This window comes from Pongo pygmaeus, chromosome 23 (genome assembly GCF_028885625.2).
Source record: "Pongo pygmaeus isolate AG05252 chromosome 23, NHGRI_mPonPyg2-v2.0_pri, whole genome shotgun sequence".
In the NCBI taxonomy this organism is placed as follows: Eukaryota; Metazoa; Chordata; class Mammalia; order Primates; family Hominidae; genus Pongo; species Pongo pygmaeus.
Window position 1 is genome coordinate 17,668,083 of NC_085931.1, and position 144,179 is coordinate 17,812,261.

The following is a 144,179-nucleotide window of genomic DNA, read 5'->3' on the forward strand; positions in this document are numbered from 1 at the left end:
GCATTTCTCTGATGGCCAGGGATGGTGAGCATTTTTTCATGTGTTTTTTGGCTGCATAAAAGTCTTCTTTTGATAAGTGTCTGTTCATGTCCTTCGCCCACTTTTTGATGGGGTTGTTTGTTTTTTTCTTGTAAATTTGTTGGAGTTCATTGTAGATTCTGGATATTCGCCCTTTGTCAGATGAGTAGGTTGTGAAAATTTTCTCTCATTTTGTAGGTTGCTTGTTCACTCTCATGGTAGTTTCTTTTGCTGTGCAGAAGCTCTTGAGTATAACTGGATCCCATTTGTCAATTTTGGCTTTTATTGCCATTGCTTTTGGTGTTTTAGACATGAATTCCTTGCCCATGCCTATGTCCTGAATGGTAATGCCTAGGTTTTCTTCTAGGGTGTTTATGGTTTTAGGTCTAACATTTAAGTCTTTAATCCACCTTGAATTGACTTTTGTATAAGGTGTAAAGAAGGGATCCAGTTTCAGCTTTCTACATATGGCTGGCCAGTTTTCCCAGCACCATTTATTAAATAGGGAATCCTTTCCCCATTGGTTGTTTTTCTCAGGTTTTTCAAAGATCAGATAGTTGTAGATATGTGGCATTATTTCTGATGGCTCTGTTCTGTTCCGTTGATCTATATCTCTGTTTTGGTACCAGTACCATGCTGTTTTGGTTACTGTAGCCTTGTAGTATAGTTTGAAGTCAGATAGTGTGATGCTTCCAGCTTTGTTCTTTTGGCTTAGGATTGACTTGGTGATGCGGGCTCTTTTTTGATTCCATATGAACTTTAAAGTAGTTTTTTTCCAATTCTGCAAAGAAAGTCATTGGTAGCTTGAAGGTGATGGCATTGAAACTGTAAATTACCTTGGGAATGATGGCCATTTTCATGATATTGAGTCTTCCTACCCATGAGCATGGAATGTTTTTCCATTTCTTTGTATCCTCTTATATTTCCTTGAGCAGTGGTTTGTAGTTCTCCTTGAAGAGGTCCTTCACATCCCTTGTAAGTTGGATTCCTAGGTATTTTATTCTCTTTGAAACATTTGTGAATGGGAGTTCACTCATGATTTGGCTCTCTGTTTGTCTGTTATTGATGTATAAGAATGCTTGTGATTTTTGTACATTGATTTTGTATCCTGAGACTTTGCTGAAGTTGCTTATCAGCTTAAGGAGACTTTAGGCTGAGACAACGGGGTTTTCTAGATATACAATCATGTCGTCTGCAAACAGGGACAATTTGACTTCCTCTTTTCCTAATTGAATACAATTGATTTCATTCCCCTTCCTAATTGCCCTGGCCACAACTTCCAACCCTATGTTGAATAGAAGTGGTGAGAGAGGGCATCCCTGTCTTGTGCCAGTTTTCAAAGGGAATGCTTCCACTTTTTGCCCATTCAGTATGATATTGGCTGTGGGTTTTTCATAGATAGCTCTTATTATTTTGAGATACTTTCCATCAATACCTAATTTATTGAGAGTTTGTAGCATGAAGAGATGTTGAATTTTGTCAAAGGCCTTTTCTGCATCTATTGAGACAATCATGTGGTTTTTGTCTTTGGTTCTGTTTATATGCTGGATTACATTTATTGATTTGCGTATATTGAACCATCCTTGCATCCCAGGGATGAAGCCCACTTGATCATGGTGGATAAGCTTTTTGATGTGCTGCTGGATTCTGTTTGCCAGTATTTTATTGAGGATTTTTGCATCAATGTTCATCAAGGATATTGGTCTAAAATTCTCTTTTTTTGTTGTGTCTGTGCCAGGCTTTGGTGTCAGGATGATGCTGGCCTCGTAAAATGAGTTAGGGAGGATTCCCTCTTTTTCTATTGATTGGAATAGTTTCAGAAGGAATGGTACCAGTTCCTCCTTGTACCTCTGGTAGAATTCGGCTGTGAACCCATCTGTTTCTGGACTTTTTTTGGTTGGTAAGCTATTGATTATTGCCACAATTTCAGTTCCTGTTATTGGTCTATTCAGAGATTCAACCTCTTCCTGGTTTAGTCTTGGGAGGGTGTATGTTTTGAGGAATTTATCCATTTCTTCTAGATTTTCTAGTTTATTTGTGTAGAGGTGTTTGCAGTATTCTCTGATGGTAGTTTGTATTTCTGTGGGATTGGTGGTGATATCCCCTTTATCATTTTTTATTGCATCTATTTGATTCTTCTCTCTTTTTTTCTTTATTAATCTTGCTAGTGGTCTATCAGTTTTGTTGATCCTTTCAAAAAACCAGCTCCTGGATTCATTAATTTTTTGAAGAGTTTTTTGTGTCTCCATTTCCTTCAGTTCTGCTCTGATTTTAGTTATTTCTTGCCTTTTGCTAGCTTTTGAATGTGTTTGCTCTTGCTTTTCTAGTTCTTTTAATTGTGATGTTAGGGTGTCAATTTTGGATCTTTTCTGCTTTCTCTTGTGGGCATTTAGTGCTATAAATTTCCCTCTACACACTGCTTTGAATGCATCCCAGAGATTCTGGTATGTTTTGTCTTGGTTTTCGTTGGTTTCAAATAACATCTTTATTTCTGCCTTCATTTCGTTATGTACCCAGTAGTCATTCAGGAGCAGGTTGTTCAGTTTCCATGTAGTTGAGCGGTTTTGAATGAGATTCTTAATCCTGAGTTCTAGCTTGATTGCACTGTGATCTGAGTGATAGTTGGTTATCATTTCTATTCTTTTACATTTATTGAGGAGAGCTTTACTTCCAAGTATGTGGTCAATTTTGTAATAGGTGTGGTGTGGTGCTGAAAAAAATGTATATTCTGTTGATTTGGGGTGGAGAGTTCTGTAGATGTCTATTAGGTCCAGTTGGTGCAGAGCTGAGTTCAATTCCTGGGTATCCTTGTTGACTTTCTGTCTCATTGATCTGTCTAATGTTGACAGTGGGGTGTTAAAGTCTCCCATTATTAATGTGTGGGAGTCTAAGTCTCTTTGTAGGTCACTCAGGACTTGCTTTATGAATCTGGGTGCTCCTGTTTTGGATGCATATATATTTAGGATAGTTAGCTCTTCTTGTTGAATTAATCCCTTTACCATTATGTAATGGCCTTCTTTGTCTCTTTTGATCTTTGTTGGTTTAAAGTCTGTTTTATCAGAGACTAGGATTGCAACCCCTGTCTTTTTTGTTTTCCATTTTCTTGGTAGATCTTCCTCCATCCTTTTATTTTGAGCCTATATGTGTCTCTGCACGTGAGATGGGTTTCCTGAATACTGCATATTGATGGGTCTTGAGTCTTTATCCAGTTTTCCAGTCTGTGTCTTTTAATTTTAGCGTTTAGTCCATTTACATTTAAAGTTAATATTGTTATGTGTGAATTTGATCCTGTGATTATGATGTTAGCTGGTTATTTTGCTCGTTACTTGATGCAGTGTCTTCCTAGTCTCGATGGTCTTTACATTTTGGCATGATTTTGCAGTGGCTGGTACCGGTTGTGCCTTTCCATGTTTAGCGCTTCCGTCAGGAGCTCTTTTATGGCAGGCCTGGTGGTGTCATAATCTCTCAGCATTTGCTTGTCTGTAAAGTATTTTATTTCTCCTTCACTTATGAAGCTTAGTTTGGCTGGATATGAAATTCTGGGTTGAAAATTCTTTTCTTTAAGAATGTTGAATATTGGCCCCCACTCTCTTCTGGCTTGTAGGGTTTCTGCCGAGAAATCCGCTGTTAGTCTGATGGGCTTCCCTTTGATGGTAACCCGACCTTTCTTTCTGGCTGCCCTTAACATTTTTTCCTTCATTTCAACTTTGGTGAATCTGACAATTATGTGTCTTGGAGTTGCTCTTCTTGAGGAATATCTTTGTGGCCTTCTCTGTATTTCCTGAATCTGAATGTTGGCCTGCCTCGCTAGATTGGGGAAGTTCTCCTGGATAATATCCTGCAGAGTGTTTTCCAACTTGGTTCCATTCTCCCCGTCACTTTCAGGTACACCAATCAGACGTAGATTTGGTCTTTTCACATAGTCCCACATTTCTTGGAGGCTTTGCTCGTTTCTTTTTATTCTTTTTTCTCTAAACTTCCCTTCTCACTTCATTTCATTCATTTCATCTTCCAGGGCTGATACCCTTTCTTCCATTTGATCACATCGGCTCCTGAGGCTTCTGTATTCTTCACGTAGTTCTCGAGCCTTGGTTTTCAGCTCCATCAGCTCCTTTAAGCACTTCTCTGTATTGGTTATTCTAGTTATACATTCTTCTAAGTTTTTTTCAAAGTTTTCATCTTCTTTGCCTTTGTTTTGAATATCCTCCCGTAGCTCGGAATAATTTGATCGTCTGAAGCCTTCTTCTCTCAACTCGTCAAAGTCATTCTCCGTCCAGCTTTGTTCCATTGCTGGTGAGGAACTGCGTTCCTTTGGAGGAGGAGAGGTACTCTGCTTTTTAGAGTTTCCAGTTTTTCTGCTCTGTTTTTTCCCCATCTTTGTGGTTTTATCCACTTTCGGTCTTTGATGATGGTGATGTACCGATGGGTTTTTGGTGTGGATGTCCTTTCTATTAGTTTTCCTTCTAACAGACAGGACCCTCAGCTGCAGGTCTGTTAGATTACCTGGCCAGCCGTGTGAGGTGTCAGTCTGCCCCTGCTGGGTGGTGCCTCCCAGTTAGGCTGCTCGGGGTTCAGGGGTCAGGGACCCACTTGAGGAGGTAGTCTGCCCATTCTCAGATCTCCAGCTGCATGCTGGGAGAACCACTGCTCTCCTCAAAGCTGTCAGACAGGGACATTTAAGTCTGCAGAGGTTACTGCTGTCTTTTTTTTGTCTATGCCCTGCCCCCAGAGGTGGAGCCTACAGAGGCAGGCAGGCCTCCGTGAGCTGTGGTGGGCTCCACCCAGTTCAAGTTTCCCAGCTGCTTTGTTTACATAAGTGAACCTGGGCAATGGCGGGCAACCCTCCCCCAGCCTCGCTGCCGACTTGCTGTTTGATCTTAGACTGTGTGCTAGCAATCAGCGAGACTCCGTGGGTGTAGGACCCTATGAGCCAGGTGCAGGCTGTAATCTCCTGGGGCACCGTTTCCTAATCCTGTCGGAAAAGCACAGTATTTGGGTGGGAGTGGCCCTATTTTCCAGGTACCGTCTGTCACCCCTGGAAAGGGAATTCCCTGACCCCTTGCGCTTCCCGAGTGAGGCAATGCCTCGCCCCTGCTTCGGCTGACCCACGGTGCACTCACCCACTGACCTGCGCCCACTGTCTGGCACTCCCTAGTGAGATGAACACGGTACCTCAGATGGAAATGCAGAAATCACCTGTCTTCTGCGTTGCTCACGCTGGGAGCTGTAGACCGGAGCTGTTCCTATTCGGCCATCTTGGCTCCTCCTCCACTCTACTCCTTTCATCTCCACTCCATTCCACTCCACTCTATTCCGTTACATTCCACTACTCTCCTCTCTATTTCACTCCATTCAACTCCACTCCACTCCATTTCATGCCTTTGCATTCCATTCCACTTCATTCCAGTGAATTTCACTCCACTCGTATCCATTCCATTCAACTCCAATCTACTCCTCTCCACTCCACTCCATTTCATTACACTCCATTCCATTCCTCTCCATTCCACTATACTCCACTCCACTCAACTCCACTCCATTCCACTCCATTCCATTCCTCTCCATTCCACTCCACTCCACTCCATTCCACTCTTTTCCATTTCATTCCATTCCATTTCATTTCACTACGATCCCCTCCACTACACTCCACCGCATTCCATTGCTCTCCACTGCACTCCACTCGATTCGAATCCACTGCATTCCAACCCACTCCATTCCAATCCTGTCCATTCCACTCCCCTCCACTACATTCCACTCCACTCCACTGCATTCCATTCCACTACACTCCATTCCATTTCATCCCATTCCTTTCCATTCCTTTCCACTCCATTCCATTCCCTTCCATTCCACTCCATTCCATTTCATTCCCTTCTATTCCATTGCATTCCACTATACTCCATTCCACTGCTCACCATTTCACTCCACTCCATTCCATTTCATTCCATTACACTTCATTCCACTCCTATCCACTCCATTCCACTCCACTCCACTCCATTCCATTCCATTCCATTCCACTCCACTTTTTCCCACTCCTTTCCACTCCACTTCACTCCACTCCATTCCACTCCACTTCATACCAGTACATTCCATTCCATTCCTCTCCATTACCTTCCGTTCCTCTTCGTTGCCTTCCATTCCACTCCACTCCACTCCATTACACTCCACTCCAATTCACTACATTCCATTCCATTCCACTCCATTCCACTCCGTTCCATTCCATTCCACTCCATTCCACTCCATTCCACTACACTCCATTTCATTCCATTCCATTTCATTCCACTTCACTCCACTGCACTCCACTACACTCCACCACATTCCATTGCTCTTCACTGCACTCCACTCCACTCCATTCCACTCCACTGCATTCCTACCCACTCCATTCCATTCCAGTCCACTGCACTCCTTTCCAATCCACTGCACTCTCTTCCACTCCACTTACTCCAATCCATTTGATTTCATTCCATTCCATTGCATTCCTTTCCATTGCATTCCGTTCCATTCCACTCCATTCCATTCCATTCCAGTCCAATCCATTCCATTTCATTCCACTATATACCATTCAAGTACTCTCCATTCCTCTCCACTCCATTCCATTTCTTTACACTCCATTCCTTTCCACTCCTCTCCATTCCACTCCCCTCCTCCCCATTCCATTCCATTCTACTCCACTTCTTTCCACTCCATTCCACGCCACTCTACTATATTCCACTCAACTCCTTTCCACAACATTCCCTTCGATTCCACTCCGTTCCATTCCATTCCACTGCATTCAATTTCATACCACTCTGTTCCATTCCATTGCACTCCATTCCAGTACATTCCACTCCACTCCATTCTATTCCATTCCATTCCATCAAATTCCATTCCACTACATTCCACTCCATTCTTCTGTACTCCACTCCATTCTACTCCATTCCACTCCATTTCACTCCATTCCATTCCACTCCATTCCACTCCATCCTACTCGATTAAGCTCCACATCACTCGACTCCATTCAATTCCACTCCATTCCACTCTACTCCATTCCATTTCACTCTGCTCCAATCCACTCCACTCCGCTCCGTTTCATTCCACTCCATTCCATTCCTCTCCATTCCACCCCACTACACTTAGTTTCACTCCAATCCATTCCATTCCATTCAATTTCATTCCAGTCTACTTCACTCCACTGAACTCCACTCCATTCCATTCCAACCCAATCTACTCCACTCCATGACATTACTTTCTATTTCATTATTCTCCACTCCACTCGACTCCACTCCACCACATTCCATTGCTCTCCACTGCACTCCATGGCACTACATTGCACTCCACTGCATTCCAACCCACTCCATTCCAATCCATTCCATTCTACTCCACTCCACTCCACTCCATTCCTCTCTACTCCACACCCTTCCTCTCCACTCCACACCCTTCCTCTCCACTCCATTCCATTCCATTCCATTCCATTCCAGTCCATTTTATTCCATTCCATTCTACTCCATTCCATTCCATTCCCCTCCTCTCTGTTCCACTCCACTCAATTCCATTTCTTTCCATTACACTACATTCCACTCCACTCCACTCCATTCCACTCGATTCCTTTCCATTCCACTCCACTTCACTTTATTCCACTCCATTCCTTTCCATTCCATTCCACTCCACTTCACTTTTTTCCACTCCACTCCATTCCACTCCACTCCATTACATTCCATTCCATTCCATACTGTTCCATTCCATTCCACTCAGTTCAATTCGATTCCAATCCATGCCACTCCATTCCACTCCATTCTTTTTCATTCCATTCCATTTAATTCGACTCCACTCTACTCCACTACACCACGTTCCATTGCTCTCCACTGCACTCCATTCCACTCCATTCCACTCCACTGCTTTCCAACCTACTCCATTCCATTCCATTCCATTCCAATCCACTCCACTCCTTTCAAATCCACTCCACTCCATTACACTCCACTCCACTCCATTCCATTTCATCCCATTCCATTCCACTCCATTCCACTCCATTCCATTCCATTTCATTCCATTTCACTACATTCCACTCTACTCCATACCATTTCACTCCACTCCAGTCCACTCCACACCGCTCCATTTCATTCCTCTCCATTCCATTCCTCTCCATTCCCCCCAACTACACTCCATTTTTCTCTAATCCATTCCATTCCATTAAATTTCTTTCCAGTCTATTTCACTCCACTCAACTCCACTCCATTCCATTCCCACCCACTCTACTCCACTCCATTTCACTCCACTCCGTTCCATTGCATTTCATGTCAATACACTCCACTCCACTCCACCACATTCCATGGCTCTCCACTGCACTCCACTGCACTACATTGCCCTATAATCCATTCCAATCCACTCCATTCCATTCCATTCCATTCCACTCCACTCCACTCCATTCCACTCCACTCCACTCCCTTCCTCTCCACTCCCCTCCACTGCATTCCATTTTGTTTCATTCCATTCCATTCCACTCCATTCCTTTCCATTCCACTGTACTCCATTCCACTCCTCTTCATTACACTCCATTGCATTCCATTTCATTCCATTACTCTCCATGCCAATCCACTCCACTACATTGCGCTCCATGCCACTTCATTCCATTCCATTCAATTCCACTCCATTCCACTTCTTTCCACTCCCTTCCACTCCACTCCACTCCATTCCAATCCATTCCACTCCACTCCACTACATTCCATTCCATTCCACTCCGTTCCATTCCATTCCACTCCGTTCCACTCCATTCCAATCCATGCCATTCCATTCCACTCCGCTCCATTTCATTTCATTCCGTTTCTTTCCACTCCACTCCTCTCCACTAAACTCCACCACATTCCATTGCTCTCTCCTGCACTCCATTCCACTCCATTCCATTCTACTGCATTCCAACCAACTACATTCCATTCCACTTCACTCCACTCCATTCAAATCCAATCCACTCCATTCCACTCCACTCCTCTCCATTCCGTTTCATTCCATTCCATTCCATTCCATTCCACTGCATTCCATTGCATTCCATTACACTTCATTCCATTGCATTCCACTATACTCCATTCCACTCCTCTCCATTCCTCTCCACTCCATTCCATTTCATTGCATTTCACTCCATTCCATTCCACTCCTTTCCACTCCATTCCACTTCACTCCACTCCATTCCATTCCATCCTATGCCACTACTGTCCACTTTTTTCCACTCCATTCCACTGCACTCCACTACATTCCACTCCACTTCACACCACTACATTCCATACCATTCCATTCCATTCCATTTATCTCCATTCCTTTCCATTCCAATCCATTCCATTCCATTCCACTCGACTCCATTCCATTCCATTCCACTCCACTCCATTCCATTCCATCAAATTCCATTCCACTACATTCCAGTCCATTCCACTGCATTCCATTCCACTACATTCCTCTCTATTCCCTTCCATTCCTCTCCACTCCATTCCATTCCACTCCGTTCCATTTAATTCCAATCATTTGCTACATTACACTCCACTACATACCACTCCACTCCTTTCCATTCCATTCCACTCCATTCCACTCCATTACACTCTACTCCATTCGCCAACACTCCATTCCACTCCATTTCATTACATTCCACTCCTTCACAAACCACTGCACTCCATTCAACTCCACTCCACTAGATTTCATGCCATTCCGTTCCTTTCCACTCCATTGCATTCCTTTCCACTCCATTCCAGTGCATTCCACTCCACTCGACTCCATTCCATTTCATTCAATTCCTCTGTACTCCACTCTACTCCACTCAGATCCATTTCATTCCACTCCATTCTTTTCCTCTCCATTCCATTCCAATCCACTCCGATCCACTGCACTCCACTCTATTCCATTCAATTTCATTTCATTCCATTCCACTCTACTCCTTTCATATCCAATGCATTCCAATCCACTCCATTCCACTCCATTCCACTCCTTTCCACTGCACTCCACACTATTCAACTCCACTCCACTCCATTTCATGCCATTCCATTCCATTCCACTTCATTCCAGTGCATTCCACTCCACTCCACAACATTCAATTCGATTCCATTCCAATCCACTCCAATCCACTGCACTCCACTCCAATTCATTCCACTCCATTCCATTCCTCTCCTTTCCACTCCACTCCACTCATATCCACTCCACTCCATTTCATTCCATTCCATTTCATTCCACTCCACTCCACTACCCCTACACTCCACCACATTCCATTGCTCTCCACTGCACTCCATTCAACTCATTCCACTCCACTGCAATCCAACCCACTCCGTACCATTCCATTCCATTCCACTCCACTCCATTCCATTTCACTCCACTCCACTGCATTCTACTCCACTCCATTGCATTCCGTTTCACTCCACTCAATTCCATTTCATTCCACTCAATTCCATTCCATTCCACTCTACTCCATTCCATTTCATTCCATTCCACTCCATTCCACTCCATTCCACTGTACTCCATTCCACTCCTCTGAATTCCACTCCACTCCATTCAATTTCATTCCATTACACTCCATTCCACTCCACTACACTCCATTCCACTCTAATCCACTCCATTCCTTTCCATTCCATTCCACTCCACTCCTCTTCTTTCCACTCCATTCCACTCCACTGTCCTCCATTTTACTGCACTCAACTCCACTGCATTCCTTTCCATTCCACTCCATTCCATTCCACTCCATTCCAGTCCTTTCCACTCCACTCCATTCTATTCCATTACATCAAATTCCATTCCACTACATTCCAGTCCATTCTACTCCATTCTTCTGTACTCCACTCCATTCTTCTGTACTCCTCTCAATTCTACTCAATTCCACTCCATTTCACTCCATTCTGTTCCCCTCCATTCCTCTCCATTCCATTCCATTCAGCTAGAGAACACTCCACTCCATTACATACCACTCTATTCCACTCTACTGCATTCCATTCCACTTCAATCCAGTCCACTCCACTTCACTCCATTTCATTCGACTTCATTACATTCTTCTCCATTTCACCCAAATGCACTCCATTTCACTCCTCTCCATTCCATTCCATTCCATTTCATTACAGTCTACTCCACTCCACTCAACTCCCTCTGTTTCATTCCAACGCATTCCACTCTTCTCCATTCCACTCCAATCCATTCCATTACATTCCATTTCATTCCACTCCACTCCCCGGCACTCCACTCCCTCACATTCCATTGCTGTCCACTGCACTGCACTGGACTCAGTTACACTCCACTGCATTCCAACACAATCCATTCCATTCCTTCCATTCCACTTCACTCCACTCCATTCCACTCCACTCCTCTCCATTCCACTCCACTCCACTCTATTCCATTTCATTTCATTCCATTCCATTTCACTGCATACCATGCCATTCCAGTATACTGCATTCCACTCCTCTCCATTCCAATCCTCTCCATTCCATTTCACTCCATTTCACTCCATTCCACTCCACTCCACTCCATTCCATTCCACTCCAGTTCATTCCATTCCACTCCTTTCCACTCTACTCGGCTGCTTTCCACTCAATTCCACTCCACTCCACTCCATCCCTCTCCACTCCATTCCATTCCATTCCATTCCATTCCATTCCATTCCATTCCATTCCATTCCATTGTATGACACTCCATTCCATTCCATTCCACTCCATTCTATTCCATTCCACTCCACTCCATTCCATTCCATTCCATTCTGTTAAATTCCATTCCACTACAATCCAGTCCATTCCACTCCATTCTACTGTACTCCAATGCATTCTTCTACATTCCACTCCATTCCACTCCATTCCGTTCCACTCCATTCCACGTCATTCCATTCCATTCCACTCCATTCCATTCCATTCCATTAAACTCCACAACACTCTACTCCTTTCCATTCCACTCGATTCCACTCCACTCCATTCCATTCCACTCTACTCCAGTCCAATCCACTCCACTCCAGTTCACTCCACTCCATTCTATTCCTCTCCATTCGAACCCTATGCACTCCATTTCACTCCACTCCATTCCATTCCATTCCATTTGATTCCAGTCTACTCCACTTCACTAAACTCCACTACATTCCATTCCAACCCACTCCACTCCACTCCATTCCACTCCACTACATTCCACTCCGCTCCATTCCAATCCATTAAATTCCATTCCACTGCATTCCATTCCATTCCACTCTACACCACTCGTCACCCCTTCATTCCACTCTACTCCATTCCATTACATTCCAATCATTTATACTGCATTCCCCTCCATTCAACTCTACTCCCCTTGATTTCATGCCATTCCATTCCATTCCACTCCATTCCATTCTATTACACTCAATTCCACTGCATTCCACTCCACTCCACTACTTTCCATTCCATTATATTCCACTGCATTCCACTCCAATCCACTCAGCTCCACTTTATTCCACTTCAATCCATTCCTCTCCATTCCACTCCACTCCACTCATTTCAGCTCCAGTCCATTCTATTCCATTCAATTTCATTCCATTCCACTCCACTCCACTCCACTCCACCACATTCCATTGCTCTCCACTACAATCTAATCCACCGCATTCCACTCCACTGCATTACAACCCACTTCATTCCATTCCATTCCAATACACTCCACTCCACTCCAATCCATTCCACTCCACTCCAGTCCATTCCAATCCACTCCTCCGCATTCAATTTCATTCCATTCCATTCCATTGCAATCCATTCCATTCCGTTCAATTCTACTCCATTCCACTCCTCTCCATTCCACTCCATTCCATTCCGTTTCATTCCATTCAACTCCATTCCACGCTACTCAATTCCATTCCACTCCACTCCAGTCCACTCAATTCTAGTCCAATCCATTCCACTCCATTCCCTTCATTTCCATTCCACCCCACTACACTCCTCTTCATTCCACTCCATTCCATTCCTCTCCTTTCCACTCCACTCCACTGCATTCCACTCCACTCCATTCCATTTCATTTCACTCCACTCAAATCCACTACACTCGACCACAATCCATTGCTCTCCACTGCACTCCACTCCACTCCATTCCACTCCACTCTACTCCGTTCCACTCCACTCTACTCCATTCCATTCCACTCCATTCCATTTCATTCCATACCATTTCATTCCACTCCATTCCTCTACATTCCATTCCATTCCATTCCATTCCATTCCACTCTATTCCATTCCATTCCACTCTATTCCATTCCACTCCTCTCCTTTCCACACCACGGCATTACATTTCATTCCATTACACTACGTTCCACTCCACTCCTCTCGATTCCACTCCTCTCCACTCCATTCCATTCCATTCCATTCCATTCCATTCCACTCAACTCCACTCTATTCCACTCTATTCCAGTACACTGCTTTCCATTTGACCCCATTGCATTCCTTTGCAATGCACTCCACTCCACTCCATTCAATTTGAATCTATTCCAATCCACTCTATTCCATTCCACTCCACTTCACTACATTCCACTCCTTTCCACACCACTCCAGTCCACTCTCTTCCACTCCAATCCATTCCTCTCCATTCAACTCCACTCCACTCCACTCCACTCGATTCCATTCCATTCCATTGCATTCCATTCCATTCCATTCTATTGCATTCCATTAAATCCCATTCCATTCTATTCCATTCCACTCCTTTCCACTCCACTCTACTGCACTCCACTCCACTCCAGTTAATTCCACTCCACTTCACTCCTTTCCATTCGATCCCATTCCTTTATATTCCACTCCATTCTAGTCCATTCCACTCTATTCCACTCCACTCCACTCCATTCCACTGCATTCCCCTCGATTCGACTCCATTCAACTAAACGTCATTAAATTCCTTTCCACTGTACTCCATTACACTCCACTCCATTCCACTCCTCTCCATTCCATTTTATTCCATTCAACTCCATTGCATTCCTTTCCACTCTACTCCATTCCACTCAACTCCACTCCGCTCCATTCCATTCATCTCTCCTCCACTCCGCTGCAATCCATTCCACTGCATTCCTCTTCACTCCACTCCATTCCACTCCACTTCACTGCATTCCATTACATTCCATTACATTCCACTCCATTCCATTCCGTTCCACTATACACCATTCCACTCCAATACATTCGCTTCCATTCCATTCAAATCCATTTGACTCCACTCCACTCCACTCTACTCCACTGCACTCCATTCTATTCCATTCCACTCCACTCCATTCCATTACACGCCACTCCATTCCAGTCCACTCCAGTTCACTCCACTTCACTCCATTCCACTCCCCTCCGTTCCACTCCACTCAACTCCATTCCATTCCATTCCATTCTACTCCTCTCCACTCGATTCCAATCCATTCCAATCCATTCTACTCCACTCCACTACATTCCTTTCCAATCCATTCCACTCCAATCCTGTCCACTCCTCTCTATTCCACTCCACTCCACTCCATTCCTTACCATTACATTCCAATCCAATCCATACCATTCCGTTCCACTCTAATCCATTCCATTCCACGTCATTCCAGTTCATTCCACTTACTTCACTTCATTCCATTCCTTTCCATTCCATTCTGTTACAATCCATTGCACTCCATTCCACTCCATTCCGCTCCACTCAACTCCATTCCTTGCCACTCCACTCCTTTCCATTCCACTCTACTCCACTCTATTCCACCCTATTCCTACATTTCTTTCCACCGTGCCATTGCATTGCATTCCATCGCATTCCATTCCATACCATTTCACTCCACTCCACTGCACTCTACTCCATTCCATTCCACTCCATCCAATTCCATTCGACTCCATTCCAAACCACTCCACTGCCCTCCACTCCACTCCATTTCATTCCGTTTCACTCCATTGCTTTCCACTCTTTTCCTTCGACAGTATATCACTGTGTCACACAGGCTGGTGTGCAGTGGCAGAATCTCAACTCACACTACATGTCACATTCCATTGCATTGCATTCAATTCCTTTGCATTATATTGTATTCCACTGCACTCTCTTTCACTCCACTCCACTCCACTACATTCCATTACATCCCATTCCATTCCTCTCCATTCCTCTCCAATCCACTTCACTCCAACCAACTCCAATCCACTCCAATCCAATCCATTCCATTACATTCCACTGCATTCCATTCCATTCCTTTCTTTCGAGAATTTCTTAGTCTGTCAACCAGCCTGAAGAGTAGTGGGACAATCTCAGCCTCCATTACAATACATTCCATCCCACTCCACTGCACTCCACTCCCCTTCATTCCACTCCACCCCTCTCCCATCCATTCCAGTACGAACGACTCCTTTCCACTCCATTCCATTCCACTCCTTTCCACTCCACCCAATTCCATTCCATTCCACTCCACTCCACTTACCCCACTCCATTCCATTCCATTTCATTCCACTCCACTACACTCTACTCTATTCCATTCCACTCCATTCCACTCCATTCCTCTTAACTCCACTAAATTACACTCCACTCCACTCAATTCCATTGCATTCCATTACATTACTTTACATTCCCCACGATTCAATTCCATTCCACTCCATTGTAGTCCATTCCACTCCATTCCACTCTACTCCACTCCACTCCATTCCATTCCACTCCACTCCTTTCCATTCCACGCCATTCCACCCCACCCAATTCCATTCCACTCCACACTTTTCTATTCCATTCCACTCCATTCCATTCCATTCCACTCCACTCCACTCCATTCCACTCCACTCCTCTCCACTTCATTCCATTCCATTCCTTTCCACTCCACACCATTCCATTCCACTGCAGTTCTCTCTACTCCATTCCATTCCAATATATACCACTCCACTCCATTCCATTCCACTCCACTTCACTCCACTCCACTCCATTTCATTCCACTCCATTCCATTTATATCCGTTCAACACCATTCCACTCCATTCCATTCCATTCCACTATGATCCATTGCATTCCACTCCATTCCAGTTCATTCCATCCAGTCCAATGCATTCCATTCCATTCCATTCCATTCCATTCCATTCCATTACATTACATTACATTTCATTCCATTCCATTCCATTTCTTTCCACTCCATTACAGTCCGTTCCACTCCATTTCACTCCATTCTACTCCATTCCACTCTAATCCCCTCCATTCCACTCCATTCCATTCCACTACATAATATTCCATTCCACTCCATTTCATTCCACTCCATTCCATTCCATTCCCCTCCAATCCATTCCATTCCACTCCATTCCTCTCCACTCCACTACGTTACACTCCACTCCACTCCCCTCCAATCCATTCCATGCCAATCCCTTCCTTTCAACTCCAATCCATTCCATTCCACACCACTACATTCCACAACACTCCACTCCACTCCATTCCATTCTATTCCACTCCTTTCAATTCCATTCCTTTCTTTCCACAGGACCTCACTATGGATCAAAAGGTGTAGTGCAGTGGCATAATCTCAGCTCACTTTTCTTTTCACCATCCCATTGCATTCCACTCCATTCCATTCCATTAAATACTATTTCACTCCACTCTTCTGCACTCCAGTCCATTCCTTTCCACTCCATCCCTTTCCTTTCCACTCCATTCCAAACCACTCTACTGAACTCCACTCGACTCCATTCCATTCCATTCCATTCTATTCCATTCCATTTCACTCCGTTGCATTCCATTCCTTTCCTTCGACAAGGTATCACTGTGTAACCCAGGCTGGAGTGTAATGGCACAATGTCAGCTCACATTACATGTCACTTTCCATTGCATTGAATTCTATTCAATTCCATTCCTTTGCATTCCATTCCAATGCATTCCATTTTATTAAATTCCATTCATTTCCAATCCACTCTTTTCCACTCCAATCCACTCCACTCCATTCCATTATATCCGATTCCATTCCACTCCATTCCACTCCTTTCCTCTGCACTGCACTCCACTCTATTCCACTCCATCCCATTCCATTCTGCTCCATTCCACTACACTAAACTCCACCCCACTTCCCTCCACTTCATTCTGTTCCATTAAATCCCATTCCATTCCTCTCCATACCACTCCTCTCCACTTCACTCCACTGCACTGTAGTCCACTCCAATCTATTCCATTCTGTTACATTGCATTACAATCCTTTCTTTCTAGAGTATCTCACTCTGTCACTCAACCTGGAATTCAGAGGCACAATCTTAACTTGAACTACATTCCATTCCATCCCACTGCACTCCAATCCACTCCACTCCATTCCATTCCTTTCCATTCCACTTCACTCCACTCTACTCCATTCCATTCCTTTCCATTCCACTTCACTCCACTCCACTCCATTCCATTCCTTTCCATTCCACTTCACTCCACTCCATTCCATTCCTCCAGACTGCACTACATTCCAATCCATTCCATTCCATTACAATCCATTCCATTACATTCCTGTCCATTTCTTTCCATTCCACTCCACTCCACTCCTTTCCATTCCACTTCATTCCAATCCATTCCACTCCAGTCCACTCCAATCCTCTCCACTCCACATGACTCTATTCCATTCCATTCCAGTACACTCCATTCCACTCCACTCCATTCAATTCCATTCCATTCCACTCCTTTCCTTGCCACTCCATTCTACTCCATTCCACTACATTTCAGTCCACTCCATATAACTCCACTCCATTCCAAAATATTCCACTCCACTCCATTCCACTACATTCCATTCCATTCCACTCCACTCCATTCCAATCAACCCCACCGCATTCCATTCCATTCCATTCCATTCCACTCCATTCCTCTCCACCCCACTCCATTCCACTCCACTCCACTCCATTCCATTCCCTTCCACTCCACTCCAATCCACTCCATTCCACTACACTATACTGCATTCCATTACAATTCATTCCATTAAACTCAATTCCATTTCACTCCAGTCATTTCCAGTCCACTCCACTAAATTCCACTCCACTCTACTGCATTCCATTCCATTCCATTCCATTCCATTAAACTCCCTTCCATTCCACTCCACTCCATTCCAGTCCACTCCACTGCATTCCACTCCACTCCAATCAACTTCATTCCATACCATTCCATTCCATTCTACTCCATTCCATTCCACTCCTTTCCTTTCCTTTCCATTCCAGACCACTAATTTCCAATCCACTCCACTCCATTCCACTCCACTCCATTCCACTCCATTCCATTGCACTCCATTCCACTCCACTCCATTCCATTCTATTCGACTCCACTCCACTCCATTCCATGCCACTCCATTCCACTCCACTGCACTCCCTTCCAATGAGTTCTTTTCCATTCCATTCCACTCCTTTCCTTGCCACTCCCTTCCACTCCATTCCACTCCATTTCAGTCCACTCCATTCAACACCACTCCATTCCATTCTATTCCACTCTACTTCATTCCACTACATTCCATTCCATTCCACTCCACCCCATTCTATTCCAATCCACTGCATTCCATTCCACCCCATTGCATTCCACTCCATTACTCTCCACTCCACTCCATTCCATTACACTCCACTCCATTCCATTCCATTTCATTCCATTCTACTGAACTCCTTTCCACTCCAATCTACTGCATTGCACTAGATTCCATTCCATTAATCTCCATTCCATTTCACTCCAGTCCTGTCCAGTCCACTCCACAAAATTCCACTCCACTGTACTGCATTCCATTCCATTCCATTCCATTAAACTCCATTCCACTCCACTCCACTCCGTTCCAGTCCACTTCACAACATTCCACTCCATTCCCCTCCATTCCACCCCTTTTTATTCCACTCCATTCCACTGCACTCCATTCCATTCCATTACACTACATTCCACTCCACCCCATTCCATTCCACTCCATTCCACTCTACTCCATTTCATTCCACTGCACTACACTCCACTCCCCTCCACTCCATTCCATTTCACTCTCTTCCATTCTTCTCTGTTCTCTCCACTCCACTCCTTTCCTCTCTCCTCCATTCCATTCCATTCAGTTCCATTCCATTCCTTTCCATTCCATTCCATTCCACTCTACTCCATTGCACTCCACTCGATACCACTCCACTCCCTTTCACTCCACTCCTTTCCTTTCCACTCCATTCAATTACATTCCACTCCTTTCCACTCCTCTCCACTTGATTCCATTCCATTTCATTCCATTCCATTCCATTCTCTTCCAATCCACTTCATTCCATTCCATTCCATTCCATTGAACTCCGGTCCATTCCATTTCATTCCATTCCATTCCATTCCATTCCATTCCCTTCCCTTCCAATCCACTCCATTCCATTCCATTCCATTAATTTTCATTCCATTCCATTCCATTCAATTGAACTCCATTCCATTCCATACCATTCCATTCTACTCTACTCCATTCCAGTCCATTGCATTTCACTCCATTCCATTCCTCTCCATTCCACTCCACTCCAATCCATTCAACTGCACTCCATCCATTCCACTCCATTCCCCTCCATTCCACTCCATTCTGTTCCACTCCATTCCACTCCATTCCATTCCATTGAATTGTGTCCATACCACTCCACTCCATTCCATTTCAGTAAATTCTACCCTACTCCATTCCATTTCACTCCACTCCAGTCCACTCCACTCTATTCCATTACATTACACTCCATTCCATTACATTACACTCCATTCCATTCTTCTACATTCCACTTCACGCTACTGCATTCCACTCCTCTCCACTCCATACCACTGCACTCCACTCCCTTCCATTTCATTCCATTCCATTCCCTTCCATTCCACTCCTTTCCATTCCACTCAACTCTACTCTGTTCCACTCCTCTCCATTAGAATCCACTCCATTGTTTTCATTCCATTCAACTCCATTCCACTCCATTCAACTCCATTCCACTCCATTTCACTTCATTAAATTCCACCCACTCCATTTCACTCCACTCCATTCCACTCCACTCCACTCCCCTCAACTCCATTCCATTGCACTTCACTCCATTCCATTCCACTCAACTCCATTCCATCCCACTCCATTTCACTGCACTCCACTCCACTTCACTCCATTCCACTACATTCCTTTCCAATCCAATTGACTCATCTCCATTCCATTCCACTCCAGTCCATTCTATTCAACTCAACTCCATTTTATTGCATTGCACTCCACTCCACACCATTCCAATCCATTCCATTGCACTCCAATGCTATCCAATACATTCCATTCCTTTCCACTCCACTCTGTTACTTTACACTCTACACCATTCCATGCCATTCCATTGCACTTCACTCCATTCCACTCCACTCCATTCTACTCCACTCCATTCTACTCCTGTCCATGCTTTAAAAATCCATTCCATGACACACCACTAAATTCCATTCCACTCCACTCCATTTCATTACACTTCACTTCAATCCACTTTACTACAATCTCTTCCACTCCACTCCATTCCATTCTACTCCATTCCATTCCACTCCAATCCACTCCATTCCAATCCATTCCATGACACTCCAATAAATTAACTCCACTCCTCTCCACTCCATTTCACTCCAATTCCCTCCAATCCACTCCACTCGACTACATTCCATTCCACTCCATTCCATTCCACTCCACTCCAATTCATTCTGTTCCCTTCCACTCCATTCCATTCCATTCCACTAAATTCCATTCAACTCCACTCCATTCCAGTGCATTCGACCCCATTCCACTCCCCTCCAGTCTGCTCCATTCGACTCCATTCCATTACACTCCTTTCCACTCGTCTCCATTCATTCCTTTCCTTTCCACTGCACTCCGTTCCACTCCACTCCATTCCATTCCACTCTACTCCAATCCATTCCACTCCATTGCACTGCGCTGCACTCCACTCCATTCCATTCCACTCCTTTCAATTCAACTCCATTCTATCCTACTCCAGTCCGTTCTACTCCACCCCATTCCATTCCATTCCATTCAGTTCCATTCCATTCCAGTCCAGTACACTCCACTCCATTCCATTCCATTGCACTCCACTCCATTCCACTCCATTCTACTCCACTCCATTCCATTGCATTCCATTCCACTCCACACCATTCTACTCCACTTCATTCCACTACATTCTACTCCACTACACTCCATTCCATCTCGTTAGATTCCATTATTCTCCATTCCTTTCCACTCCACTACACTCCCCTCCACTCCACTCCCTTCCAAGCCATTGCATTCCACTCAACTCCATTCCATTCCATTCCACTGAATTCCATTCCATTCCAATCCACTACTCTCCACTCCACTCTATTCCACTAAATTCCACTCCATTACATTACAATCCACTCCATTTCATTCCATACCACTGCATTCCACTCCTTTTCACTCCACTCCACTCCATTCCTTTCCATTCCACTCCAGTCCTTTCCACTCCAATATACTCCATTCTACTCCAAACCTCTCCATTCCGTGCCATACCATTCCATTCCATTCCACTACATTCCATTCCATTCCATTCCACTCCATTCCATTCCATTCTACTCCATTCCATTCCACTCCATTCCAGTCTATTCCACTCCATTCCCCTGTTCTCTACGCCATTCCACTCCATTCCCCTTCATTCCACTCCATTCCGTTCCACTCCATTTCACTCCATTCCATTCCATGTCATTACACAGCAAACCACTCGACTCCATTGCATTCCACTCCATTACACTCTTCTCCATTTCATGCCTCTCCACTCCACTCCACTCCATTCCACTCCTCTCTATTCCACTCGTCTGCACTGCATTCCACTCCACTCCACTCCTTTCCATTCCGTCTCACACTAATCAAATCCCCTCCCCTCCACTCCACTCCACTCCATTTCATTCAACCCCCTCCACTGCACTCCATTCCACTCCACCACATTCCACTCCATTCCATTCCATTCCCTTCCACTGCACACCACTGCATTCCAGTCCATTCCACTCCATTCCATTCCACTCCACTCCACTCCATTCCATTCCATTTCTCTCCACTCAACTCCTCTCCATTCCATTCGATTCCATTCCACTCTACTCCATTCCACTCCACTCCACTCGAAGCCACTCCACACGACTCCTTTCTATTCCACTCCACTCGACTCCACTCCACACCACTCCTTTCCATTCCACTCTATTCCATTCCTCTCTTTTCCCTTCCACTCCATTCCACTCCCCTTCATTCCATTTCATTCCACTCCACACCACTCCAATCCACTCCATTCCATTTATCTTCTTTCAAACCCACTGTACTCCGTTTCACTCCTCTCCACTCCATTCCATTCCATTTCATTACAGTCTATGCCATTCCACTCAACTCCACTCCATTCCATTCCAACCCATTCCACTCTACTCCATTCCACTCGAATCCATTCTATTACATTCCATTTCATTCCACTCTACTCCGCTGCACTGCACTGCATCACATTCCATTGCTCTCCACTGCACTGAACTGGACTCCATTGTAAACCACTGCATTTCAACCCACTCCATTCCATCCATTCCTTCCCACTTCACTGCACTCCATTCCACTCCACACCTCTTCATTCCACTCCACTCCGCTCTATTCCATTTTATTTCATTCCATTCCATTCCACTCCATACCATGCCATTACAGTATACTCCATTCCGCTCCTCTCCATTCCAATCCCCTCCATTCCATTTAACTCCTTTACACTCCATTCCACTCCACTCCACTCCATTACATTCCACTCCACTCCATTCCATTCCACTCCACTCCATTCCATTCCATTCCTTTCCACTCCACTCCACTGTTTTCCAATCCATTCCACTCCACTCCACTCCATTCCACTGCACTCCAATCCACTACTTTCCATTCCATTCCATTCCATTCTATACCACTCCATACCATTCCATTCCACTTCACCCCATTCCATTCCATTCCATTAAATTCCATTCCACTACATTCCAGTCCATTCCACTCCATTCTACTGTACTCCAACCCACTCTACTCCATTCCACTCCATTTCACTCCATTCCGTTCCACTCCATTCCACTCCATTCCATTCCATTTCATTCCATTAAACCCTGCAACACTCTACTCCTTTCTATTCTACTTGTTTCCACTCTCCTTCATTTCATTCCACTCGATTCCACTCTACTTCATTCCATTCCACTCCACTCCAGTCCACTCCACTCCACTCCAGTTCATTCCACTCCATTCTATTCCTCTCCATTCCACTCCATTTCACTCCACTCCATTCCATTCCATTCCATTTCATTCCAGTCTACTCCAATCCACTCAACTCCACCTCGTTTCATTCCAACCCACTACACCCCACTCCATTCCACTCCAGTACGTTCCACTCCACTCCATTCCATTCCATTATATTCCTTTCCACTCCATTCCATTCCATTCCATTCTACTCTATTTGTCACCACTCCATTCCACTCCACTCCATTCCATTACATTCCAGTCCTTTCCAATCCATTCCACTCCATTCAACTCCACCACACTTGATTTCATTCCATTCCATTCCCTTCCACTCCATTGCATTCTATTCCACTCAATTCCACTGCATTCCACTCCACTACACTATATTCCTTTCCATTATAGTCCACTGCACTTCCCTCCACTCCACTCAACTCCATTTTATTCCACTTCATTCCATTCCTCTCCATTCCACTCCACTCCACTCCTTTTCACTCCACTCCATTCTTTTCCATTAAATTTCATTCCATTCCACTGCACTCCGCTCCACTCCACCATATTCGATTGCTCTCCACTGAAATCCAATCCACTCCATTACACTCCACTGCATTCCAACCCACTTCATTCCATTCCATTCCATTCCAATCCACTCCACTCCACTCCAATCCATTCCACTCCTCTCCAATCCATTCCAATCTACTCCTACCCATTCAATTTCATTCCATTCCATTCAATTGCACTCCATTCTATTCCATTCCATTCTATTCCATTCCACTCCATTACATTCCATTTCATTACAATCAATTCCATTCCACTCTACACCATTCCATTCCAATCCACTGCAGTCCACTCAACTCCACTCCCATCCATTCCACTCCATTCCCATCATTTCCATTCCACCCCACTATACTCTGTTTCACTCCAATCCATTGCATTCCATTCCATTTCATTCCAGTCTATTGCACTCTACTCCAAACCACTCCACTCCATTCCATTCCACCCTACTCCACTCCAATCTATTCCACTCCACTACATTCCACTCCACTCCATTCAATTCCATTCCATTCCATTCCATTCTATTCCTTTCATCTCCACTCCATTCCACTCCATTCCATTCCATTCCACACTATTCCTTTCATCTCCATTCCATTCCACTCCACTCCATTCCATTCCATTCCATTCCATTCTATTCCTTTCATCTCCACTCCATTCCACTCCATTCCATTCCATTCCACACTATTCCTTTCATCTCCACTCCATTCCACTCCATTCCATGCCATTACATTCCACTCCTCTCCATTCCACTCCACTACATTCCACTCCACTCCATTCCATTCCTTTCCATTCCATTCCACTCTATTCCTTTCATCTCCACTCCATTCCACTCCATTCCATTCCATTCCACACTATTCCTTTCATCTCCACTCCATTCCACTCCATTCTATGCCATTACATTCCACTCCTCTCCATTCCATTACTCTACATTCAACTCCACTCCACTCCGTTCCAGTGCATTCCACTCCACTCCACTCCATTCCATTTCATTCTATTCTACTCCACTCCACTCGACTCCATTCCCGTCCATTTCATTCCACTTCATTCCATTCCTCTCCATTCCACTCCACTCCACTCCCTTCCACTCCATTCCTTTCCATTTCATTTCACTCCTCTCAAATCCACTGCACTCCACCACAATCCATTGCTCTCCACTGCACTCCACTCCACTCCATTCCACTCCACTCCACTCTATTCCACTCCACTCCATTCCATTCCATTTCATTTCATTCCATTCCTTTCCACTCCTTTGCTTTCCATTCCATTCCATTCCATTCCACTCTATTCCATTCCATTCCACTATACTCCATTCCACTCCTCTCCATTTCACTCCGTGACATTCCATTTCATTCCATTACACGACATTTCACTCTACTCCACTAGATTCCATTCCACTCCACTTCATTCCATTCCACACCACTGCACTCCATTCTATTCCACTCCACTCGACTCCATGCCACTCCACTCCACTATATTTCACTCTATTCCAGTACACTGCTTTCCATTTCACACCATTGCATTCCATTGCACTGCACTCCACTTCACTCCATTCCATTCGAATACATTCCTTTCCACTCTATTCCATTCCACTCCACTTCACTCCATTCCCCTCCATTCCACACCACTCCAGTCCACTCCCTTCCACTCCAATCCATTCCTCTCCATCCAACTCCACTCCACTCCATTTGATTCCATTCCATTCCATTCCATATTTTTCCACTCCACTCTATTCCACTCCACTCCACTCCATTCCTTGCAATTCCATTCCATTCCACTCTGTTCCATTCCATTCCACTCCATTTAATTCAATTCCACTCAATTCCAGTTCATTGCACTCCACTTCACTCCATTCCATTCTATCCCATTCCTTTCCATTCCCCTCGATTCTAGTCCATTCTACTCTATTCCTCTCCACTCCACTCCATTCCACTGCATTACCCTCCATTCCACTCCATTCAAGTGAACTCCATTAAATTCCATTCCACTGTAAGCCATTCCACTCCACTCCATTCCACTCCTCTCCTTTCCATCCTATTCCCTTCATCTCCATTGCATTCCTTTCCACTCTACTCTATTCCACTCAACTCCACTCTGCTCCATTCCATTCATCTCTCCTCCACTCCGCTGCAATCCATTACACTTCATTCCTCTCCACTCCAATCCATTCCACTCCACTTCACTCCATTCCATTACATTCCATTACATTCCACTCCATTCCATTCCGTTCCACTATACACCATTCCACTCCACTCCACTCAATTCCACTCTATTCCAGTCCACTCCATTACGCTACACACCATTTCATTCCATCCCACTGCACTCCACTCCTCTCCATTCCATTCCAATCTATTCCACTCCACTCCATTCCATTCGACTCCACATCACTCCACTCCACTCCGTTCCATTCCACTCAACTCCATTCCATACCATTCCATTCTTCTCCTCTCCACTCAATTCCAATCCCTTCCAATCCATTCTACTCCACTCCACTACATTCCATTCCAATCCATTCCACTCCAATCCAGTCCACTCCTCTCTGTTCCACTCCACTCCACTCCATTTCTTGCCATTACATTCCAGTCCACTGCATTGAATTCCATTTCACTCTATTCCATTGCATTCCACGTCATTCCACTCCACTTCACTCCATTCCATTCCTTTCCACTCCGTTCTATTCCACACAATTCCGCTCCATTCCACTCCATTCCACACCATTCCACTCCACCCCTCTCCATTCCATGCCACTCCACTCCACTCCATTCCACTCCACTCTACTCTATTCCACTCTATTCCAGTCCACTGCATTCCACTCCACACCATTGTATTCCATTGCACTGCACTCCACTCCACTCCACTCCATTCCGTTCGAATCCACTCCAATCCACTCTATTCAATTCCACTCCCCTTCACTCCATTCCACTCCATTCCACACCTCTCCAATCCACTCCCTTCCACTCCTTTCCATTCCTCTACATTCCACTCCACTCTGCTCCCTTCCATTCTATTCCATTCTATTGCATTCCATTCCACTCCTTCTCCTCCACTCTATTAAACTCCATCCCACTCCATTCCTTGCAATTCCGTTTCACTCCATTCCATTTCTTTCCACTCCACACCACTAATTTCTATTCAACTCCACTCCACTCCATTCCACTGCACTCCACTCCAATCCACTCCAATCCACTCCACTCCATTCCACTCCTTTCCACTCCATTCTACTCCACTCCAGTCTAATCCACTCCACTCCTCTCCATTCCGTTGCAGTCCACTGCACGCAATTCCACTGCTATCCCCTGCACGCAATTACACTGCACTCTACTCCTTTTCATTAATTTAGATTTCATTATAATCCATTCCATTCCACTCCACTCCGTTCCAGTCCACTCCACTCGTTTCCATTCCGTTTGATTACATTCCACTCCACTCCATTCCATTCCACTCCTCTCCACGCCATTCCACTCCACTCCATTTCAAGCCATTATATTCCACTCCACTCCATTCAATTCCACTCCACTGCATTCCATTCAATAACATTCCATCAACTCCTCTCCACTCAACTCCACTCAATTCCACTCCATTCCATTCCAATACATTCCACTGCAATCCATTACATTCCACTCAATTCCACTCCATTCCATTCCAATACATTCCACTGCAATCCATTCCATTCCACTCAACTCCACTCCACTCCGTTTCATTCCACTCTACTCCATTCCAATCTATTCCACTCAATTCCACTCCAATCCATTCCTCTACATTCCACTCCATTGCACTCCACTCCATTCCATTCCACTCCACTCCTCTCCACTCCATCCCTTTCCTTTCCATTCCATTCCGTTCCACTCCTTTCCACTTCAGTCCACTCCATTCCACTCCAGTACACTCCGTTCCATGCCATTCATTTCCATTCCATTCCACTACATTCCATTCCATTCCACTCCGTTCCAGTCCATTCCAATCCAATCCATTCCATTCTATTCCATCCCATTAAATTCCATTTCATTACATTCCAGTCCCTTTCACTTCATTCCACTGTACTCCACTCCATTCTACTCCATTCCACTCCATTTCATTATATTCCGTTCCATTACATTCCACTCCGTTAAATTCCATTCCATTTCGCTCCACAACAATCCACTCCATTCCATTCCACTCCATTCCACCCTACTCCATTCCATTCCACTCCACTCCAGTTGACTCCACTAGACAAATTCCGTTCTACTCCATTCCTTTACTATGCATTCTACCCCACTACACTCCGTTTGGCTCCAATCCATTCCATTCCTTTCCATTTCATTCCAGTCTACTCCAATCCACTCCACCACATTCCATTCTACCGTACTCCACTAAACTCCATTCCACTCCACTACATTCCACACCTCTCCATTCCATTCCATTCCATTCCATTAGACTCCATTCCTTTTCATTCCAATCTACACCATTCCATGCCATTCCATTCCGCTCTACTCCATTCCACTCCACTCCAATCCAATACACTCCATTCTATTCCAATCCATTCCATGTCACTCCATTAAATTTCCCTCCACTCCACTCCACTCGATATAATTGCACTTCACTCCCATCCACTCCACTCCAATCCATTGCACTCTACTCCATTCCATTCCCCTCCACTACATTCCATTCCATTCCACTCAATTCCATGCCATTCCATTCCACTACATTCCATTCCATTCCATTCCACTCCATTCCATTCTATTCCACTCCATTTAGCTCCACTCAGCTCCATTCCACTCCACAACACTCCATTCCATTCCACTCCATTCCACTCCAATCCATTCCTCTCCATTCCACTCCATTACACTGCACTTCACTCCAGTCCACTCCATTCCATTCCATTCTTCTCCTTTCCACTGCAATCCACTCCATTCCGCTCCACTCCGTTCCATGTCATTCCATTCTATTCCATTCCACTCCATTGCATTCCATGCCACTTCAATCCAGTCCATTCCACTCCACTCTATACCATTCCATTCCATTCCATTAAATTCAATTCCAGCACATTCCAGACCCTTCCACTGCATTCCACTGTACTCCAAGCCATTCTATTCCATTCCACTCCATTTCACTCTATTCCGTTCCACTACATTCCATGCCATTCCATTCCATTCCATTATGCTTCCCAACACTCCACTCCATTCCATTCAACTCCATTCCTCTCTACTCCATTCCATTCCATACTATTCCATTCCAATACAATCCACTCCACTCCACTCCATTCCACTCCAGTCCACTCCTCTCCTTTCCACTAAATTCCACTCCACTCCATTCCACTCCATTTCGCTCAACTCCATTCCATTACAATCCACTCACCTAATTCCAATCCACTCCACTCCATTCCATTTCATTCCATTCCATTCCATTCCATTCCATTCCATTATTCTCCATTCCATTCCCTTCAAATCCCTTCCAGTCCACTACACTCCATTCCAATCCTCTCCTCTCCATACAGCTCCACTCCACTCCATTCCAATTCAATCCACTCCATTCCACTGCACTCCAATCCATTCCACTACATTCCGCTCCATTCCACTCAATTCCATTCTTCTACATTCCAGTCCATTCCATGCCATTGCATTACACTCCACACCATTCCACTCCATTCTATACCACTCCATTATACTCTACTCCATTCCATTCTACTCCACTGCAATCCACTCCACTCCACTCCATTTCCATTCCTCTCCATTCCACTCCATTCTACTCCATTCCACTTATCTCCACTCCATACAACTCCATTCCACTCCATTCCATTTCGATGCATTCCATTAGATTCCACTCCATTCCATTCGATTCCACTCTACCCCATTCCACTCCTGTCCATTAGACTCCAGTCCTTTGCATTTCATTCCATTCAACTCCATTCTACTCCACTCCATTCCGTTCCACTCCACTCCACTCCATTCCATTCCATTGCACTACCTCCATATCATTTCACTCCACTCCAATGCACTCCTCTTCTCTCCATTCCATTGCATTTCATTCCTTTCCGTTCCATTATATTCCACTCCATTCCAGTCCACTCCATTCCATTCCACCCCACTTCATTCCACTCCACTCCTCTCAACTCCATTCCATTCCACTCCACTTCATTCCATTCCACTCTACTGCACTCCATTCCATTCCATTCCATTCCATTCCACTGCACTTCACTATACTCCACTCAATTCCACTCCATTCCATTCCACTCCATTCCTCTCCACTACATTCCATTTCAATCTACTCCACTGCATTCCTTTCCACTCTACGTGATTCCATGCCATTCCAATCCCCTCCACTCTTTCTACTCCACTCTATTCCCCTCTTCTTCATTCTATTCCAATCCATTCCATGACATTCCACTAAAGTCCATTCTACTCCACTCCATTTCATCCACTTCACTTCAATCCACTCCACTCCACTCCACTCCACTCCACTCCATTACACTTCATTCCATTCCATTACACTGCATTCCATTCGACTCCAATCCACTCCATTAGAATCCATTCCATTCTATTCCACTACACTCCACTCAATTCCATTCCACTCCATTCCAGTCCACTCCATTCCGTTGCATTCTACACCACTCCACTCAACTCAATTCTATTCCATTCCGCTTCAATGCATTCCACTCCATTCTACTCCACTCCCTCCATTGTACTCCAGTCCATTCCTTTCCATTCTGTTCACTTCCATTCCATTCCAGTCCACTCCACTCCACTCCATTCCACTGCACTCCACTCCTCTCCACTCCACGCCATTCCACTCCTCTTCATTCCATTACATTCCATTCCACTCCAATGCATTCCACTCCATTCTGCTCCACTCCTGTCCATTGTATTCCACTCCATTCCTTTCCATTCTGTTCACTTCCGTTCCATTCCAGTCCACTCCACTCCACTCCATTCCACTGCACTCCACTCCTCTCCACTCCACACCATTCCACTCCTCTTCATTCCATTTCAATCCATTCCACTCCACTCCACTCCATTGCACTACACCCCACTCCATCCTACTCCAGTCTACTCCATTCCATTCCAGTCAGCTACGCTACATTCCACTGCTCTCCACTCCACTCCACTCCACTCCACTCCATTCCATGCCATTGAAATCCACTCCACTCCATTCCATTCCATTCTCCTGCATACCATTCCATTCCATTCCACTTCGGTCCACTACACTCAGCTACACTCCACTCCATTCCACTCCATTCCACTCCATTCCATTCGACTCCACTCCACTCAACTCCACTCAATTCTAGTTCATGCAATTCCATTCCATTCCACTCCACGCCTTTCTATTCCATTTTAATCTACTCCTTTCCACTCCAATCCACTCCAATACACTCCATTCCATGCCATTACATTCCATTCTAATTCATCCCATTCCATTCCACTCAATTCCACTCCATTCCGTTTCACTCCATTCCACTAAATTCCAATCCATTCCATTGCACTCCACACCACTCCACTGCAATCCATTCCTCTCCATTCGCCTCTACTCCATTCCATTCCACTCCACTCCATTTCATTCCACTCCATTTCACTCCACTCCATTCCACTCCATTCCACTGCATTCCAGTATACTCAACTCCACTGAACTCCATTCCTCTCTATTTCACTGCACTCCAATACACTCCATTCCATTCTACTCCACTTCATTCCATTCCACTCCACTTCATTCCATTCCACTCTACTCCATTCCAGTCCATTGCGTTCCATTCCACTCTACTCCATTCCACTCCATTCCAGTCGTTTCCATTCCACTCCATTCCAGCCGTTTCCATTCCACTCCATTCCATTCGATTCCATTCCATTCCATTCCATTCCACTCCATTCCATTCCACTCCATTCCATTCCACTCCACTCCACTCGATTCCACTCCATTACACTCCATTCCACTCCATTCCATTCCACTCCATTCCACTCCTCTGCGTTCCATTCCATTACACTACATTCCACTCCACCCTATTGCATTCTACTACATTCAATTCTACTCGATGACATTCCACTGCACTCCACTCCACTCCAAACCACTACATTCCAATTCACTCCATTAAATTCCTCTCCATTAAAACGCACTCCTCTCCATTCCACTCCACTCCATTCCATTCCATTCCATTCCATTCCTTTCCATTCCATTCCATTCCATTCCATTCCATTCCATTCCCCTCCACTCCATTCTCTTCCATTCCACTCCAGTCCTTTCCACTCCATTCGTCTCCATTCAACTCAATTCCATTCCATTCCATTCCACTCCACTCCATTCCATTCCACTCCACTCCACTCCACCAGTAAATTCCATTCCGTTCCATTGCGTACCACTCAATTCGACTCCACTTTGCTCAATTCTACTCCACTCCATTCCATTCCATTCCTCTTCACTCCACTGAACTCCATTCCATCATATTCCATTCCACTCCCCTCCATTCCATTACACTCCTTTCTTGTCCATTCCATTCCAGTCCATTCCATTCTATTCCACTCCACATCATTCCATGCCACTCCACTCCACTGCACTCCATTCCAATGCACTCGACCTCAATTCACTCCACTCCACTCCACTCCATTCCATTCCACTCTACTCCATTTCATTCCAATACATTCCTCTCCACTCCATTCCACTCCATTCAACTACATTCCTGTCTAATCGACTCCACTCAACTCCATTCCTTTCTATTTCACTGCCCTCCACTACACTCCATTCCATTCCACCCTACTCCATTCCATTCCACTCCACTCCATTCCATTTCACTCCACTCCATTAGATTCCATTCCACTCCATTCCTCTCAATTCCGCTCCATTCCACTCCATTCAACTCCACTACACTCTACTCCATTCCATTCCATTCCATTCCACTCCTTTCCACTCCAATCAACCCAATTCCACCACACTCCACTCTATTCCATTCCGTTCCACACCAATCCACCCCATTCCAGTCCATTCCAGAACATTCCACTCCACTACACTCCATTCCATTGCATTCCATTACATTACATTCCACTCAATTCCAGTACATTCCACTCTGTTCCACTGCACTCCAATTCTTTCCACTCGATTCCCCTTCATTCCACTCCATGCCATTCCACTGCGTTCCATTCCACTCCATTCCATTGCATAACACTCCACACCACTCCACACCATTCCATTCCGTTCCGTTCCACTCTAGCACATTCCACTCCACTCCCCTACTGTCCACTCCACTCCACTCCATACCATTCCACTCCATTCCATTCCACTCCATTACAATCCACTCCAGTCCATTCCACTCCACTCCATTCCATTCCATTCCATTCCACTCTATTCCATTTCATTCCATTCCACTCCATTCCACTCCACTCCATTCCACTCCAATCACCTCCACTCCACTCCACTCCATTCCACCCCAATCACCTCGATTCCATTCCACTCCACTGCATTCCATTCCACTCTACTCCATTTCATTCCACTCCACTCCACACCACTCCATTCCATTCCACCCGTATCACTTCCACTCCATTCCACTCCACTGTATTCCACTCCAATCCATTCCATTGCATTACTTTCAACTCCACTCCACTCCATTCCACTCTTCCCCACTTCATTCTATTCCATTACATTCTACTCCATTCCATACCATTTCTCTCAACTCCATTCCAATCCACTCCCTTCCACTCCACTCCTTTCCATTCCATGCCATTCCATTCCATTCCATTCCACTCCTTTCCAATCCCCTCTAGTCCATTCCATGACCTTACATTCCATTCCACTCCATTCCATTCCATTCCACCGCATTCCACTAGAATCCACTTCATTCCAGTGCATTCCATTCCACTCCATTCCCTTCCGTTGCATTCCATTCCAATCCATTCCTGTCCATTCCATTCCACTCCATTCAATTCCTCTCCACTACATTCCCCTCCATTCCACTCAATTTCATTCCACTCCATTCCACTCCACTCCAATCCATTGCGTTACACTACATTCCACTCCATCCCATTTCATTCCACTCCATTCCATTTCATTCCACTCCATTCCACTCCATTCCACTCTACTTCATTTCATTCCACTGCACTACACTCCACTACCCTCCACCCCATTCCATTTCAGTCTATTCCATTCCTCTTCATTCTCCCCACTCCACTCCTTTCCACTCCCCTCCATTCCATTGCATTCCATTCAATTCCATTCAATTCCATTCCATTGCATTCCATTCCATTCCACTCTATTCCATTCCACTCCACTCCATTCCACTCCACTCCCTTTCACTCCACTCCTTTCCATTCCACTCCATTCCATTATATTCCACTCCTTTCCACTCCACTACACTCCAATCCACTCCATTCCATTCCCTTCCACTGCATTCCAATCCACTCTATTCCATTCCATTCCATTCCATTCCACTCAACTCTATTCCATTCCATTTCATTTCACTGCACTCCACTCCACTTCACTCCATTCCACTACATTCCATTCCAATCCAATTGACTCACCTCCATTCCATTCCACTCCACTCCATTCCATTCAACTCAACTCCTTTTTATTGCACTGCACTCCACTCCACACCATTCCAATCCATTCCAGTCGACTCCAATCCTATCCAATACATTCCATTCCATTCCACTTCATTCCATTACTTTACCCTCTACACCATTCCATGTCATTCCATTGCACTGCACTGCATTCCACTCCAGTCCATGCCACTCCTGTCCATTCTATACCAATGCATTCCATAAAAAGCCACTAAATTCCACTCCATTCCACTCCATTTCATTACACTTCACTTCAATCCACTTTACTCCAAACTCTTCCACTCCACTCCATTCCATTCTACTCCTTTCCATTCGACTCCAATCCACTCCATTCCAGTCCATTCCACTGCATTCCACTCCACTCAACTCAATTCCATTCCACTCCATTCCATTCCACTCCATTCCATTCCTTTCTACTCCGCTCCACTCCACTCCACTCCATGCCATTCCTTTCCACTCCATTCTAACCCACTCCATTCCTTTCCTTTCAATTCAATTCCACTGAATTCCAATCCACTCCACTCCACTCCACTCCATTCCACTGCACTCCACAAAATCCACTCCACAGCATTCCACTCCACGCCATTCCTTTCCAATCCATTGAATTTCATTCCATTCTATTCCACTACAATGAATTCCATTGCATTCCAGTCCACTCCATTCTACTCCACTCCACTCCAATGTATTGCAGTCAACTATGCTCCATTCCATTGCACTCCACTCCACTCCACTCCAATCCATGCCATTGCATTTCACTCCACTCCGTTCCATTCCATTGTACTGCATACCATTCCATTCCAATCCACACCACTCCACTCCACTCCACTCCACTCCACTTAATTACACTCCATTCCTTTCCACTCCACTCCATTCTATTCCATTCCACACCATTCCAATCCATTCCACTCCATTGCACTCCATTCCACTGCACTCTACTCAATTCCAGTCCATTTCACTCCATTCCATTCCACTCCACTCCATCCCATGTAATTTCATTCCATTTCTTTCCATTCCATTCCACTCATTTCCTACCCAGTCTAATCTATTCCATTCCAATCCACTCCATTCCATGCCATTCCATTCCATTTTACTCCATTCCATTCCATTCAACTGCCTTCCATTCCATTCCATTCCATTCCACGCCACTCTACTCCACTGCACTACACTACACTCAATTCCACTCCATTCCATTACGTTCCATTCCACTGTGCTCCATTCCTTTCCTTTCCACTCTGTTCTGCTCCATTCCACTCCATTCCACGCCACCCCAATCCACTCAATTCCAGTCTATTGCATTCCATTCCATTCCACTCCACTCAATTCCATTCCATTCCATTACATTTCACTCCACTCCATTCCAATCCAATTGACTCCACTTCAACCCCTTCAACTCCATTCCATTCCTCTCCACTCCATTCCATTCCAATCAACTCCATTCCATTCCATTCCACAGCACTCCACTCCACTCCATTCCAGTCCACTCATTTCCACTCCCCTTCATTCTATTCCAATCCATTCCATGACACTCCACTAAACTAAACTCCACTCCACTCCACTCCATTTCACTCCAATTCCCTCCAACCCAATCCACTCTGCTACATTCCACTCCACTACATTCCATTCCACTCCATTCCATTCCACTCCTCCCCTCTTCATTCTATTCCCTTCCACTCCATTCCACTAAATTCTATTCCATTCCACTGCATTCCAGTCCTTTCCACTCCGTTCCACTCCCCTCCAGTCCACTCCATTCCACTCCATTCCATTCCACTGCATTCCTTTCCACTCCATTCCATTCCATTCCATCAAACTGCACTCCGCTCCACTCCACTCCATTCCATTCCACTCTACTCCAATCCTTTCCACTCCATGGCACTGCATTGCACGCCACTCCATTCCATTCTCCTCCTTTGCATTCCACTCCATTCTATCCCACTCCAGTCCATTCTAATCCTGTCCATTCCATTCCATTCCATTCCCTTCCATTCCACTCCATTCCATTCCATTCCATTTCAGTTCAGTCCACTCGACTCCTCTCCATTCTATTTCACTCCACTCAACACCACTCCACTTCATTCCATTCCTATCCACACCATTCCACTCCACTTCATTCCACTCCATTCTACTCCTCTACACTCCATTCCATCTCATTACATTCCATTGTTGTCCATTCCATTCAACTCCACTACACCCCCCTTCCACTCCACTCCCTTCCAAGTCATTGCATTCCACTCAACTCCATTCCATTCCATTCCACTGAATTCCATTCCATTCCAATCCACTCCTCTCCACTCGACTCTATTCCACTCAATTCCACTCCATTACATTCCACCCACTCCATTTCATTCCATATCACTGCATTCCACTCCTTTCAACTCCACTCCACTCAATTATGTTCCATTCCATTCCAATCCTTTCCACTCCAATAAACTCCATTCTACTCTAAACCTCTCCGTTCTGTGCCATTCCATTCCATTCCACCTCATTCCATTCCATTCCACTCCATTCCATTCCACTCCATTCCATTCCATTCAATTCCACTCCATTCCAGTCTATTCCACTCCATTCCACTGTACTCTACTCCATTCCATTCCATTCCGTTACACTGCACACCGCTCCACTCCACTCCATTTCAGTCCATTCCATTCCATTCAATTACACTGCACACCTCTCCACTCCATTCCATTACTCTCCATTCCACTCTTCTCCATTTCATACCTCTCCACTCTACTCCACTCCATTCCATTCAATTCCACTCCATTCCATTCCTCTCTATTCTACTCCACTCCACTGCATTCCACTCCACTCCATTCCATTCCTTTTCAAACTAATCAACTACCCTCCACTCCACTCCACTCCACTCCATTTCAATCCTCCCCTTCCACTGCACTCCATTCCACTACACCACATTCCACTCCATTCCATTCTATTTCATTCCATTCCACTCCACACCACTCCATTCCTGTCCATTCCACTCCATTCCATTCCACTCCACTCCACTCCATTCCGTTCTATTTCTCTAAACTCAAATCCTCTCCATTCCATTCCAATCCATTCCACTCTACTCCATTCCATTCCAGTCCACTCGACTCCAATCCACACCACTCCATTCCATTCCACTCTATTCCATTCCTCTCCTTTCCACTTCACTCCATTCCACTCCAATTCATTCCATTTCATTCCATTCCACTCCACTCCACTCCTCTCCAATCCAATCCATTCCAATCCATTCGACTCTACTCCATTCCTCTCCACTCCATTCCAGTCCATTCAATTCAATTCCATTCCTTTCAACTGCATTCCACTCCACTCCACTCCATTAAATTCCACTCCACTCCATTCCATTCCATAGCATTCCACTCCACTCCATTCCACTCCATTCCACTACACTCCACTCCATTAAAAAACATTCCATTCCATTATGCTGATTTTTCTTCCATTCCACTAAATTCCATTACAGTACATTCCATTCCTCTCTACTACACTCCATCCATTCTACACTACTCCATTTCATTCCACTCCACTCCTTTCCACTCCATTGCATCCCAGTGCTCTTCACTCTTCTCCACTCCACTTCACACCGTTCCACTCCGTTCTGTTGCACTCCATTCAACTGCACTCCATTCCATTCCATTCCAATACACTCCATTCCACTCCATTCCATTGCACTCCATTCCAGTCCACTCCATTCCATTCCACACCATGCCTTTCCATTCCATTCCACTCCATTCCAATCTATTCTACTCAACTCCACTATATTCCTTTCCACTCCACTCCACTTTATCCCACTCATCTGCACTCGACTCCACTGCAATCCACTACATTCCATTCCACTCTACTCCATTCCATTCCATTCCAATCCATTCCACTCCATTCCAATCCATTATACTATACTCCATTCCATTCCGTTTCATTCCACTCCATTCCACTTCACTCCACTCCACTCTATTACACTCCATTCCAGTCCATTCCAGTCCATTGCAATAAATCCCACTCAAATTCCTTCTAATCTATTGCAATCCACTCCTTTTCATTCTAATCCATTCCAATCCATTCCATTCCATTCCACTCCACTCCACTCCACTCCGCTCCATTTAATACCACTTCATTCCATTCCACTCCATTCCACTCCATTAAACTCCATTCCAGTACACTCCATTTCATTCCATTCCCCTCCACTCTTCTCCATTTCACTTCACTCCATTCCACTCCTCTCCATTCCATTCAAATCTTTTCCACTGCACTCCACTCCATTCCATTCCATTCCATTCCACTCCATTCCATTCCACTCCCTTCCACTCCATTCCGCTCCATTACATTACATTAAAATACACTCAATTCCGTTACACTCCACTCCACTCCATTTCAATAAACTCCACTCTTCTACACTACACTCTATTCCATTCCACTCCACTCCATTCCATTCGACTCCTCTCCTTTCCACTCCATTCCATGCCACTGCACTCCACTTCACTACACTCCACAGCATTACACTCCATTCCATTCTACTCCATTCCACTCCACTCCATTCCATACCATTCCACTCCACGTCACTCCAGTCCATTCCATTGCATTCCATTCCAATACACTCCATTGCATTCCACTCCAATTCTTTCCATTCCATTCCATTCTTTTCCATTCCATTCCATTCCATTCTTTTCCATTCCATTCCACTCCATTCCATTCCATCCCACTCCACTCCACTCCACTCCATTCCACTCCACTCCAATACATTCCACTCCCCTCCAATCCACTCCATTTCACTCCATTCCATTCCACTCCTTTCCATTTATCTCCATCCCACTCCTTTACATTCCATTCCAATTCAATCCATTCCACGACACTTCACCCCATTCCAATTCAGTCCATTCCACTGCACTCTACTGCATTCCATTCCAGTCCATTTCACTTCACTCCATTCCCTTCCACTACACTCCACACCACTCCAGTCCATTCGATTTCATTCCACTCAATTACATTCCACTCCATTCAACTCCACTAAACTCCATTCCACTCCACTCCATTCCATTCCGTTCCACTCCACTTCCCTCCACTCCATTCCGTTCCTTGCCATTCCACTCCACTCTTCTCCACGGCAGTCCACTCCATTCCATTCCTCTCCATTAAATTCCTCCAGATTCCACTCCACTGCACTCCATTCCATTCCACTGCATTCCGTGCCATTGAACTCTACTGAATTCCAATCCACTCCATTACACTATACTCCATTCCATTCCATTCCATTCAATTCTATTCCACGCAATTCCACTCCACTCCACTCCACTCCGTTTCTTTCCATTCCATTTCACTCTACTCCATTCCACTTCACTCCACTCCATAAAATTCCACTCCACTCTATTCCACTCCTCTCCAATCTATTCAATTCCACTCCATTCCACTCCTTTCTTTCAACTCGACTACATTAAATACCAGTCCAACTGACTGCACTGCGCTCCACTCCATTCCACTCCATTCCATTGCACTACTACCCACTACTCTCCATTCCATTTGATTCGACTCCACTCCACTCCATTCCAGTCCACTAAACTCAATTCCTTTCCATTACACTCCAGTTGACTCCATTCCACTCCATCCTATTCCATTCCATTCCATTTCATTCCATTTCACTCTACTGCACTGCATTTCATTACTTTTAACTCGCCTGCACTCCAGTCCACTCCATCCCACTCCACTCCGTTCCACTTCGTTCCATTAATTTCCATTCCACTTTCCATTCCATTCCACATTCCATTCCAATCAATTCCAATCAATCAATTCCACATTTCATTCCACATTCCATTCCACATTCCATTCCATATTCTATTCCATTCCATTCCACATTCCATTCCACAATCCATTCCATTCCATTCCATTCCATTCCAATCCACATTGCATTACACATTTCATTCCATTCCATTCCACATTCCATTCCACTTTCCTTTCCATTCTATTCCATTAAATTCTACATTCCATTCCACATTCCATTCGACATTCCATTCCACATTCCATTCCACATTCCATACGTTTCAATTCCATTAAATTCCACATTCCACTTCATTGATTTCCATTCCACATTCCATTCCACGTTCCATTACACTCCATTCACAATTCCATTCCATTCCACTTCACATTCCATTCCATTCCACTGCATCCCATTCCACATTCCATTCCGTTCCATTTCACATTCCATTCCATTCCATTCCACATTCCATTCCACATTCCATTCCATTCCACATTCCATTCCACATTCCATTCCATTTCTTTTCACATACCATTCAATTCCATTCCACATTGCATTCCACATTACATTACATTCCATTCCACATTCCATTCCATTCCATTCCACATTTCATTCCATTCCTTTCCACATTAAATTCCATTCCACATTACATTCCACATTCCATTCCATTCCATTGCACATTCCATTCCACTCCAATGCATTCCAAATTGCATTCCAATCCATTCCAAATTCCATTCCATTCCATTGCACTCGAAATTCCATTCCATTCCACTCCACCTTCCTTTCGATTCCATTCCACATTCTATTCCACTTTCCATTCCACATTCCATTCCATTCCACATTCCATTTCATTCCATTCCACATTCCATTCCATTCCATTCGGCATTCCATTACATTTCATTCCACATTCCATTCCATTCCATTCCATTCCATTTCAAATTCCATTCCATTCCATTTCACATTCCATTCCATTCCACATTCCATTCCATTCCATTCCATATTTCATTCCACTCCACATTTCTTTACACTCCATTCTACTCCATTCCACATTCCATTCCACTTTCAATTCCATTCAATTCCATGTTGCAGTATATTTCATTCCAATCCATTCCACATACCATTCAACATTCCATTCAATTCCATTCCACATTCCATTCCATTCCATTCCACATTAAATTCCATTCCATTCCACATTCCTTTCCATTCCATTCCATATTCCATTCCATTCCATTCCACATTAAATTCCATTCCATTCCACATTCCATTGCATTCCTTTCCACATTCCCTTCCATTCCATTCCATATTCCCTTCTATTCCCTTCCATTCCACATTGCCTTCCATTCCATTCCATATTCCATTCCATTCCACATTCCATTCCAGTTTCCATAGCATTCCATTCCACGTTCCGTTGCAATCCATTGAACTTTCAATTCCACGTTCCGTTCCACATTCCATTCCATTCCACATTCCATTCTATTCCATTCCACATTGCATTCCATTCCATTCAACATTCCACTCCATTCCATTCCATTCCACATTCCATTCCATTCCATTGCACATTCCATTCCATTCCACTGCATTCCAAATTGCATTCCATTCCATTCCAAATTCCATTCTTTCCATTGCCCTCGAAATTCCTTTCCATTCTACTCCACCTTCCTTTCGATTCCATTCCACATTCTATTCCACTTTCCATTCAACATTCCATTGCATTCCATTACACATTCCATTCCATTACATTCCACATTCCATTTCATTCCATTCCACATTCCATTCCATTCCATTCGGCATTCCATTCAATTTCATTCCACATTCCATTCCATTCCATTCCATTCCATTTCAAATTCCATTCCATTCCATTCATTTCCACATTCCATTCCATTCCACATTCCATTCCACTCCATTCCATTCCACATTCCATTCCATTCCACATTCCATTCCATTCCACTCCATATTTCATTCCACTCCACATTTCATTACACTCCATTCTACTCCATTCCACATTCCATTCCACTTTCCATTCCATTCAATTCCACATTCCATTCCATTCAATTACATATTGCAGTCAATTTCGTTTCAATGCATTCCACATACCATTCCACATTCCATTCAATTCCATTCCACATTCCATTCCATTCCATTCCACATTAAATTCCATTCCATTCCACATTCCATTCCATTCTTTTCCACATTCCATTCCATTCCATATTCCCTTCTATTCCGTTCCATTCCACATTGCCTTCCACTCCATTCCATATTCCATTCCATTCCACATTCCATTCCATTCCATGCCACTTTCCATTGCATTCAATTCCACGTTCCATTGCAATCCATTCAACGTTCCATTCCAAGTTCTGTTCCAGATTCCATTCCATTCCACTTTCCATTCCATTCTATTCCATTCCACATTCCATTCCATTCCATTGCACGTTCCATTCCATTCCACTGCATTCCAAATTGCATTCCATTCCATTCCAAATTCCATTCCTTTCCATTGCACTCGAAATTCCATTCCATTCTACTCCACTTTCCTTTCGATTCCATTCCACATTCTATTCCACTTTCCATTCAACATTCCTTTGCATTCCATTACACATTCCATTCCATTACATTCCACATTCCATTCCATTCCATTCGGCATTCCATTCAATTTCATTCCACGTTCCATTCCACTCCATTCCATTCCATTTCTAATTCCATTCCATTCCATTCATTTCCACGTTCCAATCCATTCCACATTCCATTCTATTACATTGCACATTCCATTCTATTCAATTCCACATTGCATTCCATTGCATTCCACATTCCATTCCTCATTCCATTCCATTCCAAATAACTTTCCATTCCGCATTCCATTTCATTCCATTCCACATTCCATTCTACATTCTATTCCATTAAACTCCACATTCCATTGCATTCCATTCCACATTCCATTCCATTCCATTACACATTACATTCCATTCCTTTCCACATTCCATTCCATTAAAACCCGCATCCCATACCATTCCAAACTCCATTCCATTCCATTCCATTGCACATTCCATTCCAATCCTTTCCATTCCACATTCCATTCCACTCCATTCCACATACCACTTCACTTTCCATTCAATTCAAATCCATTCAACATTCCATTCCACTCCATTCCGCAATCCTTTCCACATTCCGTTCCCTTCCATTCCATTCCATATTCCATTCCACATTCCATTCCATTTCTTTTCACATTCCATTCCATTCCATTCCGCATTGCATTCCATTCCATTCCACATTCCATTCCGTTCCATTCCACATTTCATTCCGTTCCATTCAACATTCAATTCCATTCCATTCCATTGCACATTCCATTTCATTCCATTGCACTCCAAATTGCATTCCATTCCATTCCAAATTCCATTCCATTCCGTTGCACTCGAAATTCCATTCCATTCCACTCCACATTCCTTTCCATTCCATTCCCTATTCTATTCCACTTTTCATTCCACATTCCATTCCATTCCATTCGATATTCCATTCCATTCCATTCGGCATTCCACTCCATTTCATCCCACATTCCTTTCCATTCCGTTCCATTCCATTTCAAATTCCATTCCATTCCATTCCTTTCCACATTCCATTCCATTCCATTCCTTTCCACATTCCATTCCATTCCACATTCCATTCCACTCCTTTCCATTCCACTTTCAATTCCATTCCACATTCCAATCCAATCCACATTCCATTCCATTCCATTCCATATTTCATTCCACTCCACATTTCATTACACTCCATTCTACTCCATTCCATATTCCTTTCCACTTTCCATTCCTTTCCGTTCCACATTCCATTCAATTCAATTCCGTATTGCAGTCAATTTCATTCCTATCCATTCCACATACCATTCCACATTCCATTCCATTCCATTCCATATTCCATTCCATTCCATTCCATTCCACATTAAATTCCATTCCATTCCACATTCCATTCCAGTTTCCACTGCATTCCATTCCACGCTTCATTGCAATCCATTGAACTTTCCATTCCACGTTCCGTTCCACATTCCATTCCATTCCACATTCCATTCTATTCCATTCCACATTCCATTCCATTCCACATCCATTCCATTGCGTTCCACATTCCATTCCTCATTCCATTCCATTCCAATTAACTTTCCATTCCGCATTCCATTTCATTCCATTCCACATTCCATTCCACATTCTATTCCATTCCATTCCACATTCCATTGTATTCCATTCCACATTCCATTCCATTCTATTACACATTCCATTCCATTCCTTTCCACATTCCATTCAATTAAAACCCATCTTCCATTCCATTCCACACTCCATTCCATTCCATTCCATTGCACATTCCGTTCCATTCTTTTCCATTCCACATTCCATTCCACTCCATTCCACATACCACTGCTTTTTCCATTCCATTCAAATCCGTTCTACATTCCATTCCACTCGATTCCACATTCCTTTGCACATTCCATTCCCTTCCATTCCATTCCACATTCCATTCGATATCATTCCACATTCGACTCCATTCCATTACACGTTCCATTCCATTGCATTCCACGTTGAATTCCACTTTCCTTTCCACATTCCATTCCATTCTATCCATTCCACATATCATTCCTTTGCATTCCACCTTCCATTCCATTCCACTTTCGATTCCATAACAATCCTCATTCCATTCCATTCCTCACTCCATTCCATTCCATTCCATTTCACATTCCATTAAATATTCATTCCATTCTATTCCACGTTCTAATCCGTTCCATTCTATTCCAATTTCCTTTCGATTCCTTTACACATTACCCTCCACATTCCATACCATTCCATTCGACATTCCAATCCACAATTGAATCCATTCCATTTCACGTTCCATTTCACATTCCATTCTATTCCATTCCACATTCCATTCCACTCCATTCCATACTGCATCCCATTCCACATTCCATTCCATTCCATTCCATATTGCATTCCATTCCTTTCCTCATTCCATTCCACTTTCCATTCCATTCCATTCCACATTATTTCCATTCCATTCAACATTCCATTCCATTGCATTCCACGTTCCATTCCGTTCCATTGCCTTCCATTCCACTTTCCTTATCATTCCATTACACGTTCCATTCCATTCCAGTCCATTCCATTACTGTCCACTTTCCAATCCACATTCCATTTGAATACATTCCACATTACATTCCGCATTCCATTCCACATTCTATTCCATTCCATATTCCATTCCATATTCCAATCCACATTCCAGTCCATTCCATTCCAATCTACATTCCATTATATTCCATTCCACATTCCATTACGTTCCTTTCCATTCCACATTTTCTTCACTTCCATTCATCTTTCCCTTCCTTTCCATTCAACAGTCCATTCCATTCCATGCCAAGTTCCATTCCACATTCCATTCAAAGTTCCATTCCACATTCCATTCCCCATTCCATTCCATTCCTTTCCACATTCCATTCTACATTCCATTCCACATTCAATTCCACATTTCATTCCAGATTCCATTCCAATTCCCATTCTATTCCATTCTATATTCCATTTCATTCCATTCCACGTTGCATTCCATTCCATTCCATGTTGCATTCCATTCCATTCCACCTTCCATTCCATTCCACATTCCAATCTATTCCATTCCATTGAATTCCACGTTCCATTTGATTCCACATTCCATTCCACATTCCATAGCATTACATTCCACACTCCATTCCACATTCCATTCCATTCCATTCCATTCCGTTGCATTTCACATTCCCTTCCTTTCCATTCCACGCAATTCCACTCCACAATACATTCCATTGAATTCCACATTCCATTCAATGTTCCATTCAATGTTCCATTCCACGTTCCATTCCAGATTCCATTCCTTTCCATTCCAATGCATTCCAGATTCCATTGCACACTCCATTCCATACTTTTCCAATTTCCATTCAAAGTTCCATGCCATGTTCCATTCCACAGTTCATTCCATGGAACATTACATTCCATTATATTCCAGTTTCCATTCCATTCCAATTAACATTCCATTCCATTCCACTCCACTTTGCATTCAATTCCATTCCATTCCACATTCCATTCTAATCTATTACACCATCCGTTCCACATTCAAATAAAATGGTATTGAATGGAATGTGGAATGGAATGGAATGGAATGATATGTTGAATGGAATGGAATGGAATGTGCAATGGAATGGAATGGAAAGTGGAATGGAATTGGAAATGGAATGGAGTGGAATGGGAAATTGAATTGAATGGTATGTGGAATGGAATGGAATGGAATGTGGAATAGAATGGAATGGAATGGAATTTAATATGGAATGCAATGTGGAGTGGAATAGAATGTGGAATGGATTGTTTACTGCAATGGAGTGTGGAATGTAATGGAATGGAATGTGGAATGGAATTGAACGGAATGTTGCATGGAATGGAATGTGGATTGCAATGGAATATGGAATGGAATGGAACGGAAGAGAATGTGGAATGGAATTGAACGGAATGGAATGGAATGCAATGGAATGGAAAGGAATGGAATGGAATATGGAATGCTTTGGAATATTATGAGGAATGGAATGGAATGGAATGGAAAGCGGAAGGGAATGGAATGGAAAGTGGAAGGGAATGGAATGGAATGGAATGTGGAATGGAAAGTGGAATGGAATGGAATGTGGAATAGAATGAGAAATGGAATGGAAAGTGGAGTGGAATGGAAATGAATGGAGTGTGGAAAGGAATGGAAAGTGGAATGCAATTTGGAATGTAATGTGCAATACAAAGTGGAATGTAATGTAAAGGAATGTGGAAAGAAACATGGAATGTAAAATTTAGTGGAACGTGGAACGTAATGGGCAATGTAATGGAATTGAATGTGGAATGGAATGGAATGGAATGTGGAATGGAATGTGCAATTGAATGAGGAAGGGAACGTGGAATGGAATGGAATGGAATGTGGAAAGGAAGGGAATGGAAAGTGGAAAGGAATGTGTAATGGAATGAAATGGAATGTGCAATTGATTGTAATGGTAAGTAGAATGGAATGGAATGGAATATGGATAGTTGAATTGATTGTAATGGTAAGTGGAATGGAATGGAATGGAATATGGAATGGAAAGGAATGGAATGAAATGTTGTGGAATGGACTGTGGAATGGAAAGTGGAATGGAATGGAATGGAACGTGGAATGGAACGTGGAATGGATCGTGGAAAGGAAAGTGGAAAGAATGTGCAATGGAATGTGGACTGGAACGTGAAATGGAATGCAAAGGAAAGTGGAATGGAACGTGGAATGGAATGGAATGGAAGGTGGAGTGGAATGTGGAATAGAACGGAAAATGGAATGTGGAATGGAATGGAATGGAATGTGGAAAGGAATATGGAATGGAATGTGGAATTCAATGGAATGGAATGTGGAATGGAATGTGGAATCGAATGGAATGGAATGTGAAATAGAATGTGGAATTGAATGTGGAATGGAACATGGAATAGAGAGTGGAAAGGAATGAAACAGAATCTGGAATGTAATGTGGAATGGAATGTATTGGAATGTGGAACGGAATGTGGAAAGGAATGAGGAATGGAAAGGAACGTGTAATGGAAAGTGGAACGGAAAGAGAAATTGAATGGAATAGAATGTGGAATGGAAAGAAATGGAATGTGGAACGGAATGTGGAATGGAATGGAATGGAATGGAATCCAATGTGGAATGGAAGGGAATGGAATGTGTAATGGAATGTGGAATGGAATGGAATGGAATGTGGAATGGAAGGGAATGGAATGTGGAATGGAACGTGGAATGGAAAGTGGAGTGGAATGTGGAATGGAATGGAATGTGGAATGGAAAGGAATGGAATGTCAAATGGAATGCAATTGTACGGAAGGTGGAATGGAATGGAAAGTAATGCACTGTGGAGTGGAATGTGGAATGGAATGTGGAATGGAACGTGGAATGAAATGGAATGGAATGTGGCATGGAATGTGGAATAGAATGTGAATTGGAATGTGGAATGGAATGGAATGGAATGGAATGTGGAATGGAATGAGGAATGGAACCGCATGGAAAGAGGAATGGAATGTGGAATGAAATGTGGAATGGAATGTGGAATTGAGTGGTATGGAATGGGATGTGCAATGGAATGTGGAATGGAATCTGGAAAGGAATGTGGAATGAAATGTGGAGTGGAAAGTTGAATGGAGTGGAATGGAATGGAATGTGCAATGGAATGGGGAATGCAACGTGGAATTTAAGGGAATGGAAGGTGGAATGCAATGTGGAATGGAATGTGGAATGCAATGAAATGGAATGGAATGTGGAATGGAATGGAATGTTATGTGGAGTGGAAAGGAATGGAATAGGGAAAGGAATGTGAAATAGAAAGGAATGGAATGTGGAATAGAATGTGGATTGAAATGTGGAATGGAATGGAATGGAAAGCGGAATGGAATGTAAAATGGAATAGACTGGAATGCGGAATGGAATGTGGAATGGAATGTGGAATTGAATGTGAAATGGAAAGAAAAATGGAATGTGGAAAGGAAAGGAATGGAATGTGGAATGCATTGTGGAATGGAAAGTGGAAAGGAATGGAATGGAATGTGGAATGGAACGTGGAATGGAATGGAATTAAAAGTGGAATGGAACGTGGAATGGAACTCAGAAAGGATTTTGGAATGAAACGTGAAATATAATGGGCAATGGAATGTGGAATGGAACAAGAAACGGAATGGAATGGGAAGTTAAAGGGAATGTAGAGTGTAATGTAGAATGGAAGGTGGAAAGGAACATGGAATTTAATGGAATGGAATGTGGAAGGGAATTGAATGGAATGTGGAAAGGAATTTGTAATGGAATGGAATGCAATGTGGAATGGAAAGTGGAATGGAGTGGAATGGAATCTGGAATCGAATCTGAAATGTAATGTGGAATGAAACATGGAATGCAATGGAATGGAACGTGGAATGGAATGTGGAATGCAACGGAATGTATTCCGGAATGGAAAGTGTAATGGAATACAATGGAAAGTGGAATGGAGTGGAATGCAATGTGGAATGGAATGTGGACTGGAATGGAATGCAATATGGAATGGAACGTTAAATGGAATGTTATGGAATGTAGAATGAAATGTGGAATGGAATGTATTGGAATGCGGAATGGACTGTGGAATGGAATGTGGCACGGAATGTGGAATGGAACGTAATGGAATGTGGAATGGAATGTGGAATGCAACTTGGAATGGAATGGAATGCAATGTGGAATGGAATGGAATGGAATGTGGAATGGAATGGAATGGAATGTGGAATCGAATGTAGAATGGAATGGAATGGAAAGTGGATTGGAATGGAATGGAAAGTGGAATGGAATGTGGAATAGAATGTGGATTGGAATGTGGAATGGAAAGGAATGCAACGGATTATGTAATGGAATATGGAATGGAATGGAACGGAATGAGGAATGCAATGTGGAATGAAGTATGGAATGGAATGTGGAATGGAGTGGAATGGAATGGAATATGGAATGGAATGCGGAATCGAATGAGGATTGGAATGTGGACTGGAATACGGAATGAAATTTGGAATGGAATGCGGAAAGCAATGTGTTATGGAACGTGGAATGGAATTTAATGGAATGTGCAATGGAACGTGTAATGGAAAGGAATGGAAAGTGGAATGGAACGTGGAATGGAATGGGGAATGCAATGTGGAATGCAACGGGCAATGGAACGTGGAATGGAACGTGGAATGAAATCGAATGGAAAGTGGAATGGAACGAGGAATGGAAGGTGGAATTGAACGTGGAATGCAATGGAATTGAACATGGAGTGGAAGGTGGAATGGAGTGTGGAATGGAACGTGGAATGGAAAGAGTAAAGCAATGGAATGGAACTTAGAAAGGAACATGAAATGGAATGTGGAACGAAATGTGTAATGGAAAGGAATGGAATGTGGAATGGAATGGAATGGAATGTTGAGTGAAATTGAACTTGGAATGGAATGGAATGGAATGTGGAATGGAATGGAATGGAATGGAATATGGAATGGAATGGAATGTAATGGAATGTGGAATGGAAGGGGAATGCATGTGGAATTTATTGTGGAATGGAAAGGATTGGAATGCGGTGTGGAACGGAATGAAATATAGAATGGAATATGCAATGGAATGAGGAATGGAATGTGGAATGGAATGTGGAATGGAATGGAATTGAATGTGGAATGGAATGGAATGGAATGGAACGTGAAATGGAAAGTGGAATGGAAAGTGGAAGGGAAAGTAGAATGGAACGTAGAATATAATGTGGAATGGAAAGGAATGGAATGTGGAATGGAATGGAATGGCATATGGAATGGAATAGAATGGAATGGAATGTGGAATGGAATGTGGAATGGAATGTGGAATGGAATGGAATGGAACGTGATATGGAAAGTTGAATGGAATGGAATGAAATGTGGAATGGAAGGTTTAATGGAATGGAGTGGAAAGTGGAATGCAACGTGAAATGGAAAGGAATGTGGAATGAAATGTGGAACGCAAAGGAATGGAATGCAATGCAATGTGGAATGGAATGGAATGGAATGTGGAATGGAATGGAATGGAACGTGGAATGGAATGGAATGGAATGTATGGAATGTGGAATGGAAGGGGTAATAGAATGGAATGAATTGTGGAATGGAATGTAATGGAATGTTGAATGGAAAGGAATGGAATATGGAATGTGTAATGGAATGGAAAGAATGTGGAATGGAATGGAATGGAAAGAATGTGGAATGGAATGGAATGTGGAATGGGATGGAATGGAAAGTGGTATGGAATGGAATGGAATGTATGGAATGTGGAATGGAAGGGGTAATAGAATGGAATGAATTGTGGAATGCAATGTAATGGAATGTTGAATGGAAAGGAATGGAATATGGAATGTGTAATGGAATGGAAAGAATGTGGAATGGAATGGAATGGAAAGAATGTGGAATGGAATGGAATGTGGAATGGGATGGAATGGAAAGTGGTATGGAATGGAAAGGAATGTGGAATGGAATGGAATGCAATGTAGAATGGAATGTGGAATGGACTGGAATGGAATGTGGAAGGGAATGTGGAATGCAATGGAATGGAATGCGGAATTGAATGGCATGGAAAAGAATAGAACGTGGAATAAAATGTAATGTGGAATGGAATAAGGAATGGAATGGAAGGGATTGCAGAATGGAAAGTGAAATTGAATGGAATGGAAGGTGGAATGGAGGAATGGAATGGAAGGTGGAAGGGAGGAATGGAATTGAATGTGGAACGGAATGGAATGGAATGTGGAATGGTATGTGGAATGGTATGTGAAATTCAATGGAATGGAATGTGGAACTGAATCGAATGGAATGTGGAATGCAAAGTGGAATAGAATGGAATGGAATTTGTAATGGAATGGACTGGAATGTGGAATGGAATGGAATGGAATGTGGAATGAAATGGAATGGAATGTGGAGTTGAATCTAATGGAATGTGTAATGAAATGTGGAATGGAACGGAATGGAATGTGGAATTGAGTCGAGCGGAATGTGGAATGGAATGGAATGGAATGGAAGGTGTAATGGAATGGACTGGAATGTGGAATGGAATGGATTGGAATGGATTGTGGAATGGAATGGAATGGAATTTGGAGTGGAGTGGAATTCAGTGGAGTGGAATGTGGAATGGTATGTTTAATGGAATGGAATGGAATGTGGAATGGAACGTGGAATGGAAAGTGGAATGTAATGTGGAATGGTACGTGCAATGGAATGGAATGTGCAATGATATATGGAATGGAACGGAACGCAATGTGGAATGGAATGGAATGTGGAATGAAATGGATTGGAATGTGGAATGGAATGGAACGGAATGCGGAATGGAATGCTATGGAACGAGGAATGGAAAGTGTAATGTAACGTTTAATGGAATGAAATGGAATGTGGAATGGAATGGAATGTGGAATGGAATGCAATTTAATATGGAAGAGAATGGAATGCTGTCCGGAATGGAATGTAAGGAATTGTTGAATGGAATGGAATTGAATGTGGAATGGAATGGAATGGAATGGAATGTGGAATGGAATGTGGAATGAAATGGAATGGAATGTAAAATGGAATGTGGAATGGAATGTGGAATGGAATGTGGAATGGAATGGAATGGGATGTGGAATGGAATGGGATGTGGAATGGAATGGAATGGAATGGAATGGAATGTGGAATGGAATTTCGAATGGATTTGGAACTTAATGTGGAATGGAATGGATTGGTATGTGGTATGGAACGGAATGAAAAATGAAATGCAATAAGGAATGGAATGTGGAATGGAATGTGGAATAGTATGAGGAATGGAATGTAATGCAATGGAATGTGGAACGGAACCTGGATTGGAAAGTGGAATGTAACGCGGAATTGTACGTGCAATGGAATGGAAGGTGGAATGGCATGTGGAATGGAATGGAACGCAAAGTGGAATGGAATGGAATGGAATGTGGAATGGAATGGAATGTGGAATGAAATGGACTGGAATGTGGGATGGAATGGAATGGAATGCAGAATGGAATGCTACGGAACGAGGAACGGAAAGTGGAATGTAACGTTTAATGGAATGGAATGGAATGTGGAATGGAATGGAATGTGGAATGGATGCAATAGATTATGGAAAAGAATGGAATGCTGTCTGGAATGGAATGTAAGGGAATGTGGAATGGAATGGAATTGAACGTGGAATGGAATGGAATGGAATGTGGAATGGAATGGAATGTGGAATGGAATGTGGAATTAAATGGAATGGAATGTGGAACGGAATGTGGAATGGAATGGAATGGAATGTGGAAAGAAATGGAATGAAATGGAATTTGGAATGGAATGTGGAATGCAATGGAAACAATGTAGAATGGAATGGATTGTGGAATGGAATGTGTAATGGAATGGAATTTAAAGTGGTATGGAATGTGGAATAGAATTGAATGGAATGTGGAATGGAATGGAATGTTGAATGGAATTGAATGGAATGTGGAATGAAATGTGGAATGGAAGGGAGTGGAATGTGGATTGGAATGGAATGGGATGTGGAATGGAATGGATTGGTATGTGGAATGGAACGTGGAATGGAATGTGGAATGGAATAGAGTGGAATGTGGAATGGTATGTTGAATGGAATGGAACGGAATGTAGAATGGAACGTGGAAACGAATGTGGAATTGAATGTGGAATGGAAAGGTATGCAATGAAATGGAATGTAAAATTGAAAGGAATGGAATGTGGACTGGAATGGAATGGAAAGTGGAATGGAATGGAATGGCATGTGGAATGCAATGTGGAATGGAACGTCGAATGGAATGGAATGGAAAATGGAATTGAATGGAATGGAACGTGGAAAGGAATGGAATGGAATGTGGAATGGAATGAAATAGAATTTGGAATGGAATGGAATTCATTGTGGAATGGAATGGAATGGAATGTGGAAAGGAATGCAATGGAAAGTGGAATGGATTGGAATGGAATGGAATGGAATGTGTAATAGAATGTAACGGAATGTGGAATGGAATGGAATGGAATGTTTAATGGAATGTGGAATGGATTGGAATGAAATTTAATGGAATGTGGAATGGAATGGAATCGAATGGAATGTGGAATGGAACGTGGAATCGAATGTGGAGTGGAATTGAATGGAATGTGGAATGGTATCTGGAATGGAATGGAATGGAATGTGGAACGGAACGTGGAATGGAATGTGGAATGGAATATGGAATGGAACGTGGTATGGAATGGAATGCGGAATGCAACGGAATGCAATGTGGAATGGAATTCAAGGTGGAATGGAATGGCATGCAATCTGGAATAGAATGTGGAATGGAGTGGAATAGAATGTGGAATGGAATTGAAAGGAATGTGGAATGGAATGGAATGGAATGAGTAAAGGAAAATGTAATGGAATGATAATCCATTCCACATGCCATTTCATTCCATTCCACATTCCAAAACATTCCATTCCACATTCCAACCACATCGCATTCCTTTCCACAACACATTCCATTCCATTCCATTCCACATTCCTTTCCATGTCACATTCCATTCAATTCCATTCCACATTACATTCCATTCCATTCCGCATTCATATTCCATTCCATTCCAATCCACATTCCATTCCATTCCATTCCACAATTCCACAATCCAATCCATTCCATTCCACATTCCATTCTATTACATTCCACATACCATTCCATTCCATTCCAGTCCATTCCACATTCCATACCATTCCATTCTATTCCACATTCCATTCCATTCCATTCCAAATTCCATTCCACTCCATTAAATTCCACATTCCTTTGCATTCCATTCCTCCTTCCATTCCATTCCCTTCCACATTCCATTCCATTATATTCCATTCCACATTCCATTCCATTCCCTTCCACATTCCATTCCATTATATTCCATTCCACATTCCATTCCATTACATTCCATTCCACATTCCATACCATTCCATTCTATTCCACATTCCATTCCTTTCCATTCCACATTCCAATCCGTTCCATTCCATCCCACCTTCCATTCCTTTCCATTCCACATTCAATAACATTCCATTCCATTCCACATTCCATTCCTTTCCATTCTCCATTCCATTCCGTTCCATTCCACATTCAAATCCGTTCCATTCCATTCCATTCCACATTCCATTCCCTTCCTTTCCACATTCCTTTCCATTCCATTCCACAATCCATTTCAAATTACATTCCATTCCACATTCCATTCCACATTCCATTCCATTGCATTCCACTTACCATAACATTCAATTCCACATTCGATTCCATTCCATTCTCTACCATTCCACAATCCATTCCATTCCATTCCATTCCACATTCCATTGCATTCCATTGAATTCCACATACAATACCATTCCATTCGTCATTGCATGCCAATGCATTCCACATTCCATTCCATTCTATTCCATTCTACATTACATAACATTCCATTCGATTCCACATTCCATTCCTTTCATTCCACATTCCATAAAACTCCGTTCCATTCCACATTCCAATCTTTACATTCTACATTCCATTCCATTCCATTTCACATTCCAATCTTATCCATTCTATTCCATTCCAGTTTCCATTCCCTTCCATTCCAGATTCCTTTCCATTCCATTCCACATTCCATTCCACGTTCCATTCCACGTTCCATTCCATATTCCATTCCATTACATTCCACTTTCAATTCCATTCCATTCCATTCTATTCCATTCTGAATTCTTTTCCATTCCATTCCATTCCAAATTATATTCGACATTCCATTCCATTCCATGCCACATTCGAATCCATTTCATTCCACATTCCATTCCATTCTATTCCACATTCCATTCCTTTCCATTCCACATTACATTCCACTTTCCATTCCACGTTCCATTCCAAGTTCCATTCCACGTTCCATTCAATTCCATTCCACGTTCCATTGCAAAATCCATTCCATTCCATTCCACATTCTATTCCACAAATGAATGCACATTCTATTCCACATTCAATTCCGTTCCATTGCACATTCCATTACATTCCATTCCACATTACATTCCACATTCCATTCCATTCAATTCCATATTACATTCCATTCCATTCCACATTCCATTCCAATTTGCCTTGCGTTACATTCCACATTCCATTCCATTACATTCCACATTTAAATCCATTCCATTCCGCATTGGATTCCATTCCTTTCCACGTTCCATTCCACTCCATCCCACATTGCATGCCATTCCTCTCCGCATTCCATTCCATTCCATTTAAACTTTCCATTACATTCCATTCCACATTCCATTCCATTCCACATTCTATTCCACATTGAATTATACATTCCATTCTATTCCATTCCACATTCCATTGCACATTCCATTCCACATTCCTTTCCATTCCAATCCACATTCCATTCCACATTTCATTACTCATTGCATTTCTTTCCATTCTATTCCACATTTCATTCCATTCCGACCCACATTCCATTCCATTCCATTCCATTCCATTCCAAATTCCATTCCGTTCCATTCCATTCCTCATTCCATTCCGTTCCGTTACAACCAGATTCCATTCCACATTCCATCCCATTCCACTCCACATTCCATCCTACATTCCATTCCACATTCCATTCTACATTCCATTCCATTCCATTCCACGTTCCATTCCATTCCATTCCATTCCATTCCACATTGCATTCGATTCAATTCCATTCCATTCCACATTCCATTCCATTTCATTCCACGATCCATTCCATTCCATTTCACATTCCATTCCACATTCCATTCCATTCATTTTCACATTCCATTTCACATTGCAACCCATTCCATTCCGCATTCCATTCCACGTTACTTTGCACGTTCCATTCCACGTTCTTTTCCACAACATTCCTTTCCATTCCATTCTGAATTCCTTTCCATTCCATTCCAAATTATATTCGACTTTCCCTTCCATTCCATTCCACATTCCGTTCCATTCCATTCCGTATTCCATTACATTCCATTCCATTGCATTCCGCATTCCATTCCATTTCACACTGAATTCCATTCCACCCCACATTTCATTCCATTGAATTCCACATTCCATTCAACTCAGTTCCGCCTTCCATTCCATTGCATTCCTCATTCCATTCCATTCCACACTCCATTCCATTCCATTCAATTACACATTCCATTCCACATTCCAATCCACATTGCATTCCATTCCACATTCCATTCCATTCCATTCCAAGTTCTATTCCTTTCCATTCCATATTCCGTTCCATTCCATTTAACGTTCCATTCCATTCCATTCCACTTTTCATTCCATTCCACTCCACTTTCCATTCAATTCCATTCCACATTCCATTTCGTTCCACTTTCAATTCCATTCTATTCCATTATACATTCCAATCCACATTCCATTCCATTTCACCATTCATTCAATTCCATTCCATTCCAATTTCCATTCAATTCCGTTCCATTCCAAATTCCATTCCATTCCATTCCTCATTCCATTCCATTCCATTCCCCATTCCATTCCATTCCATTCCACCTTCAATTCCATTCCATTACACATTCCACTCCTTTCCATTGCATTCCATTCCACATTCCATTCCATTCCATACAATTCCATATTCCATTGCTTTCCATTCCACGCTCCATTTAATTCAATTCCATTCCAGATTACATTCCGCGATGCATTCCATTCCATTCCACATTGCATTCCATTCCATTCCGCTTTCCATTCCATTCCATTCCATTACATTCCACATTGCATTTCATACCATTCCGCATTCCATTCCCTTCCTTTCCATTCCACATTCAATTCCATTAAAATCCACATTCCGTTCCATTCCGTTCCACATTTCATTCCATTCAATTACACATTTCATTCCATTCCATTCCGTTCCTTTCCACATTCCATTCCATTCCATTCCATTCTATTCCCTTCCACATCACATTCCATTCCATTCCACATTCCATTCCATTACATTCCACATTTCATTCCATTCCATTGCATTCCCCATTCCATTCCAATCCATTGCATTCCATTTCACATTCCATTCTGCATGCCATTCCATTCCTCATTCCATTCCATTCCTTTGCATTCCACATTCCATTCCATTCCATTCCATTCCTCTCCACATTCTATTCCACATTCCATTTCATTCCATTCTACTCCTAATTCAATTCCATTCCATTCCACATTCCATTCCTTTCCATTCCACATTCCATTCCATTCCATTCCACGGTCCATTGCTTTAAATTCAACACTCCATTCCATTCGATGCCACTTTCCACTCCATTCCATTCCACATTCCATTTCATTCCAGGTCACATAGCATTCGTTTCCATTCCACATTCCATTCCATTCCATTCCACATTAAATTACATTCCACATTCCAATACATTCCATTCCACATTTCATTCCATTCCATTCCTTACTCCATTCCATTCCATCCATTACACATTCCATTCCACATTGCATTCCATTCCACTTTGCATTCCATTCCACATTCCATTCCATTCCTTTCCATTCCACATTACATTAAATTTCACACTCCTTTCCATTCCATTCCACATTCCGTTCCATTCCATTCCATTCCCTTACACTTTCTATTCCTCATTCCATTCCATTCCATTCAATTCCATTCCATTCCTAATTTCATTCCATATTCCATTCCATACCATTCCACATTCCATTCCCTTCCATTCCATTCCACATTCCGTTCCATTCCATTGCATTCCATGTTCCATTCCATTCAACTCAACATTCCATTCCACATTCCATTACATTCCATCCATTACACATTCCATTCCACATTCGATTCCATTCCACTTTCCATTCCATTCCATGTCCCATTCCATTCCGTTCCATTCCACATTGCATTCCATTTCACATTGCTTTCCGTTCCATTCCACATACCATTCCATTCCATTCCATTCCGTTACACGTTCTATTCCACATTCCATTAAATTCCATTCCACATTTCATTCCATATTCCATTCCCTTCCATTCCACATTCCATTCCATATTCCAATCCCTTCCATTCCACATTCTATTCCATTCCATTCCATTCCACATTCCATTCCATTCCATTTCTTTCCACATTCCATTCCCTTCATCTCCCCATTCTATTCCACATTCCATTCCACTTTCCATTCCATTCCATTCCACACTCCTTTCCATTCCTTTCCATTCCACATTCCATTCCATTCCATTGCATTCCACATTCCATTCCCTTCATCTCACCATTGTATTCCACATTCCATTCCACTTTCCATTCCATTCCATTCCACATTCCATTCCATTCCATTCCATTCCAAATTCCATTCCATTCCATTCCATTCCATTCCTCATTCCATTCCATTCCATTCCATTGCATTCCACATTCCATTCCCTTCATCTCACCATTCCATTCCACATTCCATTCCATTCCATTCCTTTCCACATTCCATTCCATTCCATTGCAGTATCCATTCAATTCCATTCCAAATTCCATTCCAATTTCCATGCCACAATCAATTCTATTCCATTCCACATTCCATTCCTTTCCATTCCTCTTTCCAATGCATTCCATTCCACATTCCATTCCATGTTCCTTTCCAACCCATTCCACGTTCCTTTAAAACCCATTGCACCTTCCGTTACAGGTTCCAATCCACATTCCATTCCACATTCCGTAAATCGTTCCATTCCATTCCATTCCACGTTCCATTCTCACCCATTCAACTTTCCATTTCACATTCCATTCCTTTCTATTCCACTTTCCATTCCTCATTGAGTTTTACATTCCATTCCACAATCCATTCCGTTCCATTACACATTCCATTCCACATTCGATTCCACATTCCATTCCATCCCATTCTACATTCCATTCCACTCCATTCCACATTGCATTCCACATTCCATTCCAAATTCCATTCCACATTCCATTCCATTTTCCATTTTACATTCCATTCCATTCCATTCCGCATTCCATTCCATTCCATTCCACATTCTATTCCACATTCCATTACACATTCCTTGACACATTCCATTCCATTCCATTCCACATTCTCTTCCACATTCCACTCCACATTCTATTGCATTCCATTCCACATTCCATTCCGTATTCCATTCAATTCAATTACCCATTCCATTCCACGTTACATTCCACATTCATTTCCACATTTCATTCCAAGTTCCATTCCAATCCATTCCACGTTCCATTCCAAGTTCCATTCCACATTACATTCCACATTGCACTCAACATTCCAATCCATTTAATTCCGCGTTCCATTCCATGTTCCATTCCTTTCTGTTCGACTTTCCTTTCCACATTCCTTTCCTTTTTATTCCATGTATCATTCCACATTCAATTCCACATCCCATTCCACATTCCATTCCGTTCCATACCACATTTCATTCAACATTCCATTCCACATTCCATTCCACATTCAAATCCATTTTATTCCATTCCTTTCAACATTTCATTCTTCAGTCCTTTCCATGCCATTGCACATTGCATTCCACATTGCATTCCACATTCCATTCAACTTTGCATTCCATTCCATTGCATGTTCCATTATACATTCCATTCCATTGCATTCCACATTTCATTCCGCCTTCCATTCCACATTCCATTCCTTTCCATTCCACATTCCATTTAACATTCCATTCCACATTCCATTCCATTCCATTAAACAATGCCTTCCACATTCCATTCCATTCCATTCCACATTCCATTCCACATTCCATTCCAATCCATTCAATTTCAATCCAAATTCCCTTCAATTTCAATCCACTTTCATTTCAATTCCATTCCACATTACATTCCATTCCATTCCACATTCCATTCCATTCCTTTCCACATTCCATTCCATTTCATTCCGCATTCCATTTCATTCCATTCCACATTCCATTCCACTTTCCATTCCATTGCATTCTACATTCCATTCCATTCCATTCCATTCAACTTTCCATTCCACTCTACTCCATGATCCATTCCATTCCACTCTACTCCATGATCCATTCCATTCCATTCCACATTCCATTCCATTCCATTCCATATTATATTCCACATTCCATTCCAAATCCCATGCCACGTTCCATTCCATTCCATTCCACATTCCATTTCACATTACATTGCACGTTCCATTCCATTGCATTCCACATTCCATTCCATTACATTCCACATTCCATTCCACGTTGCATTCCAATCCATTTCGCTTTCCATTCGCATTCCATTGCACATTCCATTTCACATTCCATTCATCATTCCGTGACATTCCATTCCACGTTCCATTCCATTCCATTGCACATTCCATTCCACATTCCATTCATTTGCATTCCACGTTCCATTCCACATTGTATTCCACATTCCATTCCACATTCCATTCCGTTCCATTCCACATTCCATTCCATATTCCTTTCCACATTCCATTAAAAATTCCATTCCTTTCCATTCCATTCCATTCCACATTCCATTCCACATTCCATTCGATTCCATTCCAAATTGCATTCCACATTCCATTCAACATTCCATTCCATTACATTACATATTTCATTCCACATTCCATTCCATTCCATTCCATTCCTTTCCAGATTCCATTTCCCATTCCTTTCCCAATTTCATTCCACATTCCATTCTCTTCCATTCCACATTCCATTCCATACCATTCCACATTCAATTCCATATTCCATTCAATTCCATGCCCCATTCCATTCCACATTCCACTTCATTCAATTCCATATTCCATTCCACATTCCATTCCATATTCCATTCCACATTCCCTTCCATTCCATTCCACATTCCGTTGCACTCCATTCCACATTCCATTCAATTCCATTCCACATTGCATTATACGTTCCATTCCATTCCATTCCAGGTTCCATTCCTCGTTCCAATGCACATTCCATTCCACATTCCTTTCCACATTCCACTCCATATTCTCTTCCACATTCCAATCCACATTTCATTCCACGTTCCATTCCAATCCATTCCACGTTCCACTCCACGTTCCATTCCACATTCCATTCCACATTGCCCTCAAAGTTCTATTCAATTCCATTCCGTGTTCCATTCCACGTTCCACTCCATTCCATTACCCTTTCAATTCCACATTCCATTCCACATTACTTTCCATTCCATTGCATATTCCATTCTACATTCCATTCCACTCCATTCCACATTCCATTCTACATTCCATTTCACAATCCATTAATTTCCATTCCACATTCCATGCCACATTCCTTTCCATTCCATTCCACAATCCATTCCATATTCCATTCCATTCCATTCGACATTCCATTCCACATTCCTTTCAATTCCATTCAATTTAATACCACATTCCTTTCCACTTCATTCCACATTCCATTCAATATCATTCCACATTCCATTACATTCCATTCCAGATTCCATTCCATTCCTTACCACATTCCATTCCATTTCCTTCCACATTCCATTCCATTCCATTCCACATACAATTCCACATTCCACTCTATTCCATTCCACTTTTCATTCCATTCAATTCCATTCCACATTCAATTCCACATTCTATTCCATTACCTTGTACATTCCATTCCACTTTCCATTCCATTCCTTTCTACATTCAATTTCATTCCATTCCATTCCACATTCCATTCCAAATTCCAGGCCACAATCAATTCCTTTCCATTCCACATTCAATTCCTCATTCCATTCCATTCCATTTCACATTCCATTCCATTCTATTACACGTTCCATTCTATTCACTTCTACATTCCATTCCATGTTCCATTCCAACCCATTCCACTTTCCATTCCACTTTCCAATCCACATTCCTTTCCTCATTCCGTTCATCGTTCCATTCCATTCCATTCCACTTTCTATTCTCACACATTCAACTTTCCATTTCACATTCCATTCCTTTGCATTCCGCGTTCCATTCCTCACTGAATTCCACATTCCATTCCACAACCCATTCCGTTCCATTCCACATTCCATTCCACAACTCATTCCGTTCCATTCCACATTCCATTCCACATTCCATTCCACAATCCATTCCATTACATTACACATTGCTTTCCACATTCCATTAAAAATTCCATTCCACATTCCATTCCATTCCATTCCATTTTCCATTCTACATTCCTTTGCATTCCATTCCACATTCCGTTCCTTTCCATTCCACATTCTATTGCACATTCCATTCCACATTCCACGACACATTCCATTCCCTTCCATTTCACATTCTATTCCACATTCCATTCCACATTCCTTTCCATTCCATTCCACATTCCATTCCATATTCCATTCAGTTCTATTCCCCATTCCATTAAATGTTCCATTCCACATTCCATTCCATGTTCCATTCCAATCCATTGCACGATACATTCCATGTTCCATTCCACATTACATTCCACATTGCGCTCAAAGTTCCATTCCATTGAATTCCGCATTCCATTCCACGTTCCATTCCATTCCATTTGACTTTCCATTCCACAATCCATTCCACAATCCATTCCATTCCATTCCATATTATGTTCCACATTGCATTCCAAATCCCATGCCACGTTCCATTCTATTCCATTCCACATTCCATTCCACATTCCATTGCACATTCCATTCAGCTTTCCATTCTACATTCCATTCCATATTCCATTTCACGTTCCATTCATCGTTCTGTTCCATTCCATTCCATTGCACGTTCCATTCCATATTCCGTTCATTTGCATTCCACGTTACATTCCACATTGAATTCCACATTCCATTCCACATTCCATTCCGTTCCATACCACATTCCATTCCACACTCCATTCCACATTGCATTCCACATTCCATTCTGTTCCACTGCACATTCCTTTCCACATTCCATTCTGCATTCCATTCCACATTCCATTCCGCATTAAACTCCTCACTCCATTCCACATCCCATTCCACATTCTATTCGCTTACGTTCCACATTCCTTTCCACATTCCATTCCACATTCCATTCCATTTCATTCCACATTCCATTAAACATTCCATTCCATTCCATTTCACATTCCATTCCGTTAAATTCCAGATTCCTTTCCATATTCCATTCCACATTCCATTTCACATTCAGTTCTACCTTACGTTCCACATTCCTTTGCATTCCATTTCACATTTCATTCCATTGCATTCCACATTCAATTTCACATTCCATTACTATCCATTCCACATTTCTTTCCACATTCCATTCCATATTCCATTCCTCATTCCGTTCAATATTCCATTCCACATTGCATTCCACTCTGTTTCACATTTCGTTCCACATTGCATTTCATATTCCATTCCATTCCATTCCTCATTCCATTCCATTCCACATTCCATTCCTTTCCATTCCACATTTCATTCAATTCCATTCCCCATTCCATTCCATTCCATTCTACATTCCATTCTACGATCCATTCCAATGTCCATTCAATTACATTCCACGTTCTGTTCCATATTCCATTCCATTTCATTCCAGTTTCCTTTCCACGTTCCATCCCACATTCCATTCCATTCCATTCCGCATTCCATTTGATTCCATTCCACATTCCATTCCATTCCATTCCATTCCACATTCCATTACACGTTCCATTGCATTCTATTGCACTTTCCATTCCACATTGCATTCAACTTTCCCTTCCAAATTCCAATCCACATTTCATTTCACTTTCTATTCCACTCCATTTCACAATCCTTTCCACATTCCACTCCATTCCGTTCTATTCCACATTCTATTCCATTCCATTCCACATCCCATTCTACATTCCATTCCAATTAATTCCATTCCACATTCCATTAAATTCCATTCCAAATTCCATGCCATTCCAATCCACATCCCATTCCACATTCCATTCCTCCTTCCATTCCACATTCCATTCCATTCCATTCCACATTCCATTCCATTCAATTCCACATTTCATTCCACATTCCTTTCCTCATTCCATTCCACTCCATTCGATTCCACATTCCATTACATTCCATTCCGCATTCCATTCCATTCCACATTCCATTCCAAATTCCATTCCACATTCCATTCCACGTTACATTCCATGCCATTAAACATTCCATTCCACTCCATTCCATTCCACATTCCATTCAATTCAATTCCACTTTCCATTCCTTTCCATTGCACATTCCATTCCATTCCATTCCATTCCAGGTTCCATTCCATACTGTTCCACTTTCTGTCCATTCCATTCCACATTCCATTCCACATTCCATTCCACATTCCAGAAAATTGCATTTCATTCCACATTACATTCCATTCCATTAGTCATTCCTTTCCTCGTTCCATTCCACTTTCCTTTGCGCGTTCCATTACATGTTCCATTCCACGTTCCATTCCATTCCATTCCACATCCCATTCCACATTATGTTCCATCCCATTCCACATTCCATTCCATTTCATTCCACATTCCATTCCACATTACGTTCCATCCGATTCCACATTCCATTCCATTCCATTCCACATTCCATTCCATTCCACGATCAATTCCATCTTCCGTTCCAATCGATTCTATCCCAGATTCCATTCCGCATTCTATTCCATATTCCATTCCATTCCATTCCATTCAACTTTCCATTCCACATTCCTTTTCTTTCCATTCCACATTCCATTCCATTCCACATTCCTTTCATCATTACATTCCAAGTTCCATTCCACGTTCCATTCCATTACATTCGACGTTTCATTCCTCATTCCAGTACACATTCCATTCCATTCCGTTACACAGTGCTTTCCACATCCCAATCCACATTCATTTCCATTCCATTCCACGTTCCATCCCATTCCATTCCACATTCCATTCCATTCCAGTCCACATTCCATTCCATTCCATTAAACATTCCATTCTATTTGCACTTCACATTCTATTCCGTTCCATACCATTCCACATTCCGTTCCATGCCATTCCATTCCTTTCCGCATTCCATTCCATTGCATTCCACATTGCTTCCCACATTGCAATCCATTGCTTTCCACATCCCATTCTATTCCATTCCACATTCCATTCCATTCCATTCCATTACACATTCTGTTCCTTTCCATTCCATTCCATTCCACATTCCATTCCATTCCATTGCATTCCAGATTCCATTCCATTCCCTTCCACATTCCAGTCCACATTCCATTCCATTCCTTTCCACATTGCATTGCACATTCCATTCCATTCTATTCCACATTCTATTACAAATTCCATTTCATTAAATTCCACATTCCATTCCATTCCAATCCACATTCCATTCCAAATTCCATTCCATTCCATTCCACATTCCATTCCACATTCCGTTCAATTCCATTGCACATTCCATTTGATTCCATTTCACTTTCAATTCCATTTCATTCCACGTTGCATTGCTTTCCTTTCCAAATACCATTCCACCTTCCAATCCACATTCCATTTCACGTTGCATTCCACGATCCATTACATTCCATTTCATATTCCATTCAACATTCCATTCGTTTCCATTCCACATTCCATTCCAATGCATTCCACATTCAATTCCATTCCGTTTATAATTCCGTTCTATTCCCTTCCATTCCGGTTTCCATTCTGCATTCCAATCCATTCAATTCCTTTCCATTCCACATTATATTCCACATTCCATTCCATTCCATTCCATTCCGCATTTCATTGCAGGTTCCATTTCACGTTCCATTCCACGTTCCATTACACTTTCCAATCTACGTTCTATTCCATTCCATTCCACATTCCATACCATTCCATCAACATTCTATTACAGATACCATTCTATTCCATTCCACATTCCTTTCCATAACATTACACATTCCCTTCCATATTTCATTCCCTTCCATTCCACTTTCCATTCCATTCTACGTTCTACTCCATTCCATTCCTCTTTCCATTCGGCATTCCATTCCATTCCACATTCCATGCCATTCCATTCCACATTCCATTCCACATTCCATGCCATTCCATTCCATTCCACATTCCATTACATTCTATTCCACGTTCCGTTCCATTCCATTCCACGTTCCATTCCATTCCATTTCACATTCCATTGCATTCCATTCCACGTTAGATTTCACCTTCCATTCCTTTCCATTCCACGTTCCATTACATTCAATTCCACGTTCCTTTCCACATTCCATTGTATTGCATTTCGCATTCCATTCCACATTCCAATACATCCCATTCCATTCCATTTGCCATTACATTCCATTTTATTCCACATTCCATTTCTTTTCATTCCATTCCACATTCCATTCCATTCCACGTTGCATTCCATTCCATTCCACATACCATTCCGCATTCCTTTCCTTTACATTCCACCTTCATTACAATGTTACATTCTATTTCATTCAACATTCCATTCCATTCGATTCCACATTCCATTCCATTCCATTCCACATTCCATTCCATTGCATTCCACATTCCATTCCATTTCATTCCACCTTCCATTCCACATTGCATTCCATTCCATTCCACATTCCATTCCATTCCATTCCACATTCCATTCCATTCCATTCCACATTCCATTCCATTCCAGTCCACGTTGCATTCCATTCCATTAAACATTCCATTCTATTTCCGTTTCAAATTCCATTTCATTCTATTCTGTTCCACATTCCATTCAAATCCGATCCAATCCATTGCACATTCCATCCCACTTTCCATTTCATCCCATTCCACATTGCATTCCATTCCATTCCACATTCCTTTCCATTCCATTCCATTGCATACATCTTTCAATTTCATTCCATGTTCCCTAACACATTCCATTCCACATACCATTCCATTCCATTCCACATTCCATTCCATTCCATTCAATATTCCATTCCACATTCATTCCATTCCATTCCAGATTGCATTCCACATTCCATTCCACATTACTTTCCATTCCATTCCACATTGCATTCCATTCCATTCCACACTCCATTTCATTCCATTAAATTCCATTCCATTCCACATTCCATTCTATTTCTTTCCATTCCACATTCCTTTCCATTCCATTCCACATTCCATTCCACATTTCATTCCATTCCATTGCAGATTGCATTTCACATTCCATTCCTTTCCATTCCAAATTCCTTTCAATTCCATTCCACCTTGAATTCCCCATTCCATTCCATTCCACATTCCATTCAATTCCATCCCACATTCCTTCCCATTCCGTTTCACATTCCATTCCTTTCCATTTCATTCCACATTGCATTCCATTCCATTCTACATTCCATTCTATTACATTTCATTGCATTCCACAGTCCATTCCATTCCATTCCACATTCCATTCCATTCCTTTTCACATTCCATTGCATTCCATTCCATACCACAGTACATTCCATTTCATTCCACATTCCATTCCATATTCCATTACAAGTTCCATTCCACATTCCATTCCTTTACATTCCACATTTCATTGCATTCGACTCCATTGCATTCCACATTCCATTCCATTCCATTCCTTTGCATTCCACATTCCATTCCATTCCATTCCGTTTCATTACACATTCCATTGCATTCCATTCCACATTCCATTACAATCCTTTCTACATTCCATTCCATTCCATTCCACATTCCATTCCACATTCCGTACCATTCCATTCCACATTGCATCCCATTTCGTTGCACATTTAATAACTCTTCATTCCATTCCTTTCCACATTGCATTCCATTCCATTCCATTTCACATTCCATTCCATTCGATTCCATTCCACATTCCATTCAATTCTAGATTGCATTCCATTCCATTCCACATTCCATTCCATTCCATTTCACTCCACATTCCATTCGTTTACATTACAAAATTCCATTTCATTCTGTTCCAAATTCCATTGCTCATTCCATTTAAAATCCCGTTCCATTCCAGTGCACATTCCATTCCTTTGCATTCCACGTTCCATTCCACAAAGCATTCCCTTCCTTTCCACATTCCATTACATGTTGCATTCCATACCATTCCACTTATCATTCCATTCCATTCTCTTCCATTCTGCATTCCGTTGCATTCCACTTCACATTCCATTCCATTCATTTGCCTTCCATTGCAAATTCCATTCCATTCAGTTCCACATTCCATTCCATTACATTCCATTCCCAATTCCATTCCATTCCGTTCCAAATTCCATTAAATTCCATTCTACATTCCTTTCCTTTCTATTCCACATCCCATTACATACCATTCCACATTCCATTCCATTCCATTCCATTCCACTCCACAGTGCATTCCGTTCTGTTCCATTCCATTCCACATTGCCTTCCACATCCCATTCTATTCCGTTCCACATTCCATTCTATTCCATTCCATACCATTCCACCTTTCATTCCATTGCATTCCATTCCACATTGCCTTCCACTTCCCATTCCGTTCCATTCCACATTCCATTCCATATTCCATTCCATACCAATCCACATTGCATTCCATATTCCATTCCATTGCATTCCAAATTCCATACATTTCCATTCCACATTCCTTTCCATTCCATTTCACACACCATTCAATTCCATTGCATTCCACATTCCATTGCTTTCCATTCCATATCCCATTCCACTTTCCATTCGACATTCCATTGCATTCCATTCCACATTGCATTCCATTCCATTACACATTCCATTACACATTCCATTCCACTCTATTACACATTCCATTCCATTCCATTTAATTGCATTTCACATTCCATTCCATTCTATTCCATTACGTTCCATATTCCATTCCAGTCCATTCCGCATTCCATTCCATTACACATTCCTGTCCGTTCCATTCCACAGTCCATACCACAATCCATTCCATTCTATTCCACATTCCTTTGCTTTCCATTCCACATTCCTTTCAATTTCCATTTCACATTCGATTGAATTCCATTCCTTTCCACATTCCATTCCATTGCATTCCATATTCCATTCCATAACGTTCCATTCCATTCTACGTTTCTTTCCATATTCCATTTCATTCCATTCCACATTCCTTTCCATTCCTTTCCACATACCATTCCATTATATTCCACATTCCATTCCAACCCATTCCACATTCCAATCCATTCCACATTCAATTCCATTCCACATTCCTTTCCATTCCATTCCCTTCCATGCAAATTCCCATTCCTTTCCATTCCACATTCCATTCCTTTCCATTCCACATTCCTTTCCATTCCATTCCACGTTCAATTCCACTTTCCATTCCATTCCATTGCAGTTTCCTTTCCACATTGCATTCCATTCCACTCCCTTCCATATTCCATTCCATTCCATTCCACTTTCCATTCCACATTCCATTCCATTCCATTCCACATTGCATTGCACATTCCATTAAATTCCATTCCACTTTCCATTCCTTTGCATTCCACACTACATTCCGCATTCCAGTCCTTTCCATTCCACATTTCATTCCACCTTCCATTCCATTCCATTCCACTTTCCATTCCATTCCACTTTCCATTCCATTCCGTTCCACTTTCCATTCCACGTTCCATTCCATTCTATTCCAAGTTCCATTTCTTTCCACCTTCCTTTCAATTCCATTCCCCTTTCCATTCCTTTCCATTCCACGATCCATTTCTTTAGATTTCATGTTCCATTCATTCCACGTTCAATTCCATTCGATTCCACTTTCCATTCCATACTCCACTCCACGTTGCTTTCCGTGTTCCATTCCATGTTCTATTCCGTTCCATTACCCGTTCCAATCCTCATTCCATTCCACATTCCATTCCATTCCCTTCCATTCCACTCCACATTCTCTTCCATTCCATTTGATATTCCATTCCACATTCCATTTCATATTCCATTCCACATTCCATTCTGTTTCATTCCATTTTCCATTCCACATTCCATTCCACATTCCTTTCCTTTCCATTCCACATTACAAACCATTCCATTCCATTCCATTAAACATTCCATTCCATTCAATTCCACATTCCATTCCTTTCCATTCCACATTCCATTCCACGTTCCACTCCACATTCCATTCCACTTTACATTCCACGTTCCATTCCACATTTTATTCCATTCCATTTCATATACCATTCCACGATCCATTAGATCCCATTCCACATTAAATACCAAGTTCCATTCCATTCCATTCCACATTCCATTCCATTGCATTGCATTCCACTTTCCATTTCATTCCATTCCATTCCATTCCACATTCCACTCCGTTCCGTTCCATTCCATTCCACATACCATTCAGTGTTCCATTCCAGGTTCCATTCCATTTCATTTCACATTCCATTTCACATTCCATTCCATTCCATTCCACATTCCACTCCACATTCCATTCCATTCCATTCCACTATCAATTGCATTCCATTCCACATTCCATTAAACATTCCATTCCATGTTCCATTCCACTCTCCATTCCACGGTCCATTCCATGTTCCACTCCAAGTTCCATTCCTCCTCCGATTCCACGTTCCATTCTACTCCATTCCACATTACGTTACACATTATAATCCATTCCATTCCACATTCCATTCCGTTCCAATGAATTCAACATTTCATTCCATTCCACTCCACCTTCCATTCCACATTCCATTTCATCGCTTTTCACATTCCTTTCCATTCCATTTCACATTCCATTTCATTCCATTCCACTTTCCATTCCATTGAATTCCACATTCCATTTCCTTATATTCCACATTCCATTCCACATTCCTTTCCACATTCCATTACACGTTCCATCCCACGTTCCAATTCACCATCCATTCCACATTCCATTCCACATTCCATTCCACATTCCATTCCAGGCTCCATTCCACTTTCCATTCCCCCTTCCATTCCACGTTCCATTCAGTGTTCCATTCCATGTTCCATTCCATTCCATTCCACTTTCCATTCCATTCCATTGCGCATTGCATTCCGCATTCCATTCCATTCCATTCCACATACCATTCTACGTTCCTTTCTATTCCATTCCACACTCCATTGCACATTTCATTCCATTCCATTTCACATACCATTCCACATTCCATTCCATTCCATTCCACATTCAATTCCACTTTCCATTCCATTCCATTCCACATTCCATTCCATTCCATTCCACATTCCATTCCATTCCATATTCCATTCCATTCCATTCCATTCCATGTTGCATTCCGCATTCCATTCCATTCCATTACAGAGTGCATTCCACATTCCTTTCCATTGCATCCCACATTCCATTGAGTTCCATTCCGCGTTGCATTCCCTTCCAATCCACATTCCATTCCACATTCCATTCCATTACATTCCACATTCCTTTCCACATTCCATTAAATTCCATTCCATTCCACATTCCATTCCATTCCATTCCACATACCATTCCACATTCCAATCCATTCCACATTCCTTTCCACATTCCATTCCATTCTATTCGACATTCCATTCCCTTCCTTTAAACATTCCATTCCATTCTACATTGCATTTCATTCCTTTCCACCTTCAATTCCAAGTTCCATTAAACTTTCCTTTCCACGTTCCATTGCATTCCATTCCACAATCCATTTAACGTTCCATTTGACGTTCCATCCCACGTTCCATTCACCATTTCATTCCATTCCATTTCGTATACCATTCCACATTACATTACATTCCCTTCCATTCCACATTCCATTCCACATTGCATTCCATTCCATTCCATTCCATTCCACGTAGCATTCCACGATACAATCGACGTTTCATTCCATTCCATTCCACATTCCATTGCACATTCCAATCAATTCCTTTCCCTTCCACATTCCATTCCATTCCATTCCAAATTTAATTTCAAATTCAAATCCATTTCATCCCATTCCTTTCCAAATTCCATTCCACATTCTAATCCACATTCCATTCCATTCTGAATTCCATTCCACATTCCCTTCCATTCCTTTCCTTTCCATTCCATTTTATTTCTTTCCATGTTACATTCCAGGTTCCATACAATTCCATTCCACATTCCATTCCATTCCATTCCACATTCCATTCCACTTCATTCCACCTTCCTTTCCAGATTCCATTCATTTCCATTCAATTGCATTTCACATTCCTTTCCATATTCCATTCCTTTCCATTACATTCCATTCCACGTTCCATTCCACATTCCATTCCATTCGATTCCAAATTCCATTCCATTTCTTTCCACTTTCCATTCCACATTACTTTCCATTCCATTCGTTTCCACGAGCCATTTAAATCCAATCCAGATTCCATTCCATGCCATTCCACATTCCATTCAACATTCCATTCTATTCCATTCCATTTCATTCCACATTCCATTACACATTCCATTCTATTCCATTCCACTTGACTTTGAACATTTCATTTCACATTCCATTCCATTCAATTCCACATTCCATTCCATGTTCCACTCCACGTTCCATTCCATGTTCCATTCCACTTTCCGTTCCACGTCCTATTTCAATCCATTCCACAATCCATTCCATTCCATTCCACATTCCAGTCCTTTCCATTCCACATTCCATTCCATTTCATTTCAAGTTCTATTCCACATTCCTTTCCATTCCATTCCATATTCCTTTCCATTCCATTCCGCATTCCATTCTATTCCACTCCACATTCCATTCCACATTCCATTCCTTTCCATTCCACAATCCTTTCCATTCCATTCCACATTCCATTCCACATTCCATTCCAAATTCCATTCAATTGCATTCCACATTCCATTCCATTGCAGTTCACATTCCTTTCCATTCCATTCCACATTCCATTCCATTCCATTCTACATTCCGTTACATTCCATTTTCCATTCCATTCTATTCCATTCCAAATTCCACTCCTTTCCACATTCCATTTCAAATTCCATTCCGTTCCATTCCACATTCCATTCCATTCTATTCCGCAGTCCATTCCATTCCATTCAATTCCAGTCCGCCTTCCATTCCATTCCACAATCCATTCCACATTAAATTCTATTCCATTCCACATTCTATTCCACTTTCTATTCCTTTCCATTCCACATTCCATTCCATTCCTTTTCATTGCACATTCCATTGCATTACATTACACATTCCTTTCCACATTCCACTCCATTGCATTCCAGATTCCATTCCATTCCTTTCCACATTCCATTCCATTCCATTCTACATTCCATTCCTCATTCTTTTCCACGTTCCATTCCACGTTACTTTCCAAGTTCCGTTCCACGTTCCATTCCACGTTCCATTCCATTCCATTCCACGTTCCATTACACATTCCATTCCATTCCATTCCACATTCCATTCCACGGTCCATTCCATTCCATTCCACATTCCAATCCACATTCCATTACATTCCATTCCACATTCCATTCCACCCCACATTCCATTCCACGTTCCATTCCATTCCATTCCACATTCCATTCCAAATTCCATTCCACGTTCCATTCCACGTTCCATTAGACGTTCCATTCCACGTTCCATTCCACGTTTCCTTCCGTTCAATTTCACATGCCATTCCACGTTCCATTCCATTCCATTCCACATTCAATTCCTCGTTCCATTCCACTCCATTCCACATTAATTTCCATTCCATTTCAGATTCCATTCCATTCCACTTCACTTTGATTTCCATTCCATTGCATTCCACATTCCATTCTATTCCATTCCACATTCCATTCTATTCAATTTCATTCCATTCAATATTCCATTCCACATTCCATTCCAAATTCCATTCCACATTCCATTGCCTTCCATTCCACAATGCATTCCATTACATTCCTTTGCATTCCAACTTCCGTTCCTTTCCTTTTCAGAATCCATTCCTTTCCATTCCATTCCACAGTCCGTTCCATTCCATTTTATTCCACATTCCATTCAACATTCCATTCCAAATTCCTTTCCACATTCCAATCCATTCCATTCCACATTCCATTCCATTGAATTCCACATTCAATTACCCATTCCATCCCATTCCATTCAACATTCCATTCCATTCGACTCCACATTCCATTCCACATTCCATTCCACATTCCATTCCATTCTGTTTCACATTCCATTCCAATTCTTTCCATTGCGTACCACATTCCATTCCATTCCATTCCATTGCATTCGCTTCCATTCCACATTCCTTTCCATTCTATTCCAAATTCCATTCCATTCCATTCCACATTCCATTCCACATTACATTTCATTCCATTTCATATTCCATTTCATTCTATTCCATTCCACATTCCATTCCATTCCACGTTGCTTTCCATTCCTTTCCACATTCGATTCTATTCCATTGCACATTCCATTCAAATCCATTCCATTCCACATTCCGTTCCATTCCATTCCACATTCCATTCCATTCCATTCCACATTACTTTCCACATTCCATTCCATTCCTTTCCATATTCTATTCCATTCCATTCCACATTCCTTTCCATTCCATTCCACATTGTATCCCACTCCATTCCACATTCCATTCCATTCCGTTCTATTGCATTCCACATTGCCTTCCATTCCATTCCATTTCTCATCCCATTCCATTCGATTCCATTCCACATTCCATTCCATTCCACATTGCATTCCATTCCATTCCGTATTTCATTCCATTCCATTCCACATTCCATTCCATTCCATTCCATTCCATTCCATTCCACATTCCGTTCCGTTACATTCTACATTCCATTCCATTCTATTCCACGTTCCATTCCTCATTACTTTTCATTCCATTCCATGTGTCATTCCATTCCATTCCACGTTCCATTCCTCTTGCTATTCCATTCTTTTCCACATTCAATTCCATATTCCATTCCGTTCCATTCACATATCTTTCCATTCCATTCTCTTCCATTCCACATTCCATTCAATTTCATTCCACATTCCTTTCCTTGTTCCATTCCATTCCACGTTCCATTCCACATTCCATTCTATTCCATTCCACATTCCATTTAATTCCATTCCACATTCCATTCTAAATTCCATTTCACTTTTGGTTCCATTCCATTCCATTCCACATTCCATTCCATTCCAATCCAGATTCCATTCCATTCCATTTGAAGTTCAATTGCATTCCACATTCCTTTCCATTCCTTTCCACATTCCATTCCACATTCCATTCTGAATTCCTTTCCATTCCATTCCAAATTATATTCAAGATTCCATTCCTTTCCATTGCATATTGCATTCCATTGCATTCCACATTCCGTTCCTTTCCATTGCACATTACATTCTATTTTGCATTCCATGTTCCATTCCACATTCCATTACACGTTCCATTCTACGTTCCATTCCACGTTCCATTCTCCATTCCTTTCCTTTCCATTCCACGTTCTGTTCCATTCCATTCCACTTTCCGTTCCATTCCAATCCACGTTCCATTCTGCTTTTCATTACAATTTCTTTTCCATTCCATTCCGTGTTCCATTCGACATTCCATTTGAGGTTCCGTTCCACGTTCCATTCCACTCCATTCCACGTTACATTGTATATTCCATTCCATACCATTCCACATTCAATTCCATTCCATTCCATTCAACATTGCATTCCATTCCATTCCACGTTCCTTTCCACGTTGCATTCCGTGTTCTAATCCACGTTGCTTGACACTTTCCATTCCATTCCATTCCACTTTCCATTCCACGTTCCATTCCATTCCATTCCACGTTCCATTCCATCTCACTCCACTTTGCATTTCATTCCATTCCACTTTCCATTCCACATTCAATTTCACATTCCATTCCACCTTTCACTCCATTCCATTCCATTGCATTCCACATTCCATTCCATTCCATTCCACTTTTCATTCCATTCAATTCCACATTCCATTCCATTAAATTACATTCCATTCCACATTCCATTCAATACCATTGCGCATTCCATTCCATTGCATTACATTCCACATTCGATTCCATTCCATTCCACATTCCATTCCATTCCATTCCACTTTCCAATCCATTCCATTCCACATTCCATACCTTTCCATTCAATTCCATATTCGATTCCACATTCCATTCCACATTCTATTCCTTTCCATTCCACATTCCAATCTATGTTCCATTCCAGTCCATTCCACAGCACATTCCACATTATATTCAATTCCATTCCACCTTCCATTCCATTCCTTTCCAATCCGCGTTCCATTCCATTCCATTCCACATTTCATTCCATATTCCATTCCACTGCATTCCAAATTACATTATATTCCATTCTACATTCCATTGCTTTCAATTCTACAGTGCATTCCACATTGCTTTCCACATTACATTGAAAGTTCCATTCCACGTTCCATTCCACGTTTCCTTCCAATTTCCATTCCTCCTTCCATTCCACTATCGATTCCATTCCACTCCACATCCCATTCCATTCAATTCCACATTCCATTCCATTCGATTCCACATTCCATACCATATTTCATTCCGTTATACTGTAATTCCACATTCCGTTCCACATTCCATTCCACAATATTCCATTCCACATTGCATACCGCATTCCATTCCACATTCCATTCCATCCAATTCTGTTAATCCATTCCATTAGACATACCTTTCCACATTCCATACCATTCCATTGCATTCCACATTCTAACCATTCCATTCCACATTCCATTCCACATTCCCTTCCACATTGCATTCCACATTCCGTTCCATTCCTTTACACATTCCATTCCACATTCCATTCCATTCCATTGCACATTCCATTCCATTTTCCATTCCTTTCTACTCCATTCCACATTACGTTCCATATTGCATTCCATTATATTCCGTTGCACATTCCATTCCGCATTCCATTCCACATTCCATTCCATCCAATTCCATTCATTGCATTCCATTCCACATTCCTTTCCACATTCCATTACTTTCCATTGCATTCCACATTGTGTTCCATTCCATTATACATTCCATTCCGCATTCCATTCCACATTCCATTCCACATTCCATTCCACTCCTTTACACATGCCATTTCACTTTCCTTTCCATTCCATTCCACATTCCAGTCTACATTCCATTCGATTCCATTCCACATTCCATTCGACATTCCATTCCATTCCATTACACATTCCATTCCGTTCCTTTCCATTCCATTACAAAGTCCATTCTATTATGTACCATATTCCATACCATTCCTTTCCACATTCCATTCCACATTCCATTCCATTGCACATTCCTTTCCATTCCATTCCACATTCCATTCTACATTCCATTCTGCATTCCATTCCACTTTCCATTCCACTCCTTTTGACATTTCTTTCCATTCTTTTCCTTCCCTTTCCATTCGATTCCAAGATCCATTCCTTTCTATTCCACTTTCCATTACATTCCACTTTCCATTTCATTCCATTCCACTTTCCATTCCATTCCCTTCCACTCGAAATTCCATTCCATTGCATTCCACATTCCATTCCATTACCTACCACGTTCCATTCCATCCCATTTCGCGTTCCTTTCTTTTGTATTCCACTTTCCATTCCATTCCATTCCATTGCACATTCCATTCCATTCCATTCCACCTGGCATTCCACATTCCATTCCGTTTCATTCCACATTCCGTTCCACATTCCTTTCCATTGCATTCCACATTCCTTTCCATTCCATTCCATTTTCCATTCCTCATTCCATTCCATTTCACTCCATTCCAAATTGCATTGGAATCCATTCCACATTCCATTCCATTTCATTCCACATTCCATTCCATTCCACATTCCATTCCATTCCACATTCCATTCAATTCCACATTCCATTCCATTCCATTCCATTCCACGTTCCACTCCATTCCATTCCACCTTCCATTCCATTCCATTACATGTTCCGTTCCATTATATTCCATGTTCCATTCCATTCCATTCCATTCCACATTCCGTTCCATTCCATTCTACATTCCATTCCACATTCCATTCCATTCCATCCCACATTCCCTTTCATTCATTGCCACACTTCATTCCGTATTGCATTCCTCATTCCAATCCATTCCATTGCATTCCTTATTCCATTCCTTTCCCTTCCACATTCCGTTCCTTTACATTCCACTTTCCATTCCATCCCATATTCCATTCCATTCCACTTTACATTCCATTTCATTCCACTTTCTATTCCGTTCAATTCCACCTTCCATTCTATTCCATTCCACCTTCAATTCCATTCCATTACACGTTCCATTCCATTTTATTCCATGTACCCTTCCATTGCATTATATTCCCTTGCATTCCAAATTCCATTCCATTCAATTCCACATTCCATTCCATTCCATTCCACATTCCATTCAATTCCTTTCCACTTTCCATTCTGTTCCATTCCATTCCATTCCACATTCCATTCCTTTAAATTCCACCTTCCATTCCATTCAATTTTCCATTCCATTCCATTCCACATTCCATTCAATTCCACATTTCATTCCATTCCAATCCACTCCAAATTCCATTCCATTCCATTCCACCTTCCATTCTGTTACATTCCACGTTCCATTCCATTCCGTTCTGCATTCTGTTCCATTATTGTCCTCGTTCCATTCCATTCCATTCCGTTCCACATTCCATTCCATTCCATTGCACATTCCATTCCACTTTAATTTGCTCTCCATTCCACCTTCCATTCCATTCCATTCCACGTTCCATTCCATTCCATTCCCCATTCCATTCCATTCCATTCCACATTCCGTTACACATTTGATTCCATTCCATTCCACATACCTTTCCATTCCAATCCATATTCCATTTCTCGTTGCATTCCATTCCATTCCCTTCAACATTGCATTCCATTCAATTCCACTTTCCATTCCATCCCACATTACAATTCATTCCACTATCCATTCCATTCCACGTTCCATTCCATTCCTTTCCACCTTCCATTCCTTTCCATTCCATGTTCCGTTCCATTATATTCCATGTTCCATTCAATTCCATGCCATTCAACATTCCTTTCCACATTCAATTCCTTTCCACTCCACTTTCCATTCCATTTCATTACATTCCAGTCCACTTTCCATTACATTTAATTGCATTCCATATTCTATTCCATTCCATTCCACATTCCATTCCACATTCCATTCCATTCATTTCCACTTTCACTTCCATTCGTTTCCCTATTCCATTCCATAGCAGTCCACATTCCATTCCATTCCATTCCATTCCACATTCCATTCCATTCCATTCCGCATTTCATTGCATTTTTTTCTCGTTCTATTCCATTGCATTCCACGTTCCATTCCGCGTTCCATTCCATTACATTCTACGTTCCATTCCACGTTCCTTTTCACGTTCCACTACATCCCATTCCACTTTCCGTTGCACATTCCATTCTACGTTCTATTCCACTATCCATCCCATTACATTCCGCGTAGCATTTCATGTTCCATTCCATGTTACGTTCCATTGCATTCCACGTTCCATTCCACGTTCCATTCCATTCCATTCCACATTCGATTCTATTCCATTCCGCATTCCATTCTATTCCTTTCCACACTCCAGTCCATTCCATTCCATGGCAGTCCATATACCATTCCATTCCATTCTTTTCCTGTCCATATTTCATTCCGTTCAATTCCATTCCACATTCCATTCCAATCCATTCCACATTCCATTCCACTTTCCACTCCATTCCGTTCCACATTCCATTCCATTCTTTCCACATTCCATTCCATGGCAGTCCATATTCCATTCCATTCCATTCCATTCCACATTCCATTCCATTCCATTCCACATTCTATTCCATTCCATTTCACATTCCCTTCCATTCCATTCCAAGTTCCATTCCGCTTTCCATTCCACGTTACTTTACACGTTCCATTCCATTACATTCAGCGTTCCATTCCACCTTCCATTACACGTTCTATCACATTCCATTCCACTTTCCCACTTTCCATTCCACTTTCCCACTTTCCATTCCATGTTCAAGTCTACATTCCATTCCAGTTTCCATTCCATTGCTATCCACATTCAATTCAATTCTTTTCAACTTTACCTTCCATTACATTCCACGTTTCCTTCCATTGAATTCCATTCCATTCCACATTCCATTCTGTTCCACATTCCTTTCCATTCCATTCCAGTCCACAATCCATTCTGTTCCACTCCGCGTTCCATTCCATTCCATTCCACTTTCCATTCTATTCCATTCCGCCTTCAATTCCATTATTTTCCAAGTTCCATTCCATTCCATTCCATTCCAGATTCCATTCCCTTCCATTCCCGTACATTCCACATTCCATTCCTGATTCCATTCCATTCCATTGCATTCCACATTGCACTACATTCCTTTCCACATTCCATTCCATTCCATACAACATTCCATTCCATTCCAATCCATATTCCATTCCATTCCGTTGCATTCCATGCCATTCCACTTTCCATTCCACATTGCCTTCCATTCCACTCCACATTCCATTCCAAATTCCATTCCATTCCATAACACATTCAATTACATTCCATTCGACATTGCATTCCATTCTTTTCCATTCCATTTCTTTTTCCATTCCGTTCCATCCCATTCCATTACATATTCCATTCCAAAATCCATTCCATTTCATTCCACGTTGAATTGCATTCCATTCCACTTTCCATTCAATTCCATTGCACGTTCCATTCCGCATTTCATTCCGTTCCATTCCACATTCCATTCTATTCCATTCCACATTCCATTCTACATTCCATTCCATTCCATTCAACATTCAATTCCATTTTCCATTCCATTCAATTCCACATTCCATTCCACGTTCCATTCCATTCCATTCAATTCCATTCCACATTCCATTCCACTTTCCATTCCATTCCGTTATACTTTACATTCCATACCATTGCTTTCCAGTCCACACACAATTCCATTCCATTCCTTTCCAATCCACATTCCATTGCATTCCGTTCCATTTCACATTCAAATCCATTCCATTCCACAATCCCTTCCATTTCATTCCACATTCCATTACATTGCATTCCACATTCCATTCCATTCCATTCCACATTGAATTCCATGCCATTTCACATTTCATTCCACATTCCATTCCATTCCATTCCACATTCCATTCCAAGTTGCATTCATTTCAATTCACCATTCCTTTCCATTCCATTCCACATTCCATTCCGTTCCATTCCATTCCATTCCCTCCCATACTGCATTTCACATTCCATTCCATTCCATTCCACATTCCACTCCATTCCATTCCAAATTCCATTCCATTCGATTCCACATTCCTTTCCATTCCATTCCATATGTCATTCCACATTCCTTTCCATTCCATTCCACATTCCATTCCATTCCATACCAGTCCACATTCCATTCCATTCCGCGTTCAATTACATTCCAATACACATTGCATTCCATTCCATTCTACATTGCATTCCATTCCATTCCACGTTCCATCCATTCCTTTCAACGTTCCATACCTCCTTCCATTCCACGTTCCATTCCACCTTCCATTCCACATTCCATTCCATGTTCCATTCCGCGTTCAATTCCTCATTCCATTCCATTTCTTTCCACATACCTTTCTACATTCCAACCCATTCCTTTCCATATTCCATTCCAGATTCCATTCCATTTATTTACATTCCAGATTCCATTCCAGATTCCATTCCATACCATTCTACATTCCAATACATTCCATTCCACAATGCATTCCATTCCATTAGATATCATTCCATTCCACATACCATTCCATTACATTCCACATTCCATTCCATTCCATCCCATTCCCTTCCACATTCAAGTCCACGTTGTATTCTTTTCCATTCCACATTCCATTCCACATTCCATTCCACATTCCATTCCAATCCATTCCACATATCCTTCCATTCCATTCCTCATTCCATTCCATTCCATTCCACATTCCATACCATTCCATTCCACATTACACTTTATATTCCACTTTCCACTCCACGTTCCATTCCACCTTCCACTCCACGTTCCATTCCACCTTCCATTCGAATTTCCTTTCCACTTTCAATTCCATTCCTTTGCACAATCCATTCCATTCCATTCCACAATCCATTCCACATTCCATTCTATTATATTCCACTTTCCAATAAACATTCCACTGCATTCCATTCCACATTCCATTTCATTCCATTTAACATTCCATTCCACATTCCATTCCATTCCCTTCCACATTCTATTGCATTCCATGTTCCATTCCAGTCCATTCCACATTCCATTCCAAGCTCCATTAAATTCCATTCCACATTCCATTCGATTCCATTCCACATCCCATTCCATTCCATTCTACTCCATTCCACATTCCATTCCATTCCCATCCACTTTCTATTCCACTTTCCATTCCATTCCATTCCACGTTCCATTCCATTCCATTCGACTTTCCATTCTATTCCATTCCATTCCATTTCATTCCCTCTCACATTCCATTGGATATTCCACTCCATTGCATTCCACATTCCATTCCTTTCCACTCCAATTTCCATTCCATTACATGGCACATTCGATTCCATTCTATTCCACATTCCTTTCCATTCCATTTCACTTTACATTCCACATTCCATTCCATTCCATTCCACTTTCCATTCCACATTCCATTCCATTCCTTTCCACTTTCCATTCCGTTATAAATTCCTTTTCATTCAACATACCCTTCCATTCCATTCCACATTCCATTCCATGAAATTCCATTCCAATCCACATTCCATTCCACTTTCCATTCCATTCCATTCCATTCCACTTTGTATTCCATTCCATTCCACATTGCATTCCATTCCATTCCACAGTCCATTCATTTTCATTCCATTTCACATTCATTTCCATTCCACATTCCGTTCCATTCCATTCCACATTCCGTTCCACTTTCCATTCCATTCCATTCCACATTCCATTCCATACCATTGCATTCAAGTCCACACACAATTCCATTCCATTCCTTTCCAATCCACATTCCATTGCATTCCGTTCCATTTCACATTCAATTCCATTCCATTCCACATTCCCTTCCATTTCATTCCATATTCCATTCCATTGCAATCCACATTCCATTCGATTACATTCCACCTTCAATTCCATGCCATTTCACATTTCATTTCACATTCCATTCCATTCCATTTCACATTCCATTCCATTCCAATATATTCCAGTCCACATTCAATTCCATTCTACTCCATTCCAAATTACTTTCCATTGCATTGCCCATTCCATTCCATTCCTTTCAACATTTTGTTCCATTACACTACACATTCCATTCTATTCCATTCCACATTCCATACCACAGTCCATTCCATTCCACATTCCATTCCAGGTTGCATTCCTTTCAATTCAACATTCCTTTCCATTCCATTCCACAATCCATTCCGTTCCATTCCATTCCATTCCCTCCCATATTGCATTCCACATTCCATTCCATTCCTTTCCACATTCCATTCCATTACATTCCAGATTCCATTCCATTCGATTCCACATTCCTTTCCATTCCATTCCACTTTACATTCCACATTCCATTCCATTCCATTCCACATGTCATTCCACATTCCAATGCATTCCATTCCACATTCCATTCCATTCCCTCCCATATTGCATTCCACATTCCATTCCATTCCTTTCCACATTCCATTCCATTACATTCCAGATTCCATTCCATTCGATTCCACATTCCTTTCCATTCCATTCCACTTTACATTCCACATTCCATTCCATTCCATTCCACATGTCATTCCACATTCCAATCCATTCCATTCCACATTCCATTCCTCTCCATACCAGTCCACATTCCATTCCATTCAGCGTTCAATTACATTCCAATACACATTCCATTCCATTCCATTCTACATTCCATTCCACTCCACATTTCATTCCACATTCCTTTCAATTCCATTCCATTCCACATGTCATTCCACATTCCATTCCATTCCATTCAACATTCCATTCCATTCCATACCAGTCCACATTTCATTCCATTCCGCGTTCAATTACATTCCAATACACATTCCATTCCATTCCATTCTACATTCCATTCCATTCCATTCCACCTTCCATCCATTCCATTCCACGTTCCATACCGACTTCCTTTCCACGTTCCATTCGAACTTCCATTCGACGTTCCATTCCATGTTCCATTCCGCTTTCAATTCTTCATTCCATTCCATTTCGTTCTACATTCCTTTCTACATTCCATTCCATTCCATTCCATATTCCATTCCAGATTCCATTCCATTTAATTACATTCCAGATTCCATTCCACATTCCTTTCCCTACAATTCTACATTCCATTCCATTACATTCCACAATTCATTCCATTCCATTACGTATCATTCCATTTCACATTCCATTCCATTCCATTCCACATTCCTTTCCACATTCCATTCCTTTCCATTCCACTTTCCAATACACATTCCTCTCCTTTCCATTCCACATTCCATTCCATTCCCTTTAACATTCCATTCCACATTCCATTCCATTCTCTTCCACATTCCATTGCATTCCATGTTCCATTCCATTCCATTCCACATTCCATTCCAAGCTCCTTTCAATTCCATTCCACGTTCCATTCCATTCCATTCCATATCCCATTCCATTCCGTTCTATTTCATTCCAAATTCCATTCCATTCCATTCCATTCCCATCCACTTTCTATTTCACTTTCCATTCCATTCCATTCCACATTACATTCCATTCCATTCGACTTTCCATTCTATTCCATTCCATTCCATTCCATTCCCTCCCACATTCTATTGGATAATGCATTCCATTGCATTCCACATTACTTTCCTTTCCATTCCAATTACCATTCCATTACATGGCACGTTCGATTTCATTCCATTCCACATTCCATTGCATTCCATTTCACATTACATTCCACATTCCGTTCCATTTCACTCCACTTTCCATTCCACATTCCATTCCATTCCTTTCCACATTCCATTCCATTATACATTCCTTTTCACTCAACACACCATTCCATTCCATTCCACTTTCCATTCCATTAAATTCCATTGCATTCCACTTTCCATTCTATTCCATTCCATTCCACTTTGCGTTCCAATCCATTCCACATTCCATTCCCTTCCACATTCCATTCATTTCCATTCCATTCCACATTCATTTCCATTCCACATTCAATTCCATCCCATTCCACACTCCATTCCACTCTCCATTCCTTTCCTTTCCACATTCCGTTCCATTCCATTGCATTCCGGTCTACACTCAATTCAATTACACTCCATTCCACATTACATTCCTTTCCATTCCATTCCATATTGCATTCCAATCCATTCCATATTCCCTTCCATTTCATTCCCCATTCCATTCCATTGCATTCCACATTCCATTACATTCCATTCCATTCCACATTCCATTCCATGCCATTCGATATTCCATTCCACTTTCCGTTCCATTCCATTCCAATTTCCATTCCATTCACTTAGTTTGCAGTCCACATTCCATTCCATTCCACATTCCATTCCACTGCATTGCACTTTCCATTCCATTTCATTCAATATTCCATTCCATTCCATTCCAAGTTGCATTCCATTCCACTACATTTTCCATTCAATTCCATTCCACGTTTTATTCGAGTTTGCATTCCATTCCATTCCACATTCCATGCTACATTCCATTCCACTGCATTACGTGCCACATTCCATTCCACATTCAATTAAATTCCATTCCAGTCCATATTCCATCCCATTCCATTCCATTCTCTATTCCATTCCATTCTATTCTACATCCCACTACATTGCATTCCAAATTCCATTCCATTCTATTCCACATTCCATTCCATTCCACATTCCATTCCATTCCATTCCATTCCATTCCATTCCACATTCCATTCCATTCCATTCAATTCCATTCTATAACCCATTCCATTCCATTCAACATTCCATTTCCCATTCCATTCCAAGTTCCATTCCACGTTCCATTACATTCCATTCCCCGTTCCTTTCCACATTCCATTCCAGTTTCCATTCCATTCACTTAGTTTGTAGTCCACATTCCATTCCATTCCATTCCATTCCACATTCCATTCCACAGCTTTGCACTTTCATTCCATTTCATTCTATATTCCATTCCATTCCATTCCACGTTGCATTCCATTCTACTCCATGTTCCATTCAATTCCATTCCTCGTTTTATTCTAGTTTGCATTCCATTCCATTCCACATTCCATGCCACATTCCATTCCACTGCATTACGTGCCACATTCCATTCCACATTCAATTAAATTCCATTCCAGTCCATATTCCATCCCATTCCATTCCATTTCCGATTCCATTCCATTCGATTCTACGTCCCATTCCATTCCATTCCAAATTCAACTGCCTTCTATTCCACATTCCATTCCATTCCACATTGCATTCCATTCCATTCCACATTCCATTCCATTCCACATTCCATTTCATTCTATTCAATTCCATTCTATAATTCATTCCATTCTATTCAACATTCCATTCCACATTCCATTCCAAGTTCCATTCCACTTTCCATTACATTCCATTCCCCATTCCTTTCAACATTCCATTCCATTCAATTCCACATTCCATTCCATTATGTTCCACATTCCATTCCATTCCATTCCACATTGCATTCCTCATTCCATTCCATTCCATTCCATTGCACATTGCATAGCACATAGCACTCCATTCCATTCCACATTCCATTCCATTCCACTCCATTCCACATTGCATTCCTCATTCCATTCCATTCCATTCCATTGCACATTGCATAGCACATAGCACTCCATTCCATTCCACATTCCATTCCATTCCATTCCACATTCCATTCCATTCCGTTCCACATTGCATTCCATTCCATTGCTTTCAACCTTCCATTGTAAATTCCATTGCACATCCTTTTCAATTCCATTCCAAATTCAATTCCATTCCATTCCACTCCACATTCCATTCCATTCCATTCCTTTGAATTCCCCATTCCATTCCATTACATTCCACATTCCATTCCTTTCCATTCCACTTCCCTTTCCATTCCATTCCGCATTCCATTCCACATTGCATTCCATTCCTTTCCACGTTCAATTCTCCATTCCATTCCATTCCATTCCACATTCCATTCCACATTCCATTACTTTCCACATTCCATTCCACATTCCATTCCATTGCATTCCTCATTCCATTCCTTTCCATTTCACATTCCTTTTCATTCTATTCCACTCCACATTCCATTCCATTCCAAACTCCATTCCACTTTCAATTCCAATCCATTCCACATTCCATTCCACTCCATTCAAATTTGCTTTCCAAATTCCATTCCATTCTGTTCCACATTCCATTCTATTCCATTCCGTTCCACATTCAATTCCATTACACATTCCTTTCCACATTCCATTCCATTCCATTCAACTTTCCATTCCATTCCATTCCAGATTCCTTTCAATTCCATTTCACATTCCATTCAATTCCATTCCACATTCCATTCCACATTCCATTCCATTCCATTTCACAATCCTTTGCATTCCATTCCACATTCGATTCCACATTGCATTCGATTCCTTTCGACATTCCATTCCATTGCAGTTCACATTCCATTCTATTCTATTCCCTCCTCCATTCCACATTCCATTCCCTTCCATTCCACTTTCAATTCCATTCCGTATTCCATTCCATTAAATTCCATTCCACATTCCATTACATTACACGTTCCATCCAACATTCCATTCTATTCCATTCCATATTCCATTCCATTCCATTCCACATTCCATTCCGTTGCATTTATCATTCCATTCGATTCCATTTCAAATTCATTTCCAATCGATTCCATTCCATTGCACATTCCAATCCACAATCCATTCCATTCCATTCCACATTCCATTCCACATTCCATTCCATGTCATTCCACATTCCATTTCATTGCATTGCACATTCCATTCCTTTCCATTCCTCATTCAATTCCACATTCCATTCCTTTCCATTTCAAATTCCATTCCACATTCCATTCGATTTCATTGCACGTTCCATTCCACATTCCCTTCCATTCCATTCCACGTTCCATTCCATTCCATTCCACATTACATTCCACATTCCAATACATTCTATTCCACATTTCATTCCACATTCCATTCCATTCCATTCCGCTTTCCATTGCACGTTCCATTTCACTTTCCATTCCACGTTATATTCCACATTCCATTTGACGTTCCATTCCATTATATTCAACATTCCATTCCATTCCATTCCACATTCCATTCCATTCTAATCCACTTTCCATTCCAAATTCCAATCTATTCCATTCTACATGCCATTGCATTCCATTCCAGTTTCATTCTATGTTCCATTCCATTCCATTACACATTAGATTCCACAATCCTTTCGATTCTATTCCACATTCCATTCCATTCCATTCCGCATTGCATGCCAATCCATTGCACATTCCATATCAGCTTCCATGCCACTCCATTCCATTACACATTCCATTCCCTTGCCTTCCTCTTTCAATTCCATCACATTCCACATTCCATTCCTTTCCATTCCTTTCCACGTTCCAGTTTATTCCATTCCAATTTCCATACCATTCACTTTCACGTTCCATTCCGTTCCATTCCAATTTCCATTCTATTCCATTCCACGTTGCGTTTCACGTTCCATTTCATTTCATTCCACGTTCCATTCCATTCAATTCTACGTTAAATTCCACATTCCATTCCATTCCATTCCACATTCCATTCCATACCATTCCATTCCATTCCATATTCCATTACATTGCATTTTATTCAACATTCCTTTCCTTTGCCTTCCAATCCACATTCCATTCCTTTCCTTTCCATTCCACGTTTCATTCCACATTCCATTCCATTCCATTCCACATTCCATTCCATTCCATTCCATTGCATTCCACATTCATTTCCATTCCATTCCATTCCTTTCCACATTCCCCTCCATTCTGTTCCACATTCCATTCCATTCCGTTCCATATTCCATTCCACATACCATTCCATTCCATTCCAATCCACATTCCTTTCCATTCCATTAAACGTTCCATTCTATTTCCATTCAACATTCCATTACATTCCATTCCATTCCACTTTCCACTCCATTCCTTTCCATTCAATTCCACATTTCACCCCCCTTTCCATTCCATTCCACAACACATTCTATTCCATTCCATTCCACTTTCCATTCCACATTCCATTAAATTCCATTCCACATTCCATTCCATTCCATCCAACATTCCATTCCATTACCGATTCCATTCCATTCCATTCCACGTTCCATTCCATTCAAATCTACATTCCATTCCATTCCATTCCAATTTCCATTCCATTCCATTCTACATTCCATTCGAATCCATTAAACATTACATTTCCACTAAACATTCCATTGCATTCCATACCATTCCACATTCCGTTACATTCCATTCTATTGCTTTCCACATTCCATTCTATTCCATTCCATATTGCTTCCAACATTCCAATCCATTGCTTTCCACATTCCATTCCATTCCATTCCATTCCACATTCTATTCCATTCCATTCCATATTCCATTCCATACCATTCCGCATTCCATTCTTTTCCATTCCGTTATACATTCCATTCCGTTCCATTCCATTCCATTCCACATTCCGTTCCATTCCATTGCATTCCACATTCTATTCCATTCCCTTCCGCATTCCAGTACACATTCCATTCCATTCCTTTCCACATTGCATTGCACATTCCATTCCATTCCATTCCATTCTACATCCCATTCCAAATTCCATTCCATTCCATTCCACATTCCATTCAATTCCATTCCACAGTCCATTCCAAATTCCATTCAATTCCATTCCACATTCCATTCTACATTCCATTCAATTCCATTGCACATTCCGTTGCACCCCATTCCACGTTGAATTGCATTCCTTTCCAAGTTCCATTCCACCTTCCATTCGACGTTCCATTCCATGTTACAATCCACGATCCACTACATTCCATTTCATATTCCATTCCACATTCCATTCCTTTCCATTGCACATTCAATTCCATATTCAATTCCATTCCATTCCACATTCCATTCCATTCCATTCCACATTCCATTCCATTCCATTTCAAATTCCATTCCATTCCATTAGATTCCACATTCCATTCCATTCCATTCCATTCCATTCCATTCCACATTGCATTCCAGATTCCATTCCATTCCATTCCGCATTCCATTTCACGTTCCATTTCACCTTCCATTCCACGTTCCTTTCCACGTTCCAATCCACGTTCTATTCGATTCCATTGCACATTCCACTCCATTCCATTCCACATTCCATTCCAAATTCCATTCTATTCCATTCCAAATTACATTCCATTCTATTCCACTTTACATCACGGATTCCATTACCTTCCATTCCACATTCCATTCCGTTGCACTTTCCATTCTATTCCATTAAACATTCCATTCCGCATTCCATTCCATTCCATTCCAGATTCTATTCCATTCCATTCCACCTTCCATGTCATAGCATTCCACATTCCATTCCACATTACATGCCATTCCATTCCTTTCCACATTCCATTCCATTGCATTCCAGTTTCAATTCCCGTACATTCCACATTCCATTACATTCCATCCCACTTTGCATTACTTTGCATTCCTTGTTCCATTCCACATTCCATTCTATTGCATTCCACTTTCCATTCCACCTTCAATTCCATTCCATTCCATTCCATTCCATTTGTCATTACATTCCATTCTTTTCCACGTTCCATTCCATTCCATTTGTCATTACATTCCATTCTATTCCACATTCCATTACTTTTCATTCCATTCCACATTCCATTCCATTCCATTTCATTCCACATTGCATTCCATTCCATTCCACATTCCATTCCATTCAATTCCACATTCCATTCCATTCCATTCCTTTCCATTCCACATTCCATTCCTTTCCATTCCGCATTCCATTCCATTCCATTCCATTCTAATCCACATTCTATTCCATTCCATTCCAATAAATATTCCATTCCATTCTAATAAACATTTCATTCTATTTCAATTTCACATTCCATTCCATTCCATTCCATTCCCAATTCCACTCCATTCCCTTCCATTCCATTCCACATTCCATCCCACCTTCCAGTACATTCCATTTCACATTCCATTCCATTCCATTCCACATTCTATCCACATTCAATTCCAATCCATTCCTCATTCCATTCCTTTTCATTCCATTTAACATTCCGTTCCATTCCATTCGCATCCATTCAACACTCCATTCCATTCCGTTTCATTCCGCATTCCATTCCGTTCCCTTGCACATTCTATTCCACATTTCGTTCCATTAATTTCCACATTGCATTTTACATTCCATGCAATTCCATTCCACATTTCATTCCACATTCCTTGCCATTACTTTCCATTCCACATTCTATTCCATTGCAGTCCAGTTTTAATGTCATTCCCTTGAACATTCAATTAAATTCCTTTCCACCTTCCGTTCCAATCCATTCCAAGTTCCATTCCATTACATATTGTGTTTCATAGCATTCTATTCCACTTTCCATTTCACATTCCATTCCATTCCATTCCACGGTCCTTTCCACTCCATTTCACATTCCATTCCACATTCCGTTCCATTACATTCCACATTCCGTTCCATTATATTCCACATTCCATTCCATTCCACATTCCATTCCACTCCACATTCCATTCCACATTCCATTCCATTCCATTCCATTACATATTCCATTACATTCCATTCTATTCCACATTACATTCCACTGCATTCCCTTCCACATTCCATTCCACTACATTCCATTCCACGTTCCATTCCACATTCCATTCAACTTTCCATTCCATTCCATGTTCCATTCGACATTTCATTCCATTCAATTTCATGTTCCATTCCATTACATTCCACATTACATTACACTCCACATTACATTCGGTTCCATTGCATTGCATTCCACTTTCCATTCCATTCCATTCCACATTCCATTCCATTCCATTCCACATTCCATTCCATTTCCTTAAACTTTCCATTCAGTTTCCATTGCACATTCTATTACATTCCATTGCATTCCGCATTCCACTCCATTCCGTTCCATTCCATTTCGCATTCAATCCCACTTTCCATTCCATTCCATTTCACATTCCATTCTATTCCATTACAGATTCCATTCCACATTCCATTACAATCCATTCCAAATTCCTTTCCATTCCATTCAACATACCATTCCACATTCCATTCCATTTCACATCCCATTCCATTTCATTCCACATTCCATTTCATTCCATGAAACATTCCATACTATTTGTATTTCATATTCCACTCCATTCCACTCCATTCCACATTCGGGTCTATTCCATTTAATTCCATTCCACATTCCATTCCATTTCAAATTCCCTTCTACATTCCATTCCATTCCATTCCACATTGCGTTCCACATTCCAATCCATTGCTTTCCATATTCCATTCCATTCCATTCCACATTCAATTTCATTTCATTACACATTCAATTCCATTCCATTCTATTACACATTCTGTTCCATTCCATTCCATTCCCATCCACATTCCATTCCATTTCATTGCATTCCACTTTCCATTCCATTCCCTTCCACATTCCTTTCCACCTTCCATTGCATTCCTTTCCACATTGAACTGCACATTCCATTCCATTCCATTCCACATTGCATTCCATATAGTTCCGCATTGCTTTCCACATTCCATTCAATATTCCATTCCATTCCCTTCCACATTCCATTCCATTCCATTTCACATTCCATTCCACATTCCATTCCATTCCATTCCATTCCATTCCATTCCACATCCCACTCTGTTCCTTTTCACATTCCATTCCAATCCATTCCACATTGCATTCCATTGCACAATCCGTTCCATTCCATTCTATTCCAGATTCCATTCCATTCCATTCCAGATTCCATTCCATTCCATTCGTTTCCACATTCCGTACTATTCCAATCCATTCCACTCTACGTTCCATTCCACAATCCATTCAACTTTCCATTCCATTCCACATTCAGTTCTATTCCATTCCATTCCATTACCCTTTCCATTTCATATTCCATTTCACATTCCATTCAATCCCATTTCACTTTCCATTAAATTCCATTAAGCATTCCTTTCCATTCCATTCCATTGCATTCCACATTCCATTCCATTTCATTCCGTTCCACATTCCATTCCATTCCATTTCACATTTCATTCCATTCCATTCCAACTTCCGTTCCACATTGCATTCCATTCCATTCCACATTGGATTCCATTCCATTCCATATCCCATTCCATACCAGTCCGAGTTGCACTCCATTGCATTAAACATTCCATTCTATTTCCGTTACAAATTCCATTCCATTCTATCCCATTCCACATTCCATTCAAATCCAATCCAATCAATTCCACATTCCTTCCCACTTTCTATTTCATTCCATTCCACATCACACTCCATTCCATTCCACATTCCTTTCCATTCCATTCCATTCCATTCCTCATTCCATTTCACTCCACTTTCCCTTCCACTTTCCATTCCATTCCATTACACATTGCATTCCACATTCCATTCCATTCCTCATTCCATTCCATTGCATTCCACTTTCCATTCCATTCCATTCCATTCCAAATTCAATTCCATTCCATTCCCTTCCACCTTGCATTCCCTCCCATTCCACATACCATTCCATTCCTTTCCTCATTCCATTCCACATTCCATTACATTCCATTCCACATTCGATTCCATCCCATTCAACATTCCATTCCACATTCCATTCCTTTCCATTCCAGATTGCACTCCACATTCTATTCCACATTCCTTTCCATTCCATTCCACATTGCATTCCATTTCGTTCCACACTCCATTCCATTCCACACTCCATTCCATTCCATTAAATTCCATTGCACATTCCATTCCATTCCATTCCATTACGTTCCTCATTCCATTCTATTCCTTTCCATTCCACATTCCATTCCATTCCATTCCACATTCCATTCCCCATTTCATTCCATTCCATTGCATATTGCATTTCACATTCCATTGCATTCCATTCCATTTTCTATTCAATTCCATTCCACTTTGCATTCCACACTCCATTCCATTCCATTCCATTCCACATTCCATTCAATTCCATTCTACATTCCTATCCATTCCGTTTCATATTCCATTCCTTTGCATTGCATTCCACATTCCATTCCATTCCTTTCCACATTCCATTCAATTACATTTCATTCCCATCCACAGTCCATTCCATTCCATTCCACATTCCATTCCATTCCTTTTCAAATTCCATTCCGTTCCATTCCATCCCATTATACTTTCCATTTCATTCCATATTGCATTCCACATTCCATTACAAATTCCATTCCACATTCCATTCCATTCCATTACTCTTTACATTCCATTTCACTCCATTGCATTCCACATTCCATTCCATTCCATTCCTTTGCATTCCACTTTCCAATCCATTCCGTTCCATTGCATTACACATTCCATTTCATTCCATTCCACTTTCCATTCCAATCTTTTTACATTCCATTCCATTCCATTGCACATACCATTCCACATTCCATACCATTCCATTCCACATTGCATCCCATTTCATTACACATTTCATAACACTCCATTCCATTCCATTCCACTTTGCATTCCTTTCCATTCCATTTCACATTCCATTCCATTCGATTCCATTCCACATTCCATTCCATTCCAGATTGCATTCCACTACATTCCACATTCCATTCCCTTCCATTCCACATTCCATTCCCTTCCATTATTTCAATCCACATTCCATTCGTTTACATTACGAATTCCATTTCATTCTGTTCCACGTTCCATTCCTCATTCCATTAAAAATTCCGTTCCATTTTATTACACGCTCCATTTCATTCTATTCCAGGTTCCATTAGACGTAGCATTCCATTCCTATCCACATTCCAAAACATGTTGCATTCCATTCCATTCCACTTCTCATTCCATTCCATTCTCTTCCATTCCACATTCCATTGCTTTCCATTACATATTCCATTCCATTCATTTGCCTTCCATTGCATATTCCATTCCATTCAATTCCACGTTGCCTTCCGTTACATTCCATTCCCAATACCATTGCATTCCGTTCCACATTCCATTAAATTCCATTCCACATTCCTTTCCATTCCATTCCACATCCCATTCCATTCCATTCCACATCCCATTCCATTCCATTCCATTCCATTCCACAATGCATTCCATTCCATTCCATTCCATTTCACATTGCCTTCCGCATCCCTTTCCATTCCATTCCATTCCACATTCCATTCCATTTCATTCCATTCCATTCCACATTCCATTCCATTCCATTCCATTACATTCCACATTTCATTCCATTACTTTCCACATTGCCTTCCTCATCCCATTCCATTCCATTAAACATTCCATTGCATATTCCATTCCATACAATTCCATATTGGATTCCATATTCCATTCCATTCCATTCCATTCCACATTCCATTCCATTCCATTTCACACTCCATTCAATTCCATTGCATTCCACATTCCATTGCTTTCCATTCCACATTCCATTCCACATTCCATTCCATTCTATTCCACCTTCCATTCCATTCCATTTAATTGCATTCAACTTTCCATTCCATTCCATTCCATTCCTAATTCCATTCCATTCCTTTCCACATTCCATTCCATTCCACATTCCATTCCACATTCCATTCCCTTCCACATTCCATTCCACATTCCTTTGCATTCCATTCCACATTCCTTTCAATTTCCATTTCATATTCCATTGCATTCCATTTCTTTCCACATTGCATTACATTACATTCCACATTCCATTACATAACGTTCCATTGCATTCCACGTTTCTTTCCCTATTCCATTTCATTCCATTCCACATTCCTTTCCATTCCATTCCACATACCACTCCATTATATTCCATTTTCTATTCCAACCCATTCCACATTCCAATCCATTCCACATTCAATTCCATTCCACATTGCTTTCTGTTCCATTCCATTCCATTCAACATCCCATTCCATTCCATTCCACATTCCATTGCAATCCATTCCACATTCAATTGCATTTCACAGTCCGTTCCATTCCATTCCATTCCATTCCAGATTCCATTCCATTCCATTCCATTTCACATTCAATTCCATTCCATTAAACATTCCTTTCCATTCCATTCCACTTTCAATTGCACATTCCATTCCATTCCATTGCAGTTTCCATTACACATTACATTCCACATTCCATTCAATTGCATTCCATTCCATTCCACTTTCCATTCCAAATTCCACTCCCCATTCCTTTCGATTACATTCAACATTCCATTCCATTTCCTTAAATATTGCATTCCACGTTCCATTCCACTCCATTTCACGTTCCATTCCATTCAATGTTCCATTCCACGTTCCATTCACGTTCCATTCCATGTTCCATTCCACGTTCCATTCCATTTCATTCCACGTTCTGTTCCTCATTTGAATCCATACCGTTCCATATTCAATTCCATTCCTTTCCATATTCCATTCCGCGTTCCATTCCACTGCATTCCACGTACAATTTCATTCCACTTTCCATTCCATTCCATTCCACCTTCCATTCCATTCCATTCCATGTTCCATTCCATTGAATTTCAGTTTCCACTATATTCCACATTTCATTCCATCCCACGTTCCATTCCATTCAATTCCACATTATATTCCACGTTCCACTCCATGTTCCATTCTATGTTCCATTCTACTTTCTATTCCATTCCATTCCAAATGCTATTCCTCATTCCATTCCACATTCCATTCCCTCCATTCCACATTTCATTCTCCCTTCCATTCCACGATCCATTCCACTCCATGATACATTCCATTTCATTCCATTCCACATTCTATTCCTCATTTCATTCTATTTCATTCCAAATTCCATCCGAGATTTCATTCCATTCCATTGCACATTCCAATCCATTCCATTCCTTTCCATTCCACGTAACTTTCCATACTCCATTCGACATTCAATTCCATTCCATTCCACGATCCACTGCACGTTACATTTCACATTCCATTCATTTCCATTGCACATTCCATTCCATTCCACTAAACACTCATTCCTTTCTATTGAATTCCACATTCCATTCCCTTCCATTCCAAGTTCCATTCCATTCCATTCCACTCCACATTCCATTCCATTCCACTCCACATTCCATTCCATTCCACTCCACATTCCAATCCATTCCATTCCACTCCACATTCCATTCCATTCCACTCCACATTCCATTCCATTCCATTCCATTCCATTTCATTCCATTCCATTCCACGTTGCATTGCAGATTCCATTCCAATCCATTCCGCATTCCGTTACATTCCATTCCACATTCCGTTAAATTCCTTTCCGCATTCCATTCTATTGCATTCCATTCCACATTCAATTTCGTTCCCTTCCACATTTTATTACACATTTCACTCCATTCCATTCCGATTTCATTGAACATTCAATTCCATTCCAATCTACATTCCATTCCATTCCACTCCACATTGCATTCCACTTTCTTTTCCATTCCATTCCACATTCCATTCCATTCCATTGCACATTCCATTCCATTCCACATTCCATTCCACATTCCGTTATTCATTCCATTTCATTCCATTCCACATTCCATTCCATTCCACATTCCATTCCACATTCCATTCCATTCCGCTCCAATCCATTCCACATTCCATTCCATACCATTCCACGTTCCATTCCATTCCATTCCACTTTCCATTCCACATTACATTACACATTCCATTCCATTCCATTGCATTCGATTTCATTAAAATCCACTATCTTTTCCTTTCTATTCTGTTCCATTGCACATTAGCTTCCTTTCCGTTCCTCTTTCCATTCCCTTCCCTTCCGCAATGCGTTCTGCATTCCTTTCCATGGTCCATTCCTCTTTCCATTCCACGTTCCATTCCATTCCATTCCATTCCATTCCACATTTCATTAGATTCTGTTCCAAATTAAATTCGATTCCATTTCACATTCCATTCTGTTCCATTGCATTCCGCATTCCATTCCAATCCATTCCACATTCCATTTATTCCGATTTCATTCCATTCCACATTCCATATCACATTCAATTCCGAATTCCATTCCATTCCTTTTCAAATTCCATTCCATTCCATTCGATTCCACAGTAAATTCCATTCCATTCCACATTCCATTCCATTCCTTTTCACATTCCTTTCCATTCCATACCTTTCCACATTCCATTCCATTTGATTCCACCTTCCAATCCAAATTCCACTCGATTTCATTCCACATTCCATTCCTTTCCATTTAATATTCCATTCCATTCAATTCCATTCCACATTCCATTCCATTCCACATTGCATTCCATTCCATTCCACATTCCATTCCCTTCCATTCCCCATTCCATTCCATTCCATTACAAGCCACATTCCATTCCATTCCATTCCACATTCCATTAAAATTTTCATTCCATTCCTTTCCATATTCAATTCCAGTCCATTCCTCATTCCATTCCATTCCATTCCACATTGCATCTCATTCCATTCCACATTACATTATGCTCCATTCCATTCTGTTCCGCTTTACATTCCAATCCAATCCGTTCCTCATTCCATTCCATTCGATTCCATTCCACATTAAATTCCATTCCATATTCCACTCCACATTCTTTCCATTGCATTCCACATTCCATTCCATTCCATTCCATATTGCATTACATTCCATTCCATATTACATTCCACATTCCATTGCATTCCAATTTCCATTCCATTCCATGCCACATTCCATTCCATTCTGTTCCACATTCCATTCCATTCCTTTACATATTCCATTCCACATTCCATTCCAGCCCATTGCTTACTGCATTTGATTCCATTCCACGTTCTATTTCACATTCCATTCCACATTCCAAGCTGTTCCATTACACATTCATTTCCATAACATTCCACAGTCCATTCCACCTTCCATTCCATTCTATTCCACATTCCGTTCCATTCCTTTCCACCCTCCACTCCATTCCATTCTCATTCCATTCCAGTTTCCACTCCATTGAATTCCACAATTCACTCTACATTCCATTCAACATTGCATTCCATTCCATTCAAATTTCCATTCCATTCTTTTCCAATTTCCACTCCTTTCCATTCCACATACCATTTCACGTCGCATTCCTTTCCATTCCACATTCCTTTCCATTCCATTCCACATTCCTTTGTATGTCGCATTGCTTTCCATTCCACATTCCATTCCACTTTCCATTACAGTTTCCTTTCCTCTTTCCATTCCATTCCATTCCACATTCCATTCCATTCCATTCCACATTCCATTCCATTTCATTTCACATTCCATTTCATTTTCAAAGTGAAAATGAATGTGGAATGGAATGGAATGCAATGTAGAATGGAATGTGGTATTGAATGGATTGGAATAAGGAAGAGAATGTGGAATGGAATGTGGATTGCAACGTGGAATGAAATGGAATGGAATGTAGAATGGAATACGGAATGGAATGGAATGGATTGTCTAATGAAATGTACAATGGAATGGAATGTGGAATGCAAAGTGGAATAGCATGTGGAATTGAGTGGAATGGAATTTTGAATGGAATGTGGAATGGAATGGAATGGAATGTGGAAGGGAATGTGGAATGGAATGTGAAATGGAATGGAAAGGAATGTGAATTGGAATGGAATGGAATGTGGGATGGAGTGGGATGGGATGGAATGGAATGTGGAATGTAATGGAATGGAATTTGAAATTGAATGGAAAGAGTAATGGAATGTTTAACAGAATGGAATGAAATGGAAGGGAATGTGGAATGGAATGTAATGTGGAAAGGAGTGGAATGGAATGTGGAAAGGAATGGAATGGAATGTGGAATGGAATGGAAAGTGGAATGGAATGTGTAATGGATGGAATGGAACGGAATGTGGAACGCAAAGAAATATGGAATTTAATTGAATGGAATGTGGAATGGAAAGGAAAGAAATATTCATTGGAAAGTAAAGGAATGTGGAATGGAATGGAATGTGGAACAGAATGGAATGGAATGTCTAATGGATGGAATGCAATACTGCATGTAATGGAATGGAATGTCTAATGGAATGGAGTGGAATGTGGCATGGGGTGTAATGGAGTGTGGAATTTAATGCAATTGAATATGGAATGGAATGGAATGGAATGTGGAATGGAATGGATTAGAATGTGGAATACAAAAGGAATGGAATGCGGAATGGAATTTGGAGTTTAACGGATTGGAATGGAATGGAATGTGGAAAACAATGGAATGAATGGAATGTGGAATGGAACGGAATGTGGAATGGAACGAAATTTGGAATGGAATGTGAAATGTAAAGGAATGGAATGGAATTGAATGCGGAATGCAATGGAATGGAATGGAAAGCTGAATGTAATTGAATGTGGAATGGAATGGAATGGAATGTGGAATGGAATGGAATGGAATGTGGAATGAAATGGAATGGAATATGGAATGGAATGGAATAGAATTTGGAATGGAATGGAATGGAATGGAATGCGGAATTTAATGGAATGTGGATAGCAGTGTGTAATGGAATGGAAAGGAATGGAATGTGGAATGGAAAGGAATGTGGAAAGCAATGGAACGGAATGAGGAATGCAATTGAATGGAATGTGGAATGGAATGGAATGAAATGTGGAGTGGAATGGAATGCAAAGTGAAGTGGAATGGAATTCAAAGGGAAATGGAACGGAATGTGGAATGGAATAGAATGGAATGGAATGGAACGAAAGTGGAATGCAATGGAAAGGAATGCAATGTGGAATTGAAAGGAATGGAACGGAACGTTGAATTCAATGGAATGGAATGGAATGTGGAATTGAATGGAATTGAACGTGGAAAGTAATGTGGAATGGAAAGTGGAATGGAATGTGGAATGGAATGGTAAGGAATGTGGAATGGAATGGAATTAAATGTGGATTAGAATGGAATGGAATGGAATGTGCAAAGTAATGTGGAATTGAATGTGGAATGGAATGGAATGGAAGGGAATGTGGAATGGAAATGAACTTGCAATGGAATAGAATGGAATGTGGATTGGAATGGAATGGAACGGAATGTGGAAAGGAATGGAATGTAAAGGAAATTGAAATGGAATTTGGATTGGAATGTTGAATGGAATGAAATGGAATGTGGAATGCAAAGTGGAATGGAATGGAACATGGAATGGAATGTGGAATGGAATGTGTAACGGAATGTGGAATGGAATGTGGAATGGAATATGGAATGAAATGTAGCTTGGAATGTGGAATGGAACAGAATTGAATCTTGAATGGAAAGGACTGGAATGTGGAATGTAATGTGGAATGGAATGTGCAATGAAATGTGGAATGGAACCGAATAGAATGTGGAATTGAATGTGCAATGGAATGTGGAATGGAATGGAAAAGAATGTGGAATGGAATGTAATGGAATGTGCATGGTATTTGGAATGGAATGGAATGGAATGTTAAATGGAATGGAATGCAATGGAATGGAATGTGGAATGGAAAGAACTGTAATGTGAAACGGAATGTGGAATGGAATGTGGAAGGAATGGAATGGAATGTGGAATGAAACGGAATCGAATGGAATGTGGAATGGAATGGAATGGAATGTGGAATGCAATGGAATGGAATGGAAGGTGAAATTGAATGGAATGGAATGGAACATTAAATGCAATAGAATGGAGTGGAATGTGCAAATGAATGGAATTGAATGGGGAAAGGAAAGTGGAATGGAAAGTGGAATGGAATGTGGAATGGAATGGAATGGAATGTGGAATTGAATGGAATGGAATGTGGAATAGAATCGAATGGAATGGAATGGAATGTGGAATTGAATGGAATGGAATGTGGAATAGAATCGAATGGAATGGAATGTGCATTGGAATGTGGAATGGAATAGAACATGGAACGGAATGGAACGGAATGTGGATTGGAAAGGAATGGAATGGAATCTGGAATGGATTCGAATGTAATGGAAAGTGAAATGAAATTTGGAATGTAATGTGGAATGGAATGAAATGGAATGTGGAAAGATATGTGGAAGAGAATGTGGAATGGAAAGGAATGTGGAATGGAATGGAATGGAATGTGGAATGGAGCGTGGAATGGAACGTAGAATGGAACGAGGAATGCAACGCAGAATGGAATGGAATGGAATGTGGAATGCAATGTGTGGAATGGAATGTGGAATGGAATGGAAAGGAATATGACATGAAATGTGTAATGGAATGTGGATCGGAATGGAATGGAATGTGGAATGGAATGTGAAACGGAGTGGAGTGGAATGTGAAATGTAATGTGGAGTGGAATGTGAAAGCGAATGTGGAATGGAATGTGAAAGCGAATGTGGAATGGAATGTGGAATGGAATGGAATGGAACGTGGAATGGAATGTGGAAAGGAAAGGAATGGAATTGAATGTGGAATGGAATGGAATGGTATTGAATGTGGAATGGAATTGAAAGGTAATTGTAATGGAATGTGAAATTGAAGGTGGAATGCAATGTTGAGGGGAATAGAATGGAATGTGGAATGCAATGTGGAATGGAATGTGGAATTGAATGTGGAAGGGAACATGGAATGGAATGGAAAGGAATGTGGAATAGAATGTGGAATAAAATGTAGAATGGAATGTGGAATGCAATAGAATAGAATGGAATGTGGAATGGAATGTGAAAAAGAATGTGGAATGGAATGTGGAATGGAATGTAATTGAATGTGGAATGGAATGGATTTTAATGTGGAAAGGAATGCGGAAGGGAGTGCAATGCAATGTGGAAAGGAATGGAATGGAATGTAGAATGGAATGTGGAATGGAAAGGAAAAAAATGTGTAATGGAAAGGAATTTAAGGTGGAATGCATTGGAACGGTATGGAATGTGGAATGGAATGGAATGGAATCTGCAATGGAATGGATTGGAATGTGGAATGGAATAGAACACAATGTGGAATTGAATGGAATGTAATGTGGGGAGGATTGGAATGGAATGGAATTTCGAATGGAATACAATGGAATAGAATGAAATGGAATGCAATGTGGAATGGAAAGTGGAATGGAATGGAATGCAATGGAATGTGGAATGGAATGCAATGGAATTTGGAAGGGAATGGAAGGTGGAATGGAACGTGGAATGCAATGTGGAATGGAAAGTGGAATGAAATGTGAAATGGAATTTGGAATGGAACGTGGAATGGAAGGGAATGGAATGTGGAATGGAATGTGGAATGGAATGTGGAATGGAACGTGTAATGGAACGGAATGGAATGTGGAATGGAATGTGGAATGGAATGTGGAATGTAACGTGGAATGGAAACTGGAATGGAATGGAAAGGAATGTGGAATGGAATGTGGAATGGAACGTGGAAAACAAAGAAGAATGGAATGGAACGACTGTGGAATGTAATGTGCAATAGAATGGAATGGAATGTGGAAGAGAATGTGGAATAGAATGTGGAATAGAATGGAAAGGATTGTGGAATGGGAAGTGGATTGGAATGCAATGGAATGTGGAATCGAATTGAGTGGAATGTGGAATCAAATGTGGACCGGAATGCCAAGGGATTTGGAATGGAATGTGGACAGAAATGAAATGGAATGTAGAATAGAAAGTTGAATGGAATGTGGATTGGAATGGAATATAATGTGAAATGCAATGTGGAATGAAATGGAATGGAATGTGGAATGGATTGTGGAATGTTATGTGGAATAGAATGTGAAATGGAACATAATGTAATGTGGAATGGAATGTAGAATGGAATGTGGAATGGAAAGTGGAATGGAATGCAACGGAACGTGAAATGGAACATGGAATGCAACGTGGAATGGAACGTGGAATGGAAAGTGGAAAAGAAAGTGAAATGGAATGCGCAATGAAATGTGGAATGGATCGTGGAATGGAATGTGCAATGCAATGTGAAGTGTAACGTGGAATAGAATGGAATGGAACATGGAAGGTAAAGTGGAATGGAGTGGAATGGAATGGAATTGAATGTGGAATGGAATGGAATGGAATGGAATGTGGAATGGAATATTGAATGTAGTGGAATGGAGTGCAATGTGGAAATGAAGATGGAATGGAATGGAATGGAATGTGGAATGGAATGTAAAATGGAATGTGGAATGGAATTTGGAATGGATTGTGGAATGAAATAGAATGGAATGGAATGTGGATTCGAATGGAATGGAATGGAACATGGAATGGGAAGTGAAATTGAATAGAATGGAATGAGGAATGGAATGTGGAATGGAATGGAACGGAATGTGGAACGGAATGGAATTGTATGTGGAATGAAATGGAATGGATTATGGAATGGAATGGAATGCAATGGAATGGAATGTGAAATTGAATTTGGAATGGAATGGAATGGAATGTGGAGTGGAATTGAATGGAATGAAATATGGAATTGAATGCAATGAAATAGAATGAAATGTAATGGAATGTGGAATGAACCGTGGAATGGGCGGTGGAATGGAATGGAATGGATTGTGAAATGGAACATATTGGAACGTGCAATGGAAAGGAATTGAATGTGTAATGCAATGGAACGGTATGTAATGTGCAATGGAATGGAATGCAATGGAAAGGAAGGTGTAATGGAATGGATTGTAAGGTGGAATAGAATAGAATAGAATGAGGAAAGGAACGTAATGGAATGTGGAGAAGATTGGAATGGAATGGAATGTTATGTGAAAAGGAATACAATGGAATCGAATGAAATGGAATGGAATGTGGAATGGAATGCGCAATGGAATGGAATGCAACGTAATGTGGAATGGAATGGAACGTAGAATGGAACGTGGAATGGAACGTGGAATGGAAGGTGGAATGGATCGTGGATTCGAATGTGAAATGCAATTTGGAATGGAAGGTGGAATGGAACCTGGAATGGAATGCGGAATGGAATGTGGAATGGAACGTGGAATGGAAAGAGGAATGGAAATAATGGATTGTGGAATGGAATGTGCAATGGAATAGAATGGTATGGAAGGGATTGTGGAATGGAATGTGCAATGGAATAGAATGGAAAGTGGAATGGAATGTGGAATAGAAGGTGGAATAGAATGGAATGGAATGTGGAATGGAAAGTGGATTGGAATGGAATGGAAAGTGGAATCGAATGTGGAATGGAATGCAATGAGATGTGGAATGGAATGCAATGAGATGTGGAATGGAATGCAATGAGATGTGGAATGGAATATGAAGTGAAATGGAATTTAATGTGGAATGGAATGTGGAATGGAATGTGGAATGGAATGGAATATAATGAGGAAAGTAATGTGGAAAGGAATGTTCTATGGAATGCAGAATGGTATGTTGAATGGAATATGGAATGCAACATAATGTAATGTGGAATGGAATGTGGAATGGAATGTTGAATGGAAAGGAATGGAGCATGTAATGGAACATGGAATGCAACGTGCCATGGAACGTGGAATGGAAAGTGGAATGGAACGTGGAATGGAACGTGGAATGGAACGTGGAATGGAAAGTGAAATGGAATGAGGAATGGATCGTCAAATGGAATGTGCAATTCAATGTGAAATGGAATGTGGAATAGAATGGAATGGAACATGGAATGGAACGAGGAATGGAATGGAATGGAACGCGGAACTGAATGTGGAATGGAACGTGGAATGGAAAGGAATGGATCATGGAATGGAACGTGGAATGCATTGGAAAGGAACGTGGAATGGAATGTGGAATGGAATGTGGAATGGAACATGGAATGGAACGTGGAATGTAATGGAATAGAACATGGAATGGAATGTGGAATGGAATGTGGAATACAAAGTTATGGAATGTGGAATGGAATGGAATGGAACATGGAAAGGAATTTAATGGAATGCACAATGGAATGTGGAATGGAATGGAATGGAATGTATAATGGAAGGTGGAATGGAATGAAATTTGGAATGGAATAGAATTTAATGGTATGGAATGTGGAATGGAATGGAATGGAATGTGCAGTGGAATCTGGAAAAGAATGGAATGGAACGTGGATTGGAACACGGAATGGAGCGTGGAATGGAACTTGGAATGGAATGTGCAAAGGTATGCGGAATGGAATGCAGAATGGACCGTGGAAATGAATGGAATGGAATGTCTAATGAAATGTGGATTGGAATGTGGAATGGAACGTGGAATGGAACGTGGAATGGAACGGAATGGAACGTGAAATGGAACGCGGAATGGAACATGGAACGGAACTCGGAAAGGAATGTGCAATGGTATGTGGAATGGAAAATGGAATGGAATGGAATGCAACGTGGATTCGACCGTGGAATGGAATGCAATGGAAAGTGTAATGGAATGTGGATTGGAATGTGGAATAGAACGTGGAATGGAATGGAATGGAACGTGGAATGGAACGTGGAACAGAATGTGGACAGGAACGTTGAATTGGCCTTGGAATGGAATGTGGACAGGAATATGGAATGTAACGTGGAATGGAATGGGGAAGAGAATATGAAATGCAATCTGGAATGGAATGTGGAAAAGAATGTGTAATTAAACGGAATGGAATGTGAAATGGAATGGAATGGAATGTGGAAAGGAATGGAATGGAATGTGGAATGGAATGTGGAATGAAATGCAATGGAATGTGGAATGGAATGTTGAATTTAATGTGGAATGCAATGTGGAATGGGACGTGGAATGGAAAGTGGAATGGAAAGTGGAATGGAATGAGGAATGGAATGTGGAATAGAATGTGGAATGGAATGGAATGGAATCTGTAATGGAATGGAATGGAATGGAACGTGGAATGGATAGGAATGGAATGTGGAATGGAACGTGGAATGGAATGGAACGGAATGTGGAATGGAATGCAATGGAATGTGGAGGAGCATGTGGAATGGAATGTGGAATGTAACGAGGAATTGAACGGAATAGAATGTGGAATAGAATGTGGAATGGAATGTGGAATGGAACGTGGAAAGGAACGTGGATTGGAATATAATGGAATGTGGAATGGAATGTGGAATGGAGTGGAATGGAATGTGGAATGGAACGTGAAGTGGAATGGAATGGAATGTGGAATGGAATGAAATGGAATGTGGAATGGAATCTGGAAAGGAATGGAAAGGAATTTGGAATGGAATGTTGAATTTAATGTGGAATGGTATGTGGAAAGGAATGTGGAATGGAAAGTGGAATGGAACACGCAACGGAGCGTGGAATAGAATGTGGAATGGAACAGAATGGAATGTGGAATGGAATGGAATTCAATGGAATGGAATGGAATGGAATGTGGAAGGGAAAGGAATGGATTATCGAATGGAATGGAATGGAATCTTTAATGGAATGTTGAATGGAATGGAATGGAATGCAATGTGGAATTGAAGATGGAATGGAATGGAATGGAACGTGGAATAGAATGTGGAAAGGAATGTGGAATGGAAATTTGAATGGATTTTGAAATGGAATTTAATAGAATGTGGAAAGGAATGGAATTAAATGGAATGTGGAATGGATGGTGGAATTCAATGGAATGGAATGTGGAATGGAATGTGGAATGGAATGGAATGAAATGTGGAATGGAATGGAATGGTATGTGGAATGGAATGGAATGGAAGGTGGAAAGGAATGTGGAAAGGAGTGGAGTAGAATGTGGAATGGAATGTGGAATGGAAAGGAATGGAATGTGGAACGGAATGCGGAATGGAATTGAATGGAATGAGGAACGGAATGTGGAATGAAATATGGAATGGAATGGAATGGATTGTGGAATGGAATGGAATGGAAAGGTATGGAATATGGAATGGAATGGAATGGAATGTGGAATTGAACGTGGAAAGGATTGTGGAATGGAACGTGGAATGGAACGTGGAATGGAAGGTGGAATGCAACGGAATAGAAAGTGGAATGGAATGTGGAATTTAATGGAAAGAACGTGGAATTTAATGTTGAATGGCACGGAATGGAACTTGCAATGGAATGTGGGATGGAATGGAATGGAAAGTGGAAAGAATGTGGAATGGAACGTGGAATAGCATGGGGAATGTAGTGTGGAATGGAACATGGAACGTAAATGAATGGAGTGCGGAATGGTATGCAACGGATTGTGGAATAGAGTGGAATGGAATGGAATGGGGGATAAAATGGAATGCAATGGAATGTAATGCAGAATGGATTGGAATGGAATGTGAAATGCAATGTAATGTAATGGAATGTGAAATTGAATGGAATGGAATTGAATGTGAAATGGAATGGAATGGAATGTGGAATGGAATGGAATGGAGAGTGGAATGCAATGTGGAATGCAATGTTGAAAGGAAAGGGGAATGGTTTGGATTGGAATGTGAAATGGAAACTGGAAAGTAATGTGGCATGAAATGGAATGTAATGTGGAATGGAATGGAATGGAATGGAATGTGGAAAACGAAGGAATGGAATGATATGTGGAATGGAATGTGGAATGTAATGGATTGGAATGTGGAATGGAATGGAATGGAAACTGGAACGGAATGGAATGGAATTTGGAACGGAATGGAATGTGGAGTGGAATGGAATGGAATGTGTATTAGAATGGAATGGAATTTGTAGTGTAATGGAGTGGAATGGAATGGAAAGTGAAATGGAATGTGGAATGCAATGTGATAAGGAATGTGGAATGGAATGTGAAATGGAAAGTGGAATGGAATGAAATGTATCGTGGAATGGAGTGCAATGGAACGTGGAATGGAACATGGAATGGAAATTGGAATGGAATGTGGAATGGAATGGACTGGAATGTGGAATGGAATGTGAAATGAAATGTGGAATGGAATGTGGAATGGAATGGATTAGAATGTGCAGTGGAATGTGGAATGGAATGCAATGGAACGTGGATTGGAATGCAATTGAACGTTGAATGGAATGTCGAACGGAATGTGGAATGGATTGTGCAATGAAAAATGGAATGGAACGTGGAGTGAAATGTGGAATGGAATGGAATGGAATGTGGAATGGAAAGTTGAAAGGAAAGGAATAGAATGTGGAATGGAATGTGGAATGGAATGGAATGGAATGCTGAATGGAATGGAATGGAAAGTGGAAAAGAACATGGAATGGAATGTGCAAGGGAATGTGGAACTGAAGGGAATGGAATATGGAGTGGAATGGAAAGGAATGTGTAATATAATGGAATGGAATATTTTGGAATGCGGAATTGAATGGAATGGAATGTGGAATGAAATGGAATGGAATTTGGAATGCAATGGAATGGAATGGAATGGAGAATTGAATGGAATGGAAAGTGGAATGTAATGGAATAGTATATGTAATAGAATGGAATGAAACATGGAATAGAATGTGGAATGTAATATGGAATGGAATGTGGAAAGTAATTGAATGAAATGTGGAAAGAAATAGAATGGAATGTGGAATAAAATGGAATTCAATGGTATGCGGAATGGAATGGAATGGAATGTGGAATGCAACGGAATGGAATCAAATGTGGAATTAATTGGAATGGAATGTGGAATGGAATGGAATAGAATGTGCAATGGAATGGAAGGCAATGTGGCATATAATGTGGAATGGCATGTGGAATGGAATGTGGAATGTAATTGAATGGAATGTGGAATGGAATGGAATGGAATACGGAATGGAATGTCATGCAATGGAAGGTGGAATAGAATGGAATTCAATGGAATGGAATGCGGAATGGAATGGAATAGAATGTAGAATGGAATCTTGAGTGGAATATGGAATGGAGTGTGGAATGGAAAGTGCAATGTAAAGTGGAATGGAACGGAATGGAATATGGAATGGAAGGTGGAACGGAATGAAATGGAACGTGGAGTGGAACGTGGAATGAAACGTGGAAGGGAAAGTGGAATGGAATGAAATGTGGAATGGAATGGAATGGAATGTGGAATGGATTGTGAAATGGAATGTGTAAAGAATTGTTGAATGGAATGTTGAATGGAATGAAAAGGAGTGTGGAATGGAAAGTGGAATAGAATCTGGAATGGAATGTGGAATGGAATTTCGAAGAGAACTTGAAATGGAATGGAATTAAATGAGGAATTTAATGTGGAATAGAATGTGGAATGGAATGTGGAATGGAATGGAATGGAATGTGGAATGGAATGTGGAATTGAATTTGGAAAGTAACGTGGAATGGAATGGAATGTGGAATGGAATGGATTGGAATGTGAAAAAGAATATGGAATGGAATGCAAAGGTATGCGGAATGGAAAAGAAAGGAATTTGGAATAGAATTTGGAATGAAATGTGGAATGGAATGAAATGGAATGTGGAATGGCATGTGGAATGGAATGTGGAATGGAACGTGGAATGCAACGTGGAATGGAACCTGGAATTTAAAGTGGAATGAAAGGCGGAATGGAATGGAATGTATTGTGGAAGGGAATGGAATGGAACGTGGAATGGAATGGAATTGAAAGTGTAATGGAAAGGAATGGAATGTGGAATGCCATGGAATTCTATGGAATGTTGAATGGAATGAAATGTGCAATGGAATGGAATGGTAAATGGAATGTAATAGAATGGAATGTTGAATGGAATGGAATGGAATGTGGAATGGAATGGAATGGAAAGGAATGTAAAATGGAATGCAATGGAATAGAATGAAATTTAGTGGAATGTGGAATGAACCGTGGAATGGAAGGTGGAATGGAATGAAATGAAATGTGGAATGGAATGGAACGGATCCTGCAATTTAAAGGAATTGAATATGTAATGCAATGGAATGGTGTGAAATGTGGAATGAAATGGAATGGAATAGAACGGAATGTGCAATGGAATGTATTGTAATGTTTAAAGGAATAGATTAGAATGTGGAATGGAATAAAATGGAATGTGGAGAGGATTTTAATGGAATGGAATGTGGAATGGAATGCAATGGAATAGAATGAAATGGAAGGGAATGTGGAATGGAATGTGGAATGGAATGGAATGGAATGTGGAATGGAACGGAATGGAATGTGGAACGGAATGTGGAATGAAATATGGAATGGAATGGAATGGATTGTGGAATGGAATGGAAAGGAATGGTATGAAATATGGAATGGAATGGAATGGAATGTGGAATTGAACGTGGAAAGGATCGTGGAATGGAACGGGGAATGGAAGGTGGAATGCAACGGAATAGAAAGTGGAATGGAATGTGGAATTTAATGGCAAGGAACGTGGAATGGAATGTTGAATGGCACGGAATGGAACTTGTAATGGAATGTGGGATGGAATGGAAAGGAAAGTGGAAAGAATGTGAAATGGAACGTGGAATAGAATGGGGAATGTAATGTGGAATGGAAGATGGAATGTAATTGAATGGAGTGAGGAATAGAATGGAACGGTTTGTGGAATAGAGTGGAATGGAATGGAATGGGGAATAAAATGGAATGCAATGGAATTTAATGCGGAATAGAATGGAATGGAAAGTGAAATTGAATGGAATGGAATTGATTGTGGAATGGAATGAAATGGAATGTGGAATGGAATGTAATGGAGAATGGAATGCAATGTGGAACGCAATGTGGAAAGGAATGTGGAATGGATGGGATTGGAATGTGAAATGGAAAGAGGAAAGGAATGTGGCATGAAACGGAATGTAATGTGGAATGCAATGGAATGGAATGGAATGTGGAATAGGATGGAATGGAATGATATGTGGAATGGAATGTGGAATGTAATGGAATGGAATGTGGAATGGAATGGAATGGAAACTGGAACGGAATGGAATGGAATGTGGAAAGGAATGGAACGTGGAGTGGAATGGAATGGAATGTGTATTAGAATGGAATTGAGTTTGTAGTGTAATGGAGTGGAATGTAATGGAAAGTGAAATGGAATGTGGAATGCAACGTGAAAAGGAATGTGGAATGGAATGTGAAATGGAAAGTGGAATGGAATGAAGTGGATCATGGAATGGAGTGGAATGGAACGTGGAATGGAACATGGAATGGAAATTGGAATGGAATGTGGAATGGAATGGACTGGAATGTGGAATGGAATGTGAAATGAAATGTGGAACGCAATGTGGAATGGAATGGATTAGAATGTGCAGTGGAATGTGGAATGGAATGAAATGGAACGTGGATTGGAATGCAATTCAACGTTGAATGGAATGTCGAACGGAATGTGGAATGGATCGTGCAATGGAAAATGGAATGGAACGTGGAATGAAATGTGGAATGGAATGGAATGGAATGTGGAATGGAAAGTTGAAAGGAATGGAATAGAATGAGGAATGGAATGTGAAATGGAATGGAATGGAATGCTGAATGGAATGGAATGGAATGTGGAAAAGAATATGGAATGGAATGTGGAAGGGAATGTGGAATTGAAGGGAATGGAATGTGGAGTGGAATGGAAAGGAATGTGTAATATAATGGAATGGAATGTTTTGGAATGCGGAATTGAATGCAATGGAATGTGGAATGCAATGGAATGGAATGGAATGTAGAATTGAATGGAATGGAACGTGGAATGTAACGGAATAGAATATGGAATAGAATGGAATGCAACATGGAATAGAATGTGGAATGGAATTTGGAATGGAATGTGGAAAGTAATTGAATGAAATGTGGAATGTAATAGAATGGAACGTGGAATAGAATGGAATGGAATTGTATGCGGAATGGAATGTAATGGAATGTGGAATGCAACAGAATGGAATGAAATGTGGAATTAATTGGAATGGGATTTGGACAGTAATGGAATAGAATGTGCAATGGAATGGAAGGCAACGTGGAACGAAATGGAATGTGGAACGGCATGTGGAATGGAATGTGGAATGGAATGTGGAATGGAAAGGAAAAAAATGTGGAATGGAATGTGGAACGGCATGTGGAATGGAATGTGGAATGGAATGTGGAATGGAAAGGAAAAAAATGTGGAATGGAATGTGGAACGGCCTGTGGAATGAAATGTGGAATGGAATGTGGAATGGAAAGGAAAAAAATGTGGAATGGAATGTGGAATTGAGTGTGGAAATGAATGGGGAAAGGAATGGAAAGGAATGTGGAATGGAATGTGGAATGGAATGTGCAATAGAATGGAGTGGATTGTGGAATGGAATTGAATGGAATGGTATGGAATATGGAATTGAATGCAATGGAATGTGGAATGGAACGTGGAATAGAATTTGGAATGGAATGTGGAATATAATGACGAACGCAGCTGAGTGGAATTTGGTATGGAATGGAAAGGAATGTGGAATTGAATGGAATAGAATGGAACGCGGAATAGAAATAAATGGAATGGAATCGAATGCAGAATGGATTGAAATGGAATGTGGAAAGCCATGTAAGGGAATGGAATGTGAAACAGAATGAAATGGAATGCGGAATGTACTGGAGAGGATTGTGGAATTGAATAGAATGGAAAGTGGAATGGAATGTGTAATGGAATGTGGAATGGAATGTGGAATGGAATGGAATGGAATGTGGAATGGAATTGAATGGAATCTGGAATAGAATGGAATGGAATGGAATGTGGAATGGAATTGAATGGAATGCCGAATCGAATAGAATGGAATGTGGAATGCAATGTAATGGAATGGAATGTGAAATTAGATGGAATGGAATGTGGAATGGAATGGAATGGAATGTGGAATGGAATGGAATGGAATGTTGATTAGAATGGAATGGAAAGGAATTTGGAATGGAAAGCGGAATTGAATGTGGAATTGAAAGGAAAGGAATGTGGATTAGAATGAAATGGAAAGGAATGTGGAATGGAAAGTGGAATTGAATGTGGAATGAAATGGAATGGAATGTGGATTGGAATGGAATCGCATGTGGAGTGGAATGGAATGGAATGTGAAACGCATTCGAACGTGGAATGGAATGGAGTGGAATGTGTAATGGAATGGAATGGAACGGAATGGAAAGTGAAATGGAATGTCGAATGGACTGTGAAATGGAATGTGGAATGGTATGTGGAATGGAGTGTTCAACGGAAAGTGGAATGGCATGAAATGGAACGTGGAATGGAATAGAATGGATCACGTAATGGAACGGAATGGAAAGTGGAATGGATCATGGAATGGAAAGTGGAATGGATCATGGAATGGAAAGTGGAATGGAATGGAATGGAAAATGGAATGGAATGTGTAATGGAATGGAATGGAAAGTGGAATGGAATGTTGAGTGGAATGTGGAAGGGAATGTGGAATGAAACGAAATGGAATCTGGAATGGAATGAGGAATGTAATGTGGAAAGGAAAGGAATGTAATATGGAATGGTATGTGGAATGAAATGTGGAATGGAAAATGGAATGGAATAGAATGCATTGTGGAATGGAACGTGGTATGGCATGAAGTGGAAAGTGGAATTTAAAGCGGAATGCATCAGGTAAGGGAAAGGGGAATGGAATGGAATGTGGAAGGGCACATTTAATGGAATGCAATGGAATGTGGAATGGAACGAAATGGAATGTGGAATGGAATGTGGAAAGGAATGTGGAATGGAATGTGGAATGTAATGGAATGGAAAGTGGAATGGAATGAGAATGGAATGTGGAATGGAATGTAATGGAATGTGGAATGGAATGTGGAATGGAATGGAATGGAATGTGGAATAGAATGTGGAATGGAATGTGGAATGGAATGTGGAATGGAATGGAATTGGATGTGGAATGAAATGTGGAACGGAATGAGTAATGAAATGTAATGGAATGTGGAAAGGGATTGAATGGAATGTGGAATGGGATGCGGACGGGAATGGAATGAAAAGTGGAATGAAATGTGTAATGGAATGGAATGTGGAATGAGATGCAGACGGGAATGGAATGAAAAGTGGAATGAAATGTGTAATGGAATGGAATGGAATGTGGAATCAAATGAGGAATGCAATGGAATGGAATGTGGAATGGAATGTTCATTGGAATGTGGAATGGAATGTGAAATGGAATGTGGAATGGAACGCAATGGAATGTGGTATGGAATGTGGAATTAAATATGGAATGGAACGGAATGGAATGTGGAATAGAAAGTGAAATGGAATGTGAAATGGAACCTGGAATTTAATGCAATGGAACGTGTAATGGAGCGTGGAATGGAATATAAATGAAAGTGGAATGGAAAGGAATGGAAAGTAGAATGGAATGGAAAGGAATGTGGAAAGGAATGTGGAATAGAATGTGTAATGGAATGTGGAATTGAATGGAATGGAATGTGGAATGCAATGTGGAATTGCATATGGAATGGAACGGAATGGTATGTGGAATGGAAGATGGAATGTGGCACAGAACAGAATGGAATGTGCAATGGAATGTGCAATCAAAAGTGAAATGGAATGGAATGGATTGTGAAATGCAATGGTATGGAATGGTAGGGAATGTGGAATGGAACGTGGATTGGAATGGAATGGAAAGTGGAATTGAACGTGGATTGTAAACTGGAAAGGAATGTAATGGAATGTGGAATGGAATAGAATGGAATGTTGAATGAAATGTAATGGAATATGGAATAGAATGAAATGGAATGGAATGTAGAATGGAATGTGGAACAGAATGTGGAACGGAATGGAATGGAAATGTGGAATGGAATGGAATGGAAGTTGGAATGGAATGTAATGGAATGTGGAATGGAATGTGGAATGGAATGTAATTGTATGTAGAATGTAATGGAATGGAATGTGGAATGGAATGTGGAATGGAATGTGGAATGGAATGGAAGGTGGGATGGAATGGAAGGTGGGATGGAATGGAACAGAATGTGGAACTGAATGTTGAATAGAATGTGGAATGGAATGGAATGGAATGTGAAATGGAATGCAGGATGGAATCCAATGGAATGTGCAATGGAAAGTGGTATGGAACGTTTAATGGAAGGTAGAATGGAATGTGTAATGGAACGTGGAATGAAATGTTCCAAGGAATGTGGAATGGAACGTGGAATGGAATGGAAAGGAACGTGGAAATTAACCTCCAATTGAATGGAATGCAAAGTGAAATGGAACATGGAATAGAACGTGGAAAGGAATGTGGAATGCAACGTAAAATGGAATGGAATGGAACGTGGAATGGTAGGTGGAATGGAATGGAATGGAACGTGGAATGGAATATGAAGTGGAATGGAATGGAACGTGGAATGGAATCTGGAGTGGAATGGAATGGAATGAGGAATGGAAAGGAATGGAATGTGTAATGGAAAGGAATGGAAAAAGGAATGGAACATGGAATGGAACGTGGAAAGCAACGTGGAATGGAACCGGGAATGTAATGAGAAATGGAATGGAATGGAATGGAATGTGGAATACAATGGAACCGAATGTGGAATGGAATGGAATGGAGTGGAATGTGGAATGGAATAGAATGGAATTGAATGGAATGCGGAATGCAATGGAATGAAATGTGGAATGGAATGGAATGGAATGGAAAGTGGAACGGAATGGAATGGAATCTAATGGAATTTGGAATGGAATGGAAAGTGGAACGGAATGGAATGGAATCTAAAGGAATTTGGAATAGAATCGAATGGAATGTGGAAGGGAAAGTGCAAAGGAAAGTGGAATGGAATGAAATGGCATGTGGAATGGAAAGTGGATTGGAATCGAATGGAACGTGGAATGGAAAGTAGAATGGAATGGAATGGAACGTGTAATGGAACGTGGAATGGAACTTGGAATGGAATGGTCAATGGGATGTGGAATTGAACGTGGAATGTAATGGAATGGAAAGTGGAATGGGACGTGGAATGTAACGGAAAGGAACAGAATGGAATATGGGATGGAATGTGGAATGGACTATGGAATGCAATGTGGAATTTAACAGAATGGAATGTGGAATGGAATTTGCAAACGAAAGTGGATGGAACGGAATGGATTGTGGAATGTAACGTGAAATTTCATGGAATGGAACGTGGAATGGAACTTGTAATGGAACGTGGAATGGACCGAGCAAGGTAATGAAGAATGGAATGTGGAATGGAATGTGGAATGGAACGTGGAATGTAATGGAAAGGAACGTGGAATGGAAACTGGAATGAAACGGAATGGAACGTGGAATGGAAGATTGAATGAAAGGGGGAATGGAAAGGGCAATGGAATGTGGAATGTAAAGTGGAATGTAATGCAATGGAAAGTGGAATGGAACTTGGAATGTAATGGAGTAGAACGTGGAATGGAATCTGGAATGGAATGTGGAATGGAAACTGGAATGGAATGTGGAATGGAATGGAATGGAATGTGGAATGGAATGGAATGGAATGTTTAATGGAATGTGGTATGGAATGGAAAGGGATGTAGAATGAAATGTGGAATGGAAGGTGTAATGGAATGGAATGGAATGTGGAAAGGATGGAGGGGAATGTGGAAAGAATGGAAAGGAATGTAGAATGGGATGTGGACTGGAATGGAAAGCAATGTAGAATGGAATGTGGAATGGAATGAAATGCAATGTGGAATGGAATGGAATGGAATGTAGATTGGAATGTGGAATGGAATGTGGAATGGAATGGAATGGAATGTGGCATGGTATGTAGAATGGAATGTGGAATGGAAATTGGATTGGAATGGAATGGAATGTCGAATGGAATGTGGAATGGAAAAGAATGGAATGTGCAAGGTAATTTGGAAATGAAAGTGGAATGGAACGTAGTGGAATTTCGAATGCATCTTCGAATGAAATGGATTGGAACATGGGATGGAACTTGCAGTGGAAGGTGGAATGGAACGTGGAATGGAATTAGGAATGGAGCGTTTAATGGAACGTGGAATGGAATGGAATGGAACGAGGAATGTAACGTGGAATGGAATGGAATGGAATGTGGAGCGGAAAGTGGAATGGAATACAATGGAATGTGGAATGGAATGTGGAAAGGAGTGTAATGGAATGTGGAATGGAATGTGGAATAGAATGGAATGGAATGTGGAATGAAATGTGGAATAGAATGAGAATGTGAAATGGAATGAGAATGTGGAATGGAATGTGGAATGGAAAGGAATGGAACGTGGAATGGGATATGGAATGGAACATGGAATGCGACCTGGAATGGAAAGTGGAATGGAATGTGGAATGGAATGGAATGGAATGTGGAATGGAATGGAACGGAATGTGGAAAGCAATGGAATGGAGTCGAATGTGGAATGAAATGGAATGGAGTGGAATGGAATGCGGAATTCAATAGAATGGAATTTGGAATGGAATGGAATGGAATGGAATGGAATGGAATGTGGAATGGAATGGAATGGAATGGAATGGAATGGAATGTGGAATGGAATGGAATGCAATGGAATGGAGTGTGGAATTTAATGGAATGGAATATGGAATGGAAAGAATTGGAATGTGGAATGCAATGGAATGGAAAGCGGAATGGAATGTGCAATGGAATGTGGAAAGAATGTGTAATGGAATGGAATGGAATGCGGAATGGAATGGAATGCAATGTGGAATGGAATGGAAAGTGAAATAGAATGTGGATTGGAATGTGAAATGGAATGTGGAATGGAATGAGGAACGAAATGAAATGGAACGTGGAATGTAATGGAATGGAAGTTGGAATGGAATGGAATGTAACGTGGAATGAAATGTGAAATGGAATGGAATGGAATGTGGAAAGCAATAGAATGGAGTCGAATGTGGAATGAAATAGAATGGAGTGGAATGGAATGTGGAATTCAATAGAATGGAATTTGGAATGGAATGGAAAGGAATGGAATGTGGAATGGAACGGAATGGAGTGTGGAATGGAATGGAATGCAATGGAATGGAGTGTGGAATTTAATGGAATGGAATATGGAATGGAAAGGATTGGAATGTGGAATGCAATGGAACGGAACGTGGAATGGAAAGTGGAATGGAATGTGTAATGGAAAGTGGAAAGGAATGTGGAATGGAATGGAATGGAATGCGGAATGGAATGGAATGGATTTTTAAATGGAATGGAAAGTGAAATAGAATGTGGATTGGAATCCGAAATGGAATGTGGAATGGAATGAGGAACGAAATGAAATGGAACGTGGAATGTAATCAAATGGAAGGTGGAATGGAATGGAATGTAACTTGGAATGAAATGTGGAATGGAACATGGAATGGTAAGTGGAACGGAATCTGGAATGGAATGTGGAATGCAATGGAATGGAAAGTGGTATGAAATGTGAAATGAAACTGAATTTAAAGTGGAATGGAATCTTTAATGTAATGCAGTGGAATGAGAATGGAATGTGGAATGGAATTAAATGGAATATGGAATGGAATGTGGAATGGAATGGATTGGTACGTAGAGTGGAATGGAATGAGGAATGGAATGCAGAATGGAAAAGAATGAAATCTGGAATGGAATGTGTAATGGAATGGAGAACGAAAGGTGGAATGGAAAGTGTAATTGAATGGAATGGAACTTGGAATAGAATGTGGCATGGAATAGAAGGGAAACTGGAATGAAATGAGGAGTGGAATGGAATGGAATGTCGAACGCAATGGAATGGAATGTGGAATGCAATTTAGAAAGGAACAGAATGTAATATTGAATGGACTTTAATGGAATGTGGTATGGAAAGTGGAATGGAATGTGGAATGCATTGTGCAATGGAATGTGGAATGAAATGTGCATTGGAATGGAATGGAATGTGCAATGGAATGGACTGGAATGAGAAATGGAATGTGGAACAGAGTTTAATTCAAAGTGGAATGGAACGTGCAATGGAATGGAATGGAAGGGAATGGAATCTCGAAAGGAATGGAATGGAATGTGGAATGGAATCTGGAATGGAATGGAATGGAATGTAGATTGGAATGTGGAATGGAATGTGGAATGAAATGTGGAATGGAATGGAACGGAATGTGACATGGTATGTGGAATGGAATGTGGAATGGAAATTGGATTGGAATGGAATGGAATGTCGAATGGAATGTGGAATGGAAAAGAATGGAATGTGGAAGGCAATTTGGAAATGAAAGTGGAATGGAACGTAGTGGAATTTCGAATGGATCGTCGAATGAAATGGATTGGAACATGGGATGGAACTTGCAGTGGAAGGTGGAATGGAACGTGGAATGGAATTAGGAATGGAGCGTGGAATGGAACGTGGAATGGAATGGAATGGAACGAGGAATGTAATGTGGAATGGAATGGAATGGAATGTGGAGCGGAAAGTGGAATGGAATACAATGGAATGTGGAATGGAATGTGGAAAGGAATGTAATGGAATGTGGAATGGAATGTGGAATAGAATGGAATGGAATGTGGAATGAAATGTGGAATAGAATGAGAATGTGAAATGGAATGAGAATGTGGAATGGAATGTGGAATGGAAAGGAATGGAACGTGGAATGGGATATGGAATGGAACATGGAATGCGACCTGGAATGGAAAGTGTAATGGAATGTGGAATGGAATGGAATGGAATGTGGAATGGAATGGAACGGAATGTGGAAAGCAATGGAATGGAGTCGAATGTGGAATGAAATGGAATGGAGTGGAATGGAATGCGGAATTCAATAGAATGGAATTTGGAATGGAATGGAATGGAATGGAATGGAATGGAATGTGGAATGGAATGGAATGCAATGGAATGGAGTGTGGAATTTAATGGAATGGAATATGGAATGGAAAGAATTGGAATGTGGAATGCAATGGAATGGAAAGTGGAATGGAATGTGCAATGGAATGTGGAAAGAATGTGGAATGGAATGGAATGGAATGCGGAATGGAATGGAACGGAAAGTGGAATGGAATGTGCAATGGAATGTGGAAAGAATGTGGAATAGAATGGAATGGAATGCGGAATGGAATGGAATGCAATGTGGAATGGAATGGAAAGTGAAATAGAATGTGGATTGGAATGTGAAATGGAATGTGGAATGGAATGAGGAACGAAATGAAATGGAACGTGGAATGTAATGGAATGGAAGGTGGAATGTAATGGAATGTAACGTGGAATGAATTGTGAAATGGAATGGAATGGAATGTGGAAAGCAATAGAATGGAGTCGAATGTGGAATGAAATAGAATGGAGTGGAATGGAATGCGGAATTCAATAGAATGGAATTTGGAATGGAATGGAAAGGAATGGAATGTGGAATGGAATGGAATGGAATGGAATGGAGTGTGGAATGGAATGAAATGCAATGGAATGGAGTGTGGAATTTAATGGAATGGAATATGGAATGGAAAGAATTGGAATGTGGAATGCAATGGAATGGAACATGGAATGGAAAGTGGAATGGAATGGGCAATGGAATGTGGAAAGAATGTGGAATGGAATGGAATGGAATGCGGAATGGAATGGAATGGAATGTGGAATGGAATGGAAAGTGAAATAGAATGTGGACTGGAATGTGAAATGGAATGTGGAATGGAATGAGGAACGAAAAGAAATGGAACGTGGAATGTAATGGAATGGAAGGTGGAATGGAATGGAATGTAACGTGGAATGAAATGTGAAATGGAATGGAATGGAATGTGGAAAGCAATAGAATGGAGTCGAATGTGGAATGAAATAGAATGGAGTGGAATGGAATGCGGAATTCAATAGAATGGAATTTGGAATGGAATGGAATGGAATGGAATGTGGAATGGAATGGAATGCAATGGAATGGAGTGTGGAATTTAATGGAATGGAATATGGAATGGAAAGGATTGGAATGTGGAATGCAATGGAACGGAACGTGGAATGGAAAGTGGAATGGAATGTGTAATGGAAAGTGGAAAGGAATGTGGAATGGAATGGAATGGAATGCGGAATGGAATGGAATGGATTTTGGAATGGAATGGAAAGTGAAATAGAATGTGGATTGGAATCTGAAATGGAATGTGGAATGGAATGTGGAATAGAATGAGAATGTGAAATGGAATGAGAATGTGGAATGGAATGTGGAATGGAAAGGAATGGAACGTGGAATGGGATATGGAATGGAACATGGAATGCGACCTGGAATGGAAAGTGGAATGGAATGTGGAATGGAATGGAATGGAATGTGGAATGGAATGGAACGGAATGTGGAAAGCAATGGAATGGAGTCGAATGTGGAATGAAATGGAATGGAGTGGAATGGAATGCGGAATTCAATAGAATGGAATTTGGAATGGAATGGAATGGAATGGAATGGAATGGAATGTGGAATGGAATGGAATGGAATGGAATGGAATGGAATGTGGAATGGAATGGAATGCAATGGAATGGAGTGTGGAATTTAATGGAATGGAATATGGAATGGAAAGAATTGGAATGTGGAATGCAATGGAATGGAAAGCGGAATGGAATGTGCAATGGAATGTGGAAAGAATGTGTAATGGAATGGAATGGAATGCGGAATGGAATGGAATGCAATGTGGAATGGAATGGAAAGTGAAATAGAATGTGGATTGGAATGTGAAATGGAATGTGGAATGGAATGAGGAACGAAATGAAATGGAACGTGGAATGTAATGGAATGGAAGTTGGAATGGAATGGAATGTAACGTGGAATGAAATGTGAAATGGAATGGAATGGAATGTGGAAAGCAATAGAATGGAGTCGAATGTGGAATGAAATAGAATGGAGTGGAATGGAATGTGGAATTCAATAGAATGGAATTTGGAATGGAATGGAAAGGAATGGAATGTGGAATGGAACGGAATGGAGTGTGGAATGGAATGGAATGCAATGGAATGGAGTGTGGAATTTAATGGAATGGAATATGGAATGGAAAGGATTGGAATGTGGAATGCAATGGAACGGAACGTGGAATGGAAAGTGGAATGGAATGTGTAATGGAAAGTGGAAAGGAATGTGGAATGGAATGGAATGGAATGCGGAATGGAATGGAATGGATTTTTAAATGGAATGGAAAGTGAAATAGAATGTGGATTGGAATCCGAAATGGAATGTGGAATGGAATGAGGAACGAAATGAAATGGAACGTGGAATGTAATCAAATGGAAGGTGGAATGGAATGGAATGTAACTTGGAATGAAATGTGGAATGGAACATGGAATGGTAAGTGGAACGGAATCTGGAATGGAATGTGGAATGCAATGGAATGGAAAGTGGTATGAAATGTGAAATGAAACTGAATTTAAAGTGGAATGGAATCTTTAATGTAATGCAGTGGAATGAGAATGGAATGTGGAATGGAATTAAATGGAATATGGAATGGAATGTGGAATGGAATGGATTGGTACGTAGAGTGGAATGGAATGAGGAATGGAATGCAGAATGGAAAAGAATGAAATCTGGAATGGAATGTGTAATGGAATGGAGAACGAAAGGTGGAATGGAAAGTGTAATTGAATGGAATGGAACTTGGAATAGAATGTGGCATGGAATAGAAGGGAAACTGGAATGAAATGAGGAGTGGAATGGAATGGAATGTCGAACGCAATGGAATGGAATGTGGAATGCAATTTAGAAAGGAACAGAATGTAATATTGAATGGACTTTAATGGAATGTGGTATGGAAAGTGGAATGGAATGTGGAATGCATTGTGCAATGGAATGTGGAATGAAATGTGGATTGGAATGGAATGGAATGTGCAATGGAATGGACTGGAATGAGAAATGGAATGTGGAACAGAGTTTAATTCAAAGTGGAATGGAACGTGCAATGGAATGGAATGGAAGGGAATGGAATCTCGAAAGGAATGGAATGGAATGTGGAATGGAATCTGGAATGGAATGGAATGGAATGTAGATTGGAATGTGGAATGGAATGTGGAATGAAATGTGGAATGGAATGGAACGGAATGTGACATGGTATGTGGAATGGAATGTGGAATGGAAATTGGATTGGAATGGAATGGAATGTCGAATGGAATGTGGAATGGAAAAGAATGGAATGTGGAAGGCAATTTGGAAATGAAAGTGGAATGGAACGTAGTGGAATTTCGAATGGATCGTCGAATGAAATGGATTGGAACATGGGATGGAACTTGCAGTGGAAGGTGGAATGGAACGTGGAATGGAATTAGGAATGGAGCGTGGAATGGAACGTGGAATGGAATGGAATGGAACGAGGAATGTAATGTGGAATGGAATGGAATGGAATGTGGAGCGGAAAGTGGAATGGAATACAATGGAATGTGGAATGGAATGTGGAAAGGAATGTAATGGAATGTGGAATGGAATGTGGAATAGAATGGAATGGAATGTGGAATGAAATGTGGAATAGAATGAGAATGTGAAATGGAATGAGAATGTGGAATGGAATGTGGAATGGAAAGGAATGGAACGTGGAATGGGATATGGAATGGAACATGGAATGCGACCTGGAATGGAAAGTGTAATGGAATGTGGAATGGAATGGAATGGAATGTGGAATGGAATGGAACGGAATGTGGAAAGCAATGGAATGGAGTCGAATGTGGAATGAAATGGAATGGAGTGGAATGGAATGCGGAATTCAATAGAATGGAATTTGGAATGGAATGGAATGGAATGGAATGGAATGGAATGTGGAATGGAATGGAATGCAATGGAATGGAGTGTGGAATTTAATGGAATGGAATATGGAATGGAAAGAATTGGAATGTGGAATGCAATGGAATGGAAAGTGGAATGGAATGTGCAATGGAATGTGGAAAGAATGTGGAATGGAATGGAATGGAATGCGGAATGGAATGGAACGGAAAGTGGAATGGAATGTGCAATGGAATGTGGAAAGAATGTGGAATAGAATGGAATGGAATGCGGAATGGAATGGAATGCAATGTGGAATGGAATGGAAAGTGAAATAGAATGTGGATTGGAATGTGAAATGGAATGTGGAATGGAATGAGGAACGAAATGAAATGGAACGTGGAATGTAATGGAATGGAAGGTGGAATGTAATGGAATGTAACGTGGAATGAATTGTGAAATGGAATGGAATGGAATGTGGAAAGCAATAGAATGGAGTCGAATGTGGAATGAAATAGAATGGAGTGGAATGGAATGCGGAATTCAATAGAATGGAATTTGGAATGGAATGGAAAGGAATGGAATGTGGAATGGAATGGAATGGAATGGAATGGAGTGTGGAATGGAATGAAATGCAATGGAATGGAGTGTGGAATTTAATGGAATGGAATATGGAATGGAAAGAATTGGAATGTGGAATGCAATGGAATGGAACATGGAATGGAAAGTGGAATGGAATGTGCAATGGAATGTGGAAAGAATGTGGAATGGAATGGAATGGAATGCGGAATGGAATGGAATGGAATGTGGAATGGAATGGAAAGTGAAATAGAATGTGGACTGGAATGTGAAATGGAATGTGGAATGGAATGAGGAATGAAAAGAAATGGAACGTGGAATGTAATGGAATGGAAGGTGGAATGGAATGGAATGTAACGTGGAATGAAATGTGAAATGGAATGGAATGGAATGTGGAAAGCAATAGAATGGAGTCGAATGTGGAATGAAATAGAATGGAGTGGAATGGAATGCGGAATTCAATAGAATGGAATTTGGAATGGAATGGAATGGAATGGAATGTGGAATGGAATGGAATGCAATGGAATGGAGTGTGGAATTTAATGGAATGGAATATGGAATGGAAAGGATTGGAATGTGGAATGCAATGGAACGGAACGTGGAATGGAAAGTGGAATGGAATGTGTAATGGAAAGTGGAAAGGAATGTGGAATGGAATGGAATGGAATGCGGAATGGAATGGAATGGATTTTGGAATGGAATGGAAAGTGAAATAGAATGTGGATTGGAATCTGAAATGGAATGTGGAATGGAATGAGGAACGAAATGAAATGGAACGTGGAATGTAATCAAATGGAAGGTGGAATGGAATGGAATGTAACTTGGAATGAAATGTGGAATGGAACATGGAATGGTAAGTGGAATGGAATCTGGAATGGAATGTGGAATGCAATGGAATGGAAAGTGGTATGAAATGTGAAATGAAACTGAATTTAAAGTGGAATGGAATCTTTAATGTAATGCAGTGGAATGAGAATGGAATGTGGAATGGAATTAAATGGAATATGGAATGGAATGTGGAATGGAATGGATTGGTACGTAGAGTGGAATGGAATGAGGAATGGAATGCAGAATGGAAAAGAATGAAATCTGGAATGGAATGTGTAATGGAATGGAGAACGAAAGGTGGAATGGAAAGTGTAATTGAATGGAATGGAACTTGGAATAGAATATGGCATGGAATAGAAGGGAAACTGGAATGAAATGAGGAGTGGAATGGAATGGAATGTCGAACGCAATGGAATGGAATGTGGAATGCAATTTAGAAAGGAACAGAATGTAATATTGAATGGACTTTAATGGAATGTGGTATGGAAAGTGGAATGGAATGTGGAATGCATTGTGCAATGGAATGTGGAATGAAATGTGGATTGGAATGGAATGGAATGTGCAATGGAATGGACTGGAATGAGAAATGGAATGTGGAACAGAGTTTAATTCAAAGTGGAATGGAACGTGCAATGGAATGGAATGGAAGGGAATGGAATCTCGAATGGAATGGAATGGAATGTGGAATGGAATGTGGAATGGAATATGGGGTTGAATGCGGAATGGAATGGAATGGAATGTGGAATGCAATGGAATGCAATGTTGAAGGGAATGGAATGAAATATGGAATGGAATGGAATGAAAAGTGGATTGGAATGAAGTGGAATGGAATTTGAAATGGAATGGAAGAGAATGTGGAACAGAATGGAATGGAATGTGGAATGGAATATGAAGTGGAATGGAATGAAATGTGGAATGGAACGTGGAATGGAAAGTGGAATGGAACGTGGAATGGAATGGAATGGTCAGCAGAAAGGAATGTGGAATGGAATGTGGAATAGAATGTGGAATGGAATGGAATCGAATTTATTGGTAGGTCGAATGGAACGTGAATTGGAATGCAATGGAATGTGGAATGGAAAGTGGAAAGAAATTCAATGGAATGAGAATGGAATGTGGACTGGAATGTGGAATGGAATTTGGAATGGACAGCGTATTGGAATATGGAATGGAATGTGGAATGGATTGTGGACTGGAATGTGGAATGGAATTTGGAATGGACAGCGTAATGGAATATGGAATGGAAAGTGGAATGGAATGTGGAATGGAATGGAATGGAATGGAATTTGGAATGGATTGTGAAATGGTATGCAATGGAATGTGGAATGGAATGTGGAATGAAATGCAATGCAAGGAAAATGGAATGTGGAATGGAATGTGGAATAGACTGTGGAATGAAATGGAATCGAATGTGCAATGGAACATGGAATGAATTCGAATGGAACGTGGAATGGAAAGTGGAATGGAATGTGAAATGGAATGTGGAATGGAACAGAATGGAATGTGGAATGTAATGTGGAATGGAGTGTGGAATGGAATTGAATGGATTGTGGAATGGAATGTGACAGGGAATTTAATGGAACGTTTAAAGCAAAGTGGATTAGAATGTGGAATGGATTGTGGAATGGAATGTGGAATGGAACGCAATAGAATGTTGAATGTAATGTGGAATGGAGTGTGGAATGGATATTAGGATGAAATGCAGTGGAATGTGGAGAGGAACGTTGAATGGAATGGAATGGAAAGTGGAATTGAATGTGGAATGGAACTTGGAAAGGAATGGAATGGAATGTGTAATGGAACGTGAAATGCAATAGAATTGAACGTGGAATGGAACGTGGAATGGAACATGGAATGGAATATGGTATTGAACGTGGTATAGAATGTGGAATGAAATGTGGAATGGAACGGAATGGAATGTGGAATGGAATCTGGAATTGAGTGTGGAATGGAACGTGGAATTGAATGGAATGGAATGGAATGTGGAATGGAATAGAACGGAATGTGGAATGGAAAGTTGAATGGAATGTGTAATGGACAGGAATGGATTGAAATATGGAATGAAATGAGGATTGGAAAGGAATAGAATGTGGAATGGAATGGAATGGAATGTGGAGTGGAATTTAATGAAAATTGGAATGGAACATAGAATGGAATGCAATAGAATGTTGAATGGAATGCAAGGGAATCTGGAATGGAATGTGGAATGGAATGTGGAATGGAATGGAATGAAATGTGCAATGGAAAGAGGATTGGAATGAAATGGAAACAGGAATGGAATGGAATGGACTGCATAATGGAATGTGGAATGGAATGTGTAATGGAATGTGGAATGGAATGGAATGTGGAATGGCATGTGAATTGGAATGCAACAGATTGTGTAATGGAATGTGGAACGAAATGCAATGGAACTTGAATGGAACGTGGAATGGAATGTGCAATGGAATGTGGAATGGTCTTCAGAATGGAATGTGGAATGGAATGTGGAATTGAAAGGAATGGAATGTGGAATGGAATGTAAATTGGAGTGCAATGGAATGTGGAATGGAATGTGGAATGAAATACTATGGAATGAGCTTGGAATGTGGAATAGAAGGTGGAATGGAATGTGGAATGGAATGGAATGGAAAGTGGATTGGAATGTGGAATGGAACATGGAATGGAATGTGGAATGGAATGAAATGGAATGTGGAATGCAATGTGGAGTGGAATGTGGAATGGAATGTGGAATGGAAAGTAAAGGGATGTGGAATGAAATGTGGAATGGAATGAGTAATGGAATTGAAAGGAATTTGGAAAGGAATGGAATGGAATGTGGAATGGAATGTGGAATGGAATGGAATGGGAAATGAAATGTGGAATGGAATGTAATGAAATGTAAAATGGAATATGTAATGGAAAGGAATGTGGAATTGAATGTGGAATGGAATCTGGAATAGAAAGTGAAATGGAAAGGAATCTGGAATGCCATGTGAAATGGAATCGAATGGAACGTGGAATGCTATGTGGAATGAATTAGAATGGAATGTGGAATGGAACGTGGAATGGAATGAGCAATGGAATGTGGAATGGAATGGAATAGAATGTGGAATATAATGTGGAATGGAATGGAATGGAATGGAATATTGAATGGAACTTGGAACGGAATGTGCAATGTAATGTGGAATGCATTGGAATACAACAAGGAATGAAATATGGAATGGAAAAGAATGGAATGGATTGGAAAACGGAATGAAGTGGGGTGGAATATGGAATGGAATGGAATATGGAAGGGAATGGAATGGAAAGGAATGCGGAATGGATTGTGGAATGGAATGGAATGAAGAGTGGAATGGAAAGTGGAATTGATTGGAATGTGGAATGGAATTTTGAATTGAATGGAATGGAATGGTATGTGGACGGGAATGGAAGGGAATATGGAATGGAATGGAAAGTGTAATGGAATGGAATGCAATGTGCAATGGAATGTGGAATGGAATGTAGAATGAAATGGAATTTAATGCAATGTGGAATCGATTGGAATGGAATGTGCAATGGAATGGAATGGAATGAAATGAAATGGAATGTGGAATGGAACTTTTAATGGAATGGAATGGAATGTAGAATGGAGTGGAATGGGATGTGGAATGGAATGGAATGGAATGTGGAATGGAATGTGGAATGGAATGAAATGTAATGTGGAATGGAATGGAATGCAATGTGGAATGGAACTTTTAAAGGAATGGAATGGAATGTAGAATGGAGTGGAATGGGATGTGGAATGGAATGGAATGGAATGTGGAATGGAATGTGGAATGGAATGAAATTTAATGTGGAATGGAATAGAATGCAATGTGGAACGGAACATGTAATGGAAAGGAAAGCAGTGTGGAATGGAATGATGAATGGAATTGAATAGAACGGAAAGGAATGTGGAATGGAATGGAAAGGAATGTGGAATGGAATAGAAAGGAATGTGCAATGGAATGGAATTGAATGGAATATAATAGAATGGAATGGAATCGAATGGAATGTGGAATGGAATGGAATGGAATGTGGAATGGAATGTGGAATGGAATGGAATTGAATGGAATGTAATGTAATCGAATGGAATCAAATGGAATGTGGAATGGAATGTCGAATGGAATCAAATGGAATGTGGAATGGAATTTGGAATGGAAAGTGTAATGCAGAGGAAAGGAATGCAACGTGGAATGGAATGGAGAGGAAAGTGGAATGGAATGGAATGCAATCTGGAAAAGAGTGGAATGGAATGGAATGCAATCTGGAAAAGAATGGAATGGAAAGGAATGCGGAATGGATTGTGGAATGGAATGGAATGGAGAGTGGAATAGAAAGTGGAATTGATTGGAATGTGGAATGGAATTTGGAATGGAATGGAATGGAATGCTATGTGGACGGGAATGGAAGGGAATATGGAATGGAATGGAATGTGTAATGGAATGGAATGCAATGTGCAGTGGAATGTGGAATGGAATGGAAAAAGGAATGGAATATAGAAAGGAATGGAAAGGAAAGTGGTATGGAATGTTGAATTGAATGGAATGGAATGTGGAATGAAATTGATTGGAATGTGGAATGGAAAGTGTAATGGTATGGAATGGAATGTGGAATGTAATGTGGAATGGAACGTGGTATGGAATGTAATGTGGAATGGAATGTCGAAAGGAATGTAGAATGAAATGGAAATTAATGCAACGTGGAATGGATTGGAATGGAATGTGGAATGGAATGGAATGGAATGAAATGAAATGGAATGTGGAATGGAACTTTTAATGGAATGGAATGGAATGTAGAATGGAGTGGAATGGGATGTGGAATGGAATGGAATGGAATGTGGAATGGAATGTGGAATGGAATGAAATGTAATGTGGAATGGAATGGAATGCAATGTGGAATGGAACATGTAATGGAATGGAAAGCAATGTGGAATGGAATGTGGAAAGGAATGGAATAGAACGGAAAGGAATGTGGAATGGAATGGAAAGGAATATGGAACGGAATGGAAAGGAATGCGGAATGTAATGGAATGGAATGGAATGTAATGGAATGGAATGGAATCGAATGCAATGTGAAATGGAATGGAATGGAATGTGGAATGGAATGTGGAATGGAATGGAATCGAATGCAATGTGAAATGGAATGGAATGGAATGTGGAATGGAATGTGGAATGGAATGGAATAGAATGAAAGGAATGTGGAATGGAATAGAAAGGAATGTGGAATGGAATGGAATTGAATGGAATGAAATGGAATGGAATGGAATCCACTGGAATGTGGAATGGAATGGAATGGAATGTGGAATGGAATCAAATGGAATGTGGAATGGTATTTGGAATGGAAAGTGTAATGCAGAGGAACGGAATGCAATGTGGAATGGAATGGAAAGGAATGTGGAATGGAAAGGAATGCAATCTGGAATAGAATAGAATGGAATGTGGAAAGGAATGGAAAGCTATCTGGAATGCAATGTGGTAGGGAGTGGAATGGAATTTGTAATGGAATGTAGAATGGAATGGAATGGAATGGAATGTGAAATGGAATGTGGTATGAGATGGAATGAAATGTGGAATGGCATGGAATGGAACATGGAATGGAACGTGAAATGGAAGTTGGAATGGAATGGAATGGAACGTGGAATAGAACGTGGAATGGAAAGTGGAATGGAATGAAAGGTATCCTGTAATGGAACGTGGAATGGAACATAGAATTGAAAGTGGAATGTAACGGAATGGAAAGTGGAGTGGAAACTGGAATGGAACGTGGAATGGAACGTGGAATGTAATGGAATATAACGTTGAATGGAATGGAATGGAATGTGGAGTTTAATGGGATGGAATTAGTAATGGAATGGAATGGAATGTTATTTGGAGTGTTATGGAATGGAATGGAATGGAATGTGGAATGGAATGGAATGGAATGTGGAATGGAATGGAATGGAATGTAGAATGGAATGGAGTGGAATGTGTAATGGAATTGAATGGAATGGAATGTGTAGTGGAATGGAATTGAAGGGAATGGAATGTGGATTTGAATGAAATGGAAATTGTAATGGAAACTGGAATGGCAAAGAATGGAATGTGGAATGGAATGTTGAATGGAATGGAATGGAAAGTGGAATGGAATTGAATGTAATGTGGAATGCAATGCAGAATGGAATGGAAAGCAACATGGAATGGAATGTGGAATTGAAAGGAATGCCGAATGGAACCGAATGGAATGTGGAATGGAAAGAAACAGATTGTGGAATGGAACGTGGAATGAAATGCAATGGAACGTGGATTGGAATGGAATGGAACGTGTAATGGAAGGTAGAATGGAATGCAATGGAACGCGGAACGGAATGTGGAATGTAACGTAGAATGGAAAGTGGAATTCAATGTGGAATGTGGAATGGAATGGAATGGAATGTGGAATGGAATGGAATGGAATGTGGAATGGAATGGATTGTTATATGGACTGTAATGTGCAATGGAATGGAATGGAATGGAACGAGGAATGAAATGTGGAATGAAATGGAATGGAATGAGGGATGGAATGTGGAATGGAATGGAACGTGGAATGGAATGGAATGGAATGGGAGGTGGAATGGAATGGAATGTGGAATCGAATGGAATGCAATTTGTAATGCATTGGAATAGGATGTTCAATCAAATGCAATGGAGACTGAATGAAATGGAATGGAATGCATATGGACTAGAATGGAATTTACATGAATGTGGAATGGAATGTGGAGTGCAATGCAATGGAATGGAATGTGGAATGCAATGGAGTGGAATGTGGAATGCAATGTGGAATGGAATGGAATTTAAAGGAATGTAATGTGGAATGGAATGGAATGGAAAGTGAAATGGAATGGGATGTGGAATGGAATTGAATGGAATGTGGAATGGAATGTCGAATGGAATATAATGGAATGTGGTATTGAGTGGAATGGAATGTGAAATACATTGTGGAATGGTATGTGGAAAGGAAGGTTATGAAATTTGGAATGCAACGTGGAATATAATGGAATGGAATTTGGAATGGAATGTGAAATGGAATGGAATGGAATGTGGAATGGGAAGTGGAATGGAATGCAATGGAATGCGGAATGCAATGCTTTGCAATGCAATGTGGAATGGAATGGAATGGAATATGGAATGGAATGGAATGGAATGTGGAATGGACTGGAATTGAACAGGGAATGGAACGTGGGATGGAACGTGGAATGGAAAGTGGAATGGAACGTGGAATGGAACGTGGGTTGGAACGTGGAATGAAACGTGGAATGGAATGTGGAAGGGAATGGAATGGAAGGTGGAATGGAATGGATTGGAATGTGGAATGCAACGGAAGGGAATTGAGTGGAAAGAGGAATGAAAAGGATTGGAATGTGGAATGCAATGGAAGGGAATTGAATGGAGTATGGAATGGAATGGATTGGAATGTAGAGTGGAAAGTGGAATGGAATGGAATGTGGAATGGAATGGAATAGAGTGGAATTGAAAGTGAAATGGAATAGAATTGAATGTGGAATGGAATGCGGAAAGAAAGAAAGGTAGAATGAAAAAACGAATGGAATGTGGAATGGAATTAGAAATTGGAATGCAATGTGGAATGGAATGGAATGGAATGTGGAATGAACTGGAATTGAACATGGAATGGAACATGGGATGGAACATGGAATGGAACGTGGAATGGAAAGTGGAAAGGCATGGAATCTGGAATGGAATTCAATGGAATTTGGAATGGAATGGAATGGAATGAGGAACGCAATGGAAAGGAATTTGGAAAGGAAAGTGGAACGGAATGGAATGGAATGTGGAAGGGAATGGAATGTATTGCAGAATGGAATTGAATGGAGTGGAAGGTGGAATGGAATGGAATTCAAATGAATGCAATGGAATGTGGAGTGGAATGCAACGGAATGTGCAAGGGAATGGATTGGAATGTGGAATGGAATGGAATGGAATTGAATGCGGAAAGGAATGCAATGGAAAGGAATGGAACGTGGAGTGGAATGGATTGGAATGTGTAATGGAATGTGGAGTGGAATGTGGAGTGGAATGGAATGGAATGTGGAATGGAAAGGATTGGAATGTGGAATGGAATTGAATGGAATATGTGATGCAATGGAATGGTATGGAATGTGGAATGGAATGGAACGTTGAATGGAATGGAAAGCAATGTGGAATGGAATGGATTGGAAAAGAATGGAATGGAATTTGAAATGGAATGAGTGGAATGTGGAATGGAACGTGGAAGAGTATGAGGAATGGAACGGAATGAAACGTGGAACGGAATGTGGAATGGAATGAAATGGAACGTGGAATGGAATGTGGAATGGAACGTGGATTGGAACATCGAATAGAACGTGGAAAGAAATGAGAAATGCAAAATGGTATGGAAAGTGGAATGGAACGTGGAATGGAATGTGAAATGGAACGTGGAATGGAATGTCGAATGTAACGTGGAATGGAACGTGGAATGGAAAGTGGAATGGAACGTGGAATGGAATGGGATGCAAAGTGGAATGGAATGGAAAGTGGAATGGAATGGAATGGAATGGAAAGTGGAATGGAATGGAATTTAACGGAAAGTGGAACGGAATGCATTTTTACGTAGAATGGAATATGGAATGTAATGGAAGGGAATTTGGAATGGAATGAGAATGGAATGGAATAGAATGTGGAATGGAATACGGTATGGAAAGGAATGGAATTTGGAATGCAATGTGGAATGGAATAGAATGGAATGTGCTATACAATGGAATGCAATGTGGAATGGAATGGAATAGAATGATGAATGGAGTGGAATGGAATGTTAAATGGAATGAATTGGAATTGAATGGAATGAGAAATGGAATGGAATGGATTGTAGAATGGAATTTGGAAGGGAATGCAAATCTATGTGAAATTTAATGTTTAATTCAATGGAATGAAAGGAAAGGATTGTGGAATGGAATGGAATGTGGAATGGAATATGGGGTTGAATGCGGAATGGAATGGAATGGAATGTGGAATGCATTGGAATGCAATGTCGAAGGAAATGGAATGAAATATGGAAAGGAATGGAATGAAATGTGGATTGGAATGAAATGGAATGGAATTTGAAATGGAATGGAAGAGAATGTGGAAAAAATTGGAATGGAATGTGGAATGGAATACGAAGTGGAGTGGAATGAAATGTGGAATGGAACGTGGAATGGAAAGTGGAATGGAAGGTGTAATGGAACGTGGAATGGAATGGAATGGAACGAAGAATGGAAAGTGCAATGGAACTTGTAATGGAACTTGGAATCGAATGAAAGGGAAATTGGAATTTAATGGAATTGAAGGGAATGTCGAATGGAATGGAATGGAATGTGGAATGGAATGGAAGGGAATGTGGAATGGAATGGAAGAGAATGTGGAATGGAATGGAAAGGAATGTGAAATGGAATGTGGAATGGAATGTGGAATGGAAAGAATGGAAATTGGAATGAAATGTGGAATGTGAAATGGAATATGGAATGGAATGTGGAATGGAATGTAATGGAATTTGGAATGCAATCTGGAATGTAATGGAATGGAATTTGGAATGGAATGTGAAAAGGAATATAATGGAATGAGGAATGGAAAGTGAAATGAAATGCAATGGAATGTGGAATGCAATGCAATGGAATGCGGAATGGACTGGAATTGAACGTGTAATGGAACATGGGATGGAACTTGGAATGAAGAATTGAATGGAATGTGGAAGGTAATGTAATGGAAGGTGGAATGGAATTAATTGTAATGTGGAATGCAATGGAAAGGTATTGAATGGAATATGGAATGGAATGGATCGGAATATAGAGTGGAAATTGGAATGGAATGGAATGTGAAATGGAATGGAATGGAGTGGAATTGAATGTGAAATGGAATGGAATGCAATGTGGAATGGAATATGGAATGGAATGAAATGTGGAATGGAATATGGAATGGAATGTAGAATGGAATGTGGAATGGAATATCGAATGGATTTGAATGCAATGTTGAATGGAATGGAAAGGAATGTGCAATGGCATGTGGAATGGAATGGAATGGAATGTGAAATGGAATGGAACGGAATGTGGAATGGAATGTGGATTGGAATGTGCAATGCAATGGAATGCAACGTGGAATGAAACTTGGAATAGAACGTGGAATGGAAAGTCGAATGGATAGTGGAATGGAACGTGGAATGGAAAGTGGAATGTAACGTAGAATGGAACGTGGAATGGAACACGGAATGGAAAGTGGAGTGGAACGTGGAATGAAACGAAATGGAACGTGGAATAGAATGAAATGGAACTTGGATTGCAATGGAATGGACTGTGGAATGGAATGGAGTGGAATGTACAACTGAATGGAATGGAATGTGGAATGGAATGTGGAATGAAAAAGAATGGATCATAGAATGGAATGGAATGGTACCTAGAATGGAAGGGAATGGAATGTGGAATGGAAGGGAATGTGGAATATAATATGGAATGGAATGGAATGGAATGTGGAATGGAAAGTGGAATGGAGTGGAATTGAATGTGCATTGGAATGGAATGGAAAGGAATGTGGAATGGAATGTGAAATTTAATGTGGAAAGAATGAAATTGAATGTGGAATGGAACGTGGAATGAAATGGAATGAAATGGGGAATGGAATGTAAAACGGAAAGTGAAATGGAATGTGGAATGAAATGTGCAATGGAATAAGTAATGGTATGTAATGGAATAGAACGGAATTTGGAACGGAATTGGAATGGAAAGTGGAATGGAGGCGAATGAAATGCAATGGAAAGTGGAATGGAATGGAAGGGAATACGGAATGGAATGGAATGGAATGTGGAATAGAACGTAGAATGGAATGGAATGGAAAGTGGAGTGGATTGGAACGGAATGTGGAATGGAAGGCGGAATGGAATGGAAAGTGGAGTGGATTGGAACGGAATGTGGAATGGAAGGCGGAATGGAATGGAAAGGAACGTGGAATGGAATGGAATGAAACGAGGAAAGGAATGGAATGGAATGTGGAATGCAATGTGCAATGGAACATGGAATGGAATGGACTCAAATGTGGAATAGAATGTGGAATGTATTGGAATGGAATGTGGAATGGATTGTGGAATGGAATGGAATAGAAAATGGAATGGAAAGTGGAATGCAATGGAATGAAATGTGGAAAGAAATGTGGAATTCAAGGTGGAATGGAATAGAACGGAATGTGGTATGGATTGCGGAATGGAAAGTGGCATGGAATGGAATGGAATGTGGAATGGAATGGAGTGGAATGTGAAATTGTACGTGGAACGTATTCGAATGGAATGGAGTGGAATATGAAATTGTACGTGGAATATATTGGTATGGAATGTGGAGTGGAATGGAATGGAACGTGGAATGGAATGGAATGAAACGAGGAATGGAATGAAACGTAATGTGCAATGGAATGTGGAATGGAAAGTTGAATGGAATGCAATGGAATGTGTAATGGAAGGTAAGGTGGAATGGAATGGACTCGAATGTGGAATGGAATGTGGAATGGAATGGAATGGAATGTGGAATGGAATGTGGAATGGAATGGAATGGAATGTGGAAAGGAATGTGCAATGGAATACAATGGAATGTGTAATGGAATGCAATGGAATGTGGAATGGATGGTGGAATGCAATGTCTAATCGAATGAAATGGAATGTGGAATGGAAAGGAATGGAATGTGGAATTGAACGTGGAATGTATTGGAATGGAATGTGGAGTGGAATGAAATAGAACGTGGAATGGAATGTTGAATGGAATGTTCAATGGAATGTGGACTCTAATGGAATGGAATGTTTAATGGAATGTGGAATGAAATGTGGAATGTAATGTGGAATGTAATGTAGAATGGAACATGGAATGGAAAGTGGAATGGAAAGGAATGGAGCCAGGAATAGAACGTGGAATGTAACGTGGAATGGAAAGTAGAATGGAACGTGGAATTCAAAGTGGAATGGAAAGGAAAGGAAAGTGGAATTGAACGTGGAATGGAATGTGAAGGGGAATGGACTGTGGAATGGCATGAAGAAAATGTGGAATGGAACGTGGAATGGAATTGAATGGCATGGAAATTTTAATTGGATGGAATTGAACGGAAAGTGGAGAAAAATGGAATGTGGAATGGAATGGAATTGAACGTGGAATGGAAAGTAAAATTGAATGGAATGGAACGCAAAATGAAATGGAATATGGAATGCAATGGAATGGAACATGAAATGGAATGTGGAACGGAATAGAATGGAAAGTGGAATGGAATGGAATGGAATGTGGAATGGAATGTGGCATAGAATGAATGGAATGTGGAATGGAATGTATAATGGAATGGAATGAAAAGTGGAATGGAACGTGGAATGGAATGTGGAATGGAATGTGGCATAGAATGAATGGAATGTGTAATGGAATGTAGAATGGAATGGAATGAAATGTGGAATGGAACGTGGAATGGAATGTGGAATGGAATGGAATGGAATGTGGAAAGGAATGGAATTGAAGGTCGAATGGAATGTGTAATGAAATAGAATGGAAACTGCAATGGAATGGAATGGAATGTGGAATGCAATGTGGAATGTAATGGAATGCGGAATGCAATGTGGAATGGATTGGAATGAAACGTGGAAAGGAATGTGCAATGGAATGCGGAATGGAATTTAATGGAATCTGAAATGGAATGTGGAATGGAGTGCAACGGAAGGTCGAATGGAATGTGAAATGAAATGGAATGGAATGTGGAATGAATTGGAATGGATTGTGGAATGGAATGGAACGTGGAATGCAATGTGGAATGGAACGGAATGTAATGTGGAATGCAACTTGGAATGGAATGTGCAATGGAACGTGGAACGGACTAGAATGTGGAATGCAATGTGGAAGGGAACGTGGAATGGAATGGAATGTGGAATGCATTGTTTAATGGAATGTGTAATGGAATGGATTGTGGAATGGATTGTGTAATGGAATGTGGAATGGAAAGTGGAATGGAATAGAGTGGAATAGGGAATGGAATGTGGAATGGAATGGAATGGAATGTGGAATTCAATGGAATGGAATGTGCAATGGAATGTGCAATGGAATGCGGAATGGAATGGAATGGAATGTGTAATGGAATGTGGAATGGAATGTGGAATGGAACGTGGAATGGAATGTGGAATGGAACATGGAATGAAATGTGGAATGGAAATGATAGAAACCTGGAATAGACCGTGGAATGCTACTTGGAATGGAACGTGGAATGGAAGTGGAATGCAAAGTGGAAGTGCAAGCAGAGGAATGTGGAATTGAACGGGGAATTAAAAGTGAAAGGGAATGGAATGTGGAATGCAATGGAACAGAATATGGAATGGAAAGTGCAATGGAATTGAAAGGAATGGAATGTAGCATAGAATGGAATTGTTGGAATGTGGAATAGAATGGAATGTGGAATTGAATGGAATGGAATGGAATGTGGAATGGAATGGAATACAATGTGGAATGGAATGTGGAATGTAGAGGAATGGAATGTGGAATGGAATTTGGAATGAAATGGAATACAAAGAGGAATGAAATGGAATAGAATATGGAATGAAACTGAATGAAATCCGGAATGGAATGGAATGGAATCTGGAATAGAATAAATGGAATGTGGAATGGAATGTGGAATGGAATGCATAATGGAATGCAATGGAATATTGAATGGAATGTGGAATGGAATGTGTAATGGAAAGTGGAATGAAATGTGGAATTGAATCGAATTGAAGGTCGAATGGAATGTGGAATGAAATGGAATGGAAAGTTGAATGGAATGGAATGGTATGTGGAATGCAAAGTGGAATGGAATGGAATGGAATGTGGAATGGTATGTGGAAAGGAATGGAATGTTGAAAGGAATGTGGAAAGGAACGTGGAATGGAATGGAATGTGGAATGGAATCTGGAATGAAATGCGGAATGGAATGTGAAATGGAATGGATTGAAATGTGGAATGGAGTTGGAATGGAAAGGAATGGACCGTGTAATGGAAAGGGGAATTGAATGGAATGGAACGTGGAATGGAATGTGGAATGGAATGTGCAATGGAATGTTGAATGGCATGTGTAATGGAACATGGAATGGAACATGGAATGGAAACTGGAATGGAAAGGAATGGAACCTGGAATTGAAAGTGTAATGGAACGTGGAATGGAATGTTAAAAGCAAAGTGGAATGGAATGGAAAGGATCGTGAAATTGAAAGTGGAATGGAATGGGGAATGGAATGGAATGGAAGGTGAAAGGGAATTGAATGTGGAATGGAATGGAATGGAATGGAATATGGAAGGGAATGGAATGGAATGTGGATTGGAATGGTATGGAATGTGGAATGGAATGGAATGGAATGTGGAATGGAATGGTATGGAATGTGGAATGGAATGGAATGGAATGTGGAATGGAATGTAATGCAATGTGGAATGGAATCGAATGGAATGTGGAATGGAATGTGGAATGGAATGGAATGGAATGTGGCATGGAATGTGGAATGGAATGGAAAGTGGAATGGAATGGAATGGAAAGGATCGTGAAATTGAAAGTGGAATGGAATGGGGAATGGAATGGAATGGAAGGTGAAAGGGAATTGAATGTGGAATGGAATGGAATGGAATGGAATATGGAAGGGAATGGAATGGAATGTGGATTGGAATGGTATGGAATGTGGAATGGAATGGAATGGAATGTGGAATGGAATGGTATGGAATGTGGAATGGAATGGAATGGAATGTGGAATGGAATGTAATGCAATGTGGAATGGAATCGAATGGAATGTGGAATGGAATGTGGAATGGAATGGAACGGAATGTGGCATGGAATGTGGAATGGAATGGAATGAGGAATGGAAATGAAAGGAATGTGCAATGCAGTGTCAAATGGAGTGGAATGGAATGTGGAACGCAATGATGGAATGGAATGAAATGCAGTATGAAATGGAATGGAAGGTGGAAAGGAAAGTAATGGAATGGAATGGATTGTTGAATGGAATGGAATGGAATGCTGAAGGGAATGGAATGGAATGTAGAAGGAAATGTGGAATGGAACGGAATGCAATGTGGAATGGAATGTGGAATGGAATGAAATGTGGAATGGAATGGATTGTGGAATGGAATGGAATGGAATGTGGAATGGACTGGAATGCAGTGTTGAATGGCACGGAATGGAATATAGAATGCAATGTGGAATGGAATGTGGAATCGAATAAAATGTGGAATGGAATGGAATGGAATGTGGTATGGAATGGAAAGAAATGGAATGTGGAATGGAATGTGGAATGGATTGGAGTGGAATGTGGAATGGAAGGTGTAGTGGAATAGAATGCAATGTAGAATGGATGGGAATGTAACGGAAAGGAACGTGGAATGGAATGCAATGGAGTGTGAAATGGAATGGAATGATACGTGGAATGCAAAGTGGAAAATAATGGAATGAAATATGGAAGGGAATGTGGAATGGAAAGGAAAGGAATGTGTAATGGAATGTGGAATGGAATGGAAAAGAATGGGGAATGGAACATTGAATGGACGGTGGAATGGAATGGAATGGAACATGGAATTGAACATGAAATTGAAAGTGTAATGGAACGTGGAACGTCGAATGGAAAGTGGAACAGAACATAGAATGTAAGAGATTGGAACCTGGAACTGAACGCGGAATGGAATGTAGAATGGAACGCGGAATTGAACGTGGAATGGAACATGAAAAGAATGTGCTATGGAATGGAATGGAATGTGGAATGACATGGAATGGAATGGAACAAGGACTGGTACGGAATGGAATGGATCTGAAGGTGAATGGAATGGAATGGAATGTGGAATAGAATGGAATGTGGAATGGAACACAATGGAAGGCAATGTTTAATGGAATGGAATGGAATGTGGAATGGAATAGAATAGAATGTGGGATGGAACGGAATGTAGTGGAATGATTAATGGAATTCAATATCATGTGGAAAGTAACGTGGAATGGAATGGAATGGAAAGTTGAATGGAACGAGAATGGAATGTGGAACGGAAAGTGGAATGGAATGAAATGTGGAATGGAACGTGGAATGGAAGGGAAATTGGAATGGATTGTGGAATGGAATGGAATGGAATGTGGAATGGAATGGAATGGATAGTGGAATGGAATGGAATGGAATGTGGAATGGATTGCAATGGAATGGAAGATGAAATGGAATGTGGAATGAAATGGAATGGAAAGTGGAATGGAAAGTGGAACGGAATGGAATGGAATGTGGAATGGAATGGAATGCCATGTGGAAAGGAATGGAATGGAATGTGCAATTCAATGGAATGGAATGTGGAATGAAACGTGGAATGGAAAGGAATGCAAAGTGGAATGGAATGTGGATTGGAATGGAATGGAAGGGAACGTGGAATGGAATGAAATGTAATGTGGAATGGAATTGAATATAATGGAATGAGGAATGGAATGAAATGTAATGGATCGTGGAAAGGAACGTGGAATGAATTACGGAATGGAATGGCGTGTGGAATGCATTGTTTAATGGAATGTGGAATGGAATTGGGAATGGAAGGGAATTGAATGTGGAATGGAATGTTGAATGATATGGAATGGAATGTGGAATGGAATAGAATGGAATGTGGAATGGAACGTGGAATGGAATGGAATGGAATGTGGAATGGAATGAAATGGAACATGGAATGAAACGTGGAATGGAATGGAATACGGAATAGAATGGTATGAAATGTGGAATGGAATGGAATGGAATGGAATGTGGAATGCAATGGGCTGGAATGTGGAATACAACGTGGAATGGAATGGAATTGAATGCGGAATGGAATGGAATCGAATGTGGAATGGAATATGAAATGGATTGGAATGAAATGTGGCATGGAATGTGGAATGTAACGTGGAATGGAACGTGGAATGGAAACTGCAATTGAACGTGAAATGGAATGGGAATCAAATGTAGAATGGAATGGAAGGGAATATAATGTAATGTGAAATGGAGTGGAATAGAATGTGGAATGGAATATGTAATGGAATGGAATGGAACGTGGAATGGAATGGAATGAGGAATGGAATGGAATGGAATGAATGTGAAATGAAATGAAGTAGAATGTGGAATGGAAAGTGGAATGGAATGGAATGTAAAGTGGAATGCGATGGAATCGAATGTGGAATAGAAAGGAATGGAATGTGGAATGGAATGACATGGAATGTGGAATGCAACGTGAAATGGAATGGAAGGTTCAATGGAATGTGGAATGGTTTCCGGAATGGAAAGTAATGTGGAATGGATTGTGGAACGGAATTTGGTATGGATTGTGGAACGGAATGAAATGGAATGAGGAATGGAAAGTGGAATGGAAATTCATTTGGAATGGAATGTGGAATGGAATGGAATGGAAAGGATTGTGGAATGGAATGGAATGTGGAACGGAATTGAATGCAATGTGGAATGCAATCAAATGGAATGTGGAATGGAATTTTGAATGGAATGTGGAATGCAAAGGAATGGAATGCAATGTGGAGTGGCATGGAAAAGAATGTGGAATGGAATGAAATTAAATGTGGAGTAGAATGGAATGGAATAGAATATGGAATGGAATGGACAGGAATGTTGAAAGGAATATAATGCTATGTGGAATGCAATGTGGAAGGGAGGGGAATGGAATCTGGAATGGAATGTGGAATGGAATAGAATTTAATGTGAAATGCAATGTGGAATGGGATGGAATAAAATGTGGAATGGAAAGGAATGGAATGTGGAATGGAACGTTGAATGGAAACTGGAATGGAACGTGGAATGGAACATGGAATGAAATGGAATGGAACGTGGAATTGAATGGAATGCAACGTGGAATGAAATTTAATGGAATGTGGAATGGAATAGAACACAACGTGGAATGGAATGGAATGGAATGGAATGTGGAATGGAATTGAATGGAAAGTTGAATTGAATGGAATGGAATGTGGAATGGAATGGAATGGAATGTGGAATGCAATGGAATGGAATGTGGAATGGAATTGAATGGAATGGAAGGAGGACTGCAATGGAATGTAATGGATTGGAACGGAATGTGGATTGGAATTGAATGGAATGTGGAATTGAAACTGGAATGTCATGGAAAGGAATGTGGAATGGATTGTGGAATGGAATGGAATGTGGAATGGAACTGAACGGAATGTGGAATGGAATGTAGAATGGAATGGAATGGAATGTGGAATGGAATGGAATGGAATATGGAATGGAATGGAATAGAATGTGAATTGGAACATGGAATAAAATGGAATGGAAAGTGGAATGGAAAGTGGAATGGAATGGAATGGAAAGTTAAATGGAACACAGAATGGAATGGAATGAATGTGGAAAGGAATGTGGAATCTAACGTGGAATGGAAAGTGGAATGGAATGTGGAATATGGAATGGAATGGAATGGACTGTGGAATGTGGAATGGAAAGGAATTGAATGTGGAATGG